Genomic DNA, 144179 nt, shown 5'->3' with positions numbered 1-144179 from the left:
AAAAAATGTTAATCACAGGGTCTCAGAGCGGCACATCTGTAGTTAAAAAATGTGGTGTGAAGAATCAAATCTGTGTAGATGTAGAAGTACCTTTGAATGAGAGTGCTGTTCAAAAAAATGAAGTTTGTTTGAAATCTGAAATTTATAGTTGTATAATTTTAAACTTTGAAAAAAGTGATTTTCTACTATAATCCTATGACAAACATAGAAGAGAGCAGATTTTATTTACCCCATATCCCTGCAAGCATCAGAACTGCTCCCCATATACAATTGAAATAAAAACTGGGCTGGAATGAGCAAACCAATAAAGTAAAATGACTGTAAAATCGACTTAGTATTTTGGAATTTGAATGTCTTAGTCACAGCAATCAAATAAAGAACAACCATAGAATATTAACACTACATTTTGCACATATTAATTTGTTTATTATATATTAGACTGACAGCACTTTTTACCCTGATACATCTCCTTTCAAAAATGGAAACCTTTGTGAATATCATGCATATGTAACATGTTTGGAAATTTCCTTGTAGGAGCCATATCTGGATGCCCCTGTATCACTTTGTTTGGACAGATGTTTTGTAGTTTTTTTTAACATTTGAACTACTGTATTGTAACTCACACAGAAGTATCAGAGAAGCTGAAAATTTCTGTATTTGGAGTGTAGTTATGCATAATTATTGAAAAATTATTTTTAATAAAGTATTGGCTGAAAATCACTGAACCTAAGGTAGCTGGCTAGGTATCTGAAATGCCAATAGCTGACCACCTATTCAAGCTATTTAACTGACTGAATCATATCTTTTTTGAGTAAATTGGTGAAAAAGTTTTAATATTTTAAGAGAGAGAAATAGCAGACCTTTTCTGTTTTTGTGTCCGCTGTTCTTTATGACCCATTTCTACTCATATGCCACCTTACTTTCTTAAAGGAGATGACTGACAGTCAGTGCTCAAAAAGTGGTTTGAGGAGACATGGTTTTATAACCATATAAAGAGCTGGATGTACCATTTCTCGTCGACTCTCTGTACTGTGCAGATGTTTTTCTGTCATACACATACATTGAAGTTAAATGCAAATGTTTAACTACGGGAGAGTTGCTTTCCCTATAACCAAATTCCAGTCAAACATTTTTTCTTTTGCTAAAAGAAGACCTTTAATTTGTTAGGACAGAATTCATCAGAAGAGTGATTCACTACATTAGCAGCAAGCATATGTGTCTGTAAAACATAGTTTTATGGACAGTGCAAAAAAATTTTGATCTGATAGTCCAGAAGTATCATCAAAGGTAACAAGGGTGTTTTAAGGTAACAAGGGTGTTTTAAAAAGGGCAAAACTGCAAGAATTGTTCATTTACTTCAATATTGCACCTGACAGCACTGAAGTTAAAATGTAGCTGAGGTTATTAGTTGTCGTTTTTTTATGTTAATTAGTAGATATTTTTTAAAAGTAAACACTTGGACAGATAAGGTTATGGGATGCCCAAATATTAGAAAATGGTATGCTTGTTTTAGAAGATTGGCTTACACTTAGCTGATTGGCATAGGAGCTTACCCAACAGAAACACTACGGAAGCTCTGAACCGCAGGGTGAAAAAAATGATGGGATAGCCCGTATCTTGCATGTACATGAAATTATCTCGTACGTACAAAATACTTTCACATACGTATGAGATATTTTCACGTATGTAAGGGATACTTTCACATACATACAAGATGTTTTCATGTACATATGACATACTTTCACGTACGTACAAGATAAAGTTAAATTAACAAATTAAAAAAGTACGCTTTGGGGATACCTTATTACACCTTTACCAATGTTACAACATTTCAGTTTGACGTCACTTCCATCTCTTGCAGCACGGTGATATAAAAAGAAGACGGGTGGGCTTTTATTTATTAAAGGAGTGTAGGATGGGAGTGTAGGATGGGTCTAACTGCAGCCTGCAATACCTATGACGTACATCAGGTAATGCCCACAACGTCAGTCACTAAATGCCCATCGCATGTCCCGTTACACTATGGTTAAGATTAGTGTTGTGGGAGGGTTTAGGTACATGCTTTATGTTTAGAGGTATCCGTCTGCACTAACCTACAGAGCTCCTGAGGGGATATGATGTATTTTTTATCTTCCTGGGAAACAATTTGGTGTGTACAACTTGTATCTCTTGCCCACCACTTACCATAGTCTGCACACCAAGTAAGGTCGCACCAGCTAATATTGCATGTGAGCCGCATACATTCAGATGAGCACCAAATACAATTGCCTTACTACTGTACATCATTTTCTGGAAACAGGACATGTAACTAAACAGTTTGATGTTTTCTTACACAGTTACATTCCACAGAAATGGATATTGGCAAGTTTATAAAAGCAGGATATGCATTCAAGCCCAGGTCATTGGATCTGTGAAGCAGCAGTGCTAACTACTGCACTAATTTATAGTAAAAGGAAATTAGATTAGTTAACAATCTACTTACTGTCCTGCAGATTCTTATTCATACAAATTATGAAACGAATTAGTATTTCACATATTGAGTGCATTTGAAGTTTACCCAGCCAATGCGGGTTCCATAATTTAATTCTGTGGTAAACCTGGCACACTTGATCACATATCTACACCAATGAACTGTGGGATTTAATGTGCATCTAAAGAGTTAAATTCAAATTGGGTCACTTAAATTCCCACCATTTTCAAACAAGAAATGTACCCCTGTTAAAAAAACAAACTTGAATATCCTAGTCAAATCCATTGGCAAACCTGGCACACTGGGTCATCCGTTGCACTGTGCAAAATGAACTGCAATATTTAAAGGACAGAGTAGAGAGCTAAATCATGTTGCGGCCATTTTCATTGTCACATTTTTGACAAGATGGATCTTTAAGTTAAATTGCAGGTGAAAACACAAAGAGCTCACAATGCAATTTTTTAATAATATTGAATGTATTTTTTTCATTTGAATCAGTGTCTTTAGTATTTGAATCTGTATTGTTGTGCATATGGCAAGTCTTTTTAATGCTTATAGGTCAGGTCAGGTTGGGGAGCATGCACTGGCACAGTATGTTGCCACATCCACCATACAACAAAACAGCTTGGGACCCTGGCTGGCAATCCCCAAGGCAGACACGCAGTCCAGTTCCTCTACCCATAAATGACCATCTATCTGCCATAGCCAGGTGTTATGTGGGCATCCACTTGGTCTGGTCCAGCCACTTGGGTCCTCAAAAATGAGGATCCTGTGAGCCAGATCACCCTCAGGAAATTGCACCACATTCCCGTAGTGCTGTAACTGACCCTTCCTCACAATACAGCTAATGTGCCACATTCAGGATTTGGGACACAAAGTCAAACCACCAGTAGCAAAGGACCAAGGAGATACAATACTGAAGGAGTCTAGTCTTCATCTCAGGTCACTGGATAGCATACACGTCTCGCAACCATATAGCAAAACAGGAAGCACAAGGACTCTAAAGACTTGGACTTTCGTTCTTTTGCAGAGATATCAGGAGTGCCATAATCTGTCTACTGACTTCATAGGAAGAGTCACCAGAGACATGAAAGTTGCTGCCAAGGTAAACCTCTCGACAAGGTTGACATTCTCTCCGCAGACACACTGCTGATGGATGTGCCCAAGGGGTCATTAAAGGCCTGGATCTTAATTTTTATCACAGAACACTCACAAGCCCAGACACTAAGAATCCTCACTCAGACTCTCAGGAGCCCCGATCAGAGCCTCCATTGACTCTGCGAAGAGCACAGCATCGCCGCAGTCAAGATCAATGAATCTTTTTTCACCAACAGATGCCCCATAGCTGCTGGACCCCACTACCCTGCTCAACACCCACTCCATGCAAGCTTTGAACAGAGTAGGAGCAAGAACACACACCTGACAAACTCCAGAATCAATTGGGAAAAACATAGAGGTTCTGCCTCCATTCTGCACAGCACTAACAGTACCAGTGTGAAATCCAGCCATGATATCCAGCAACTTTGGAAGGAGAGTTGCAGTCAGGGTGGGTGATAGAATGGTTTTTATGGATGATACTGCAATTGTGACTTGGTGGGCTGGCTACCTTGAGTGGCTGTTTAAAGATGATCCTCCGGTTAGTATGTTGGACAACTCTGGGTCCACGGTTTTTGAGGCTGATCCTACAATTAGCTGTGAACCACCCAATCTCATTGAGATTGCACAGGTGATTAACCAGCTGATGGTAGGGAAGGCTGCAGGGATCTGGAGTATCTGGGGTGAACTTCTCCAGGGTGGTTGTTAGGCTGTACTCCTGGCATTGCAAGTAATCTTTACTTCCATTTGGGAGATGGGCCTCATCTCAACTGACTGGAAAGCAAGACTTGTCGTGCCTGTCTGGAAAGGGAAAGGTGATTGCCTGGATTGCGGCAACTACAGGACGATAACACTGCTCTCGGTGCCAGGTAAGGTTATTGCTAGTGTCATTCTCAATAGGGTCTGTGATCACTTGCTCACCTACCAACAACTGGAGCAGTCTGGTGTTACGCCTAAGAAGTCTACCATGGTGTGCAAAACATTATGTATGAGAGCAGTGGCTGAAGTGGAAATGCATAAGTGACAGTACATTATACCTTTGTCGACTTCTTGGTCCTCATTCCGATGCGTTGCAAATTTTACACAAGCTCCTGCAGAGTTTCAAGCAAAAGGTTATATGTACGTTGTATCAGAGATTTCTTTGAGATTTAAGAGGAGAACTGGGTGGGGTGACCCTTGGAGTGTCGATACAGATGACATCATCTAATTCTTCCATGTGAAGCCTGAAAACTATGAGGACTGATTGATGTTAGGTAGAATGCCTAGAGGGTGCTGGGTGGTCTTGTGGCCTTGAAACCCCTGCAGATTTTTTTTCTCCAGCCCTCTGGGATTTTTTGTTCTGTTCTCCCTGGCCATCGGACCTTACTTTATTCTTTATTACTTAGTATTGCCTAATCTTATTTTTTGATTTTTCTTTGTTCTTTCCTCATCTTGTAAATCACTTTGAGCTACATAATTTGTATGAAAATGTGCTGTATAAATAAATGTTGTTGTTGTTGTTGCAGATGTAAATTAGAATGGAGAGCTGGGGAGTTCTTGGAGTTTCAATCATGATACTGTATGTAGATTGTATCAGAGAGTGGGGGGTGGGGTCCTCTTTGAAATTTCAAGCACAATGATAGATGTAGATTAAATTGGGGAATGTCCAATATGTCAACTTCTTGGACATTAGGTGCACCAGTTGCCTAACAGAGCAAAGTAGATGACAATAAATAAAATGCAATTTTGGATTATCATATCTATCCTTTTCTGAAGCATTTTATTTCTGATTAGAGTGAAATTGTCCAAATTGCAATAAATAATTTGAAGATTGTTTCAGTCATGTATTTTAGTCATGTATATCATATGCCAAGACAATCCCATTAACTAGCTCTCTACTACATTTCTGGAGCAATATTTGTAATGGGATTTTCTACCACCATCATCACCAAAGCAAAGAATAATGGAATTTCTCACCCAGGGAAAAGTGTTGCATTTCTCTAGCTAAATTGTATTGAGTCTTTGCCAATCTAGGTGTTTGGGTGTGTTTGTGTGTGTCCTGCGGTGGGTTGGCACCCTGCCCGGGATTGGTTCCTGCCTTGTGCCCTGTGTTGGCTGGGATTGGCTCCAGCAAACCCCCGTGACCCTGTGTTCGGATTCAGCGGGTTGGAAAATGGATGGATGGATAATATTGCAATCACAGAGTTCCAATCTTGGGGCACACATTGGCCAAGCCAGGAAGCATCAGGCTTGTTCAATTGTTTGAAGTTGTGGCTTCAAATTCACTTGGAACATCTTTTTTGTTTTTCATGTATCCGTACAGATGCTTCCCACTTTTTCCATCAAGAAAAAAGAAACACTTTGTAAATAGTAATAAATCTTTCATTATTACTATCACACAGGGTTTCCTGTGTTTTCTGATGAGGGGAGGGGGTAGGGCTCCTTTAAGGCTTGTTTTGATTTATAGTTGCTGGCACATGGCTAATTATGCATGCAGGTTATCTGCATGTCAGTACTCATAATATTCTCATTATGGTCAGCTAATGTATCCCTCAAATGAAAAACTACTAAGTTTTCTTGTTTTGTTTAAAACGCATGTGGAGTAGAAGGCTGGAGTAATGATCGGGTTGTGACATCATGCATGTCTAAAGCAGATCAGCAGTAATCTTACACTATGCATGTTTAAAAGCTACCACAGCTCTGTGATGTGACGATGGCCTCACAAAGCATCATGGGGCACTAGGAGAAAAAGTCTGTCAAAGCCAACCACATGATGTATTCACCGGTGCCAAATATATTCCTGGGAATTAACACATTCGCTATGTAAAATGCTTTGGTGAGTTTCGCCGATCAGCACTAGTGTTCAGTAAACCTGAAAACGCAACATATTGGCCACTTGATATCCATTGTGTTTGCTTTTTAGTCTGCTATTTGGTGTACCCATTCTGTAAATATAAATAACATTTCAAATTTAATTACAAATAAATTTTTTTAAAAATACTGTATTGATAGACCCTTTGACAGTATAACAACATATTGTGAGATGGTCTCATTTGCACTAGTAGTTGTCCTCACCTTTAAGAACGATACAATCGTATAAGTATTCAAAGAAACTGAAATCTAGTTAAATGCAATATGTGTATTGCATCAACAAATGCATTTTAGTTCAGTGCTGCTAAAGTATATTTTTAGCTATGTTATGAGCAAAGAAATATGGTTTCTTACTTCTGCTGCTGCTTACTCTCGACCATGCTATATAAAGCAAGCCAGTCATGGGAGAAGCAGCGTGAATGTAAGTTAATGCCAGCTGTTCTCAAAGTCTGGCCCTAAGGCTTATTAATTGTCATAGCAAAGTTGACACTGAAGATACATGAAAAAGAATTGAAAATTAGATGGTATACAGGGAATTTGGAAGATGAATACATTTAGATTTAACAGTTAAACCAGTGGTTCAAAAAAGTTTTTGTGGATTGGTTTTAACTTGAAATACTGTTCCGTTACACTGTCTGCAGGCTTTTACTGTCCTAATAGTATTATATGCAGTCCAAATTTCAGACAAACACCCAAACACTCCCAGTGGTCTTTATTTATTTCCTGCTACTGCTGAAAGTTTAATTAATGCCACTTCTAGGTGATGGATAGGTTTTATTAACTCCAATCTTTTTTTAATTGTATTTATTTACTTATTTATATATTTATTTTTTTATTTTGGTGCATACTGTTAGAAACTGATTGAAGCCCTCAAAATGTCATTTTCTAATGTATGTATTAATCTTAGGATAAACATATGTCATCTGTACTTGATTCTCTTGTCAAATGAATGCCATCTTTGTTATCTTGCTTATTATTATAAGGAAAGGTTGTTTAGAAAAACACATCAATTCAATGGCAATCCCTCACACCTAAACAGTGTGGCCACCAGGGAGGGCTCCAGCTCCCCAAACACCCAATACACCACAAGTTGCAAGCACACAAAGACTTTTATTGTGGGAAACTCTTATGGCAACTTTTTCTCATGCCACCACCTCGCACAATACAGTTCAATATTACAATAGTGTTCTGCCTTTTTCTCTCTTTTACTCTCTGCCTTCTGTTTTCCTCTAGCAAGCTTGGTCATCCTCCCAACTCTGGGTCCATAATGTGTGGTATGCAGCTGCTTTAATGTTACACAAGAAGCACTTCCAGTGTTCCAGAGGTGAAGTTTAGAAGCACTACTGGGTGAGGTGAGAAAACGTCAAAGTAGAGCTCACCAGGCCCCGCAGCACCCCCTGGTGGCACACATGGTACCCAATACAGCTTAGTCAAAGAACTCCAGTTCCCATGATCCCCTGTGGACATATGTGGCACTGACGCTACTCGGGGGGCTGCTATCTAGAGCCCTGGGGGAGACAAAGACCTGTGCAGGCTGTTTCCCTCTGTCCTTCCATGCTCTCTACATCCTGGCTGAGTAAGGTTCCCGAGTGGCATTCCTTTCTGCTCTGGAGCAATATGCCATCTGAGTCACTCTTTGCACTAAAGAGAGACTCTGAACTGTCTGAGCCCATTTTGCTTTGTATGTGACTGCCCCCATTAAGGCCTGGTTGTAAGTACTACCCAGCTAAACTGTCTTGTCCAGCCCTCTGTCTTTCTCCCCCACCAAGAGTTCTTCCCTTGGACTGCTATTCTCCCTAGTGGGAGACTCCAAACCAGGATGACCGGTCACCACACCCCTGTCCATTGTTGGAACCCTGGCTACTTAAGACCCTTCAGTCCAATCCGGGGTCAATTTGCTCTGGATTTCTCTTTCCTGTACAACACCGCTGACACTCACCTGTACCACCTAGTCTATTTTGGCAGAGAGTCCTGCGTCAAGCCTCCTCAGGTAATCTTGCGCCGTCTTCAGTGGCGCCTTGGTCATCATCACCATCCCTTCAATCATCCTCTTTAGAATCTCAATCCCTAGCAATAGAGAATGTACTGGCTGGAGCACCCTTTTCAGCTCCCATATGTCCACAACATAGTTAGTTATTTTGGCCAGCGGTGGACTCTGGCTTCTGTCCTCACTATCCACCAGCCGGGAGTCCGGTGTCATGGGCTTCTCCGAGGTATGCTCAGTTGGGAGTCTCGGAGCACCAGGACAGCCATTCAGAATGGCCAGCCAGCACTGCCTCCACCAGTTTACTGGCAGGAATCCAGCAAAAATTCTCCAAACCCTTACCTGCTCTGGGGGAGATAGTTCAAATGCTGACCATCCACTTTCTCTTTCTGAGGGTACCCATCATCTCATCTGAGGTTGCAAAAGGGCTTCAGATGGGAGTCCAGATATCCATCGTCTAGGGGGTATGGACGAGTATAACACTCCCATGGCATATGTACCCTGAGTATATCACATACCCCTCTCTGTGTCATGTTGTCCGATGTTGTTCTGTCCCGGCTGGCCTTTTCATTCCCAGGGCCGGCTTCCTTGACGGCAGCAACTTCAGGTGTCCACTTGATTGCCGCTCTCCCTACCTGCCTGGTCCTCTTTTTCCCCATCGTAGAAAGAGGTATTCTTCTTAGTGAAACTCTATATGCTGCAGTGCTGTTGTGTCTTATTTTTTTGAAATGCAGGTCACTGCCAGTATATGGCTGACTAAGCCACTTGTGGCCACCAGGGCATGCTCCAGCTCCACAAACACCCAACACAGCACAGGTTTGAACACAAGTTGCAAGCACACAAAAGCTATTATTGTGATAAACTCTTCTGGCAATCATTCCATAAGTTACCACCAAGTACAATACAGTTCAGTACTACAATAGTGATCTGTCTTTTTCTTTCTTTCACTCACTGTCTCCTCCGCTCTTCCAGCATGCTTTTCCTCCTGACACTGGCTCCTCGAGTTGTAGTTTGGAAGTACTTCAAGGGAGGTGAGTAATCAACAAAGCTGGCACTGCACCCCCTGGTGGCACCCAATAGGGCTGAGTCAAAAAACGTCATTTCCCATGATGCCCTGTGGAAATCCATGGTACTGCTGCAACCCAGGGGGGCTTCCATCTACAGCCATGGGGGAGACAAAGCCCTGTGCAAACTATATGCCCTGCCCTTCTATGTTGTGGGCGTCCCGGCCTAGTAAGGTTCCTGGGTGGCACTCTTCACAAAAGGCAACATTAATTGATGTAGGGTGAAGTTTATTTATTAAACATAAACAGGCATTTTCTGGTGGCTGGCAGTAGTTTCAGGTATTACTACAAGCCTTTACAATTAATAAATATTAATTTATTTAGAAATAAGGAGCTGGGTAAATGCCCCACTCTGAGACTTTAACCAAAGTCATAGGACATTTCCAGTAATAGCATCTAACAATACAACATCAAGCTATGCTCCCTTATTTACATCATCTAACAGAATTGTATTGTGTTAAAGAAGTAGTTTCAAATTAACTTATCAGCAATACTGAAATTAAACAGATATATAGGACTTTATTTGTACCTAAAGGAAGTTTAGATGATATTATTTTTTTAAAAGGTAGATATTGCTTAGAAAAAAATTATATATTTAATATATATAATATATATAACTTTATATAATTACATTATACTAGACAAAAAAACCCTTTTGACAATGTAAGATGAAACGGGCACGAGTTTGTGTCAGTAGTGTATGAAAAACAAATGATAAATAAGAAATAAATAAGAAAGTGATGTAAGTAATGATAATTAACTAAGAGGTTTGGGATATGTATGACTTTATCACGGCAAAAAATACTGTACACTTAAAAAAGACTATCTATGACAACGTTTTTTGTTTGTATACTGGAGGCCTGTCAGTATGCAAATAAAGTTGTAAAATATCTCTGTAGACTACATTTTTTGTGAAGACACTCTCACTGTTTGGTAGTAATTTCCATTGATGTGGCCCATCTTTAACTTGCACCTTCACATCACTCGCCCGCTGAAAGTACTTAATAATAATATGTTCTTACGTATTACTTTGAGTGTGAGGGTTGGCTGTGATCGGGGCTAATATCCTACGCCTGGGCGGAAGGATTTGGGATTTCAGAATAATAATCCCGAAATGTGTAGGCTAAATCCGCTGCTTGCCGCGATGAAGCAAATTTTCTCTTTAGAGGCATTGGTATAAGTTGGAAGTGAGATAAACTTTGAAATGTTTAAGTCATGAATGTACCTGTTGAAGACAGTTGTATAATGCGTAGGCTAAATCCGCCACCTGCCGTGATGTTGGGGTTGGATGCGCAGAAGGTGACTGCGCATTCAGCTTCAGACGGACGTTCGTCGGATGAAGCAAATTTTCTCTTTGGAGGCATTTGTATAAGTTGGAAGTGAGACGAACATTGAAATGTTTAAGTCATGAATGTACCTTCTGAAGACAGTTGTATAATTTGTAAGCTAAATCCGTCGCCTGCCGCGATGTTGGGGTAGGATTTCGGTCTCTTAAGGTTTTTCGGGCAGCGGCGCAGAAGGCGACTACGCATTCGGCTTCGGATGGACCTGAGTGAGTGAGTGAGTGAGTGAGTGAGTGAGTGAGTGAGTGAGTGAGTGAGTGAGTGAGTGAGTGAGTGAGGAGGCAGGCGAATTATGTATTAAGATTATCTAATAATAAGAAATAGTTTAATTCAATAAACAGAAGTCTGATGTTTGTGAAATGTAACAAATTAATGAAATTTCATGTAATGTTTAACATGAAGTCAACTTTTTAAAAGGTAATTTCAGGATTTTTCAAGTTATTTTCACAATGCCCCATGTTACAAAAGCCCAGTGTGATTGCACCCTTAGTGTCTTGTAATTCATGACTGAGCACAAGTGAGGAAATGAGAGACACAGACCATGACAAAAAGAGCGCAAAGACAGTAAGTTCTTTAATTTTCTTCAGGCCTTATCGAAGTGTAAAATCTTGACCTTTCTTCACTACAACTATCAAAACGTGATTAGTGGCACTATCATATATTAAAAAGAGCAGGAATAAATCTATTTAAAAGCAATTAGCCAACAACCCATACATTCACCTCTTCCTTGTCTTCAAACCCAAAACACTGCTTTTCGAGTTTACTTCACTTCTCCCACTAGTTCAGGTTAATTGGAATGTGCTTTCTTGTCCTCATTACTATTCCCTTACCTTCACCGGATGAAATGCCAACAGCCAGCTGTATTACACTTCAGTTCACACTTCCCTTTTCCTCTCTGCTCTCTGTTTCAAGTTCAACAGATTTGACAATACTGGAATAATCCAACAATCATTTGAAACGAATGAATACAAAACTAAAAAAATTACTACAAAAATTGCTCTCAACATGTCATGTCTCTCACTGGTGCAGAATTACTCTAATTACACTTTCAGACATGCGCACACACACCCCTTTGGACATTCCCACCTCTGTGCTAGCACAACCAAGCCAACCTCTAGTGGCTTACTACTCTCTCAGCTGGGCTCTTTCTTTCTTTTATCCACATCTCTCCACTCCACACACAGAGTATTGCACCCAGGCTCTATTCACAAAGCAACATCCTGCACTACATCTCCTCTAGTTAAGCGCATATTTTAACTATTTGCACTACTGTCTCTTCTACAAGTTGTTAACCACAAAACTGAACTTACTTGTAAACTATTCTGTGATGCCCTATCAAAGATATATACAGTAATAATTTTCTACAGAAACTGTGTTAATAAGTGAAATATTTTTTATAAATTAAAAAAATATATATCATGCCTGTTTTTGTGATTTTAAATGGGGTCTATGGCACATCGATCCAATAGTGAAAACAAAATCCCTAAAACTTACTGAATATGTCAAGGGCTGAATAAAAGGCAGCATTCATGAACCTAACTAAAAGAAACCACACTCTGATAGAAAATTTGTTCATTTTTCCTGTTGTGGAACGGGCCCTGGACATAGACAGGCAGACATGTTTAAAAGCACCACCAGACATTTATTTTACACTACTATTTACAAAAGCAAGTGCACACAAACCCACAGACTCTCCCAAAGTCCAGGCCTCTCTATCCAATGCCTCCTCTTTGTCTCTGGCCACCTCGACTCCTCTCCTCCCGAGCTCTGTTCACTTCCACCCGACTCCGGCCATCGAATGGTGGGAGGCGGCCCTTTTTATAGTCACCTGGATGTGCTCCAGGTGCCTCCCGACAATCTTCCGCTGGCACTCCCCAGTTTGGTGGAAGTGCCAGCTGCGCACCCGAAAGCACTCCGGGTGTCCCTGATCCTCTTCCCCCCAGCACTCCGGAAGTGCTGAGGTCCAGGGCTTCAAAGGTATTGGGGCGCCCCCTGGCGGTGACCACGGGCCCCTACAGGGTTGAGCTTCAAAGCTCTGTACCCGTGGTCCCCAAAGCCACCAGGGCGGTCACCCCCACGTGATCTGGAGGAGGCGTAAGCCCTCATCCGGTCCTTCCGGGTGTCCCAGCCGGGTACCACCCCCAGCCACCTGTGACACTGTATTTAATACATTTTTCTATTGGACTGTTTATTTTTTTATGTGAGTTTTAAATTATGCAAAATTTAGTTTGACTTTAATTTTTACTGTTTTGTGACTTATTTTATTTCATTTGAATTTACTGCAACACCATTTTCATTTTTAGTAGATACCTCTATTTTGAATTCCTGCTGCCATGACACGACCGCTATTTGTCAGGACTTATGGCACTGGAAATTGCACTTGTGTAATGCCATTAGTGTAACATTATTTAAGCTGCTGTAGCGTATTTATCTGTATTTGTCCAAGTTTGAGGATACTTAATATAAACATCTTAGTGCGTGATTTCTAGTTATGTTTTTTTCTGACTTTTGATATTTGATTAGGTTCTGAAGTATGATCGTTCTATTGTTCTGGTTATGACCACCACTTGTGTCTAGGCCTACCTTTACATCTCTTAATCCTATTATGTTGTCTAAGTGCCTCACAGTTTTTCTTATTGTTCAATTATAGTAGTAAGAGGTTGCCTCTGGGGCAGACATGCAGTAATCTAAGCAAAATGCCACCAGGGGCTTCATCTTACTCATTACCACTAATATCTGAGATACAGTAGACCAAAAGGTAACACATCAGACCCTAGAGTCACTGAAGCCAAACGTGTAATAAATACATCTGGAGACAAGCATGAGTGAATTTTACTTATAAGTGATTGTCACATTTCTAAACCAATCCAATGCCTCATGAAGTTGGTACTCAAAGTAGGAGCAGTGATTTCAAACTGCAAGGAGGTGTGGTACTCTTATTAACCTGGGCTGAAACACAGATAGCTGTTTATGACGAATGTTCAAAAACTCTCCTAAAAAACCCTATTAAACATATAAATGTATGTCACATGAGCAGAGAACACGTTGCATTAAAAATAAACATAGCTTGTTACAAACAAAAAACCTTTCTGTAACATCAGATTATACATTGTCATTCAAAGACATCAATGGATGAGTGGTGAACATGAACAATACGTTGCGGCAGGTGCTGTGTGTGCTCTCTATTGTCCACAGTTAGTGTAGGAGTTGATGTGAGTTTGAAAAGAATTGCCAGCTATGCTTGTGAATATATGAACTGCAAAATATGCATTTAAGGTAAACGGTGAGTCACACCCCTTCAAAATGGTGCCATCAAGACAGCTGATAACGAAGAGCCACAAGAGATACAGATTTCAATACTCAAAACATCCAAATCTACATCTGCATAACAACACCAGTAAAACATGGAGAAATGCTGCATAGCACCCATATTATGACTGCACATCTACACAAATAACTAACAAACTTTAACATTACTGTCTAATTTTAAATGCAAACATGCCATGAACAAATAGCCCCAGTGTTTTAACATGTTATATATATCCATAGACCACAATGCTTATCTAAATTCTGTTTGCTGTTGTTATGCCATATAGTGGTGCAATAGTCAAAATGACAGAAGGATATTGTAGCTGAAAGTAGCATTTCTGAAACACCTGTAGCTGTGATGGTCTATGTGTGGATCTGTTTGTCTGTCTTCTCTGTCATTATAATGTTCAAATCAATCAGCTTCAGTTTTCTTGACTTCTTGAATGGATAACAGCAATTTAAACTATTTCCTTTCAGCGTCAATATTTTTATTCAGTTTCATTTGCACTGTCCCTGAACCCCAACTGTTTGGTTTAGTGCACGGACTGAAGGAATTGGGGGTAGGTGTTTTAGGAAGAAGCCCTGTAGGTGTAATATTTGCAGCACTGGATTTCCCATTTTTCACTACACATTTTTAATAGGTTGCCCCCAGATGTGTATTGTTTTGTTTGAGAATCACATCTGATCTAGGATGATTAATCAGGACCCAATCCCACCTTGCCTACATGAACATTTGCAGAAGATCCTGAGAGTTTACACTTACAGTGCATGGTTAGCCCTCATTTGATCTGTATGTGACATAATGTGTGGTTTTTTAATGCATATTTTTGCTTGGAATATTGTGATTGTTCTGCTGCTTTTAGTGTATAACCAATTAGTGCAAATTTGTGTTCTGCAGTGGTGGCTGCTCGTATTGAGGTTTTGTACCAAGAAAAAAATCAAACAAAGGTGATGGTTTGATATGAATAACTAAATATATTTGGTTTGCTTGTGCTGTGATACAAATGCAGAATTTTGCTTACTTAAATGTATTTTTAAATATGACTAGTTTGTTTCACATTTTGACATCTTCTTTTAACATTACATATAAGTGAATATTTTCCCTCCATTTAAATCCCTTGCTGTAATTTTCTAAGCTGTTTTTACAATTCTTAGTCATACAGTGATGAGCAGAAGTGACTGAAGGAGTTGACTAAGGAATTGGTGTTGTCTATTGAGACTACAAGGGGTAAGTTCAGAGTCCAAATGAACCAGGTGCTATTTCTGCCGCTGGCAACAATATACCCACATTTGACTTTTAAAATATTCTGGAAAGTGAATAAAATCCCTGTAGATGTATTCAGAATGATGTTTTAAAGGGTATTCGTAATGTGATTTAACAATTTTTTCTCGTTACAGAATTAGTCTGTTTAATAAGTCTTAAAAGAGTTCCTGGCAGTAGCATGAAAGCACCCACAAGAGATAAGAATAATGTGTCTAAATTGCTTGTTAATTTATCATTTAAAAAATGCAAATTAAATCTCAGCTTCACAACTGCTTTACTTTTTACATGCCACCGGAATGTTACAGGAAAGGATGCTTATGCATGTCTTATCAGATCTGTTATGTTGTTATAGGGCCCACATATTGTGAAAGGATCTATTAGTGAGGCTCGATTGAGCTTCAGAATAATTTGTCTGCAGCTATAACTTAAACTGCTAGACTGATGGTCGCAATCTTGCGTTTGTTTCTGCACTATTTTCTGTTTAACTTTAACAGTGTAGTATTTATAACAATCCATCTGGCACGGGGCTTACAATTAGAAAGATGCTTCACAGTAATAAGTTGAACTGATAACCCTCAAGTGGAATAGACTGGCTAAGAAAATAGATGAAATTCTGAAATTAATTTTATTTTTATCATTTCAAAAGTCAAATGATGTTTATTTTAAGAAATTTTAAAAAAATGTAATATGACTTAAAAATAAGTGATTTATTTAATATAAGTTTATTGACGGAGTAAATACAAATCTGATGCCTTTTGAAAGTCGTTTTTTGAAATTTCGGTATATGTGGACATTGAGTACTTTTGCAAGCTACCCATTCTAATCTAAAGCTTTGGTATCTGAGCAAGGGTTTATTTTCTGCTTACTTATTTGATACTTTAGTGTGTCCCTTTGATAATCATAATGAAATCATTCATTATTTTTGACAATTTTCCAGATTTTGGCACAATCTGCCATACTTCAAATGATAAGCCCATAGTTTTAGCTAGGAAAAAAAAGTATTGGTTAGTCTTAGTCTTTTTTTTGTCTTATTAGCATTAGTCATATTTTGCAGCTTTTCTAGGGACCCTCTCTAATAAAGCCCTAACAGTACCACTGTACCTAGGCCCAGTTCTCTGTAATGCTGCATCCTATAAAAAACATCAGGTAGTTTGATCAAGTCAATAGACAGTTCTTATCTGAATGGCTAGTCAGATTGTGCTAAAATCTAAAACCTTGTCAAAAATAATGAATACTTTCATTATGAAAACCACAAAACTGATGGGTTAGTAAAGGGACCACACTAAAGTATCAAATAAATAAATAGAAAACAAACCCTTGCTCATATACGAAATTTCAGGTTTTAATCTATTAGAACAGGTAGCTTGCCCAAGTGCTAAATGTCCACATATACAGTCCATCCAGTACCTCACAATAACTATCAGGTATGGATGTACTACCTCCCTGCAAGTTAGGCCTTTCTCATATGTCACCTCCAAAATGAAAGCTTAGAGAATGGCTTTAAAACTCCATCCAGGATTCCAAAAACCATTTCTAGCCTCAGAACCAACACTTGAAGTCCTGGTGAGAGCTCCTTTTTTAAGACTCAGGTATCACTTAAGTCCTAATCCTAAATACATGGCAGCCTTGACGGCTCTTATCCTGTGTGCCCTACATAATACGTTGTAAAGTCAGATCTATATTCTATGGGGGAGCACCGTGCTACCGAGTAACTATTTGAAGAAACTCATCCAGCCATCTTCCCATTACAGTAACTCTCATTTTCCTCATTGCCAACAGAGTAATTACTTCCAAGAAACTTTTTAAACACGTATGGTAATCACTTTTTTCTCATAAAAGTCTTTTTAGATAATCTTTAGTTAATAGTAATGACTCACCTTTTAAGCTACAGACAGTACCAAGCATATGTCTTGTTCTTTCAGCCTTTGGACCTTTCTGCTCTAAGGAAACCATTGGTGGAAGAGCAACCTGTTACAAGTGAATGTAGAAAACTAATTTGTACTGTATACTAAGATGTTGGGGCATGCTGTCTCCTTTGGAGTATAAACAATTATTGGATGACAGTGTCAACTGTATGAACCTTCCACATACAAAGGAAAGTTACAGCTTCACTTGTATATTCAGCTACAAATAATAGCAAGTCATTTGTATTTCTGCGTCAGCAGAGAAGGCAAGGAAGTCACACTATGAGCCAAAAGCACCAAGGAGAAGCGAACACCATGCACATAGAGAAACAGATGTGGTAATCAGTATTCTACAAAGAAAGAAGTTGCAGCCTGTGGTAAATCAAAGCAGTGTTCTGAAATGCAAAAAGAGTTCAGCAAGTTGCAGTTATCAGCAAAGGAGGACAGAACTTTAGGTGAACTGGAACGCACTACACTGCAGTCAGTGTGAAATGTTACAGCTTAACTTGAAACAAAATGTGACAAGCCACTGGCAGTAGTGCAAGAGCTTCTATTCCCCGATTAACAAAGGACAGCAGAGCAAGACGTTGCTTGCCATTGTAAGAGTCTACAAAGATAATAGCTGGCAGTAGTAGATGAGAGCTAGGGACGACATGCCTCACAGCTAAAATATCATCTGCAATAGCAAGTGACATCAATTGATGTCTGTGTCAACTGAGAGCAAGTCAGGGTGTCTCATAGCTGGTGAGTGCTGGAAACTGCTAACAACCAGAAAGCATAGACTGTTGTGCCAGGGCATTGAGATAGTCAGCACAATAGCTCCAGATGTTTTTGCCTGAAACACATTACAGCTAAGTAGTCAGTTTTTGTGCCCAAAGATCCAGACAAAGGCTTCCTCACAGCCTGATACACCCTTGTGGAAAGTGAGAGATAACAAACTGAAACCCTTACTGTAACACAACCCAAAGTGCTGTTATAGGAGGCAAATACTGGAGAGTGAAGCGCCATGTTCCAGTGTACATTGTCTGTCTCTGAGTTCCTAATGAAATACAAGCTAATATATAAGAATAACTGATTATACAGTAAATGTATGCTGTTTTAACTTTATTAGCTTGGAAAATTGGATGAGACAGTTTCATCTGCTGAGAATGAAAAATCAAGTTTTTTTTAACATTCTGATAACACATTATTGGCGTTTGTTACTCTCAAGCAACCCAATAATATCCCAGATTGATAACATTAATACATCTGAATTCATGTAAGTGGCAGTAAACAATCAACAAAAATGGCTAATCATTGACTATAGTATTTTCTTTACCATAAAAGAAAATAAGTTGTTGAGCAGAAATGATCAATGATCACTATTTTTGCAAAAATTATCTGCACAAATACATCCATTGTGTATTTTTTGTCTAGTATTTTTTCTGCCTTGGTTTACACATACACTAATTTCTTTTAGTTGTTGACATGGGAAATTTTCAGGTTGATGGTCTTGGGATTCTTTGCTTTGTTTGGGTATTTCCTGATATATTCTGCCATCTTTCAAAGTTGATATTTAATTATCTAAATTGTTATCTGTCACTTAAATTACATTTCATTACCACCTGGCTGTGGGGAGATGGTGCCTATCCCAGCACAGGGGCAAGGTGTGAGCCAGTCTAGAAAAGGGTGCCAGTACACTTATGTAAATATCCAGACTAACTCACATGGGAAAATTTAGATTTACCAAATAATCAATATAATATGGAAAACAAGCCAGAATACCTGAGAAAAACTTACAGTGATACAATAAGAATGTACAAAGTCCATAAAAGCAGTGTGGGTTTAGAAAATATGAGTTCTGCTAAGCAGGGTTAATCAGTCATCCTTAGATGGAGGCCACCATATGTGCTCTTAATATTCTATGTGTCAAGAGATTTTTTCTATTACTATGTAGTGTTTTTTTTTTGCATTTTTGGAATATTCAAACAATGATGTTTGGAAAAAATCATTGTGATTTGATAGTTTTGGGGCTGCCATAGTGATATCCTACAACAATTATTACACTAAAGCGTTTCTAAGACAAAAATGTTTTTGTAAAGCACCCTAATATATCATAGCATTTACAATAGTCATTTTATAACCTGCTTAGTCCAGATTAGGGTTCTGGAGCCTATCCCGGGTAGCATAGGGCACAAGGCAGGAACAAAACCTCGACAGGGTGCTAGTCCTTCACAGAGTAAACACACACACCGACTACACACTATCACCAATGAACCTTACCTGCTTGTCTTTGGACTGTGGAAGGAGCACCAGAGGAAATCCACACAGACATGGGAAGTACATACAAAATCCACACAGGGAGGACACGAGATGCGAACCCAGGTCTCCTTGATGTGAGGCAGCCATGCTACCACTGTGCCACCATTCCACCCATTTACAATAGCTACAGTAAATATGAAAAAGTATTATTTTAGTAGACATAATCTTAAAAGACAAGCATAACATATATTTTTGATGTGAAATTGAAAGTGTTCTACCAGCTCATGACTACTTTAATGTGAACAGTTGGCAGAGACAAAGTGTTTTAGGAGGTAATATGCAAGAAGACATTGAATATATTGGAATGCAGCAGGGAGCAAGCATTATCCCTAACATTAAAATATAAACAGCATGCATAAGTAAACATGTGACAAATATCTCATGATTTTCCCTGCAGTGTCTCTAGTTATAAAAAGATTTTACACAGATTCCAGTTAAACCTCCTAGGTACAGTAAATATATATTCTCTTATATATATATATATATATACAGAATAATACAGAAATTTAAATGCAGTTGTGCATTGGACAATGTAGGTTTAATTCATTCTCAGGGGCAAAATGTTTGTCGCTAGTTGTTCTTTAATGAAGTTATTTTGCTAGCACACTAATGTGAGTTAACCAATATATATATATTGTGAGACATGGGTCCAAACACCACCAGACACCAACACTTTATACTTCCTTCTATTTATGCTTTTGGCTATGTGTTTGGTGTCATTGTCAACAACAACAACAACATTTATTTATATAGCACATTTTCATACAAAAAGTAGCTCAAAGTGCTTTACATAATGAAGAGAAGAAAAATAAAACACAAAATAAGAAATTAAAATAAGACAACATTAGTTAACATAGAAAGGAGTAAGGTCCGAAGGCCAGGGTGGACAGAAAAAACAAAAAAAAACTCCAGAAGGCTGGAGAAAAAAATAAAATCTGTAGGGGTTCCAGGCCACAAGACCGCCCAGTCCCCTCTGGGCATTCTACCTAACATAAATGAAATAGTCCTCTTTGTAGTTCGGGTTTTTCACGGAGTCACTTGATGCTGATGGTCATACAGACTTCTGGCTTTTAATCCATCCATCATTGTTGGAACATCATGGTGCTTTGCGTAGATGGTGGTGGCGCACGCCACCACCAACAGGACACTGGAAAAGGAAACAGAAGAGAGAGTAGGGGTTAGTACAGATTTTGAATGAATAGTTATTATAATGAATTGGATATACAGAGTATCAGGATTAAATTACAGTGAAGTTATGAGAAGGCCATGTTAAAATAATGTGTTTTCAGTAGTTTTTTAAAGTGCTCCACTGTATTAGCCTGGGATACAGGTTAGACATTGTGTTAGCGAATCAAGAGATTTGGGGTCATCAGGTGCTATTGATAAATACAGCTGTGTGTCATCAGCATAGCTGTGGTAGCTCACGTTGTGCCCTGAGATAATCTGACCTAATGGAAGCATGTAGATAGAGAAGAGCAGCGGACCCAGGATAGAGCCTTGTGGAACACCATATAGAATATCATGTGTCTTTGAGTTATAATTACCACAACTAACAAAGAATTTTCTCCCTGCCAGGTAGGATTCAAACCAATTTAAGACACTGCCAGAGAGGCCCACCCATTGACTAAGGCGATTCTTAAGAATATTATGATCAATGGTGTCAAATGCAGCACTCAGATCTAAGAGGATGAGAACAGATAAATGGCCTCTGTCTGCATTTACCCGCAAGTCATTTACTACTTTAACGAGTGCAGTTTCTGTGCTGTGATTTGTTCTAAAACCTGACTGAAATTTATCAAGAATAGCATGTTTATTGAGGTGCTCATTTAACTGTATAATGACTGCCTTCTCTAGAATTTTACTTAAGAAAGGCAGGTTAGAGATGGGTCTATAATTTTCAAGAGCAGAGGGATCGAGATTATTTTTCTTAAGTAGGGGTTTAACTACCGCAGTCTTAAGACAGTCTGGGAAGACCCCCGTATCTAATGACGAATTTACTATGTCAAGAACATTATCAATAAGCACGCCCGATACTTCTTTAAAAAAATTTGTTGGTATTGTCATGCTGGAGAATGAACTTGGTAATGATTAGATGCTTCCCTGATGGTATTGCATGATGGATAAGAATCTGTCTGTACTTCTCAGCAGTGATGGACCATCAATTTTGATCAAATCACCAACACTCTGTTTGCAAAAGTGCAGTCCCACACCTGTAGGGAATCTCCACTGTGCTTAACTGCTGACTACAGACATTCATCAATGTACTGTTCTGCAGCCCTTTGGTGGACAAACTGTTTTCTGTTAAAGCCCAAAGTGTCAGATTTTAACTAATTTCTCCAGAGCACCTGCAGCCATTTTTCTGCACCCCAGTCCTTGTCTTATCATAGGTAGGTGAGTCACTGGGCTTTATTTCCATCTCACAGGAATAGCTTTTCGGTTGCAACATTTCCACAAACACCACTTCTGTTAAGTTCTCCCCAGACTTTCGAAGGGTGTACCAGAGTCCCAGTAGTTTCTGCCATTCTGAGCTGATTTCAGTACTGGACATCTTCTGATTTCAGACAGAGAAGTAAGCTTGATGTGTCATCTACTGCACTCAGTTTCCATGGCCAAATATTCTGTTAGTTTGCACTTTTGGTGTAGATTTTGGAAAGCACTTATGGAAATACCTGCTGCAAAACTTCTGTTTCACTTAACTACTTTGGTTCAACCTACACATTATGTCATTGATCAATAGCACCTGTTTGTTATAAATGTCTTACTGGAAAATGGTCTATTAATATGTTAGTATACAGTATATGTATTTAAGACCTTATTTGGAATTTCAGTATATGGTTTTGTTTTATTTATAATTGAAAAACTGCTCTGTCAAAGACATGAGATTCAATGTAGTTAACAATACTACATAATTGTTCACAGTACACATCAAGCAGTTAATTTGATTTTTGTAGCGTCCAAATTTAATGTGTAAAGAAGGGCAGGTGTGGTTTCAGTAAATTTAACATTTTTCTCCAAAAAAAAATATTGTACAGTAATAGTTTAGACTGAAAGTGAACAACCAAATAGAAGAAACTGTCCAGAGAAAAAAACACTTTGAAATGATACTAATAAAGAAACAGAATTACATTCTTAACAGAGGGTTTCATTTTTACTTGCTTGACATACTGTATGAAAAATGTTTCAGATACAGAAAACATTAAGATATTAAAAGAGTTTGACTTAAAAAAAACACAGCAAACATGCATAAACAGAGAAAATGAGAAGAGATACAAAAATGTTAAAGACTCATTATGTTTTTATGAGTAAGAACATGGGAATAAGTGGCTTTTCAAATATCTCGGCACAATGTAACACTGCACATATTTGACAGAGAACAAGTGAAAAGTGGCAGTGGAAGATGGAAACTGAACATAAGCTTATTAAAAAATAAAAGACTGAAGAAAACATGTTGACTGGATCTCTAGGAGAGTGGTGCATGTTTGACATTGCTTGGAGATGATGTATAAACAAGATGACAAAGCCTTTATGAAAGAGCCTTTCTGAGGAAAGTCAATCAGCATGTTCAAGAGAATGTATACACAATATGTTTTGAATTCTTTCAAGAGAGCCAGGCACCAAGATTTCAGTAGTAGGCTTTTCTTAGTACATGTTTGTAGAAAGTCAGCCCATGAACTTAACCTTGCGTGGAAAGTCAGTCATTTATTGAATATCCACACACTTACTCATATCATGCTAAGATGACTTAACTTAACATACTATGCTTATATCTCAGGGGGCATGGTGGTATTGTAGTTAATGCTTCTGCCTCACAGTTCCTTACTTTTAAGTCTGACTCAAGTATTACGTGTGTGGAGTTTGTACATTCTTCTCTGTTTATGCATACAGTATGTTCTCCTTCAGCAACCGAAAGAAAAGCACATTAGATTAATGAGCACCTCTTAGGTGGCTTTGTGTAGGTGAGCATCTCTACCACTCTTCTCTCCTTGTGTCCTGTGCTGTTGTGACAGGCACTGGCTCTCCTTGACCTTCAATTGAACAAACAGAAGAATGTATGAATGTAATAAACAATACTGTTTTATTTATTTTTGGACATTATTTTCTGCTCTTTATTTTGTTTGTGTTTCAGTATTCCTGGAATTAGGCACTGATGATGTCATTAGTACATGCTGTGCATTGACATAACATTGGGACACTGCTACATTACTTTATTTTCTCTCTATTATAAAAAAGAAATCTTGGAAGGAGACGAGATGTGATTGTCTCAGAGACACTTTCACATCCCGCGAGATGAGTCTTTGTGCCAAGTGATGTAACCATGCCCGGGGCCAGAAGCCCCACGAGACAAGAGCTTATGCAAAGAAATTTGGAAAAGTCCTGCATGGTTATGTCAGATACATTTCTTGTAGAGAGAAAGAAACGATATTCACTCACGGGCAGTTATACGTTGCGTTGTCACAATTTAATTCCAAACACGGAAACAAAATTCAATGCGATATTGACGGAAAGGCTAACAGCAAAAAGAGATCGAATATATGGACATAGGTGATATGACAGAAGTGCGCCGGGCAAAATGCAGATCACGCAGCACGGCAGCAGCAGCAAGCTAGCAGCTGACTGAGCAAAGAGGAGGTAAAAAAAACTGCATGTGTTTCCCATTGTATCACCGTTTAAGAGGGGGTGTCGGAGGAGCGATCGCATCTCCCTGGTGGTGCGTTCAGCCCCCCTCTTCATAATGCGAGCGACAGAGGCACAAAGTGGTAGGCACGTCATGGGTTTGTATGCGAGCAAAGCGAGCAGGGGCAATGCCCCCTAGTAAAAATAAAAAAATGAGCAACACGCACAGAATGGTAATTTATGTAAGAGTATGAAAAAGGACCTGTTCTTTTGCTATATTTCAGTTATTTTGTTTTATCATGAAAAATTCCTAGACTGAACAGGCAGAAAGGAACTACCTTGTGTTAGTCCTTTTCTCAGGCTGGTTGGGTGGAGGTAGCCTTCAACCTGGCCCTCTGTACAACGGTGTAGTGGTCTCACTCACGTGAGTACTTATCTGGTTAAGCACCACTTATTTCTCTTTTACTTCATCTGTAACCAAACAACTGTAATCCAATTCCGTGAATGGCCAGACAGCTTAGTTATTTTATTTAGCAATGCCTTGAGTATTTGTCCAGCACTTGGTCATGTCTGTTCCGTGGTGCGAGTTGATTTTTATTGATAAATATGATTTTCACTATTCCATGTGTGGAACACAGCCTGGACACAGACAGGTAGACATCATTGGTTCAAACCCACACACGTTTATTTACAATTATTATGTACAAAGTGAAGCACACAACCCAAAACTCCCCCAAAGTCCAGGCCTCTCACACAATGCCTTCCTCTCTGGTCCGCCTCCACTCCTCTCCTCTGAGCTCTTGCCTTCTTCCTCCCGACTCCAGCCATCGAATAGAGTGAGGCAGCCCCTTTTATACACACCCAGACGTGCTCCTGGTGCCTCCCGATTAGTTTCCGCCAGCAGTCTGGGTGTCCCTGGTCTTCTTTCCTTCAGCACTTCCGGGTGTGGCGGAAGTGCAGAGGGCCAGGGCTCCAAAGACATTGGGGTGCCCCCTGGCGGTGACCACGGGCCCCTATTGGGTTGAGCTTCCAAGCTCAGTTCCCGAGGTCCCCAAACCCACCAGGCGGTCGCCCCCTTGTGGTCTGGAGGAGGCGTAAGCCCTCCTCCAGTCCTTCTGGGCGTCCCGGCTGGGTACCACCCCCAGCCGCTTACCACATGTGATATATTGATTATATGAAATGACTTCTGTCCTTGTTAACTGTTAGCTTTTGCCTTTAGCACTCATAGAAGTCGTTTAAATTAAAGTCTGTTGATCTGTGACCCTGATAGGACAAGTATTGATAAGAGAACCAGTACAATCTAGTGTAGCAGAATCCTAAGTCTAGTGTCTTGTTTATCAGTAACTAGCAAGGACATGACAAGTGAAACTAATCATGTACTTCTGTGCTTGACAAAGTGCATTTAAGAAGTGTTACCACCATCTGTAAGTCAATGTGGCTCCACATATGTGCCAATGAAGGTATTTTTCTCATCCTGGACCAGCTTTGTGATTTAACTTTGACAGGTGCCGCTGCGAGCACATCCTACCTTACCCACGCTGCCAAATAAGGTAAGGCAGTATTTTCTGTCAGTTTTATGTGGTGACCAGGGGAGGCCGGATCTGAATGCTGAATGCCTTAACAAGCCTTTCCAAGATGGGGAAGTGCCTGCCTGTGTCAGCTATAGAGCTGGACAACCCACTAGAATGTATGTTAGAGCCTTGATCCAGATAAACCTGGAATTCTTTGGGGTTGTGATAGAAAAGCAAGAAAATGGAAAAATAAAGCAATGTAGGACAGATAGCAAAGAGCTTGTATAAGTAAGAAGTGGAGTAAAACACAAGTTACAAAAAGAGTGCATGAGCAAATCATGTTGCAGAATGGAACTTAAATAAGTTGGAGGTGTTGTCTCAGGTAGAAAAGGAAAGTATTCAGAGAAAACTGTCCCATGTTGATGCAAATTCCATGGATTTAGAGGACAAAAGGCTGCCACAGCCATGACACTATGGTAAGTTAATGGATAAAGTGTAGGAAAAGAGCTGGTTCAGTGATAAGGTTGGGCGAGGGTGCCATGCCCAGATTACAGTTTAAATCTGGAAAAGAAAGAGAAGTTAAAGTTTTCTCCAAAAGAGTTAAAGTCTTCTCAGATGGAGTTAAAGTCTCGATTAAAGGCTGCTTTGACTGCTGGAGGACACCAGGCTTGGAAGCAGTAAAAGAATGGGATAAAGGAGGGTGTGGATGGAGAAGTTAAAAAGGATGATAATTTGAAGGCAATCGCCCCCCTCCAGGATATGTGTGTGTTCATTGAGCCTATTTATCTTATGTACAGTATCTACCTTATTAAGAATTCCTTGTTGTGATTATTGCATGTTTTAGAAATTGAAGTCTGGCTTATCCTTGGATTTCATCTTTCACCAGGTAATGCTTGTGGATTGGTCAGCAAGTCAACAAACATCTAACACATCCTCTCAGTTGTGAGAAGCAGATCATAGATATGTTATACAGTATCTGCCAAATAATACAAAGAGTATGTGACACGTGTTTCGTCCTTATTGGGGCTCATCAGGTGTACACATTTTTGCATCCCCTTACGGGGATCAAACCTTGGACATTAGCGCCATGCTGATAAGTAGCCACTCAAATAATCAGATTGAGTCTCAGACCAAAGAATTTAATACTGTGATCTTCATCCTGTCAAATAAGCCACCGTAGCGTAATATCAGAGGCTTCCAATGTTCGATCCCTGTAAGGGAATGCAAAAGTGCGTACACTTGACAAGCTCCAATAAGGGCAAAACACATGCTATGTACTCTGTGTATTATTTGGCAGATACTGTGTAACACACACACATATAAATATATATTATGTGACGTGGGAGTCACTGCCTGAACCCAAAAGACGAGGCTGAGTCTAGGGATTTCAGGAAAACCAACTTTATTCAACTGGAGTTACCAGTCTACTAGACACAGACACAGGAAACAGGCATGGCTGGGGCCAGGTAAGTGGCCAAGTTATAGTGTTCCTCGCATCACCCATCCGGTGGCAGACAAGTTGCATGAGGAGGCAATGAGCTTGCCGTGGCCTCTGTGGAGCTGCAAACCGGTGAGGTGCTGTCACGTCAATCGCATTTTGGCATGTTTCCCCGTTGAGGAGGATCTCAAAAGCATTACAAAATCTCACAATAGTAATAAAATAAGACATCAATGATAAAGAGTTGGGGTACTAGCCTGGTCACCCTGTTTAATCTGATTGCAGAAAACAAAAAAAAACATGAGTTCACAACAGATCTGCCAAAGATACCGGAGCTTCCAACTTTGACTCCTTCTGGCAGAAAGAACTTGGTCCAGGTGGCAAGACAGCAGAAGTGACATCAGAGGTGTTATTGTCATCAATTATTTGGTCTGTAAAGGGAGGAAGAGAAAAAGATAATAGGACACAGCGCCAACTCCTGGAGAGGCAGCAGAATTACAGTCACTAGAGCTCTTCAGCTGTCCCCTATGCAAAGATAAAGATAAAACAGATAGTAGGATATGCTACTGAAATAATAACAATAACAATGATAATGTGATATTAAAAGATATTAAGCAGTTCAATGATACAAGTTTTTGTCAACCCAAGTAGTACAAGCCCACTAAAATGCCTATCTGTCATGAAATCATTGTGGTGTAATGATTTCAGAGACACTGTAAAAATGTTTTTCTTCAAGCTGATGACACGTTTCATAAGATTGTTAGGAAAGCTTAACTATGGTGCAGTGGTGCATGATATTCCAATAAAAAAATCAACGGATAAGCAAATGGGTTAATAACTAATGAAAACTTTTAATTATTTTACTTTTAAGTAACTATTTTGCCTAATGTGAATGATTCAGCACAGCTGTTCTAAGTAAACTAAAATCATTTTAGAATGTTTGAGTCATTCTTTTAATAAAGAATAAATAATACTAAAGTGCTTCTTTGATATATCTTTATTGGTGAAACATTTCAGATTTTATTATGCCTATGAACAATAAGCTGTCTCTCCGGTCCTTTAATGTTTAATTTTAGGTTTGCTGAAAAGGCCAGCACTTGAAGATCAGACAGAACAATTCAGACAATGTAGGAATAGAAATTCCAGAATGCATGAAGAAACAAAAATGTTGAGAAACCAGTTTACAATTAGGAATATTTAAAATCAAGATACTGGAATTATGTGTTCAGATACTCACTCTTTGGTTAGAACATTTATCTGTTGCATTTGGAACAAACCGTAGCATATTTATGTATTTCTTCAGTAATACTTTTACAAGTGCATAACAGTAATCTAGTTGACTAAAAACAAATACATGTATCAACTTCTTAGTGCCCTGTAGTAACAAAAAAGGTATAACTGTGCTCTGTTCCTTAAATGGAAATACTGTTTTTGTAACCCTGGTAATGGGGGGTTGAATTTTTGTATGGAATAAATGATGACACCTGAATGCTATACTTTTGCCTTTATCTGTAAAAACAGAAAATCAAGTTTTCTCATTAGGTCTCAGTTTGCTCATTATAGCCAATCAGAAGAGTTTCCGTTTTCTCTGTTAACCTTCAGAAAAGAATTGTTATCCAGTCTGGGTGTGTGTGTGTTGATGATGTTAACAATGGGCAGCATGTAATACGAGAATATTAAAGGACCAATAATGGATTCTTGTACACAATGCATTTTATTTCTGCAAATGTTTGTGATGTGACATTAGTTGGAATGACATAGCAACTGGACAGACTCACAAATACACACTCATCTTTTTTTTTAAATACGAATTTTTGTCAGTACTTTTTGAAACATAAAATTCAGTTTTTGACAATTTCTTTGTAAGTTTTTTTTTTGTAGCTGCAATTTTAACAGAATAATATTGAAATGTTTAACTTTGTCATGTACATTGCCAACTGAGTGTAATTTAATTGTGAATAATATGTAGAGGCAGAGACTCCTTTTACAATAATGTTTCTTAATGAATGTGTTCCAGTTTATTTTTAGTCATGGATATTGTTGTATCCAAAAGTAAAAATAATAATCCAAGATGCTCATATCTGGCATATGTCTCACATCAATACTATGTCTTCTGAATATGACTAAATCTAATGCATGACTAAAGTTGTGTGCAGTCTGCACGACATGCTGGGTAGGATTAAAAGATGCTAAAAACATTACTTTGCTTTTGAGTGCTAATTTTTATATACATTAAAACAGAAACTTCTAGTTATGATAATCCCATCATAATTAATATATATAGTAAATAATAAATCTGAAAATTCTTGAATAACCAACTATAGACTATAGATGACAAGTATAAGAAGGGTTACGTTACCTTTAAGGGTGAAAACTCTCTCCTGTTGGTTCCAGCAAGGCAGATGAAACAGATGGACCACCTCAAGGTGGCACCCACAGAGGCAGATGTGAAAGGCAGACCAATTCCTTGTGGTCCCCACAGGGAAGGTGAGATAGGCAGGCCACCTGCTGGTAGTCCCAGGAGGGCTGAAGGCACAGTAACCGGGCACCGCCTAGTACAGATGACTGGGTACCAGGCATCATGTCATGTCCCGACTGAGCAGCAGGCAGCTTGGCACCTCTCTGAGGAATGACTAGGCTACAACATAAAAGTTAAGAGGTGTGTTTAACTTTTTGTATATTCACCTTTAGTGTCTCTGAAGTCCTTGACTATAACATGGAAGCATCACCCCTGGGGACAATGACAGCAGCTGAAAGGTGTCATGTTGTCATGGATAGTACCTTGGCAGCACCCTGCCCCATGGGTACAAGAAGCATTTTGGATGTGATCCAGCAGCAATTTACATTTGCATTTGGATCTTTAGCTGTAACAGTACAAAAAATAAACAAAAGATAGGCTGAACAGATGTTGACTACATGACTTGGAGTGGATGGTGTAACGGTGGCAGTGAGAGGGATGAAACAAGGGCCAAAACAGGAAATTTGGCTTTTGTCTTTATCTGCAGCATCTGCACAGGTAGCAATTATGTAGCAATTATGGCAGACGGCTTTTTTGCTCCCAACAGTACAGATAGCATACCGCTCCAATAGGTACTGAATGTTGGCTTTCTATGTACACAACTCATCCTCCAAATCCAAAAACTTGTCACATATTCTGGCCAGTTAACCTGAGACATGAAACAGTATGTCCTAAAGTTCCTTTATGGTTATTGGTGCACAAATGTACAATTCAAGACAAGTCAGTGTTTAGGGCATCACAGTGATCTTGAAAATATCCATCCACCGAGCTGATAGAGTTGTTCAAAAACTTTTCGAAAGAGGTTGTTTTTTAATTTTTTGGTGGTATATTTTTTATGATTCTTGAGAATACCCAAGCAAAAAAATATCCAAAAATGCCCACTCAAGGGGGATATTACCATCAAATCCTTGCTAATAATAATGGCAAACACAGGACCTTTATAAATAAAAATATTTATTATTCAAAAATGATTTCAAGTAGGGCGGCACGGTGCCGCAGTGGTAGCACTGCTGCCTCGCAGTAAGGAGACCTGGGTTCGCCCTCTGGATCCTCCCTGTGTGGAGTTTGCATGTTCTCCCCATGTCTGCATGGGTTTCCTCCCACAGTCCAAAGACATGCAGGTTAGGTGTATTGGCGATCCTAAATTGTCCCTAATGTGTGCTTGGTGTGTGTGTGTCCTGCGGTGGGCTGGTGCCCTGCCCAGGGTTTGTTCCTGCCTTGCGCCCTGTGTTGGCTGGGATTGGCTCCAGCAGACCCCCGTGACCCTGTGTTAGGATAAAGCGGGTTGGATAATGGATGGATGGATGGATTTCAAGTACTTATTTTAAATGTGTACTGATGTGATGTGTACTCATCCCAGCTTCTCTGAAACTGCTTCTTCCCTTTTTTTTTATCATTTTGAATGAGCAGCATGTCAACTGAGTACTTTTTTGTAGCAATTCTAAATTTTTAACTAATTTAATTTGTCTACAACATTTGTTAGATATTTATTAAATAAGTAATTAATATAAAAATAAAGTAATTAATCCATTTTTAAGAATTATATTGAAACTACCACTTATCAATCTGTCTCCTCAGGAACTTTATGTGCAGGCTTGAAATGCTATTTGTCCCCTCGCCAGCTTTGCAGTGAGTTCTGAAGTCCTTGACCTCTCCAGCCACTTTGGCAACTCTCTGTGCACGTGAGAGAAGAAAAGGTGAAATCATTATCAAAAAGGCATCTACGGACTTCAGGAGACAGTCCCTTTTGCTTTTCTATCAAATTTAGGCCACTATAAAAATGAGCTTGCTTAGTAAATATCAGCTTCACAAAAATCCCAGCTGCCTCTTTATGCCCAGTGAATGTTTATACCGCTATAAAGCAATTGGACTTCAGCTCTTCTACTGCCAATAGATTCCAGAGCCAATTGCAGTTAGGTGCAGTGATGTGGAAAATCAACAGCTCCTGGCTTTAATTAACATGTGTAGTAAGTTAAGCAAATAAAGAAATTAACTTCTGATTTTATTCTTTATATGTATATACTGTATTTCTTTGGTAATGCAATGGTTATAAATGAGAAATTGTTTCCTTTTTTGCTTACATTGCTGGATATTTAAAATAGTATATACACAGTATGGTCTTCTTGTTAAATTCTACAACATATGGAAAAACTGCAGTTTTATCTTGTAGAACAAACATTATCTATTTTTGCTATGTTTAGAACACAGGTCCTGGCTTAAAATGCCAGCTAAAAGTGTAAGCTTCCATCACAGGGCTCCTCTTAAGAATTTGATTGCTGATTCTGATCTAAGGTACTACCGTATATCAAGGATGAGTAACATTTAGGGACAGAACTTTGCACCTTATTAACCCAAAGGATGGGCTTATGCACACCCAAGAAACCAATAACAAGACATCTATTCCTTCCCTTAAAAACTCTTTGCACAACTTAACTTATCACTTCCTCATTGTTCAACTTGACCGTAGCTTCTACTGTATAGCAGAGACCCCAGAGCTAACACAGTTTGGCCATAACAAAACTGGAGTAATCCCTTCGACTCCAAATGGTAACTGAAAAATGGAAGACAATCTGTAATGGGAGGTAGGCAAGGGGTGCTATTAGTCCAAACTTTGCTAAAACAGCGAAAGTGTCCAAACAGAGAAAGAGCGTATACTTCAAAGCCACGCATCCACTGTGCTAATGACAGAAGCTAGCTGATAACCAGCCGACCCAGCAGGCAGAACTTTGCTAGCAAACCAGAGGTCTGAAACGTTAAGTTTGTACCTCAGAGAAAAAATGCAGTACTGCCCACAAGCAGAAAGTGACACAAAGGCAATGAAGGAGACAAGCTCCAAAAACAAAGGAAGAAAGTGCACTGAAGATTCTTCCATGTGTCTGAAGAAAGCTGATCAGGATAGGAACAAAGTATCTCTTACGTCAGACCATAAGTACACCTACTTTGATTCTGAAAACTATTATTTGTAACGTAATTTCAGTTGCTGCACTGTAGCAGACTTCTCAATGCATCCCTCCATGTTTTGTGCCTGTTTTTTGTTCTTAAATCATGTAAAATTGCTTCTTTTGTTTTCTTTTAATAGTTTCCAAGTATTTATTTCAATAAAATGGTTTATAAAATTTGTGAAATTTTTTTTTTAGTGTAAATCGTTATCGCCTTTTGAATCCAATGGGACACTTATGCTCTACCTGCGCAGGAAACCCCAGGTGTGTGGACTGCACTGTTCATTTACAGTCAAGATGCACTGCTATCACTGAGACCAGCTACCAGTTACTCTCCGTGTACTACTAATATACTGGACGAATTAAATGCTTTGAAACCCGGAAAGTGAGGAAAGAGAGGTGGACTTCGAGAAAGTCTGAGATGGAGAAGTTTTAAAATGCCTTTGCCAACTACCATCATGAGCAATGCACAGTCCTTGCGGAATAAACTGGACAGGCTGAGAGCATCTGTGCGATACCTTCACGAGAACCGAGAAAGCTGCCTGATATGTTTTACTGAGACATAGTTTAAGAATACTGACTCATATACAGCTGTTGAAGTGGATGGATTTGATTGATGGATTAATAACACAGAAAACCAGCTTCTGGTAAGCAGACAGGAAATGGGGTCTGCCTTTACATTAACAATAGGTGGTACAAGGATATCAATGTAAAAGAGCACATCCACATGCCGAATATTGAACTACTCACCATCTGACTTCGCTCATACTATCTACCATGAGATTTTAATCCATTTTGACGGTAGTTTACATACCACTGTGTGCTGATGTGGGAGCTGCAGCTCAAACGATTCTTGAAACTGTTCAGAAACTAGAAGCCAAAATCACCTGGCTCTTTCAAATTTGTGTTGGGTGACTTTAATTTATGCAATCTGGAATCAGTATTACCAAATTACAATTAGTACGTGAATATTATAGATAAGTGTATGGAAACGTAACTGGCGCCTAAATATTGCACCATAGAGCAGCCCTAGGTGTGTCTGACCACGTTCTTGTTCACCTACTACCAAAGTACAAACAGAAACCAAAACAAGAAAAAACAGCCATACGAAAAACACGACACTCCTGAAAAGACAGTGTAGAGGACCTGCAGCAATGCTTCTCCTGTACTGACTGGGATATCCTGACATCCTCACAGTCACTGAATGAGGCCACTTCTGCTGTAAGTGAATATGTGTATGAAATTCTGTGAATCTATGATCATTAAGGAGAAAAAAGTCAAGGTGCACCCCAACAGTAAGCCATGGATCACTAAAGACATTAAGGCATTACTAATGGAAAAACAACATGCTCATCAAGAAATTAAGATACAAGAAAAACAGATTTTACAGCAAAGGATTATCAGGTTAATTAAACAAAATAAAAAGATGAATGGAGAAAAAAATCAAGATAACAATCCAAAGCAGGTTTGGAAAGGCCTTAAAATAATCACAGGACTGGGTTTTAAAAAGAGTGTGAACTTTCCAGTTGACAAAGACTTGAATCTTTTTGCAGATGAAACTAACTTTTTTTACCAGATTTGAAACAGGCGATTTCAGCACCAAAAATGCAGAAGTAAAGAAGACACTTTATAAAAACACCAGGAATTCATCTGTGATAGGGTTCAGTTTATCTGAAGTGGAGAAAGGCTTACGGTGGGATAAAACAAACAGGGCAGTGGGTCCAGGCGGCATATCTGGTGGGCTCTTATAGTCCTGTTTTTCATTTGCTTTTTAACAGGTCTCTGACCTGAGGTATTGTACCTAAACTGAAGAAACAACCCATCATTACCCCAGTCTGTAAGGTTTCCAGGCTAAGTTGTCTGAATGACTACAGACCAGTGGCACTCACCTAAATTCGAATGACATGCTTTGTACATTTTAACAACAGAAACAGTCTTTTCAAGATTACCACCAATTTGCTTACTGTGCAACCAGAAGTGTTGAAGATGCTCTGCTTGTTATCTTACAGGAAATCTACACTTTTCTTGATCAGCCTGATACAGGTGTCAGAGCACTATTTTTTTATTTTTCTTCAGTGTTCAGTACCATACAGCTTCACATAGATTAGAAAACAGAATAGTATGAATGTAAACCCATTTATTACATCATGGATTCAGGACTTTCGCTTAAATCGTTCAAAGACAATCAAGGTACAGGACAGCTTTTTCAAAAACCATTCGTTCAAACACAGTAAGTCCGCAGGGGTGTGTCTTATTACTGTTTACTCTGTACACAAGTGACCTGAGACAGAACAATGACCACTGCTCTATTATCCAGTATGCTGATGGCACCATGCTCATAGAATGCATATCTGGGGAGGATGAAAGCCACTATCTGAATCAAGTGGACTGTATGGTAAACTGGTGCAATGAAAACTGTCTCACTCTGAATGTAAAAAAGACAAAGAAATTATATTTGATTTTAAGAGACAGAAATCTGTATGTTCATCCATTGTTGTTTTGGAGAAGGAGCTAGAAATAGTGAATGAATATAAATACTTAGGAACTAACCTAGATAACAATCTTAACTGGAATACAAAGAGGTTAAGAGCATGTGCCGTGATAGTGTGCTGCTGCACCCACCACATGACAAACCACCTGGATTGGTACCTGAGTGCAGCAGATAACCCCTCAGCACCACATCACCCAGGATGAATCAATTGCAGATTAAGGGCCTTGTTCCAGGGCCCAATGGAGAAGAGTCACTTCTGGCATTTACGGAATTCAAACTAGATACTTAGCCTCAGAGAAATACAAAAAAAAAAGATCTTTAAATGCAATCAGTGCTTATTTCTCCTCCGTAACTTTAAACTAATTAAAGTAGACAAGGACCTCATGTTGTCCTTTTATCGCAGTATGATACAGTTTGTTATCACTTTTAGTTTCATTGTCTGGTTTAGTAGTCTGACAATCCAAAATTAAAAAAAAACTCCAGGAGATTACTAAGCATGCAGCTAATGTTATTGGGACTGATGCAGGTGATCTGGCAAGTGTGTGTCAAAGGACGATGCTAAAGAAACTGGAAATCAACTCAACTGATGACAGACATCCATTACATGTTGAACTTAACTTCATTAAAACAGGAAGGATAGTCACTTTAAAAACCCACACAAATCACTCCAGAAATGCCTTTCTTCCTAGTGCCATATAACTTTTTAATAAGGAATATCAGAGAAAATGATTTAGGTTTGATATGTATCCTGTAACAGTTTTTGTGTAAATATGCACTATCAAACTGCTTTACCTTAACCTGTATTGTCTATATTTGTTTTGTTTTATTGCTTTTTGTCATGCTGTTAGATGCAACTGAGAAGGCAAATTTCATGTTTTCTTGTGTAAACATGACTAAATAAAGAAACTTTGAACCTTGTAGTAGTTAGGACAAAGCCAGCTAATGTATTATGGTTTTGGTATAACTGTAACAGTAACTAAAGGTAATGACCTTATAAAGGGTAAGTTAAAGCTGTCATTAGGTTTCTTCCTAAATCCAATAAGAAAGTGCAGAGCTGGAAACCTTTTGCTTTGGTACAAAATATGAAATAAATCAAATGTTTTCCTCTGTGTGTGTGCATGTGTTTTTGTTTCTTTTTTTAATAAAGCCACCTTTGTTTTAGTTTAGAGACTGGAAACCTGAAGAGAATTTGAGGTTTACAGGGAAAAGAGCCTTTTTGTTATTTACTTATTAAATGAAGACTTAATAAAGTTGTTAATTCACTGGTAATGTTAATTTTGCATTTCAAACAGTTCTTAACATTTCTAACAATAAATATCTTTCTTCCACCACGTCATGATGTTTTGTATTGAGCGTGCCAACATTCTGAGTTATTTGTTGACTGTTGCTATGCTGTTGCTAGGGGAGATGACTGGCAGTGTGTAATGTGTGATGTCATCATCGCAGCGGTATAAAGATTTCTGATTGTCCAAGATTGTGAGTTCTACCTCGAGTCTAGTGCTGTTTCTTGTTAAAATTATTTGCCTCCCTGGTTATAAGATCTTCAGCTTCCTTGAGTACGATTATGTTTTGATTCTGGTTACTTGTTACTTTCCTGGCTATTGATCCACCCATAACTTTTCCTGACTAAGATTTTGTCCATATTCTGAGCTTGTATTTTAGTTTCTTGTCTAATGGTTACAACCATCTTTTTTCAACTCCATTTCTAATTAAATTCCACCTATACATACATTTATCAAAATTCTAGTTGTTCTGGTTGGTTTCAAAGTGTCAGGTCATACAGCTGAGAAATCAAACACTGAGGTGCCATATATCTGACTACCAACAAGGAAACACTGCCTTTGGTCATCTGCAGGTAGTAAAAACAAACAAATAAATATTAATAAAAGCAAATTAGACCAGTGTCTAATAGGTCAGTCAAATTCTCCAACTTACAGTATGCAGTGAGCAGCTATGACCAATAGCATAAAACCAGGACTTAAGTTGATTAGCATAATGATATGGCATATCCTGCATTGGAGGAGATCTGAATATCATTCCCAACATGAGTTAAAGCAGTTTCTGTGCTGCAACAAGGGCAAAAGACACACTGAAATGACACTTTAACACTTCATAGTATTTCTTAAGATACGGTTTAAGTTGGTTATGGTTAGAAGTTTCTCCAAAATCTTTGGAAAGGTATTTAAAATATTTGAATAGGAATCTAATTTCTTTAAAAGAGATCAGAATGTAGTTACTTTGAATCAGCTTTCAGAGAACCCCCAAAAGTAACATCTCAACTAGATGTACATATTCTTCTGAGTAAAAAGAATATGTAAATGCACTGTAACTAAAGATTGTGGGTTATAAAGACCAATATCAAACCTACCAGTTTAAGCCCACACTTCCTCCCCAACACAATTCAAAATTCAAACAAATGAATATATATTGAAATATATTGCAAGTCAAACAATAATAAAGTGGCTATATAACAAGCATTCTCAATGACACAGCAAAGATAAATACAAATAATTCAAAACATATATATTGTTACTCATGAGTGACTGGAGACCATCTTCAGGGCTCTGAAGAGGTAAGTAGGATTTTCTTCCATCATGTCTCAGACTAATCTGCCGTTGGAGAAGGACAGACTCCAGCATACCTTTATCCTGGCTGACTGAAGCCTCTTTGTTTTTATTTTTTTTGCTTGTTTCTGGGCCAACTGTCCATCATTTTCATTCAAAGTAAAATGGGTGACCTGTTACAAAGATTCCTATTAACAATCTGATAAAAACTATTCTTACAGACTCTTACTATTTTGACATTAAATATATAACACTGTGTTGTGCTGCTATTGTTGATAGTGCCATTTAATAATGGTTTGTTAGTTATGTGAGATGTTGGTGCAGACTCTTAAAAAAATTAATTATAATTTGGTGTAAAGGACAGGCAGTGTGTTTTTTTGTGGGTGTCATAACAATGGTTATACAAAATGACATATATCTAGTTAAATAAAATAGTAATAAAGGCTTTCATAAATGTAAAATGTAACTGAAGATATGCTAAGAAAGATATACCTATTTGACAATGCAGGAGAGAAAAACTAAATTTCTAGTGAATGAAAATCCTGGAGAAAATAAACTCCACTGGAGGGGATTTGGGGGATCTTTATGATTTGTAGGGGATGTTTAAGTACATAACTATAATGTGATATATAATATAATATAATATAGGCTATGCCAGTTATTATTTATGGAAAAGGTTTCCATTTTCATATCCAATTCCATGGCCAAAAGTAGCAGTTTGTTTAAAGCAGCAGTGATACAAAGTGGCACAGCATGAAACCAAGAAGAAAAATAAAAAAGTGAAGGGTCAGCAACAATTGGTAATGAGGAAATAATTACATTTGGAAATATATTAAAGAAAGAAATCTTGTATCCACTAAAACCAGGCAGGAGGAAACTTGTTCATTACGTCCTTTATTGCATTCACCACAATAGTCTGTTACAGAATGATCAAAGTAGCAAAGGCAGAGTTCAAATTTATAGGGAAATGAATTTACGTAATAGTGCTGAATTAATCCTGACATTTACTCTGTTTGGTTTGTTGGCTTACACCCAAATAACTTATCCAAATGAAGGTCTATTCTATTATACTCTTGGTCTTCTCATATCTCTTAGGTTCAGCTACTACATTGAAATCTCTATGTATGTGACAACTGTCCAGTCTTGTATTTTACAGGAAGGACATCTGCTGATCTCTTAATTATCTCCTAGTACACTTTGTGTATTACATCAACCATTCTCCTAGTACAGTCTTGTCTTTTATTTACTTAACCATTTCATTAGTTCTCCTCATGAAATTTCTAAAACAAATGCTTATATACAGTATTTCAATGTGTTCTGCAAACCAAAATAATTAACTATTGTTACCTCAAAATTATTCTCTCACAGTAATAATTGGCAAACTTTTAACAAACAAGTTTAATTACAAAAACAAACAGCCTAAGTTACAGCTGAAGTAAATGTATTTAACCAAGGGATTGTTTGCTCCTGCTAATTTTTTGCTTTTCGCACCATTCTCAGTAAACCCTTAAAATTGTCGTACTGGAAAACCCCTGACAGCAGCCTTTTGAGAGACAGTAGAACGAAAATGCCTAGCATCACCTAGCAAGCCACATTCAAAGTAACTAAGGCCATCCCTTAGCCTGTTCTATTGCCCAGTTGAACACTAACTGATTCAAGAATTGCTGTTCTGACTGATTGATATGAAACATACAACATTTTGTAATCTAGTAAACTTACTTCACTGAGTATTTTATTAGTTTTATCTCTCTTTAACATGTTGTTACCAATACATTATGAGAGTAAAAAATGTTTTGCTTAAATGTGAGAGGAACTGAAGAAGCACAAGGTAGTACAACAACAGAAATGATACAGTATGTTTTAAAGGAAGCTAAACCCAGTAATGTGTCATCCTGTGGAAGAAAATTTTTCATGGACACCCCCACCCCCCCAACTGGAATGCCCAGATTTAAGCAATAAAACATAGGCAGGAGAAAGCATCAATCTTTATCTAAATCTTGCAAGAGGTAACAGCATATATTATTAGCAAATGTTGCAAAGAAAAGAGCATCTTCTGTACTATATTTATACAATTAATTAATCAGATCATTACTCAAAAAAGGAATTCATTACATAATCAGGAAACATTTAGCATGACTGGTTACATCCAGTTGCTAAAGGGACATGACAAACGTTGATACTTTAAATGACTACAATTGAGCCCATTCGCTAGGTTGATTTGGAAGTCCTGTTAGCTTAGGATGTATGTGACCTTTTAAATGTATTGTTATTATTGATGTGAGATTTTGCGTGTTCATCATGTTTTTCTCATGGTTGTGTCAAACAATGGTCTGATTTATAGTCCAGCTGGGTACATCAACAGGAAACTTAATACTAAGCATTGCAATAAAAAAATGATTATACTTGAAAATATACTGTAACTTTTTCTCTTTAAGTGTTATATAAAAATAACAAAAAATGCATTTATCACAGTGAATAGTAAAAAAACAGCTTCAGCCTTAAAGCATAAGCTTATAAAGATATGAGACTCAGAGCATGCTAGGTACACATTGGAACAGGGTTCAAATTCAACTCTTACAATCCATTACACACGCATACACATATGTAAGTATTATACAGAATAAACAATAAATAAATTCAATTTTAAGAAGTTGTGTAAAATAGTCTCCACCATAGTGGTGTTCAGGTGCATTCTTTATCTTCTCACATTTCTTTAGGAGGCTTTGTTTTACTCATTCATAAACACCACCGTTAACCACATTGTCAGTTCTGGCAAAGCATCACCTCTAGTTTCTTAGTGAAGGAGAGCCACTTCCTCTGTGAATAACTAACTAATGGAGCAACATAGTAATTCCATTGTTGACACTACTGTCTCATGAGCTTCTGCCCAAGCATCATTTACAAAGACCATGCACATACCTACTAGAATCTTTGTGGGTACTCCCTCCTAATACTGTTTGTGCCGAAAAAAGGAGCACACAATAAGACCTTAGGAATGAGGGTCAGTAACACAGTGGCACAAGGATCAATGTGCTGCTTATGACTATGGGTCTCAAATATAGTACATAGAATGGGGCTGTTCCTCACCTGAAACATTGTGTTATCTTGTACATTTGGGCTACATTGTATGGCACAGGATTTTTCAACATTTTTTGCCAGGACCCTTAGCTTTGAGCAATATTGGCACCAGAAAAAAAATGGAAAGATTAAGGCAGAGAATTTTTGAAATCTTTCTATTTAATCAGAGCAGTCGTGGATTTTTATATTCTACTGTTGTTTTAAAGAACAGACAGCTGTTGCAACCAAAGTTTTGCTCCTGTACAGGAGAAACATGTTTTAGAAAATCTTTTTATTTACTCTTATTTCATTTCATATAACAATACAGTGTTTAGTTGCAGATCCTGGGTTAAAAAAATATTGCTGGAGGGTGCTGTGGTGAATATTTCATTACACACAGTTTTAGCTAGAAGTAATCCATAAAGGTCAGTTTTCATGTTTTAATGTAGTTGGCAAAGCTGTTTATTGGTATTTTTATTGTGGGATACAAATACAATTTAGTGCCCCATAGGGTACAGTGATAGATGTATTAGTCTATTCCCTTTAGGAAATAAACATTTATTGTCCATTTTTAAAAAGGTCCATTCATAGATGACACCATCATATTTTGCACCTCAAAGTAAACAAGAAAACAGTTTGATAATTTGGTAGCATCAATTCAAACATCTAATGGTACAATGTTTGACCAAACATGAAAACTGGCATCAGATTTAGACATGCAGAATCCAATGGTCCTCTAGGAAGCCATCAGTTTATGTCATGCTGCAATAACATGGATGTTAGAGCAATAGACGCCTGGGCCAGAGCTTGAAATGTAGTAGCCAGACACATTGTTAATTTTAGCAGAAGTCATGAGCTTAGAGCCCCCACTAATTATTGCACGAGTTGTACTTGGATGTCAAATCAAAGAGCGGGGTTTGTAGGGGGTATGAGGGAAGCCTCCTGATAACCAGGGCATGGATGCCAGAGATCAGGGGCTTAATGATTCTCATTCTCAGAAATAGATGTAATTATATGCTCTGTAGGTATTACCATTTGGTTAACTGTTGCTTTTGCTAGTTAACTTTATTTGGTCAACATGAAGAGACTATAAGAAGAACAACAAAGCATCCAAACATCCATGCAGGCTTGTCATCTAACCTCACACAGCTTGTCAAGGCTTGATCTTGTTTATATACAGTCATATGAAAAAGTTTGGGAACCCCTCTTAATTCTTTGGATTTTTATTTATCTTTGGCTGAGCTTTCAAAGTAGCAACTTCCTTTTAATATATGACATGCCTTATGGAAACAGTAGTATTTCAGAAGTGACATTAAGTTTATTGGATTAACAGAAAATATGCAATATGCATCATAACAAAATTAGACAGGTGCATAAATTTGGGCACACCAACAGAGATATTACATCAATACTTAGTTGAGCCTCCTTTTGCAAATATAACAGCCTCTAGACGCCTTCTATAGCCTTTGATGAGTGTCTGGATTCTGGAAGGAGGTACTTTTGTCCATTCTTCCATGCAAAATCTCACCAGTTCAGTTAAATTTGTGGATCCCATGCTGTCATTCTTCATAAATTTGAAGAATGCATCTGGAACTACACCCTCTGTCAGACATCATGATCTGGTATGTGATCTGAATGTTATCACATTTATTTCTACATCTGTGAAATCTACACAGCATAATCACCTTTGTTAAAATAATAGTTGAAGTTAAATCAATGTCCTCATATATGCAGTGGTAGGGGTAAACATAATGCTATTTGATATCATTTAACATTGGATATTTTACTGTATACATTATTTTTGATTACATTGGAGGCTGATGTACAATTAGAACAAATTTCTTGCCTGAAGAAATTCCTGAAGAAGGTGCCTGAGTTGCCTGGAAAGCTTGCATATTGTAATCTTTTTAGTTAGCCAATAAAAGGTGTCATTTTGCTTGACTTCTCACTACATTCATAACATAAGAAATTTTACAAACAAGAGGAGACCATCAAACTTGTTTGGTTAGCTAGCTACTAAATTGTCTGGAGGTCCCATCCAGATACTTTTAAAAGATATCAGTGTTTTCTTCTTCAACTGCATTACTTCGTAATTTCTTCCAAATTCCTACAAATTTTTCATGTGAGGAAGTATTTCCTTGCTTCAGTCTTAACTGTACAATATTTGTGATTTTCTATTTTACTGAAAGAATTCTGTTGGATCAATATTATAGATGCCTTTGAGCATTTTAAAGACTAGGTGCCATGTAGCGTCGACTAAAAGAATTAATTTCATTTTACAGGCTTTCTCCCACTTTACGATGTTCCTGAAACCCCAAGATTTTTTGTTATGCAAACACATTATTATTAATTTCATTGGAAAGCATTTTTAAGCATTTCTGGCCTCAAAAATGACCAATGTGTATTCAAATAACATACCAAAATATATGAAAATGTAACAAAATTAGTTTAATGATAACATTAGTCATCAAAACCTACCCTAATGTGACATTGCTCTTCAATAAATACTGCTTAATAAATCTGTTTACCTACACTTTACTACTTCATGTTTCACTTTTAAAGGGCCTTTTAAAACTATTTTACAACCTAATTTGGAGCCATGTCGATCAGGATAAGCACGTGGTAACAGTGAGAAACACAACTGACCTGCTGAGTGAACCATAGCACAATAACGCACAAGCACAGTTCAGTACAGCCTGCAGATCCAACTCAGCTCCATCTAGCAGACTAGGATCTAGGGACTCCATCTAGGGACAGTGTCTGAATGCAGCATCAGCTGTGACAATGCCTGCGACTGGGATTGTCTGTTACCAGCATTTAGACACATCATAAACATCCAGCTGCATTTAGTTCGTTAGGTGTATTGGAATGACTCAGAAGTGATAAGAGTTAGTCCTAGTATCACACATTTGAAAATCATCCTGAGTTCAGTCTTCATATATGTGAAAAATTAGGTTCATTGTGGCTCGTAAAATTTAAAATGGTATTAAAAGACTTTCTTTGTGTAACCAGTTGTTCATAATTCAGGGAAAGCCTGTATTTGCCTTTTAACTGCTCCTGCATATTGCTAGATGATGGGAAATGTTGCATTAATGTAAACCCATAAATCCTTTTCAGAGACTACTTCGTGTAAGACAGTGGCTCCCGTCTTGTTTTTATAGTAAAAGTTCTTTTTGCATTCATTTAGCATTTAATGCTTTTCCCCTTTAAACTGCATTTTCCCAGATTTGAGGATTGTCCAGGTATTTTTAAGTTGTGTTTGCTACCTTATAACTATCTGCTATCCTTGCAATTTTAGTGTTCTTTACAAATTTTTCAAGTATACAACTACACCAGAATCTATACCCTTAATACAAATACGATAGACCTCAACTAGCTAAACTGATAACTCTTGCTGATTAAAAAACTTCAAACTATATTTGGCAAAAATGACAAAAAAGTAAAGCTACAATGTTTTTTGATTGTAGCAGTAAGCATTCATTTATAGTATATGATACACTTTTATGGTTTTGGCTAGTCTTTGCCCACATTCATCTTGCGTTGTCATGACATTCTCATGTACTTCTGCATTAAAAGGAATAATTGTTAATCTGTATGTAGTTAGTCATATTTAATTTAAGCAAATAATGTTGATTGTTGTTGGATAACTTGGAACAATATTTAATCCTCGTTGAACTTAGCGAAGTCATTTTTTAAGAACTATCCTTTTATTGAGACAGTCATCAGAATACATCCTGAAAATCTGAAAAAGACCAAGACAATACTTAACCTTCATTTTGTGTTTGTTATGATTTGAGTTTCATTTTTAATTTTTCTCTGGTTTTGGAGTTATTTTGGTGGTATTAATAGCCAAGAAATACATTTCTGTAGTCAGAATGTTACTTGAAATTTTCATTTTGAAGTAGATTTTCTTACTTTCTTTTCAGATGCCATTTTGGTTTGGCAATAGACACCACCATTTTGTGGATTTTGTGTCATCCATTGCATTAAAAATTCTCAAATGATGCACCAGTGCTGCACTACTTGTAATGTCTTCAGTGCATCAGTATAAAGAAAGATTCATCCAAAAGAGAGAGATTGGACCAATCCTAGGGACTCACTTTCCCTGTTATTTTTGATTACTGGTTATGAAAACAAAGCTTTGACCTTTGTCACTGATTTTTGGTTTATGATTTGTCGTTCACATAATCTTGTTTTGACTTCAGTTTTGACCCTTGCTTTACCTTAACTCTGTTCTTCCTCCTGTTCCTTCCTCATAATTTATGGACTGACTGTCATTTTTGCTGTCAGTGCAGTATTATCTCTCACAGGATATATTATAGAAAATAACATTACATAATGTCTTATTAGGACTGGACAACTCTGTAGGATCCACTGACAGACACACTCACACTTACATAGTGATCAACTTGAAAATACTGATTAACTTAAGCAGCACATGTTTGAGGATATGACAGGCAACTCAGAGTAACTCACATAGAAATTATAAAATCTACATGCTCAACATCAGGGTGCAGAATTCAGACTAGAAACCATAGATCCATGATGGGGCAGTAGTTCCCATTCTGCCAAAATTTTATACAGTAAATATATAAATTTTTGCTTAGGTCTTTTTAGAAGAGTGTCCATCCATCCATTATCCAACCCACTATATCCTAACACAGGGTCACGGGGGTCTGCTGGAGCCAATCCCAGCCAACACAGGGCACAAGGCAGGAACCAATCCTGGGCAGGGTGCCAACCCACTGCAGGACACACACAAACACACCCACACACCAAGCACACACTAGGGCCAATTTAGAATCGCCAATCCACCTAACCTGCATGTCTTTGGACTGTGGGAGGAAACCAGAGCGCCCGGAGAAAACCCACGCAGACACGGGGAGAACATGCAAACTCCACACAGGGAGGACCTGGGAAGCGAACCCAGGTCCCCAGGTCTCCCAACTGCGAGGCAGCAGTGCTACCCACTGCGCCACCGTGCCGCCCTAGAAGAGTGTTCATTTATTAAAATTAAGTAGCATACTTTACAATCCATACATTATTAATATAGCATAGTGTGCAAAACACAACATCTAGTAGTCATAAATTGTAGATTTGAATTGAATACACCAGTTTCCCACATGTGGAAAAAATGGCTAATTTTTTATTACTATAGCCTATAGATCATCAGGTTAGAAAATGCCCAATTTATTTTTGATTCAAAATTAATTACTGAATTCAAGTATTTATGCTAGGTGAGTCCATTCTTTTTTTTTTGGCCTTTTTGGCCTGGTTAAAATAATTTTTAATTGATTAATATGTCAGCTTGGTATTTCAAATATTACCACTTCCAAAGTAAGTTTTATTTACCCTGACATTCACACTGGGGCCTGGTTAAGATTATAAGAGACAAACTGTCTCTAAGATACTTGTCACATTGAGAAGGAACTGACACAGAAAAAAGGAGCGCCTGGAATGATCTTTTATTAAATACGTATGTATAATACACTTGACATAAACTCTACTGACTTGCATCAAAGTGTGCTCAATTGTCTACCAACTCTTAAAATGTTTATCAGTTTTTATTTCTTGCCACATGATGTTGTAAGCTCCAGTGACCTGAGAAGCTGTCAGAAGTTGTTTTATGATGTTATTTTTCCAAAATATAATGTGATCAGATAGTTAATAATTATTCATTTAAGCTGGCATAGCTAGTTGGGAAAGCCTCATACTCTTGTTTAATACAGTACACACAATATGAATAACCCCATATAAGCATATGAAGATTGGAGTCCCAGGTGGGACTATTCTGCTTATTGGGATTGCTGGAAGAAATATGAGTGTGGTAGGACACCATCAGCAGTGACTATTATATGGAGTTGAATATAGAGTCATTGATGTTTTAAATCAGTTCTTGTTTTTTGCTGAGCTCCTTACATGGACAGGTGATATTGTAGATGGAGTTGGATTGGAGTTATTGCTCTTCTTCTGGGCTGGCCATATTTGAAACATTTTTTGTTCAAGTTTTCTGTGTGCTTCAGATCAAGTTGAAAGAAGAACTTCTATTAAAACATCATCATTGTGATTGAAGGCATCAGGTTTTGCATCAACATACTGTATCTTGATATCTAGATGTAATTTATTTTCTCCTGAGCAGACATCCTGCCTCCACTGAAGAAACATTGCCCCATAGCACATTGCTGCCACCACAGTACTTTTTGCATGGTATTGGCACAGCAGCAAAGTTGAATAACAATAATAATAAGATATTCATATAGATATTCATATAGTGTAACATTTTTGTTGTATGTGTATTTTATTGAGGGTTAAGAAAAGCTGTACTTTTTAGAATTGAAGAGTCTTTTGGATGAGTTTCCTGCCCCTTTTACAAGGGGCATTCAAATTTAAACAACAACAACATTTATTTATATAGCACATTTTCATACAAAAAGTAGCTCAAAGTGCTTTACATAATGAAGAAAAGAAAAATAACAGACAAAATAAGAAATTAAAATAAGACAACATTAGTTAACATAGAAAAGGAGTAAGGTCCGATGGCCAGGGTGGACAAGAAAAAACAAAAAAAAACTCCAGAAGGCTGGAGAAAAAAATAAAATCTCCAGGGGTTCCAGGCCACAAGACCACCCAGTCCCCTCTGGGCATTCTACCTAACATAAATGAAATAGTCCTCTTTGTAGTTAGGGCTCTCACGGAGTCACTTGATGCTGATGGTCATACAGACTTCTGGCTTTTAATCCATCCATCATTGTTGGAACATCATGGTACTTTGAGTAGATTTGTGCCACCACCAAAAGGACACCGGAAAAGGAAACAGAAGAGAGAGTAGGGGTTAGTACAGATTTTAGAGCCACCATGAAAAGTTATTATAATGAATTGGATATACAGAGTATCAGGATTTAATTTACAGTGAAGTTATGAGAAGGCCATGTTAAAGTAATGTGTTTTCAGCAGTTTTTTAAAGTGCTCCACTGTATTAGCCTGGCAAATTCCTATTGACAGGCTATTCCAGATTTTAGGTGCATACTTCTTTTAAGTTTTGCTCTTGGAATTCTAAGGAGACACTCAGTTGAGGATCTGAGGTTACGATTTGGAATATAAGACGTCAGACATTCCGATATATAAGATGGGGCGAGATTATTTAAGGCTTTTTAAACCATAAACAGAATTTTAAAGTCAATCCTGAATGACACAGGTAACCAGTGTCGTAACATCAAAACTGGAGAGATGTGCTCAGATTTTCTTTTCCTGGTTAGGATTCTAGCAGCTGCATTCTGCACTAGTTGCAAACGACTTATGTCTTTTTTGGGTAGTCCTGAGAGGAGTGCGTTACAGTAATCTAGTCGACTGAAAACAAACGTGTGAACTAATTTCTCAGCATCTTTCAATTATATAAGAGGTCTAATTTTTGCTATGTTTATTAAGTGAAAAAATGCTGTCCTAGTGATCTGATTAATATGCGATTTAAAATTTAGATTACAGTCAACAGTTACCCCTAAGCTTTTTACCTCCGTTTTGACTTTTAATCCTAATGTATCCAGTTTATTTCTAATAGCCTTATTGTATCCATTATTGCCAATCACTAAGATTTCAGTTTTCTCTTTATTTAACTTGAGAAAGTTACTATTCATCCATTCCGAGATACAAATTAGACATTGTGTTAGTGAATCAAAAGAATCGGGGTCATCAGGTGCAATTGATAAATACAGCTGTGTGTCATCAGCATAGCTGTGGTAGCTCACGTTGTGCCCAGAGATAATCTGACCTAATGGAAGCATGTAGATTGAGAAGAGCATCGGACCCAGGATAGAGCCTTGTGGAACACCATATAGGATATCATGCGTCTTTGAGTTGTAATTACCACAACTAACAAAGAATTTTCTCCCTGCCATGTAGGATTCAAACCAATTTAAGACACTGCCAGAGAGGCCCACCCATTGATTAAGGCGATTTCTAAGAATATTATGATCGATGGTGTCAAATGTGGCACTCAGATCTAAGAGGATGAGAACAGATAAATGGTCTCTGTTTGCATTTACCCGCAAATCATTGACTACTTTAACAAGTGCAGTTTCTGTGCTGTGATTTGTTCTAAAACCTGACTGAAATTTATCAAGAATAGCATGTTTATTGAGGTGGTCATTTAACTGCATAATGACTGCCTTCTCTATAATTTTGCTTAAGAAAGGCAGGTTAGAGATGGGTCTAAAATTTTCAAGAGCAGAGGGGTCGAGATTATTTTTCTTAAGTAGGGGTTTAACTACAGCAGTCTTAAGACAGTCTGGGAAGACCCCCGTATCTAATGACGAATTTACTATGTCAAGAACATTATCAATTAGCACGCCGATACCTCTTTGAAAAAATTTGTTGGTACTGGGTCAAGGACGCAGGTGGAGGTTTTCATTTGAGTGATTATTTTATGTAAATCAGGTAAATCTATCCTAGTGAAAGAGTTAAATTTTTTATAATGGAATACTGGGGTTTAGGAGTGTCCTTAGTATTGGGGAGATATACTATGTTATTTCTAATATCATTAATTTTTTGATTGAAAAATACAGCAGAAAAACAGGAATTTATGAGATGCACTTTATTTATTGAATGCAATGTAACGACTTACACGCTGTTTTTCTATGTAGTCTCCTGCCACTGCAATCCACTTGTTCCAGTGCTCAGGAAGCTTCTTAATCCCAGAAGAGTAGAAGCCTTTTGACTGTATGTTGACCCATTCTTGCACAGCGTCAATAACCTCCTCATTTGGCTTGAATTTCTTCCCTCCTAAAAATTCCTTAAGTGGACTGAAGACATGATAGTCCCTCTCTGAATGACTTGTACCAACCATACACTGTAGACTGAGAGAGACACTCATCCTCAAACTGATTTTTAAGTCTGGAATAAATCTGAAATGGAATGACTCCTTCATTTGTCAAAAGTTTAATAATAATCCGCTGCGCAACACTACTTTGTACCTCCTGCTCCGACATATTGATTACAACTGAATGGAAGGGGGGAAAGAGCAGCTAGCACTACTAATGACAACTTCAAACATGCATGTGTTTGTCCAATGAATCTTGTCTACCTTGCACTTTTCTAAGAACAGAGCATGAAAATTTCTGTTTATAATTGAATGCCCCTTGAAATTCTTACTCCTAGAGTGTTTTGTGGAGATCAGTGTCACCCTGGATTAGAAAGTGGATATTTTAAATAAGTGACGCTTTGAAGGAGAGAAGGAAGAATGGTGAATGCTGGTGGAGTACTGGTGTGTAATTTGCAATTGTCCTGCTTTGCAGAGGTGCAGTATTTAAGAAGTAGTTCATTCCGCAAAGAGTGAAGCCTACCTTTCCGCCCAGCTGAGTAGTGAATTACGATTGGAGAAGAAGCCATGTGCAAAAATCCATTACTCATTGTTGCAGACCCATCCCGTCAGTAAAGTTTAAACTTTACTATTAACTCTGCAACTCTGTACTGTTGATTTCTTAATTGGAACTTTCATACCACTTTCACCAACTTTTCACACTGCTTTTTGGATTGCATCTAATTACATGATAATGGACTCACTTTTGTGTCCATTTTGTTTTGTGGTGTATATATAAATGTGTTGGGGGGGGGGGTGTAATTGTGAGGGAATTGAGTTGGATGTGGAGGATTAAATTTGAGAGGTGAGTAAATATTGTACTTTTGTATTGACTTTTTTCTATTTTGTTCTTCCATACATTGCAGAACTGAGAGTGTCTTCTGTAGGTTGGGTGAAATTCAAAAGGTTGTATTGGGGCTTGACATTGGCTTTCCAAACCTACTTTAAATAAATAACCTTCCAAAGCAAAATTAATCAAAAGGTTCATCTGGGAATAGCATCCTGTGAAGAGTATTAAGTTAAGTCAGCAGAAGTAGATGTAAACAGAAAGATAGGGCACAAGGTGGTTTTAAGTATCTTTTCTTTCATGTGATATGCATAGAGTATAATCTAAAGGGTCAGTTTTTTTTACCATCTTCACTCAGAGAGGCAGAGCAGTGCAGTAGATGGCTACACACTAGAATGTTTCTTGTAAGGCAAAAAGCATCTAGAGCTTCTGCTAAAATAGCCAGAGTGAAAACAGCTGTGGCGCCTGCCAGCTTAGTCCTGTGTTTAGTAGGTTTAAGTCTATTAAGATTTATTATTAATATTAATGTAAAATATTGAAATTTTGGTAAAGTTTCTATTTTGGCAAAATAAATGAGTGAAAATTTTCTTTTTTGAAAAGCAAAAATGCTTACATTTTTGACATGTTAAAGTTAAATATTTCTATTGGACTGATTTTGATTGAATAGGTTCTGTCTTCTTTGGGAATGTTAATATACAAAAATGTTTTGACTTGATGATTAGAGCAGTTTTGACAAGAACAGACAAGTGAGGTCAACCAGCACATATTAAGTTAAAATTCTTGATGCTTGCCTACAGAGTAGTCAACAAGTCACTACTTATTTACATGGAGACACTTATTTATAAAGGTCCAATGCTCCTTTACAACCACTCAGGTCAGCTGATGAACAATTTCTTGATACCTCCTCTGTGTGGCATCAAATCTCAATTTAGACTTTTGTAGCTCCTAGGTGGTGGAACAAGCTGCCCACCCTCATTCAAACTCCCTCATTTGACTCTCATTTGTTTTTGTAATGTAGGAATTGTAACTCGCTTGTATTTTGTTCTGAGCTCTTCACTTATCTTTACTTCTGGAGATCAATTTGAAACACTTGTTTCTCAAATATTCCTACATACTGATGTTCACTTGATTGTGTTGACATCTTTTGTAAGTCGCTTTGGATAAAATCTTTTGCTAAGCAAATAAATGTAAATACAAATGTAAATTAATCCATTGCTTAAAGGGGATGTCTTTGTGAATTCCTCTATTGGTGGTAAACTGGGTTGAAATGAAGGTTTTAAAGTATAGACAGCTATAGTCAGCAAGCACCCTGCCAATGGAGGTCCCAAAGATGAAGCACACGGGGTGTTGAGACAGGTAAGAGGTTACTGGTAATAGTTACATAGTAAAGTTTATAGCCAACAATGGAACATGCTTATTCCACAGTTCTCCTTTCAATTCCAAAAGTCAATTCAATCTATGTATAAAGTAGTTTGGTTTCAGCAGACATCAGTATATTGTGGTATGGAATTATATAAATCATATAATCATATAAATTAACCAAATTTGATCTATACTTAGTGACCATTTATCTTTGAATTGTTCAAAAAGTCCACATGGACAACAACTTGATTCAGTTCTTATTACTTTCTCTTTTTTTCCACTTCCAGAAAGACATGACTTGTGAAGTATATTTTATAGCTTTCTCCTTTGCACTGTGTATTAATTGTAGTAAATCAAGTAATAATCTCTGGTATGCATTTTTTTAATTCCTTAGCTGGTCAAAAGCTGCTACCTTTAGTTGAATGTTATCTTCAGGGATTAAAAAAAAATCAGAACTGCATATTAAAAGCAGTGTTTCTAGTAAACAAACGTGGTGTTATTGATTGGCCTAACGAGATTGATCACCACAGTCAGATGCACAGCAGGCCCAGGTGTTAACAAGGTCAGAAATCCTGCCTTTTGCAATTATATTGCTGAAATGCCCTTTTAATCACAACAATGCTTCAAAAGACTTATTTTAACTCTGTCCTTAACATTCAACCCTCTTTTCAAATGTAACTATTTAATGTTTTTTCTTATATGTTAAATTATGGCTGACTTAAATATTGCTGCAACATAAATAATACTTCAGCGCCTACTGGGTATAATACCTACCATAAATATTCTTAAGTAGTTCTTTTTATATAACAACAATTTATTTTTTGTATAGCCTAAAATCACACAAGTGTCTCAATGGTCTTTAACATGCCTTGTTTTTTGACAGCCCCAAAGCTTTGACTTCCTAAGAAGACAAGAAAAACACCCAAAAACATTGTAGGGAAAAAATGGAAATGGAAGAAATCTTGGGAAAGGCAATTCAGAGAAAGAGCCCTTTCCAGGTATGTAGGTTGGACACACAGTGGATGTCAAAAATGGGGTAAATACAATATAACACACAAAACAGAACACAAGTAATCTTCACAGATTTAGATGTTATTGATATTTCAAGGATACAATACAATAATCCAATTGTAATAGTACAAACTACAAAACAAAATTGAAGAGCAGATTATATTACATGTGAAAATTCAGATTCAGATTTGTTCAGAGTCATGGAAACCTTTGCTAACAAGCTACCTTCCAACTACTAGCCATTCCACAGCTGAGCCAGAGCTGTGTTGGCCAATCTGATGAAAGGATCCTTCTACTCAATCAATCCAGTGCTCCTTTATCATTGATGACTTTCCGTTGGCAGGCAAACAACCTGGCATAAGAGTAGTGGCACCAAGTGCAGCATTGAGAAGAGAAACAGAGTTGGTGAGTGTTAGTAACAAATTATAACTATCATATTACTTATGTTTTAGTACTAATGATTAACAACAGAAATGCAGTACACACAGTTAATCAGCGGCTCTTGTCTGGGTATGCTAAACTGAAGTAGTGAGTCTTCAGCCAGGATTTGAAAGCTGAGACTGAAGCATCATCTCTTATATTAGCAGAGAGACCATACCACAGCTTTGGGGCCCTGTAACTAAAAGCGGGATCTCCCACTGTTATTTTATTAATCATTGGAATCATAAGCAGACTGGCATCCTGAGATCTTAATGTGCGGTCTGGTTTGCAAGTAACAATACGTTCAGAAAAGTAAGCCAAACCTTGGCCATTTAAGTGTTTATATGTTTAAAGGAGGGGCGGCACGGTGACGCAGTGGTAGCACTGCTGCCTCGCAGTTAGGAGACCCAGGTTCGCTTCCCGGGTCCCCCTTGCGTGGGGTTTGCATGTTCTCCCCGTGTCTGCGTGGGTTTCCTCCGGGCGCTCCGGTTTCCTCCCACAATCCAAAGACATGCAGGCTAGGTGGATTGGCAATTCTAAATTGGCCCTAGTGTGTGCTTGGTGTGTGGGTGTGTTTGTGTGTGTCCTGCGGTGGGTTGGCACCCTGCCCAGGATTGGTTCCTGCCTTGTGCCCAGTGTTGGCTGGGATTGGCTCCAGCAGACCCCCGTGACCCTGTGTTCGGATTCAGCGGGTTGGAAAATGGATGGATGGATGTTTAAAGGATGACTTTGAAATCTGCCCTAAAATTAACCAGGAGCCAGTGTAAGGATTTAGGAACTTTAGTTATGTGTTCCTATTTTCTTGTTCTTGTAATAAGTCTTGCAGCAGCATTTGAATTAACTGAATGCTGTATAAAGAACAATTTGAACATCCAGTGAACACCGCATTGCAGTTGTCAGTCCTACTAGAAATCAATGCATGAATTAATTTCTCAATATCCTGCATATTTAGCAAACACCTTAATTTCCCAACATTTTTATGATTTTGTAATGTGTGCTTTAAATGACATGCTATAGTCAAATATAACACCTAGGCTGCGGACTGACTTAGTAAAACTAATGGTGATTCCAACCAAGTTAAATAATGACAAAATATTCTTGCAATCAACATCTTTCCCTCCAATAAGTAACATCTCTGTTTTATCTGTATTTAAAGACAAATAGTTCTCATCCATCCACTCCTTTAATTCACCAACACATCTAATTAAGGACACTAACAGAGAAACGTCATTTGCTCTAAAAGAAAGGTATAACTGGGTATCAACTGCATAGAAATGAAAGTGGAAGCCAATACTGAGGCTTGTAGGACACTATATTTAACTTCTCTTTATAATGATGGAGTACTGCCAGCACATTTCTGTATGTACTGGAATCAATTTAATAAATAAGAACTAAACCAGGCAAGGATATTGCCTGTAAGCCCAATGTCATTTTCCAGCCTGTCTGGTAAAATAGAATGGTCACTGATATCAAACGCTGTACTTAACACTAACAGCATAATTACAGTGGAATTTCCTTCATCAGAGGATATCAGAATGTCATTTACAACATGCATTAGTGCCGTTTCTGTAGCATGACAAGTGCAGAAGCCAGACTGGAATTTCTCAAATAATTTGTGATGAGTGAGGTATGACTATTGTACTTTTTATTAGTTTTTTTGGCACTGGATCTAGGAAACAAGTGGTAGGTTTCATTTTAGAAGTTAAAACTTCCTGTTCTGTTACAGGATTAAAATTTCTAAAGTGCTGAATGTAAGGCGAGACAGGGTTTTCCAAGCTACTATTAGGTTTGCATTGTGATGCTGTGATCAGAGATCTTATGTTTTTAATTATCTCATTAAAGAAGTTCATAAAGTCTGTACTTTTAATGTCTGTTGGTATTTTGCACTGTAGTTCTGAATTCCCATTTGTTACATTAGTCACTGTTCTAAACAGTACATGAGGATTATTATTGTTGTTATCTATTATTTTAGAATAGTAGACTAAGCGAGCTTTAAAGAGAGTTTGTTTTATATTTTTAACACTCTCGGTTCATGCAATTTGAAAGACCTGCAGCTTTTTCGCTCTCCACCTACACTCCAGTTTTCGACACTCTAGTTTAAGAGTTTGAGTGCTCTCATTAAACCAGGGTGAGTTTCTCTGTGCTTTGATCACTTTTTTTTTAAGGGGAGCCACTGCATCCAGAGCATCACTCAAGGTCACGTTATAATTTGATGTTAGCTGATTTAAACTGTTTTCCATGATTACACTTGACTTATTCAAAACATCTGTAAATTTTGAAAGCACAATTATAATCTTAATATTGTGTTGTCTTTGTTTTAATCTGTGAGAGTACTGGTAAGGGCAGAACCAAATCGAACATAAATAAGTAGTAATCAGAAATAATTTCATTTAATGGAGTAATATTTAAATTTTGAATTTCATCTCTGTGAGTTATAATTAAATCTAATGTGTGGTTATAATTATGATTTGGACCTTTGACAATCTGACAAAATCCTACTGAATTTAACAAATAAGTAAAATATGTGCAAAAAAATGTCAGTTTCCACATCAGTGTAAACATTAAAATCCCCCATCAACACTTCACAATTATAATTTATAGCCAACTCAAATAAAAGATTTCCAAATACAGTCATAACCAATTAGCATGGCCCTGGTGGTCTGTAGACTAGCACTGTGGTGGAATCTGTTTTAATAATTAAAATAAGTGCCTCAAAGCAGGTGAATTTGCCTAATTTTTTTTAAAACAATTTGCATTTTGTTACAATGAATTATTCTAGATTTATGAAGGAATGTGTATCCATCTGGTGATGCCTCAACTAGGGGAACAGTGTCAGATTTCCTTAGCCAGGATTCAGTGAGAAGACACAAGTCAGATTTTGTACTTAATGTAGTATCATTTACCAAAGCAGCTTTATTTCCAAGAGAGTGAATGTTTAATGAGCAACATTTAAAACTGCATAGATATTTCTGAGCTGGTGATATACATATTTTTTGTTGTAATTTGAACTAAGTTACTATTACAGGTACCCCTGGTGAAGGATCTGGTTTTATCTCTTGGTCTAATTATACACCTAATTGGTTTTTAAGTAATTTAAGGTTTGCATTATGACTAAATGTATAAGATGCCCCACAACAGGGATTATGGGTGACAGCTACAGGATAGTAACAAGTGGGATAAACAACAGCCTGTTATTTAAGATCACAAGATTGTTGCCTAGATTGTGCTCTAATTGGTCAACCAGGCAGGTTTGCTGCCATATTTTGGGATGAAACAAAAGATCCCCTCAAGTTAGGATGACGACCATATCTCTTGAAAAATCTAAATTGTTCCCAAAAATAATCCCACTTGTTCACAAAGGCTATGTTTTTAGTTACACAGCCAGCTGTGAAGGGAACACAATCTGCTATAAATCACATCTCTTCTATATCATCTTGGTAAGTGACCAGACACAATTCTGACATTTTCTTTTTGCTTTATGGAATAGAGGGATGAAGTTCCCCTTTAATACCTCAGATTTCTGTAAATAAATATCATTAGTGCTGACATGCAGCAAAAAGGTAGATACTTCATCGTCAGCAAGAAGATCCAACTGAGCCTCTATGTCAGATATTTTCATCCCTGGGAGGCATTTAACTGCTGGTTTGACATAGCTTGAAATTGCAACATTCTATACTATGGAATCACTAATTATGAGCACTTCATTACTCTCAGGCTCAGCAGGTGTGCTGCAAAGTGCTGAGAATCTCTTCTGGGTCCGAATTGGTGACTTGGGTGGCAAGAGAGTAAGTTGTGGCTTCTTATACCCCTGTCTTATTGATACCCACTCGCCCTGTGGCTGAATTGTTGCTGCTAATTTCGGCCACACACTGACTTCAGTGGGGCCTGGAGAAGCTGAAGCCGAATCAGAAATATCCAAATTGTCTAAAGAAACTGAGTCAATCCAATTTTCAGTTGGCCTAACTGCTATCAAGTTCCTAACACAGTCCTCCAATTCGCATATTTTCCTGACCAACTCTAAATTAGCTAAGCACTTTTGGCAGGTGAAGCTGTCTGCATTGTCAGCTGGAAAGTCTGAACTGTACATTCTGCAGGACACATAACATATAAACGTGCCCTTGATAGGCAGAGAACAGATGCAACTTGCATTCAGTGCTGAGATCATCTTTATCCCTTTCTGTAGTAACTTAGGTACTTTCTGCTTCTCCTCGTCATATGTCATTTTTACTCCAGTTGAACTTACCCAAGGATTTGATTAGTTCTTGGCTATTTTTTTCTTGTGCTTGTGTGAGATGCCTATCTCATTCTTCCACTGCTGCTGCTCTGCTCATATTTCATCTTACAGGATTTGACACAGTCGGTTTTGTGATAAGTTGGGGTATCAACGTCATTCAGACATCTCAGGTGATGGTGGCATGGACTCCAAAACAAAAGGACTGAAAAAAAAACAGAGAAAAGTAAGGATTAAAAATGATTGCAAATGAGCGGAAGAGAATGGTAATTTTATGCATATCTAGATTTTTAAGTGTAGAACTAAATTGAAGCTATGAAAAAGCAAAATTAAAAAAGTGACATTTTAGGAGGTTTTTTTGACATGTTCCACCATCTAAGCCTTGTGTATCTCTATTTTGATGTATAAGAGCAATAGGCAGCCTCACCACTTCTTTCATGCTTGACTCTTGGAATTACAAACAAGCCACTATTAGAAGATCTCACGTTATGACTTGGTTATTATATGATGTGAAGTTTGGGTCAGAGTCCATGAATACACCTAAATTCATTACTTCTGCCAAATCTTAATGCTAAGGGGTCACGTTTATTTCTAATGCCCTCACTTTTTTCATTTTTATTAATGACTAACATTTACACTTTTTCCTTATTTAGCCTGAGGAAATTACTTCATATCAATTCTGAAATACAAAATAGATATTGGATCAGAGTAAAGTAATATTTATAATGACATTTTGAAATTAAGCCCAGGCAATGTCAGGAAAACACACTGTATTTCTATTTAATTACTGTACACTGTAATTCTAACTTTGTCATTACTGTATATTTAAACAAATTGAAATAACCGATATTTAAATAGGATTGTGTTCATTAATAATTCATTTTCATTAAGTGCAGGGCTGCATGATAGAGCATTATTTAATGCTGCTGTTTCAAGCATTCATTGTCTTGTTTGAATCTCTTGCTTGGTGTTAGTTTGTTTGGAGTTGGCAAATTCTCCGTGTGTCTTTATGGGTTTTCATCTTACAGTACATACTCAAAAACATGTATCAGGTGAACTGGTGGCTAAAAATTGTTTCTTTGTAAATATGAGCAAGAGTGGGCCTTGTAATGGACTGGTGTCACCTTTAGGGTTGGTTGTTGGTTTGTCTTCATTTTGGCCAGGAAAGACTCCAGACCCATGAATTTCCAAGCTGGATTAAGCAGAGCAGAGAATGTCACTCTCTCAAACTAAACTATTTTAAATGTTCATGTTTATTTAGCAGTTAAACAAAAAAGGAAGATAATAATAACATTTGATATCCTGGGAATGTATAAACAAGGATGTCAAGTCCAGCGCTCTTGCAAAAATTCTTCAATTAATCCACTTTAAAGCCAGCTTTATCTAACTGAATTTTGGGAGGGTGCACTGTTACAAGAATGATAAAAATAATACAAAGAACTTTATCCATTTTCTGCATTATCAGTCAGTCAGTCATTTTCCAACCACTGTATCCTAACATAGGGTCACGGGGGTCTGCTGGAGCCAATCCCAGCCAGCACAGGGCCGATTTTCTGCATAATATTATTGTAAATCTACTAGCATGGTAAAGGATGACTTATCTTTTGAGAAGAAGCAGGTTCTGTCTATGCCAGCTTTTGCTAGTATACTGCACGCATGTGCAGGATTCTTTCCAATAGCCATGATTATTGTGTTCCTGCTGAAAACAGTGCTGAGGATTTTCTCAAGCTGTATAATGTAATGTAATTCTACATTTTGATACCCTGTGCTAGACAGTGTAATTGTCATTGCTTAACATACGGCATGTCATTTAACCAACCTACCAAAGTGTGTTTGTTCTTGCCTCCAAATTGCAGGGCCTGACAACTGTAATTACCGTGCATTCAGTTGAAGCCATAAATGCGAATTTACTTGTTTATTTAAATAGTCCATTGATCTAACCTCTGCATTCTTTTATGTTCCTTCTTCGGTGCTTTTGCAAGGTTTTCACCTTTATCATTCATTTTTCAATTTTCATTATGTCTAGACATCTTGCAGCTATTGGCTATCTGGACTTTGTCGTATTTGTCTATATTCTTTAATAAATCCCCTCTCCACAATCCCACTGCTCCCTTAAAATAGTTTCCTACCATTCATTTTGTGATCTTTTTGCATTTTGGCTATGTCTTTTTATTCTTGGTCCTTCAATCTTGCAAATAAGTATCTATCATTTAGTATTGTATCCAGCCATTCTAGTCTTCTAACCTATAGCCTAAATCAATCTGCTCTTTATTAGTCATTTCATCATGTCTTAATGACACTACAGAAGTGGCAAAATGTGGTCAACTGAACTAGACTATCAGAACTGTGATGTTGTCTGTAGTGACTTACTGTAGAATGACAAAGGTTTATTATGTACAGGAGTCTTTGTTCTCCTCTCAGTTATATCTCAGCTGTAATTCTAACTGGGCTCCATATTGTTTATATTTGTTTCTGTTTCAATGGTTGTGTTTTTAACCATAATTTGTATATTTTTAATAACTTATTGTTTGTTATTATAGATGCAATCACTAACTGCACAGAACTTACTCTCAGTGAAGAATGCTATGGGTAGCTTTTATGGCACGCCACTGTGCCTCGGCACATTGGTTGAAAAACACTGGTCTAGCTGACTGCGGCTACTTTCACACCATTTGCATTTTTGAGAAAGATGTTTTAGGTCTCGTAACCCCGTCATTGTACACAATGCTTCAATACAGACACTTTGAAACAGCAAATAGGGAAAGCAAAAAGAGGCATTACTTACACCACATCCAGTTAGCCAACTCCATTTGTCATAACAAGAGCGAGAAAAAGTCTGTGTGTAAGCTCAGCTTCTTTTTTCTTCAAAAGAACGATTTATGAAGTGGTGTTTCATTAAAGAAATAACCAAATTTTCTTTGATTTCTGAAGTTCCACTTGAAGTTGTCATCTCCTAAAATTGCCCTTGCTCATTTTTAGTTACATTAATGGTGGGTGTGAACTGTGAACCATGGATGTGAACATGAAATAGTGCGTCAACGATTGTCCAATCACATGAGATTAAAAAAACTAAAACTACACTAATTGGCTGCCAAAAAACATGGGAGTGTTTATGGCACACAGAGCTGCATCCCTGGAAAAATCTGAAAGCAACTAATTAAAGGGCAGCCTCAGGTCACATGCTTTCCAAAATATTTAGGATTTACATAGACTCCAATTTGGCTGGCGCCCTTCCCTCCGCAAATATAGGTATTCACACAGAACTACTTTTTTCACACAGAAATTAAATAAACACAAGTCAGAACCAATTTTTAACAGATGTTGACATGCACTGACACCAGGCCTATTGTGCAAAGGATTACAAACTCCCACTGTACCTATTAATAAATCAACATCTGAATCCATAAGTGGTAGACAAAACTCCTCAAGATATGTCCACTTTGCAATGCCCTCCTATCATGGAATATTTTCACTGTCTACTGGAATAGAGACCTGCATCTACACAGACTACCAAATTTGATAAAATAGTACTCTTAGTTAGCAGTCAAGAATCAGTATCACAATTACGCATTGATTAGAGGAATGCCTGAGTTTTTCTTTCTTGAAAGTACAAATTGTACTACCAGGGTCTATAAAGGCATAGGTTTCCATATGTTGCTCCTTTTGCTCTTCTTAGACTTTACCTTTACCTTCTCAGTTTCTTCAATAGTAGATTAGAATAGAAGATGTACAGACAGGTCCATAAGCACTGTGACACAATATTCATAATTTTGGCTCTGTACGCCACCCCATCAGATTTGAAACAAACTAATCATTATGTGATTTAAGTGTAGACTTTCAGCTTTAAAGATGTTCATTAAAAATATTATATGGGCCGTTTAGGAATGACAGCCATTTTTCTGCATAGACCAGCCATTTCCCATTTCCAGGGGCTCAAAAGTATTTGGACAAACTAACATAAGCATAAATGAAATGATCATGTTCAATATTTTCTTGAAAATCCATTACAGTCAATGACTGCCTGAAGTCAAGAATCCATGGGCAAAATTATGAAAATTGTGTCACTGTACAAATACTTATGGACGTGACTTGCATGTATATCTCATATGAAAGAACGCTCCACTACCCACTTTTTGATTTCATGTCCAGGTATGTATTGTATAAAAAATTTAAGTTTCACTTCGATCTGCAATAATATATTACAAAGAGGACAAAGATAGCTATAGGTTTGAGGCAACACTACGACCCTGTATATTGCAAATGCAAAAATATTAAAGTGCTTTTCAACAAACTTCTGGTAAAACATAGGCCAGAGGGACGAATAGAAGAGGCTTTAATATACAGCACCATCCTGTGTATCACCGAGGAATTATTACCATTAGAGACTTAAAGCTGTCCCTAATGTGGACATGTTTGACAATGTATAGCAAGTGCCTTCAAGGCCCTGTGGTTTAGATCAACATTTTAATTTTTGGCAAGGGCCTCAAAAAAGCTAGAGCTGGTACTGATTAGAAGGAGCTCGTTCAATGATTACTGGCTAAACTGTGAAGTCACAGTAACGGTACTGTATTTATATTATACATATTTTTGTAGATTTTAGACATTGTGCCCAGTGTTGCCTGAGTAAGCCTTATCCCCCATGCTGATGAACTGGAAATCATTAGTTTTGTTTCTAAAGTAGCAAAGTTTAAGTCACATAAAACACAAATAAGTCAAAAGCACATTAAGACTCATTTGTTAAAATATACGAGGAGGTACCCAAAAATAACTGGAAATGAAAAAAAAAATTTTAATAATTTTTACTTGCTGAATCATTTAGTCTCCTTCAAAGTACTCTCCATGTGAATGTATGCACTTGTTCAAATGTGTTTTCCTACTGGTGAAAACATTTTTGGAATTGCTGAAGAGGAACATTGTCCAATGCCTGGAGCGATTTTTCTTTGATTTCCTTCACGGTACAAAAACGCTTTCCTTTAAGTTCTTTTTTTATATGCTGAAACAACAAAAAGTTGCACAGAGCAAGATCAGGCGAGTAGAGAAGGTGGCAAGAACTCCAAGAAACACAAGTCAATTCAGAAGTCTCTTCAATAGTCTGACGACGATCTCCGTGAATTGCAATGCCAAGTTTTTCAAGATTTTGGTCATTCCTAATTGTGGAAGGTCGGCCAGATCTTTGTTGGTCTTCAAGTGACATTTCCCCTCGATTTGACATGTGAAAACCACTCGTAGGCCTCTGTTTTACTTAAAGCTTCCTCTTTAAAAGCAATTTCAAGCATCACTACAGTTTCAGCAGCTGCTTTCCCTAACAGAAAACAAAATTTAATGCAGACTCACTGTTCTGTATGATCACCCATTACAAAAATCTTAGAACATATTTAATAAGCACCAAGAAAAACTGACAGAATGCAGTACGAACAATACAGAGCAAGGCCACTTGTCAGACTGCCACAGAAATGGCAGTATGCTACACCTAGTGGCAAAATTCGCAACTAAGTCTAGATTGTGCGCCAGGTACAGATTCTAGTTATTTTTGGTTACCCCCTCGTATATTAATTAATGAAGAAAACACCACGATAAACAAGAAAAGTATGTGCTCAGGTGCTCCTAGACCCTAACAACAGAACACTGCACCACTTCAAAGCCACTCAAAAAGAACATGGTGACAATTGTAATGTTACTAATTTACAACTCTGTATTGTTACATACAATATACTTTATTCAGATCTGAAACACAATTATTGACCTTACAATTTATAGCAATGGTGTTCAGTTGTCACGGACATTCTCAGCATCTTGGGCACAAGGCAGGCACCAGACATAGATGAGCCACCAGCCCACCGCAGTGCATGCTGATACACATAAACACACTCACACACAATACCCAGAGAAAGATCAACACAACGCAAACTTGGAGAGACATTAAAACTTAAATTTAAATCAAATATAGCATTGGTAATTTACTCTGAAAGCACACATTTAAAATAATCCTGTTAATATGACACATACTAATTAGTTTATATTTTATTCATATTTTAAGAAGTACTAGAATAACTGCATCAATGGCATAACATAATTACAAACAATAGTTTTAATAATAAAGTAAGCAAGAAATTAGATTAATACATTGATATTCTACCCTCAAATATGTAAAAATAAAAAGTCTGTGCTAATCTTTCTATATACCATAAAAGTAAAATATGAAACTGCAAAAAAAAAAAAATCAAGCAGTGGTTCATGTTTTACATCCATCCATCCATTTTCCAACCCGCTGAATCCGAACACAGGGTCACGGGGGTCTGCTGGAGCCAATCCCAGCCAACACAGGGCACAAGGCAGGAACCAATCCTGGGCAGGGTGCCAACCCACCGCAGGACACACACAAACTCCAAACACACACTAGGGCCAATTTAGAATCGCCAATCCACCTAACCTGCATGTCTTTGGACTGTGGGAGGAAACCGGAGCGCCCGGAGGAAACCCACGCAGCCACGGGGAAAACATGCAAACTCCATGCAGGGAGGACCCGGGAAGCAAACCCAGGTCCCCAAATCTCCCAACTGTGAGGCAGCAGGGCTACTCACTGTGCCACCGTGCCGCCTTTTAAGTGTAATATTCTGCAATAATTAAAAAAGAGTTCAGAATAACAAATTTTGAACTATTAGGATCTAATAATTCTAAGACAATTCACAGTCATCTGGTAGAGTATAAATGTTAAAACAGGGATGAACTTATAGTCATGGAGATGGGGTGCATTTGAAAGACAATTTCATCTGAAATTGTACCAGCAATAAAACATTTAAAAGAATGACTCAGTTGACAAGAACTAAGAAAAGAAATTTATGATGAGAACATTATTGTAAAACACCTACAAAAAAATGACATTGAAAACAAAACAAGCAGCTTATAAACACACAATTCCTAGCCATGAAATTCATTAATAATGTCAAAAGCCTTTTAGGAAAGACAAAATAAAGTTGTTCTTTTGGTATTTTAGCAGTAAGAAAATGGTAAAGTGTATTAATAACAAAAATAAAAAGTTCTTTGCAATGCATATATTAGATGTTCACCCTATTGTTAGATCAACATCTACCCATGAGCTGTAGATAGACAATTATGCTTTACAAGCAATTCCACTAACATTTATCTTTCATATACTTTCCATAGATTTCATGGCCTTTTCAGACGCTCACTGTGAATAACATTTCAAATAATGACAGCAACACTGAGTTCTATCTAATGTGGTTTAATGACTGCAGTTATTTATTTTAAGTTTACATGAAGATGTACTTTTTTTCTGTGGTCTGTCTCTTTAAATCGAGAAGAATGTGCAGCTGCAAGTCCTTAATTGAGAGAGGGCGAGACATTAATTGCCAGCCCTCCGCCATTAATGCATAATCAGTCGACTGACTGAGCAAGCCAAGGAGAAACACAAAATAACAAGACTAGCTGAATATTAGTTAAACTTGGTATGGATCTTGTTCCACTGTTCTCAGCAACAGCACTTAGACCCGAGGATCATCTCCTCTTAAGTGTGGTCTTGATCTCCAGCTAGTATGGTACAATCTCAGGTCCACTGTAATTGACTACAAATTTATTCGAGAAGATGCATAAGTTCAGGATACAGTTTAGTGGTTTACATACATTTTTACAATTCAAGCAAAGCCATAGTATGTTTCTTGCACTATGTAGCCTACTACCAAATTTGGAGTTTAAGGCCCATTTCCTTAAATCATAAGAACCAGATAATATTTATCCAGGAGTAACAAAACAAGTGAATGTAGATAAATAAAACCTTTTTATGTATTGTATAAAGACCACTATATACTAGGGAAGACTGGAAGGTAAATTGTTAAGTCATTAGTTTTATGAGTACATTAATGTAAGTAATTATTAAAGAAAAGAAAAAGACGCACATTCATAAAAATGAGTCTTTTCACAGTGCAGCTAACATTAGCTCCATTTACATCTTGCATTGACATACATTTTTTTTGTATGATCATGATCAGATAGCATACTGTAATACTACACTTAAGGTATGTAATTGTGCAAGATTACTAATGGTTTTTGTTATCAGTCACTTGTCCTTAACAGGCAAATATATACTGTACATTAAATGAATGGCAATGCATACCTGAATTCCTAATATATTCAAAAGGACTTAATATGCCTTGTACATAAACATTACATTTAGGGAGTGATTTCTTTGATTTTTCTAATAATGCACAACAGTGTCAATTGTCCAAAAGAAGACCAAGTCCTTGGTTGTAATCACTGCAATTCTGAGGAACATTTACTGCAATTTTCTCTTAAATTAAAAGAAATTTCCTACTGCAATTACATGGCATTATATGGCCATGATAGATATCTTTAATTTAAGGAGCTGTTTCTGAAAATTTTGCCATAATTCCCAACAAATGTATGAGATCATTTGGAAAATAAATTCTTAGTTTGCAGGTGCACTGCATTTTATTGCCATTTTCTTCAGGTGCTCTCAAAGCTGACTTTTCTGTAAACTGAATACTTATGGAGGTGACCCATTGTATTTGCCTCTTCTTACTGTTAAGCTTCTCTGTGCTTTTTAAGACTGTGTGGAATAGACAGTTTTGGTTGGGAGTGTAGCTGAGTTGGAGTTTCTAGATACCATTGTGATGAAAAGGCTAAAAGCATTATTACTACACAGCACAAAAAGAAAATGTTAGCTTGACATTTGGCATTCAGTTCTTTAAAGTTCATTGAAACATACTGCTAATCAATTCGCAAGGGGTTTTTTTTCTAACTACAAATGCTTTTTTTAAGCAGAAAAGATCATTTTTAAAAATTGTTTTAAAATGCTCATAACTTTAACACAGAAGTACACAATGTAACTTGGTGTCCTGTTGAAGTAAACAAAGACATTTTAAATGTTGTCACACATGTGTGCATGAAAGACAGTTTATGGACACAAAAGTGTTTTTTAGCCGAGCCAGGGGTTAGCACTGTCCAGTAATGCTCTCTCACTTTCTCCCTCTACAGACCCTCATCAGAGCCCACCTCTTAAAGACGTCACTTCTGCCTCTCAAGATCCCGCCTGATGATGACATCCTTTCCATTTCCCTCAACATCCCACCTCTTCCTGTCCCATATTATATAAATCCACCACCATCATATCATGTCTGTAAAGACGTTTCTTTTTACTTTCTCATACAAGAAATATAAAGAAACTATTGTAATCATCCAAAAATTCAATGTTGAGATTTTGATGAATCTCGAAGTTTTAGACCTCCCTGACTTTCTTGTATACGAAGTGTAGGGAAAGTATTAGAACCCTCCACAAATTTCATTTTGAAATTTTGATGAATCTCAACGTTTTAGACCTCCCTGAGTCCGAAAAATACTGTTTTTGGAATTATGTCTCTGTGTCTGTGTATGTGTGCGTATGTAAACATGATAACCTGAGTACACTTTCATTTAGGTCAACCACATTTTGCATACAAGTATTAGGTACAAAATGTAGATTTGTATCAACTTTTGGGCTATTTCCAGTAACTGGAAGTGGTACTTTACCTTTTATTCATGCAGCTGCAATTTATTCAACTTTATTTTTATAATAATTTTTAAATATATTATTAATTTAATTTGATTTGTTGTTGATGGTTCTTTAATGTACATAATGCAAAAATATAATTATTGTCTTGCAGTTTACTCCTCAAATATCCATCCCCATATCTGAGTATACAAGAAAGTCTAAGGGAGACCACTCCCGATTTTTGTTTTTTCATATTTTTCCAAGTATATGGGATGGCAATCCCCAAATCTTTATGCTCGTGAGTGAGTCTTATTATAATGTCTATGTCAGTGTTGCATTAGTCCACATGTTTTTATGTAACAGTGTTCACTTTTTAGACTTTCTTGTAGTGATTACACGTTACTTTCAGGGACAGTCTGAATTTTGTGTTGGAAATAGGAGAATGCTTCTGTCCACCAAGAAAGATCAGTCTTTTCCTTTTTAAATGTAAGTTGCTATGTGGGGCTAAGTAATAGTTTAACTTAACTTACTGTACTTTGTGTGTTTTAATAATGACGCTTGTTATTTCAAGTTCTGGTTTAAGTGAAACATTGTCAGAAATAAAAATGACATCACATTATTAAGTCAAAGTCAAAGTGAACTTTATTGTCATCTCAACCATATACAGTACAAGTATACAGATAGATGAAATTGTTTAAAAGAAAGTTGATTTTGTACATTTATCAATATCAACATTTTTTACCAACAAAGAATTAGAAAATTCTTCAATAAATGTGACGCAATAAAGATAAAAAAAAGATTATTGCCTGGAATATGTGTAGAGAAACAAATTTAGGTTAATACATTTATGACTTTTTGAGAAATGAAAAATTGTTGCAAAAATTTAGATAGCAGATAGGTGGCAAGGTGGTTGCACTGCTGTCTTGCAGCAAGGAGACTGTTGTTCACATCTGCATGTTCTCCTTGTGTCTGCATGGGTTTCCTCTGAGCGTTTTGGTTTCTTCCCACAGACCAAAGACATGAAGGCTATGTGGACTGGCAATGCTGAATTGGCTCTAGTGTGTATGTGTGTGGGTGTGTTCACCATGCAATGGACTGGCACCTTCTCCAGGTGTTGTTCCTGTCTTGTGCTCTATGCTTGCTGGGATATACGCCAACTTCCCCATGACCCTTCCCTAGATAAGTAGTTTTAGAAAATGGAAGCGTGGATGGATGGTTTGTTGCACTTATTTTTTATTTAATTGATGCTAGTATCAAATACAACTTAGAAGATTACGATACATTACGAGGTTTACAGATTTTTTTAAGTGGTAGTACTGTATAAGCATGGAACTGCAACAGTACCCTTGGGGTAATAAAGTCCAATTCCTTAACCTTTATACCACACTACCAGTTAAAATGAGCAATCTAAATCATTATTTAGTATACAGTTGAAATCCCCTGTCATAATAAATTCCTTGTTATCAAAATTAGGTGCAAGAAATGTTAGGTAAATGTAGGCAGGATTCATTCAGTTTTGCATACTTCAATAAAAAAACTGACCTCACAGAACAGAGATTACTTCAGGGTTAATGAAGAGATTTCTTATAGATTAGTATTCAGTATAAAATAAAATAAAAAACATTCATACTTCAATTAATTTATTTTCATCATAACAGTATATAGTATTTGATTAAATTCATATTTTTTACAGATTATTAACTGGATCAAGTGACAGCCTTTCTGAGGTCTTACACAATTACTTTTTTGTCTTCATGACTTATACACAAAAACTGCAGGGCATTGTTTGTATCATGCCATCCTTCAATAAATGCCATGCGGCTCTTCTTGGACTCACCAAGACAAGTGTGTCCTCCATGGCTCGCTCACTCACTAAGGGTGTCGGACCATTTTGATGTTTAATTTGTGTTAGTAAGAATAGATTAACCGGTCATTGGAGCAGTGTGCAGCTCATGTTTTGTGAAGGTGAAGCTAGCATTGCTGAGCTTGCATTCTTTTTTTGAATGAAGGTGAAGTGTTGTCATTGGGTTTGGTTTTATTCCCTTATACAATATGTTATGTATTCATGTATTTTAAAGATATTTGGAGATCCTTGACTACTAATTTAAAAGGTTTATATGAAGAACATTTTTTTCATTTTTGACATGCTTGTATTTTTAGATTTTTTTCATTTATTCTCTATGTCACAAAATTAGTTTATGTGATTTTTTTAGGAATATGTTTACCACATTTTTATAGATATACTGTACTTCATCATTCTTTGTACTCATGTTACACAGCACCAATTTGTTGTTATGTTGATATCTTTTAAAATAATTTTAATAATTATTTATGGGATGCCCTCTGTACCTACTGGGCAGACTAGTGGAGTAGACAATGAAGAGAAAACCACTGGACATAACAAACAATTCAACACTGTGTGATACACAATCATTAAGTACTTTAAGTCAACATATTATTCGGCCAAGAAACACTACTGGGGCTCCTTTCCACCAACACCAATCTTCTTTTTCTTCTTCTTCCTCTTCCTCGTCATCTTTATCCATTTTTATGTGGGGTCAATGTGCTTGATCAGCCTTCTCCAAACAGCTTGGCACCTCCTCGCCAGTCAAGCTCTTTTCCTTCAGATTTTCTTTTGCTTTATCAATCCACCTTCACTTCAGCCTTCCTCTCTTTCTCCTCCCCTTTACTATACTTCCATTCCCATCACTCTTTTGTCCACATATTCATTGTCTCTCCTCATCATAGGTCCATACCACTTTAGTCTACTTTCCTGTACTTACTTTTATTGTACCTCTGATTGTCTCATTTGTTATTCTGCCCTTTTTTGTAACTCCACACATTCATTTTAACATTCTCATGTCTGCCATATCAGACTTCTTCTCCTGTGCTCCCTTTACTGCTCATGTCTCATCTGCATACATCATTGCTGGTCTTATGACTGTCTTAAAAACCTTTCCTTTAACCTTTGCTTTAATTCTTCAACTGCACAATACTCCTGATACACATCCTCACTACACTCTATGGGTTATCTCTGCAGCTAGGCTTCTATCTCAGGCTACCTCTGATCCTAGATATTAAATGTATCCATTCTTTACACCAACAACAACATGCCTTTATAATGCCTCACTACGACTGTGACTGCTCTTTATATCTTTAGAAAAGTCAAAAGTTTTCCTTCTTTTTTAGTATTTCTGGTGTGTATTTGAGGGAGTGATGTTTGTTGTTATAATATTTATTGAGCTTCTACAAACAGCTAAATTTCAATTATTTCATTACTTTCCTCATTGGGACAAATAAGTTCTATCTATCTATCTATCTATCTATCTATCTATCTATCTATCTATCTATCTATCTATCTATCTATCTATCTATCTATCTATCTATCTATCTATCTATCTATCTATCTATCTATCTATCTATCTATCTATCTATCTAGAACTAAGTTAAATATTAGTCCTTTCAAATGAGTATCAGTCTTGTTTGGTCTATTTATTTGAACCTTTAACTTTTCTGAAGTGAGCCTTCTAGTTTAAATGTACAGTATATAAACATTAATTTGACAGTCTAACTGCCAAAGCCCATACTCCATTTCTGGCTGTGGTGCTTTTCTCTTGAGAGTTCACACTCCCCTGAGCTTTTAAATGTTTTCTCTGAGGACTCTGATTTCCTTTTATAGTCTAAATCCTGTAAGGTTCCCAAGTGACCTAAATAAACCAAATACAAGTGTGTGTAGATTTGTGTATCTTGTTAATTACAACATTGTGCTTATTGTTGTCAGGATAATGTGTATTTTACTGTGACCCTGTACTGAAAAATTGGGAGCTATTTATTTCAATTAAGCTGCTAGGGCAAAAATTGTCTTAACTTGTGTATTAATAAACAGGAACAGACAGCATGAACAAAATTTCTTGAACACATGTAGTTGTTTACATACTGAATATTAATAAAAAGACACGCATACTACACATTCAGCTTCATCAGGGCACAGATAAGTAGATGGAAAATGTAATAAATGGCTTTTGGTTTTCATTACAATCAATGTCCTAAACAAAGTACTGCATGTAGCTAATTTAATGATAACTTGTTTTCCTTTTACCATTTTTTATATTTTCAATATGCACTCATTGGCCACTTTATTAGCTACACCTTGCTTGTACAAGGTTGGACCCCCTTTTGTCTTCAGAACTAGCATAATTCTTCATGGCATAGATTCAACAAGGTACTGGAAACATTCCTGAGGGATTTTGGTCCATATTGACATGATAGCATCATGCAGTTGCTGCAGATTTGATGATGCAAACCTCCCGTTCCACCACATTCCAAAGGTACTGTATTGGATTGGGATCGGGTGACTATGGAGGCCATTAGAATACAGTCAACTCATTTTCATGTTCAAGAAGCCAGTTTGAAATGATTTGAGCTTTGTGACATGTCACGTTATCCTGCTAGAAGTAGCCATCAGAAGATGGTTACACTGCAGTCATAAAGGGATAGACACAGTCAGCAACAATACTCGGGTAGGCTGTGGCATTTAAACAATGCTCAATTAGTACCAATGTGCCCAAAGTGTGCCAAGAAAATATCCCCCACACCTTTACACCACCACCACTAGCCTGAACCGTTGATACAAGGCAGGATGGATTCATGCTTTCATGTTGTTGATGCCAAATTCTGACCCAACCATCCGAATGTCACAGCAGAAGTTAAGGCTCATCAGACCAAATAATATTTTTGCATTCTTTTGTTGTCCATGTTTGGTGAGCCTTTGTGAATTGTAGCCTCAGTTGCCTGTTCCTAGCTGACAGGAGTGGCACCCGGTGTGGTGTTCTTCTGCTGTATTCCATCTGCTTGAGGGTTCGACGTGTTGTTTGTTCAGAGATGCTCTTCTGCATACCTCGGTTGTAACGAGTGGCTATTTGAGTTATTGTTGCCTTTCTATCAGCTCAAACCAAGTCTGCGCATTCTCCTCTGAAACTCTGGCATCAACAAGGCATTTTCACCCAGAGAACTGCCGCTCACTGGATATTTTCCTTTTATCGGACCATTCTCAAAAAAACCCTAGAGGTGTTTGTGTGTGAAAATCCCAGTAGGTAAGAACTCTCTGAATACTCAGACCAGCCTGTCTGGCACCAACAACCATGCCACATTCAAAGTCACTTAAATCACCTTTCTTCCCCATTGTGATGTTCAATTTGAACTTCAGCAGGTCATCTTGACAATTCCTACATGCATAAATGCAGAGTCACTGCCATGTGATTGGCTGATTAGATATTTGCATTAACAAGCAGTTGAACAGGTGTACTTAATAAAGTGACCGGCAAGTGTATATCTATAATTTATAGCTAAGTTAACTTCTTCATTAATGTAACACTGTTTTATCCACAAAAGTGTGTTAAACCTCTAACCAGCTTGTTGCTTTTTTCTTTTTGTCCCTAAATGTACATTGTAAAGGTGACAATTACCAGCAGACTCGTTCCCACTGCAGTGGATTAGAACAGCAACACTAGAATGAAGACCAGAAACATTTTTCAAAACTGTTTAGGAAGGGCTGTTTATATTATGTCAAAGATAAAGAGACGGTTAAATGTACGCAGTTCTTCTCTAAGTGGAACATTTTATAAAAACAGATTCAGTTAAACATAACAATCCATCTGTGCTGAGATTAGCTAATATGGTGTCATTTACACCTACACTCATTCTTGTAATTGTTTTTATAGCCATTTATCCAGAATTAAGACAGCACTCTGTGTTCAGCCTGTCAAAATGCATTGAAGATAGTCCAGTATGCGAACATTAAAGGAAGCAAGACAACATTTTCCTTCTCTACATTTTTTTAAAAATGAAAAACATTTTGACACTGTGCAGAAACATAGAAAAGAAATAGGCAATTACCATACACGAAAATGCTCAATTAGAGTATGAAAAGTTTTTTCATTAAGCATGCATCTGGAAAGGAAATCTGCAAATCTGGGAAATGACACTTACAATTAGAAATGCAACACAAGATACAGAGGGAAGTGAATGTCTGCTTTATTGAGTAGGAGCTGCCACCTGCGAAAAATGAGTGAGAGGTTCCCTTCACCATTACACTGGCCAGTGGCAGTGGAAATACTAATGCATGCACAGAATATGGCCACATGCTTAGCTATTTGGATCCCTAATGATATTTAATAGAATTGCTTGGCAAGGAACTGCCTTTTCGTTTATTGTGTAGGACCTCAGTTGGCTCCTACCTTGCACCCAATTCTCCCAGGATTGAGTCCAACCCCACACAATCCTGTCATGTATTAAGCAGTCTCAGGTAAATTGATGGGTGTTAATAATGCAGATATGTATTACATTGGAATTTATTTTAAGTTAAATTAGCAAAGAAAAATATTTTAAATAATTGATTAAAATTTATAAATTAGTAAAGTGGAACAGAGGTACACAGTGACATCAGATGTATACTGTAAAACAAAATGAAGCAGTAGGAGTAAGTACTTATGAATGAAAAGTAAACTGAACAGGACAATAAAGGCAGTAAGGCTATACTTAAATAAGACCTTAGAACAATGTGAAACTTGCTTAATGTACTGATCAACTGGAATAGGCAGTTTTACTCTGAAAGAAATTCCTGCTTCTGCTCAAGGTTTGTGCCCTCCAGAACCCAATAACGAACTAGAAGGTGAATTGAAGGAGAAAAAAATTAAGCTCAACTTTAAATTTATTGACATGTTTACATAGGTCAATGACACTGTAGCTTGCATTTTTCCAACAGGCTAGTGACATTTTACATTAAGACAGACAATCAATTCAGGAGTAGATAATGAATGCAGCATCAAATAGTAAGCATGGCATCAGTTGTTGTTAACAAGAATGACCACTAAATGCAATCATGCAAATAAAACATTCAAGAGGTACACTCAAGCCTACATGAACACCTCAGTTAAACCAGTTGTGAGTATGGTTATGATGGTAATGAGCAGTGGTATAAAAACTGTCCCTGAATCTGTTTGAGTAGAATGGAGGTAGCAAGAAAAAGTAACTGGGTTGGGGGCTCTGAGGGTTTCAAGTGTCTGAATTTACTAACAGTACGGCGATGATTGAGAACCCTGCAGACCGGCCCCATGTCTTGTCTATTTTTCACAGACCGGGAGTTGGCAATGACTGCAATAAAAATACATGCCTTGTGGACCAACAAAATCTTTCTATGAACAACTGCTGGTCCACGGACCAGCAGTAGGGAAACACTGTGCTACAGCACCCTTATGAAGTCCCAGGTGTACTTGTAATCCTAGTTTCCATCTTTTTGCAAAAGATACAAGCAACTGAATTGTACCTGCTTATTATTATAGGTTGCAAGGAGCAAGGCTAAAATCAAGCACCTGTTCTTAAACCCAGGAGTCATTTGGGAGAAGTAGGGGATTTAGAAGAGGAGGTAGTGGGGACACTTGACTATGACATAAAAAAACAGAAATTTGTAAAAAGTTTTTAAAGTATTTCTAAACAAAATATAGCACTTTAATTTAAAAGAACCAATGAAAAACATCTGGTACTTGTAAGCCAAGTCAATAGTTCTCAAACTAGACGGTGTAAGGAAAATTCTATGGGATGTCTTATAACAAATACCACCTAAGAAGGGTGACCTGCTATATTTTTCCAACTTAACAATTTAGATAGATAGATAGATAGATAGATAGATAGATAGATAGATAGATAGATAGATAGATAGATAGATAGATAGATAGATAGATAGATAGATAGATAGATAGATAGATAGATAGATAGATAGATAGATAGATAGATAGATACTTTATTATTTGGGATAAAAGGACAGAAAGACGTCCAACACTCTCACCTTGGGTCTTCCCACACTTAACAAGAAACTCCTTGATAATATGCAACAAGGAAACAAAGAACACTGATTAATGTTAGAACAGTTATAATACAAATATTAATATGAACAATTAATATATATATTCAGCAACCCCAACACACCACACAAAAAATGATGAATTATAGTACCTTAGAAATTTTACATGTTATCTACAGGTAAAGGTACTGCAGAAAAAAATATATATACAGTACCACTTTAAATGTTAATGATGGTAAGAATGGTATGCAAATTGGCTGGCAAAGCAGGTGGAAACTTCTGCAACTGGTACTACAAAACTGGCACAATCTCACTGAGTTTTTCACTGTCTGAGATCCTTAAGGTGCCTTTTTGCAAACTCTAAGTGGACTCCTATGTGCCTTTTAGTGAGGAAAGGCTTATTTTTATAAAGCTCTGATCAGTGGAGTGTTGCAGTGAAGATTGTTCTTATGGAAGTTTCTCCCATTTCCACACAGGATCTCTGGAGCTCACTTAGAATGACCATCAGGTTCTTGGTCACCTCCTTAAGGCTCTTCTCAGACTATTGTTCAGTTTGTCCAAGTGGCCAGCTCTAGGAATAGTTGTAGTGGTTTCAAACTTCTTTCATTTAAGAACAATGAAGGCAAGTGTGCTCTTGGGAGCCTTTAATGCAGCAGAATTTTGTAGCCTTCCTTAGATCTGTGACTTGATATAATCCTGTCTCTAACCTCTGCAAGAAACCCCTTCAATCTCATGGCTTGATTTTTGTTCCGAAACACATTAGCAAAATTTGAAAAAGTAAAGGGATCTGAATAGTTTCTTAATCCAATGTAGTTCTCCCTCCATCAGAATGTCATATGGGGGTCTAAAATACATCTGAACGTTGGCCACATGTACAATATTTATTGCACTGTCTGCATGTACACCCTTCTGAAACAGCATATGCAGTAGTGGTAGATAACAGCACACAGTGCTAGAGTAGTAACTTGTCACTTTAATGGTTGTATTCTTATAGGCAGTCATTTCTTCAAATTTACACTCACACTTATCCTCATTAGGAAGTCTTTATAATTTAATTAGGCAAAATTGTTGAAGATGTGAGGCACTCCAGGTGGAGGTTTTAATTTTTTAAAATTTGACTGGAGCAATCCAATACAAATGAGAGGTAAGGGAAATGAACCGATAGACCTGGAGCAAGTTTACCTGTTAAATGGGCTAATGAAATCTCGCAGTAGGAATAAAGCCTGTCTGGAATCAATTTTCTCTAAGAAATCCTACAGCCTCAAGGACCCAATCAGCACAGAGATATAAGGATTTCAAATAAAACAGGGTAAGTAGAATACAAGTCAATGGGTTTTATTTTTAACTGAGCTAAGTAAACAGCCAAGAAGGATAAAATTAAAGTAGAAAACTGTGCAGCCAAAACAGCATTTTGGGCCAAATGCAAAAATATACTAAGCTAATGACTTTTAGCTTGAGGAGGTTGGAGAACTTTCAGAGGACTGTGGGAATGTGTTTTTAAATTGGGTGGACTCACAGTGTTAAAGAGTCTTTAATTTGAATGGCTGATGAACACTACTGTGCATGACAGTAGTTAAACTGACATGGAAATAAAAATCATTTAGACAGTATGCCCTTTCTGCAATCAAATGCAATCTGGAATAGCTGTGAGTAACAATGTGCATTGCTATAGCTGAAAAGACATGCCACAGTAAAGAGAGCTTCACCAAGGGAGCTGTGGAAATGTGGTTGAAGTAGAAAAGGGTTAAGAACTTTTAAACTAAGTCATACATAACCATTTACATTGTACTCAACTCTGTAAAAGATTAAACAGCATCAGTAAATGACTAAATGGATGATATATTTGGTCAGATCTTAATAAAAGTTGTAGTTAAAAACAATGCCTGAATTAACAAAGAATGCAAAGGTTTGGGAAAAAAAAGGTTTGTTGGGAATAAGTAAAGCAACTTATAGTGTGTTGCCACAGATTCCACTCGTTTCATTCGGTGCAGGAATAATAAGAGACAATTTTGTGAATCATTTAAAAAAAAAAAAAAAAAACTAAATTGGGCCAGATTTGCTTTACCTTATCTACTTTTTCTTATCTACTTTATCTCATCCAGTAAGTTGAGAGCATAAAGGCATCATTAGAACCCCTCTCAATGACTGAAATCGGTTTTACTACACCACTAGAAAAAGATGTGTAAAATGTAAGTCCTGACCCCCACGTAGAAATGGCTTGATATTTTTGTGTTTACAGTAGTGATATTTTACCCTACCATCAACTTCTTTATGTCCTTTGATTCAGCTTTCCAGTCATGCCATTTATAAACAATATTACAGCATATTACATATGAACAATTATGAAAAATTAAAAATTGCAATTATTGTTGTGTTTTTATTGGAACAACAGCAAGAGTGTACTAAGACTAAGCAAACAAACTTGTTTACTAGGTAAAGAAACTGAATAATAAAAATAAACTACACAACCTTCTTTGGTAAATTAAATTTGTACAGAACACTCCATCATTGTCCATTAAGTCTTTTTACAGGGATGATTACTTTTCCTGTATATGTGATCACAGGAGAAACAGATCAAAAATACAATTATTCAGTAACAGCTGTTTCTGTTCATCATATCTATTGTTATTTATGTGCCTTTAACACTAGAATTACCAAAGCCTATTTAAAACTTGTAAATCCGGCCCACCTTAAATCCCTTCTCACCTCTCTGTCAGCGTTGTTTGTCCTGTAAATGTGCCGATAAAGGCAAGCAGCAAGCAACCTGCTATTTCATCCCTCCACCGCCTCAGAATGTGCACAAAGTTCTCCCAGCTCATGCCTTGATTATCTGGTAGTGAAGTGCTGGAGCTTTAGAGTGGAAATAATAGATCGTTATTTGGAACACATGCATTTCATGTATGTTCCGTTTCTACAATAATCTGTGTAAACACATTGTTAAAACAGAAACGTTTTTCATATTTTAGTAATAAATGACAAAATGTAGGCATAAACTAAATAATGTGTGAAGTCCAAAGATCAAATAAACACTTTCACAAAAGGTGCAAGGATGATACAACAGCTTCTGTGGCATAATGGTAAGAATTGCTGACTTGTAATCAAGAGTCCTCTGTTTGATCCTGACTGTCTCTTATATTTACCATTTTCAGTAGTGAGCTGCTCTTATTGTTAATATTATACAATAAACACATACATTTGGTTTGCGTCTGTAACAGCCGGTGTACATTTATAGTACTTGTAAAAGTTAGCGTTTTTTATTCACTTGAAATAAAAAATAACAGCATTAGATTCCTAGGGCTGTAGTATGTATAGTGATCGTGACTTAGAGAATAAAAGTGTATCATCCTTGATACTTAGTGCAATGAGAGAAGTCGCAAAATCAACCAGAATGTTCTAGCAAATTAAAAAAAAAAAAAAACAAACTAAATCTGTTAAGTAGTTCTATCTTGAAAAGCATACAGACAGACAGACATTGTATTTTATAGATAGATAGATAGATAGATAGATAGATAGATAGATAGATAGATAGATAGATAGATAGATAGATAGATAGATAGATAGATAGATAGATAGATAGATAGATAGATCAACAGACTCTGCTGAACAGTTATATTATCAAAAGATTTTAACTATACATTGTTCTCCTCTCCTGCTAAATGAATCTTAGGCTGGAGAAGTCTGTTAACTTTTTTATATTGTAGATGACCCACTTCAAGGTTTTTCAATGCTGTCGCTGTCCTAGTGTCGATATAAACACAGGGAATTCTAGTTTCTGTATTACATCCTGCCTGAAGAAGGGGCCTGAGATGCCTCAAAAGCTTGCATATTGTAATCTGTTCAGTTAGCCAATAAAAGGTGTCATTTTGCTTGACTTCTCATTGCAGTTAAGGATATTTGCCAAAGACACCACATTGTACTCTTTGAAAACTTCATTAAAAAGGTTAGACATACAGTATACACTCTTTTCTCTATAGCAGGGGTCTCCAATCACAGTCCTGGAGGGCCGCAGTGGCTGCAGGTTTTTGCTCCAACCCAATTGCTTAATAAGAAGCACTAATTGCTCAAGTAACACTTCTGCTTCACTTTAGTTGTCTCGCTCATTAAGATTTTGAATGCTTATTGCTTATTTTCATCTTAAACAGCTGTATTCATTCAGTTTTTAATGGATCCTAATTAGCAATAACATGTAAATGACAAAAGAGACCAGCATTTCTCCATTTGGCTTGTTACCATTTACGCCAGTGTGTATTTATCTTGCATTATTTGGTTTAATTAAATACTTGGAAGGAAAGTAAAGAGAAAAAAGTGAATGATTGAGAATTGCTCGTCCATTTTAGCCTTCAAATCATTTGGATGATATCCTTAGATAGGGGAAGAAAGTCTAGGATATGAGAATGACCTGACATAGCAGAGTTAAAGCACTAACAAGCTATGAAATTAAATTATTGGCAGAATTGCTTTCTAATTAAGCAACCGGGTTAGAACAAAAACCTGCAGCCACTGCGGCCCTTCAGGACTGTGATTGGAGACCCCTGGGCTATAGGAAGGTTTGGCAGTTCAAATGCATTTTTTGCCTCTTTATCAAAATTTCATATGATATAGTGTTGTGGAAAAAAAAAACCTTTCCTCTGTTTTATTTGCCCACACATATGCACAAATGTCTCTGTCCATGGAATGAGCCAATAATTAAACTGTCCATTCCCTTTTATACTTTTCTTTTACCTTTACATTATCTAATACATCACATCATCTGACTCTTAATATGCAGAATTCTGTTTTCTTCACCAATCTACTACAGCCACCAATAATTTCGTATACTTGTTGATTCTTCCATTATTTTAAGCATCGCTTCATTAATAAGGTTCTCCTATGGGTTTTCCCATTGATCTTATCACCGGTTCATAATAGGGGTGTTTGGGCTTTCTCACTAGTTTGTCCTTGCTTTTTAAGGGGGTTATCATTACTCATTTATTTCATTTTAACTTAGTAACTACTTCGGTGGCTCCTGTAAGATGAGGCAAAAACCTCACATGTCTAGCCTTAAAACAAGATTTAGTTAATCCTTTAGCTGCATTCAGTTCTTATTCTTATTGTTTAATAATCCATTGTTACAACAACATTTAAGTATACACTTGTATTAAATTGTAAAAATGGTCATGTATTGATTAAAAATATTGATTAAAATTCTATAATAATTGTTGATCATAATTGGTTCTTTTTGGACAGCTTGTCACTGGCTCAGAATTACACCCCAAGTTTGCACCTTGAACCCTCTCCTTGCAAAAGACGTTAGTACATATTCATAAATAGAGTAGACTATTGATTCTATCCCTAAAGTCCTACTGTTTACTACACTATTTACCACACTACTTGATAGTTTATTTCATGTGTCTGTGGTTCTGTGTGTAAAGAAGTATCCTTACTGTTTACATAGATGAAAAATCGACACTGAAGTATCTAATATGCTATAAGTTGTAACTTTGCATTTTTTGTGAAAATATCTGATTTTAAATATCTATTAATATTCTTTTATGTAAGTAGCAAGTGTGTAGTGTTGAAACCAAAGCATCATGCAAATCAAAGTGAATTTATTTTTTTAAGATACTTCTGTATACCTAAAATTCCTTTCATAACCCACATATTGTCTTATTCTCAAACAAAAATTACTTGCATCGCACATTTAAATGAAGTGATTTGTACATTATTCTGGATTTTCTGCTGCTTCAGTGTCTCATTTAAAATGCTAGGTATGACCTTGAAATTGAAAGTAATTATAATTATAGAATACAAGTCATTTATATGGAGAGATACAATAGGATATGAGCATTTGAAATGGAATAAAATGTTCAGGGTTGAAGCATCATTCCCATATCTTTTAAAACTGTGATTTTATGTTGAGCAATTACTTTCATTTTATCAAACCTTTATTTCACTTTTAACATCCTGTTCTATTAACTCTCTACATCTCATTTTCATAATCTAACACACATTATACTTATTTGCATCACTATGTACTTATGGGGACTGCCCCATGTTGGCATGTGTGTGGCTGAGGTCTTTGATGAACCAGCCACTGTCTGGTTTCACGCCTGCCTTGTGCCCAATACTGCCAGGATACGCTCGCCCTTCCTCAGACTTATGATTGGATTTAGCACTTTTGGATTGTTCAGCTTTAAATGTGTGTGTGTTAAGGAGATCAAAAAGACGAGGCACTAAACGTGTGCTCTCACAGATTGTATGGGATGGAGGTTGCCATTGGGGGGTGGGAATTCTATTAATTTCCATTAATATAGTGTTAGTAATAACATTTCACAAACATCTAGTGACATTTAATAATTTAGAGAGATCATCAAAAGGCATACAGTTGATAAATGAACTAAACATATGCCAAATAATTAGTATTTTTGCTATACATGAAAGCAAGGCTAGCCTCTATTAAGTATCAAAAAAGATGACAAATGGAGTAACAACTAACATTTCTGAGTAAACTCACATTATCTTAAGCTAAACAAAACTTTCACAAAAGGTGTTTGTAGAGACAAGCCAAGCAAAATGACACCTTTTATTGGCTAACTAAAAAGATTACAATATGCAAGCTTTCGAGGCAACTCAGGCCCCTTCTTCAGGCAAGATGTAATCACATCTTGCCTGAAGAAGGGGCCTGAGTTGCCTCGAAAGCTTGCATATTGAAATCTTTTTAGTTAGCCAATAAAAGGTGTCATTTTGCTTGGCTTGTCTCTACATTCATAATGGCTAACACGGTACAACACCCTAGTACTACAAAAGGTGTTTGAAATTCACCACTACTCACCGATCATCACACACCCCTTAGTACTGTGCAGGAATCCTGCCATTCCAATGTGTTAATAAACTGTACTGTTTTTGTATACTTTGTTAACTCATTTCTAACAATTACAAATAGTTTCAGCAATATTTCAACAAATGTGAATTTTTTAATCCAGCTTTCCAATTTCCAGGACCAGTGAATGAATAAAGCCAACATAAGATTGCAGCAGCCAAAATTCTATCCCAGCAGCATCAAGCAGAAAGCAAACTCCATTCTACTGCTGAGCACACTTAGCCCCGACATGCTGACATGCCTCATTCACCCACACAACATAACTTTCAAAGAAAACCCAGTGAAGGTCATGAGCGGAAAGCTTTTTTAAACAAGCATTCACAATAATAATGTGTGGAAGGTGTGAGACAATAAACCGTTAATTTAATAAACATGCCAATATTTGTGGAATTAGACACACAGAGAACTTGCAAGCTCCTCCACAGACAATAACCACACGCGGGATTTGACTGTGGCAGCGCTAATCAGTCTTGTTTTCAATTTCCATAATGTCTGCTGTGTAAATGATTTGCAAGTATGCACAAAATAAAACAAAACATAATGCTTTAATCAGTTTTGAACCATATGTGTGCCCCGCATTATATTAGTCTATTGTCGATTACCACCACTGATAAAAATAAACTGTCAGATCTACTCAATAAAACTGAGACAACCATTAGTTTTCTTATGTATTCTAAATAGTGGAAATTTGAGTAAAGGCAAATAACAAGCTTTTTAAGTAAATCAAAATTATTATTTTGAGTTGCATTTACCCAATTTTTCAGATTTTGAACACATTTTTATGGGTACAATCAACTCAATTCTGGTAAATGAACACACACTGTTAAGTAGTGCCTGTGCAAATTTTCTTAAACAGAATTATTCCTTGTAGGCTGTAATTACCATAGTTTTCAGGAAACAGCTTACGTTTTATGAGTATAAGTAATTCAACGTTTTCATTTCCACAAGTACACTTTTGAGTAGAATCTACTTGACATTCTTATTGTTATTTACCTTTCAATTACCTTTGTTTTCTAATTTTGTAAGCCAATCACAGTTAAAATTATTAAATCAAATACCTTTTGTAAAAAAAGAGCATTTATTTGTCTTCAACACACTGACAAAACATTCATCCAACATTTTTTTGTAATCTAGATCACAGCCTTTGCTTCCTTGACCCTCAAGGCCACCCAAGGGCCACACCCTGTTTGGCTTTAACTGCTTTTTTGTAACTGCAGAAACAACTTTTATATTTTAGCATACACATCACAACAGAAGCATAAACAATATCTGTAGCTACTCTCCATTTGAATAAAATACTCAGTACACAAACAGTAAACAGCAATTATTAAACCTTCAAGTAGTTGAAATTTTGAAAATTTTTTATCTTGGCACTCTACTAGAAAACGTACTTCAGACTATAACTGAGGCATTTAAATGAAAAAAAAAATCTTCTGCTCAGATTTGAATTTTAGAGTGAGAAAGAAAGGAGAAAAAAAAGAAAACAATCAGAAGGCAAAAGTCAGGAAGTCAAAGAGACAGACAGAGATAAAGGGGACAGAAAGAGCTGACTTGTGAGACTAGAACATGTCGTACTTGAATTTAAATCTGCTCAATAATGCACACTTCAAATAGTGCAACTATTTTTTTGTGATATTACAAATGGCATTATCAATTTTGTGAAAAGAAAAAAAATGAGGAAATTGGTAAAGTTGCAACACAAATTCAAAACATGAGGGACACACACACACACACACAATCACACACAAAGACTACTGAGAGAAAAAGAGAAGGAATAGGGAAACAGAAAGCCAAGGACACATAAAGATGTACAAACCGAGACAATGCATCGTCGTGAAATGAAGGTGACATTCAACAATGCTACCCTGAACATTTTGTACTTTCAAACATTGTCTTCCATTTTTAACAGAACATCATTCAAACGATACTCAATGAAAAAAAAAAACAACTGGAAATGTCTTTCATTAAATTTCTTTAGAAGTAAATTTCCAATGATCGAGATCATTTCTGAAAGTGGAGACATCTTAATATCCATTTCCAGACTTTTGTCACATTAGAAGGCAGAGTTTGTGAATCTTGGAGGTCAACTTTTTTGTTTGCATCATCCATCTCTAGCAAAGCATTTTGGAAAAAAACTCAAAAGGTGTACTTAACTTTCTTGGGGTAGCTTAGTTTCCAGGACATAAATTAGGCTTATTAGATAGGCACATGCGTGTGCCACACTAGGGATATCAGAAAGCACTTCCACTCCTTCAATGATGATTTTTGGTCAATCCTGTGTCAACTGACTTTGCTGATAACAAAAATGTTCAGAATTAAATTGCTGAGGTCTTCTTGGATATCCATATTGTTAAACCTGAAATCAAGATGAAATGTATTTTAATTACAGAACAATCAGAGCATCCATATACCACAGGAGTGCTCAATGTCAGCAAAATGCCCCCCCCCCCCCCCAATTGATTCATATATAAGTAAATAAATAAATAAATAAATCAAAGTGTGGCAGCGGTGGCACAGTGGTAGCGCTGCTGCCTCGCAGTAAGGAGAGCTGGGTTCGCTTCCTGGGTCCTCCCTGCGTGGAGTCTACATGTTCTCCCTGTGTCTGCGTGGGTTTCCTCCGGGTGCTCCCATTTCCTCCCATAGTCCCATAGACATGCAGGTTAGGTGCATTGGCAATCCTAAATTGTCCCTAATGTGTGCTTGGTGTGTGGGTGTGTGTGCCCTGCAGTGGGATTGTTCCTGCCTTGTGCCCTGTGCTGGCTGGGATTGGCTCCAGCGGACCCCCGTGACCCTGTGTTAGGATATAGTGGGTTGGAAAATGACAGACTGAAAGTGCAGCAGCTAACGCCCTTGGACAAATATAGTATGCTATGAAATGTGCACAAAATATAAAACCCAATATTTTCTAGCAACACTGGCTGTCCAGACAAGTTATTAGTAAAATAAATGAAACAGGGATGCTTAATTAAACTTAATTAATTTTAGTCTCCCTTCCTCCAGTGTGCATCACTATGCATGGGGTCCAACTACTTACCCACACCTCTCAGCTGCAGGTAGACACACACCAACAACCTTACGTATTGTGCACGTGAATATAATTAAATAAACAGAAGCACAGGAGTGAAAATGAGCATCATTTTTCCCCAATATCCAATGACAAGAAGGCTTGTATAAATTCTGGCTTATATAATTAAATTAGCAGATCGAATAGCTTCTCATTTGCTTGGCTTAACTGTTTCCATCTCCTACAACTTGGGAACTACTGGATACATTAAAAGCAAATAAACTGTATATCCTTCAAACTAATAATTTACTGCTTCTTCATAAACTGTTGTGGTATAGGGCCTGCAGTTTATCCCGGTCAATACCCCCATGCCGCCAGATGGAGCCCTCCCTGCAACATGGAGGTGCCCCAAATTCCAGCAGGGCATCATGGACCTTGGAGTTTTAATTCACAGCCCTGCTGGATACCACGGGGGGCTGCCAGGCTCAGGGATTTATATTTTCTGTATAATCCATAAGTACTTCCCAGTCACGGGGACAGAGGAAATGATGTACTTCCGGGTTGAAGAAAAGAAGAAGATTTCATCTGACCCGGAAATGAAGGACAGAAGCATTTCCGGGTCAAGAGATATAAAAGGACTGTGGGAAACCCCAGCAAGTTGAGCCGAGTTAGGAGGAAGGGTGACTGAGCTGCTGGGAGTGGAGGATTGTCTATTGATCAGTGTATTGTGATTATTATTGAATTTTTATTGGAGTATTGTGGAGTGGAGGGTGCTTTGTGCACTTTATTATTATAATAAATAATATTTGGACTTTTACCTGGTGTCTGACGTGTGGTCTGAGGGTTCAAGGGGACGACAGTGCCCCCTATCTGTCACACTGTACAAATGCTAAACTAGTTGGTAATTAGGCTTATATTTTTTGGTGTGTAACCTTAAAAGAAAATATGATTGCTTTGTTAAATAAAATTAATTGAGGGGCACCGTGGTGCTGCTGCCTCACAGTAAGGAGAACAAGGTTTGCTTCTTGGGTCCTCCCTGCAGGGAGTTTGCATGTTCTCCCTGCGTCTGTGTGGGTTTCCTCGAGGTGCTCCAATTTCTCCCCCACAGTCCAAAGACATGCAGGTTAGGTGGATTGGCAGTGGTAAATTGGCCCTAATGTGTAGATGTGTGTGTGCTCGCCCTGTCTAGGAGTTGTTCCTGCCTGCACTCGAAGCTTTCTGGATTAGGCTCCAGCTGCCCTGTGACCCTGAACTGGATGAGCAGTTGTAAATTATTTAAAAAAATGTAATTGGCAACTAAAATTTTATGAATGGAACACCTCTACAATGAGTTGCTCCTAATACATCCGCCCCAACCCCGACACAGACAGGCAGAGACGCCGATGTAATATACACAACAGTGTTTATTCCGAGCCTGGAAGAAGTTTTTCTCACCCTCCAGAGCACAGCACAACACAGCACCAACATACACAGTCCAGCACAGAACCCTTTCCTTCTTCTTCTTTCTCTTCTTCTTCTTTCTCCACTTCCACTCCCCTTCCAGCAAGCATCATCCACCTCCTCCCAACTCTGGCTCTTCGAGTAGTGGTGTCTAGCTCTTTTTATAGGCCACCTGGAAGGACTCCACGTTTCCAATGAGCTTCTTCTGGCAGCACACCCAAAAGTGCTGCTAAATAGGGCTCAGGAAATGTCCAGGTACTCCCCGATGGTGGCCATGGGCCCCAGCAGGGTTGAGCTTCCACGCTCCAAACCTGTGACCCCTCTGCAAGCCAGGGGAGCTGCCCTCTAGCGTTTCAGGAGAGATAATGTCCTGAATAAAGTCTCTCCCTTGGTCCTTCCACTATCAAGGCATCCAGGCCGGGTAAGGACCCCTGCGGTTCACCACAGTGGTCAAGGCAATGTAGTTCAGATCAGTTAGGCTGAAGCCTGTGGAAAACTGAACCTAAAAGTGAAAGCACTGTTCTAGGTGTATCTTTCCCGATAGTCTCCTTTCACCAAGGTAAAGAATAAGGCCTCAGATGACTCTCTTCTGATCTCAACATTGTTGAACTGCAAAAATAAAAAGAGAAAAATATTAATTATGAGTTTCTCATAAACTCTTCAAAACTCTTTTATAATTTTGTGATAAGCAAAAGCACCATACACTATCAAACACTTCAAGGGTGCCATTAAGTTTTTTCCCATGAGCTCCTCCATTCCTTCTATACATTGCTAAGAGTTTGGAAGTGTAACAGCCCATGAATGTGGACGGCAAAGACTTCAAACAAACCCTTTGGAACTCTTCCTCAATCTGAGATTAAGACACAGAAGACATACTGTATTTAGAAAGAGAGGGACATCTGATTATCATTCATGCACTTTCAGTGCTCGGCTAAAAAATAATGCAAGTTTTAAACTGTGTTATTAACAAATATCTTTGAAGAAAGGAATAAATTTCATACCTGAGAAGGCTCAAATAGGGCAGGTCATCAAGCTTTGAAATCTATGACAGGAAGTTGCTTAAGGATGACATCTTTTCTACGTGGAGAAAATGTTCTAGCCATCTTCTCACTAATAACTTTCTTGTTGTCCTTGTTTGACTCATACTGAAGCCCTAATATTTCATTTGCAAGTGTTTTGTCAGACTCTCCTTTTGGATTTGCCGAGAGGTAGTTGCCTCTTGACTTGTTGGCCTTTTTCAAGTTCTTTGCAGGGGTCTTGTCCCCTTCAGATTTTCTTCTTTAAGCCATTAACACAGTGCTCTGGTGATCCCAAATTTCTTTGTTCTAAATTCTCTACCTTGTACTTTAGACTATAGTGCCAACTGTACAAACCATTACATGACACAGGGTCCATCAAGCAAGGATGTTTCTTGATATATGCTTCAGCAACATGCTCTCTTTGTGCTTTTGATGGGTAGTTAGTGTACATAAAATTGGGTTCTGCTAGTTTATCTCACTTAATTGTTAGGTTGTTGAGAATTATTCTATCCTTTGTATATCACTCATTATGTTCAGCAAGAAGGAGTTCTGTGTCAAATGAGAAAATAGGTATCTCAAACTTTTTTTGGCCAAGGGAGTCAATGGAAGGAGACTTGTTTTCAGGAGAACGGGCATGGTGTCATGAGAACTTGTGGTGCACACTTCTTCAGACACCTCTATGAAGCTGCTCTCACAACTCTCAGGGATTTCTTGCAAGTCTGGGACACTCTCTATCTGCAGTTTGAAAACTGGCACTGGCTCCACAAATACCACCTTAAATGGTGTCTTTGATACCCACCGTTGTTAATAAAGTAAAATAACTGTCCCACAAACTCTTGGTTCATGTACTGCAAACTGAAATCTTCTTGGATAACGAATGTCCCTTTAACAATTTGCTTTCATTCCTCCATAGTGTTGGGGATTCCTGATGGCAGGGAAAGCTTATGGATATCATATTGCAATAGCACACATAGTTTTGCAGACCTCTTGAATATTCTGTAACAGGCACAGAGGACAAATTAACTACTCAGTTTTATATTTGAATAAATAAAAAAGGCATAAAGCCAAATAAAACAATAATTAGTCCTTTAACATAAGTGCAATGCAAAGGCCAAGACATAACTGATCCTGTTCACCACTAGCTACTTAATGTCTAAGGTTAGGATGAGCAGGTGAACACTCAGCAAGCTAAAACATCTCCTAGAAAAAGAGAATGCTTATTATGTATTGGTGTCGGTCTTTTAAATTAATTGGAAACAGGCAGTATGTAGTCTGGTGTTAAATTTCAACAGACTTAAAAGATCTCACATTGTACACTTTTAACATAACCATGAAAAAAAAACAGTAACTATGTAGTGGTCAATACTTTAGATAATAAGCACATGTACACTTAATTTTCAGTAACCACTATATCAAGGTCAGGGTAGCTGTAATGTAGTGCCCAAACATCACTGTAGACAATCCACTGCTTACTCACAATCAAAGAGACACTCTTAGTCAATTTAGCATTGCTAATTCAGCCTAGCATCCATGTTTGTAGGCGGTGGGGGGAAATCCACACAGAAAAAACATGGAAAGCCTACCCAAACAGGATTCAAACCACAGAACTGAGAGGTCACAGTGTTTTCCAATACACCTCCATGCTACCAACAGATAAGTAATGAGTGTAAATTAAAATACCTAATCTTGCAAAGGGATGTGATGTTTCAAGGTGACAAACTGTTTTTCATCCAACAGTATATGGGTCAATTAAATCATAAAGCATGAGCAACATAACATGCCCTGTTGACTCCACTTCACATGCCTGAAGATGGCCAGTATACCTTGAACGTAGAGTCTTAATGTCAAATGCAAGCTTGAATTCTAAACATTAAATGCAGCTCAACAAAATCTAGAAGGCAGCCAGTTGATCTATGAGCTAAAACTATTCCCACAGAGTAATGTGTGCCACAGCATGCAACAATATTGGCCACGTGGATGCATGTCTCATCTGGAAAAAGGCTACATACAGCATTCTGTATGTCATCCCTCAAGATGTTCAGGGGCATAGGTCAGATCCACTGAGAGCTGGTTGGAGAATGTCTGTCTCATAGAAATGGTATGTAAGCATGAGGTGATGTTTAACAGCAAGAGACAATAATATGTTGTCAAAACAGTTAGTCTATCAAACTACTCACTTAAAAAAACTATGTTTGGTTCAAATCACATAGTCCAGAGATCAATGAGAGCTCCAAAGGTCCTTATTTATCCAGGATAATGTTCAAGGTAATGATGCTTTGGTAGAATTTTTTATCTGCAAAAACTTACAAGTATCTGTGTCTGTGCCCTGATAAGTCTGTGTCATCTGCATGAAAAGGAGAAACCACAAATTCAACACTATTTTGAGGTCCATAAGGAGAAGCCATGCTGGTTCACACATGTACCAAAATGGAATGGTAGTAGATGCAATAAACACCAGTTTTCATGCAGGTTTCCACCAACATTCCTGCAGGCAGCAAAGTTCAGAGGAACAGGCTCAGGACTGTCTGTTTTGTTTAACCATTTGTAAGGGAATTTTCTGATTTGCTCACTCAGACTGAATACTGGGAAGTGTTTCTTTTTTATTAGAACATCAAGACCTAAAGCCAAACCTAGAGGCACAATTCCCTCAAACAAGTCATGCAACAAATCAGGTGGATATCCTGACAACACATGGAAGTAGTTCATTGTCTCTTCACATCAAAACAATGTGATGGAGTCAAGCTTGCTGAAGCTATCTGTACATGCATAGTATGTTCCAGTTTTGTCCTAGGTAGAAACGCTCCAGTACACACGTCTTTTTCCTGGAACTCAGAGAACTGTCCTAAACAATATTGGCATACATATCCATCCATCCATCCATTTCCTAACCCGCTGAATCCGAACACAGGGTCACGGGGGTCTGCTGGAGCCAATCCCAGCCAACACAGGGCACAAGGCAGGAAACAATCCCGGGCAGGGTGCCAACCCACTGCAGTTGGCATACATATGACCCAGAAAAACTTTCTAAAAATCCATCAAGGGAATGAACACCCAAATTATCATCTACCAAAGTGATGACTGTACCTTTTATGCTCTTGCATAAAGAAGGGATGAAAAGTCCTCCTCCTCTAACTGTACCAGATCTTTAATGTCTGGCTCCAGTACAGCATCATAGCCATATTTTCTCTCATCTGCTTTGCAAAGCACAGCTAGGTAGACTGACTTTAAAGCAGATGAAATTTTAGTGGAATATTTCCCAAAATCTAGTAGATTGCAGTTACTTTGTGTTTTCCTTGGGAGGTTATAAGTGGATTACATACTGTACTTCAAAGTCATCTACATATAAAGCAAGAGACAAATGTATTTCCTCAGTGGACAAAACTGTATTGACTATGAAATGTGTACCATTATAAAATAACTTGTAACTACTACTGAACTAATAGTACTGGAAGCCTTAGTCTTTTTTTGAATATCTTTTTTTGCTTAAAGTCTGTGACAGTAACTCTAGAAAAAGCACATAGTAATAAGTTTGTCCTTCTTTTTTTATCCAGTATATATTCATATGGTTCAACTAAAGGAAAGTTTTTTTCTTGAAAAATTCATTTCTTTTGTGACTGATTGAGAAATGGCCATCAGCTCCTAAAACTACACTAAAGTGGTTTGACTCACAAATGTCTAGTTAAATTTGAGGCCACAGAGTCTTCAATAGCAAAGTTTTAAATGCCTCCTTGAACACATGCTGACAATTTCATGAATAGATTGACCAGACAGGGAGGATGACATAAATGGAGTTCACAGCCTATTTCAGATATACATTTGTTTGATATATTATACCTGCTCTCCAACTTTAATAAAATGAGGCCTAATTTCAACTCAAGCTTACTCCACTTACTTCAGCTTCATTTACTTCAAGGCACTACATTTCTGTAATATCTTGCACATCCACATCAGTATACTGTATGTTCAAGTGTTAGAGTTATCAACAAATCTATTCCAGCCCTGAATTCCTCAAAAGAATGAGGTGTATGTTTTCTTGCTCTGTGTGATGCAAATGTTCCATAAAAATTTGTACAACATTCAGTACTATTTTTTGAACAGCACCAAAAAACTAGTCAACAGTCAGAATAAACTGGGTCAGCGAAAGATAACGATTATTAATTACACTTCCAATCCTTTGGCCTACTAAGACATCCCATGTACAAAAGCAGTGAGGAATACAGCATATTTTGCAGCAAGTATCAGGTAAGTTCAGAGAGTGACTATTTGGAGTGAAATGCATTGTTTACTGGAATAATGTAATCAGACCTCCACAAACCTCAATTACATGTTATCAGGAAATTGATCTATGGACTTTCAAAAGTCATATTTGACATTTGTTTTTTCTCCGCTCCACTCCACTACTGGCAATTTTGTTTGACCGCTGTTCAAACTTTAGCATCTGTACTGTGACAAAAGAAAACCGAATCATTGATAGAAGTCACTTGACGTTAAGTGTTGGAGGTTTTAGTATGTCAAAAAAATGAATGGCGACTTTAGTGTAACACAATCGATAAAGATTTCAACCGTAACAATTATGGAAACTCATAGCATAAATATAGCAAACAAAGTCTCAAAGCATTTTAAGAATTTGATGGCGCTAAGCAAAGGAAACACCAAATTACTAACTAAATATATCCTTAGCTAAAACTTGTGCTGCTAAAACACTCCTATTTGTACAGTATGGATGCTGTAACTATATTTTTTTTTACAAAAATTGCTTTTTACATCAAATCCATAAACAGTAAATCCTCTCGAAAACAACAGCTACACTCAATAAATATAAATTTACTGTGAGCAGAACTGGATGGTTAATTTAAAGCAATGATTCTGATTAATTTAGAGAAATTGAGTCAACGTGCTGTATTTACCCCAGGGCATATGCACATGAGCAAGAAATTATTGTTACCTGAACAAGGAATTGTTAATGGAATATTTAGGAAATATATAAGGAAAATAAAGTTAAAAAAAGTCAAAATGTTTCCAAAACAATCACTTACTATATACTTTAGTTCCTTAGATATATAATTTTATATTAATATTAGTACCAAGTATTGTTAAATTTGTGCGGTAAATCGTATTATTACTTTGTTAAATTTTTGTTACCAAATTTGTACTTTGGACTTTAGCTGTGTGGGTACAGGTCAGAAACAAACACAACACATTTGCAAACTACAGAATACAAATTACAATAGATGGTACAATGCAAAAAATGTAGGTAGATTGTTGCTGATCTTCACCCAAGATCTTCAAGATCTGAACCAGTTATTTTTCTGGTAGAAGCTGAAATCCTTCACAAGCCAGTTCTCACTGCTCCACATGGTGGTTTTTAAGAGATAGTACAGCTGCATTACTGAAACTTTTTGAAGCTCTGCGTTTTCATGCAATCTGCTGCAGCTTACACACTGCGAAAAACAAGGCAGCATTCATTGTGCCTTTTGGATTGCGGGGCCGTAATAATCTGAACCCATAGGTAATTAAGACAAAAAGGGAAAGTATAACTACTTGCTGTTAAGTGGTAACCTATTGGCATTGGTTTTACTGAAAACTACATTCCTGATTGGGTTATATGTATTTCTCATTATGCTTATTCACTCTCTTATGCTTGGCTAAAACAACTTTATCCAAATGCAAAACTGAGAGATCATGGATTTAGAATCTTGTTATAAAGGATACTGTAATAACTATCTAGTAAAACTTATATTTTTGGTAAATCTGCTTAAAGAATATATAGTTTTCAAAGATGGTTTTAGTAAAGAGAAGGCATTAGATTTACATCACTACTGACCACATGATCTGTTCCTAAACCCTAGACTAGGATAGACAATATCAGTGTAAATGTGCGTAAAGCTTCTTCAGTAGTTCTGTGGCACACATTTTTTTTTATAATCTGGATCACAAAAGTATCCACTAAAATCTAAAATCGCCTGTTTCAATAAAAATTCGATCACAAAAAAAAAGTAATCTGAGACACATTTTCTGAGAGTAAGCAATGTGGGATTCTGTCTTCTAAGAAAGTCAACAATGTTGATGTGCTTACATTTTTTTAACCTTACATGATAACTGACTTGTAACATGCACAACGTTAAACAGGATCTTCATTGATGAGAAACATTAAAAAGGTTAACAGAAATCATTTCTTAAAGTGTAATGATTTATATGGAATAAATATCTCTTCACCTGCGAAAATCATTGTGATCTAAAATGATAGAATACCTGGCCCTACCAGGCATTAAACTGTCTTACTGTGTTGAGAATATGCAGACACTGAAATTTTGACCAGAACATCAAACCTCTCTACTGGCACCAGTATGATTTATTATAAAAAGGCAGTCTTCTATCTGCTCCTTTGTGCTGGTTTTGTTTGTATGCACCACTCAATATAAACTGACATATTTATAGAAAAATCTTTATATCATATTCTTCTGTATGTGGTGAAAATGAACAAATACAATTTACAATGATATCCAGTATGCACCTCTCTGACCTCAGGCACCACAAAAACTACATAGGATCCGACCAGCAAGAGCAGAATTCCGTTGGTCATATTTTTGGCCTTGGCTTTAGGTGAGGTCAGACATTTTTCAGAAGCCTCTGGAATTTTAATTGACCTTTATCCACAAATTGCCTTTTCTGAAAGAATTCCAGATGGAACGCACATTCTAAAATAAATATATTCTAATTATAAAATGCCACTGTGTAATTTTTCTAAGTAATCTTCCTCAAAAGGAAGAATCAGGCATGTTGAGCTACACTAAAAAAAAATTCACTGAACAGTGGTCAGTCAAGCTCCTCAATAGGATATGACGGACTGATCTCTTTGAACCCCCAGAGCAAATTTCAAATCTTAAACCTTGTATTTCTGTTTACTTTCTGTTTTGTATTATTTATTAAGTAATTTTATTGAATTTATCCTGTGAGAGTAATGGAGTGATGGATATAAACAACCGATAGAGGAAATCTAGGATATTAAATGATGTGAAAGGTTTTTAGAAGAACATGCATGGGTGTATGATGACAAAAGTGAACAAATGCATTACTAACACAAGAACTGCAGTTTGTGAGGCTGTCAAAAGCAAAGGCACAACAACTCCTTTCTCTATGCGTACAAAAAATGCATTATGTCACTCTGTAAGCACTGGCATTTCATTATAGAGGAGAAAAGCACTTTTAAAAAATACTATTAAATTACTCTGTACAGACCTCATGTATCTGTCATGTTCCTTTATAATTATATTAACTAAACAAAGGTATCTAATTCTGTCATGTACTATCAGTCCTCTTAAATTTATATTTTGGTGTCCCCTTTGTATTTCCTGCCTCTGTCCTCTCAAATGACAGATTAACAAATGCAATATATACAATATACAGGTGGCTAGCACTAAGACAAATTACAGCTGGAGAACGTGCAAATAAAAATAAAATGTAATAAAACAAAATCAACTAAGCCAATGAAAATGATATGTATTAAATACGCGTACAACTCAAAACATCAATACTACACAATTTCAGAATCACATATGCTGCTACATTATACAACCCTATGCATTTACAAACATGTTAAAATCCAAACTGCATACTATTTATATTGTCACTAGAAAACTGAAAACACAATACCACAACATTTATTTATATATCACATTTTCATACAACAATGTAGCTCAAAGTGCTTTACAATTATTACAAGAACTAGAAAGTACAGAACCTGCCCAATTTTCCTCACCTCCCACCAACCTCTATGTCGGAAAAAATATTGATCAGTCTTGAGGACTTTATTCTGTAATATATAAAACTATTTTACAGTTCCTCCCTTTCAAAGATCTAAGAGGACAGTGGGAAAAGGATCTCTCACTTAATATCTCAGAAAAGGAGTGGAAAGAAGCAATGCAGAGAATCCACTCACGCTCCATATGCGCAAAGCATTCAATTATTCAAGTCAAAATTATTTATCGAGCACATCTGTCTCGCTTAAAATTGTCCAAAATGTTTCCAGGGCAAGATCCAACCTGCGAACGTTGCAATCAAGTTCCAGCCTCACTGGGCCACATGTTCTGGTCCTGCACCAAATTAACATCATTCTGGACCAAAATCTTTAAATGCCTTTCAGACAGCCTTGGCATCACAATCCCTCCTATTCCACTAACAGATGTGTTTGTTGTACTCCCAGATGGGCTTAAAGTAGAGAAGGACAAGCAAAGTGTAATTGACTTTACTTCACTATTAGCATGTAGACTTATTTTGCTCAACTGGAAGAATTCTAACTCTCCTATTCTAAGTCAGTGGGTAACTGATCTTATATACTATTTGAAACTGGAAAAAATCAAATTCGTACTTGGAGCATCTGTGCAGAACTTTTTCAAAACATGGAAGGATCTAATCAATAACATTTTAGAATAAACTTTTAAAGCACTGAGGTAGCAGATTCCCTTTTTTCCTTTTTTTCTCCATTTATCATTATTCACTTATTAATTCATCTACTTACTTATTTTTACTAGCTTTAAGTTTTACTCTGCTGGCTTAGCTCTCTTTCTCAGGGGTTGCTGTTGATTTGTTTTCGATCTTATGTTTGTAAAAATTGATTTATTTGTATGGAATGATGTTTGATTTTAATAAAATCAATAAAATCAAAAGAAAAAAAACAAGAGTGGAAAAGTACAAACACATAACTCCAGTTCTCAATTACTTACACAGGCTCCCAGTTAAACTTTCAGATGATTTCAAAATGCTCCTTTTAAAATATAAAGCCTTAAATGGTCAAAACTCTTGATTATTTATCTAATCTTATTATTTTACAAAGCAGAGCACACTTTGAGAACTCAAGATGCCAGTCTACTTAGGATTCCAAGGATTAATAAAATAACAGTGGGAGGAGAGCCCTTTTAATTACAGGGCCCTGAAGTTGTGGAATGATCTGCCTGTTACTGTAAAAGATGATCTGTCACTCTTAGCTTTTAATTTCAGACTAAAATCTCACCTAGGATATCCTGACTAGAGCTGCTGATTACCTGTGCATATTACATTTCAATTTGTTAGTCTTTTGTACAAAACACAAGTAATACAATACTTATAAACCATTACTAACCCTCCTCTATTCTGTTTCTCTTCTTGGTATATTGATGGACTTGGTGAAACTATTCTACTGCCAAGGCTGTTCGGCCCATAGACATGTAATCTCTGATAAAGGATCAGATGGAAAATTATATCATTAGACTGAATGGCCCAGTATAGACTCCATTACAGAATACCCAGGACAGGGTGGGCAGTTATTTGGCCCAGGTTGAATGTGCATATGCACATTACTCCCCTAAAATGGCAATAATTGTTGGCATCCTCTACAGGTCTACAAAAGTCAACAAGTGAACTTGAGAAATAGAAAAAAAAAAAACATTACTTATTGATAGTTCCATGCACTTCTTGGAATTTTTATTTCAGGTTTCAAACATAATAATTAAAAATAGGCAATTTATCTTTTTTTCAGAGGGTTAGGGATAGGATTTGTAATGAAAGATAGATAGATAGATAGTATCAGGAGAAGAAATATTTTCAGAGAATGCACCAAATTCAAAACCAAAACTCAATCTGTCAACATGTTTAAAGTGCTATTCAAAAATTCAACATACCAAATAACAAATAACAAAGATCTTACACCAGGAAGTCTTTCAGCAAAGGAATTGTATGCAAATATAACTCTGATGAGAAATTGTACCCAGAGTGGGACTTTAAACCTATTGCATCAATGACCTCAGATGTCACAAATTGGAGCTGTATCATGATGATAGGACTCACAAAATGGTGGTGTGGCATAACGCTGAAAAAAAGTCTACCTTTCTCTTTTAGACAAAAATAAATGTTATTTTCTGAGTCCTTGGATTTCAAAACACCTAAGCAAATGTATACTTTAATAAAAATCAGTTCGGTGTATCACAAAAAAAATCTAATTTGCTGATCACAGCAACCAGGACTAAAGGGCATGTCCAACCCTGACAGACAAGGAAATTAAACATACTCAGTTCCGAGCAGAGAAGACTGCATGGGGACCTAATCCAGGTGTTCAAAATTCTCAAAAATATTGATAGATCCAGCAAATTTCATTCAATTAAATAACAAATCATGCTCTTGAGGACACCAATGGTAATTAAGCGAAGGTTCACTTAAGACTGAAGCCACAGAGCACTTCTTCACACAACCAGTTGTAGGAATCTAAAAATGGTGACATTAAAACACCAAGGAAAAACACTTATTTTAAACAGCACTCTCTATTTTTCTTAGCAATTTTCCTGTCTTCTGAAAGGAGGCTGTAAGCCATACTTATTGCTCCCGAGTTCAAAACAATCTCACTGATGATTTCCACTAAAAATCTAGGTCAAGTTTGGCATGCCTGTTCTAGCTAACTCTTACAAAGATACCTTAGCTGCCATAACTTCACATATTTAGCTTTGTAAACACAGTTCTTCACAGACTGGCTTTCCAATAATTCTCTCAAATCTCTGATGTCTGTATTCACTAACATACGGCAGTTTTATAAGGCTTGGCAAGCCCATGGAAGATGAGCTGTTTGAAAGACAAAGCACTAACAGACGTGCTTCTATAAATAATGTCCAGTTAGCATGTGTTGGTGATGTTACACTAAAGCCAGAAGATTTTACCTTGAAACAAGCACTCATGGTAGCTTTTCAAGAGGAGTCTTTTATTGCCTGTGCCAGTAAGAGCTGTAAAGCATATCTGTCATCTGTTCACATTGGCTGTTTCTGTAGCTTCCCACACACATATGCTGCTTGCAGGTAATGATGTAGCCTTTTCAATCCGTTAGCTGCCTTCATGGGACCAAAGGGTGTCTGTTCAAGCAATGCCACCTCGAGCCACATTACTACAGGTTCAAATAAAACAGCTCTGAAGAACCAATGTAAGAATCACTTGAAATGTAATTATTTTCAATATTGTGGTCTTTTGCCATTTGTTTTGCACTTACTACCTGCTCTCAAACTGTACTTGGTGGTTATCCATGTATTTGATTTCAGTGTATCAACTTCAAAATCTACACAGTTCACATGGCATATGAACTAATGCCTAAGCACTAATCGTTTTCTTGTTAAATTTGACAAAATATAGGACATTCTTGTTAATACAGTATGCCATTCTCCACTGTGCTGTACAGCAAGGACTGTTCAGAGCTCAAAGTCTCGCATAACCACTTAACGTTCTCTGCTGTGTTGGGCCCTGCAGGTTTCTAGACTTTCTCAGACTGAGTAATGCAATCACAGTTGCTTTAATTAACAAAATAGTAACAATACGTTTTTCATGCAAATGCTTTACATGATATAATGATACAGATGTTCATAAACAATTATTTGTATATTTTAAGAATGCATTCTCTTGTTTGTGACTGACTATTATTAATGCTACATTTATATATAACTTTTGTATATATAAATACTCATGAAGGTTTTGGAAAGAACCTTTATTTACTTTGATCCATAACAGGCTCCATACAGTAAATAACCATGAACAGATGGTAACAGATTGTATAATACCAATGGCTAATGATTTTTAAAGGATTCTTGTTGCATACTTATGTAACACAGGCTTAGTCCAGGTTTTCTTAATCTCTTAATTTGTTAGTGTCTTGCTATGTTAAAGATTTCATTTTTTTCTACAAATAAGAAAGTTTTTCAAAGCACAAAAACCAACATGATATTCAAAGAACTCTTCCCAGAATGAAATGGAGCTTTATCAAGCTATAATTCAAAGATGAACCATTCAATCCAGTAAAGAGCCATAAAATGCCATTAAAGAAGCAATATTTTGAAGAGTGTGGAGGTGCATGCTATAATGCTTATATAAGCTGAACATCTTCAACATTTTATCAATGAGGTTTATGATAAATATAACAGCAATTTCAAAAATGTTGGGGTTGCTGTATAAAATGTAAATAAAAACAGAATGAAATGATATGCAAATCTTATAAACCCATATTTTATTTACAATAGAACATAGAAAACATATGAAATGTTGAAAGCGAGACATTTTACTTGTTCATAATATTAGTTTATTTTGAATTTGATGGTAGCAAAACATCTCGAAAAAGTTGGGAGGGGGGCAGCAAAGGGCAGGAAAAGTAAGTGGTACTAAAAAGAAACAGCTGGACGAACATTTTGCAGATAATTATGTTAATTGGCAACAGGTCAGTTACATGATTGGGTATACAAAGAGCATCTTAGACAGGCAGAGTCTCTCAGAAGAAGTAAAGATGGGCAGAAGTTCACCAATCTGCAAAACACTGTGCCTACAAATTGTGGAATAATTTCAGAATAATGTTCCTCAACATAAAGTTGTGAAGACTTTAAATATCTCATCATCTACAGTATTTAATATCATCATAATATTCCGAGAATCATGGAGAAATCTCTGTGCACAGGTTACAAAGCCAAAAGTCAATATTGGATGCTCATGATCTTTGGGCCCTCATGTGGCACTGCATTAAAACCAGGCCTGATTCTGTCATTGATATCACTGCATGGGCTCAGGAACATTTCCAGAAATCAATGTCTATGAACACTGTTCGCCATGCCATCCACAAATTGCAGGTTAAAGCTCTATCATGCAAAGAAGTCATATGTAAACATGATCCAGAAATGCTGCGTCTTCTCTGGGCCAAAGCAAGCTCATTTAAAATGGACTGAGGCAAAGTGAACTGTTCTGTGGTTAGACAAATTGAAATTTGAAATTCTTTTTGGAAAACATGGATGCCGCGTCCTCTGGCCTAAAGGGGAGAGGAACCATCCAGCTTGTTATCAGTGCTCAGTTCAAAAGCCTGCATCTTCGATTGGCATTGGAAGTCCTTACCTATTTCAGCAAGACAATGCCAAAACCGCATACTGCATCTATCGCAACAGCATGGCTTCGTAGTAGAAGAGTCTGGGTGCTGAATTGGCCTGCCTGCAGTTCAGACCTTTCATCGACTGAAAACATCTGGTGCGTCATGTAATGAAACATACTGTATGACAAAGAAGACCCAGGACTGTTGAGCAGCTAGAATCCTATATCAGCCAAGAATGGGACAACATTCCTCTCCCAAAAGTCCAGCAACTGCTCTCCTCAGTTCCCAGACATTTACGGACTGTTGTTAAAAGAAGACGGGATACTCCACAGTGGTAAACATGGCCCTGTCCTGACTTTTTTGGGATATGTTGCTGCCATTAAATTTTAGAAAATTCTTTTCTTAAAATTGTACATTTTCTCAGCTTAAACATTTGATATATTTTCTGTATTATATATTATTAATAAAATATGGGTTTAGGAGATTTGTAAACCATTGCATTCTGTTCTTATTTAGATTTTACACAGTGTCCCAACTTTTTTGGAATTGGGGTTGTACAAAATGGTACATACTTATCAAAAGTTGTATTTTTTTCACTATAAATGTTTTATATATATCCAAAGAAAGTTAATTATAAATTCTTAACAGATATTATTAAATGCTTACATTTACTAAGACAAGGAAATATCATCCATCCATCCATCCATTTTCCAACCCGCTGAATCCGAACACAGGGTCACGGGGGTCCGCTGGAGCCAATCCCAGCCAACACAGGGCACAAGGCAGGGAACCAATCCCGGGCAGGGTGCCAACCCACCGCAGGACACACACAAACACACCCACACACCAAGCACACACTAGGGCCAATTTAGAATCGCCAATCCACCTAACCTGCATGTCTTTGGACTGTGGGAGGAAACCGGAGCGCCCGGAGGAAACCCACGCAGACACGGGGAGAACATGCAAACTCCACGCAGGGAGGACCCGGGAAGCGAACCCAGGTCCCCAGATCTCCCAACTGCGAGGCAGCAGCGCTACCCACTGCGCCACCGTGCCGCCCAGGAAATATCATGAATGCATTTAACAAGGGAATGTACAGTACAGAGGACACAATGAAGAAACTGTGTGTATTGAAAGGCCTGTGGACATCTGAGAATTCTCTACAAGGAATTGGACATAGTTTTAGAGAATAGAATGACATGCTATTAAAGATTATTCTACTCTTAACAGGATACAGAAGAATTAGAAAAAACAGCTTAAACAGACAATTTTATGAAACATAGAAGAAACAAAAAACACTACCTAGTGCGAGACCCACAGCAGACTGACACAATGGCCTTGGAAGAGTTTATTTTTGCATGTTAACACAGAATCTGCAGCTCTTCCATGTGACCGGCACAAATAAATCATACAATGTACTAAAACTGTGCATATGTTATATAGCTTTATTAGGTTTGAAGTTATTAATCAAAATATTAATGAAACAGAAAAATAAATAAGAAAACACAGCCAGCACTTTGTACACGCCCTTTTTATAACAGAACTAATTCATTCTAAAAGGTAAAATGTCAAGGTACGTTCACACACAGAAAATAGTTAAGTGTGAACCATAACAACATTAAAGCTTATGCACTTCCCTCGTTCAGTAGAATAATATCAAAAGCGAACACACTGGTTGAAACCCTGTTGTTTTGTATTAATAACATAAAAATATAAGGACTATGACAAATCAGAGGAGACCATTCAGTCTATCAACCCATTTGTTTAGCTATTAGCTAAGTAGTCCCAATATCTCATTCAGATTCTTCTTAAAGGTTGTCAAGGTTTCAGCTTCAACTATATGTCTCCTGATTCCAACAACTCTTTGAGTAAAGAAGTGCTCCCTGGCTTCAGTTTTAACTGTACTTCACCACTGATGTCCTCAAGTACGTGATTTATCCTTAAGCTAAAAGACTGTTGCTGGATATACTTTATCAATGATTTGAGGATTTTAAATACCCAGATTAGGTCCCCACATAGTCTCCTCTGCTCGAGACTAAACAGGTTTAATTCTCTGAGTCTGTCCTTCTGGGAATTCTGGGATGTACAGTACCTGATTGCTCTCCTATGTACAGCTTCAACTGCTGCTATTGTATGTCTTTCTTGCACTGTGGTGATTAGAACGGCACACAATACTCCAGATGTGGTCTTACAAGTGCATTATGTACTTTGAGCAAAACGTTCTTAGAATTAAATACAATACTTTTTATGATATAGGCTAAACTTGTATTTGCCTTTTTAATTGCATCTGTACATTGCTTAGTTGACAAAAATATTGCATCAACATATACCCCTAAATCCTTTCCAGAAGTTGCTTCCTATATGACAGTGTCACCCATCTTGTATTTATAATTGATGTTCGTTTTGCCCAACATGTAGCACTTTTCTACATTAAACCACATTTTCCAGGTGCTCGCCCAGTTCTGAAGGTTGTCCAGGTCATTTTAAATTATTTTTGCTGCCTCCTCAGTGTCTGCCTTCCCTCCAATTTTAGCATCATTTGTGAATTTAACAAGTTTACTAACTATACCAGAATCATTGTGTTTACCATAAATCAGAAAGAGGAATAGTCCAAGGACAGACCTCTGAGGGACTCCACTGATGACATTGCTCCATTTGGAGCATTCTCCTCTTATCTGTACTCTTTATCTCCAGCTGGCTAACCAACTACAGATCCAGTTTTATACGATACCTCTGATGGCTGCAGCTTCTACTTTCAGAATGCATCTTTGGTGTTGGATGACTGTATCAAATGTTTTCATGAAAATCTAGGTTATGTCATATGCTTTGTTTTTGTCAACAAATCAGATAACTAAGATTGAACAGCATTCACTTGACTTATTACCAGACATTTGACACTGTATTTCTGCAATGAGTTGGTCATGTTATAAGTCATTTGATGTTACTGCTGCATTCAAGCATATGATCAGATGATTACCAGTTATAGAGTTTTGATGTTTTGTTTCAGAATGAATCTTTGGTGCTGGATGACTGTATCAAATTCTTTTTGAAAGTCTAGGTTATGTTGTATGCTTTGTTTTTGTCAACTATTCTTGTTGCTTCTTCAAAAAAACTAAAAGATTGGTTTGGCAGGACCTTACTCTCATAAACCCATGCTAGCTGTTATTTAAAATTATTAGTATTAATTTGCTGGTATATATTTTATATTGTTATTTTTGAGTAATTACATGTTTTATTTTAATGTATTTTCTGTCATGTTCATAATTGTGTACTGTCCCTATAAATATAACTATGTTCCATGTTCTTTGTGGGTGACCACTCTGACGTCACCACTCCTGGGCCCTTCCTGGGAATTGGAAGCCATTTATTTGTGTCACTGTTTCTTGTTGGACCTTCTGTTTTTTTGGGAGTTTTGGTACTGTTTTAAGAATTCTGATTTTTCATTAACGTATTGGGACTTGTTTGCTTAGTCTTGCCTTTTAGGCAAACCCTCTGTTTTGCTATTTGAAGCCTTTATTGTAGTTTGCTATTTTTAAATATATGATTGTTTGTATGCCCTTTAAATCAAGTCGAGGGTTGAAGGTCATCTCCCTCTTAGAGTGCTTTTAGCATATTTTGTGACATTTAGACTTTTTTTTGCTAGCTCCCCATTATTGAGCCTGCTGCAGTTGAAGTCAGCAAGTAGTCTCAGGGGCCTGCTCCCCAGCCTGTTTTTAGGAGGCCTAACCCATTTTGCTTTTCTGGAAACTCCAACATCAAACAATCATGCCTCAAGTTATTTCCTAATTTTGTACCAAATAGACCTTTAAACTTAATAGCACACCCTGATAAAATCATTACAACTTTATGAAGCAGAATAATTTGTTGTGAGTTTTATTGCTTTATTGTACCAATCAAATCTGTCTGCTGTTTAGGGATAGGCAGGTATCATTACATTCTGTGTGCCATCTTTAACAATCTTTAATGGCTGAAAGATACAAATGACCTTTTAATACACACATCAGATGAACAGTTAATCAATTTGGAGAGATGCAATTGCAAGAACGGGATAGCACAAAGTCAAGAGTACGAAATGGCTTCTCCTCAGTTAAAGCGCGCCCTTGATATTAAATGTGACTCTTTAGCCAAGAAAAGCGCTGCTGCATTATCACCTTCTTCGACAGTCACATTCGAACGGACAGAACTCGATAGTATCCTACAAATGCAACATGAACTTGCTGGCAACATGAATTAGACGATTTACAAGTCTCTGACTTAAAATTTTAATCCAAATATATTCGATCTCTTTTCGCTGTTCCGTTATTTCACCGAGTAATAATTTCCGTTTGTTTGCGCTACTGCAATCTTTCCTATCCTTTTTTTGAGACTTTTGAATTTTCGTACTTCCATTATCTCTAACCTGCTGTGCATGTGTACCGCGCATGGAGGGCCGGCCATATCCAGGGAGGATCCTAGTTGTACCAAACACTTGCTACTTCTTTATTATGGACTTTACCGTGCTCATTGGGATTGATGAAGCCTTTGAGATTTTTGTATCATTTCCTGCCAGCTTTATTTCTGTCCACATCTCTATACCTGAGATCTTTTGAAAGTGGCTTGCCACCCAAAGTCAGTTGTTTGCTGTCAGTTGCACTGCCAAGCAAGGGAATGAATGCTCCAGGAACAGCTTCACTAATCACACGGATTACAACTGATCACAGGTGGAAGGACACCAGTAACCATGGTCTGCAATAGAAATGGTGGTCCCTTACACCTGATTGAGTTTAGGAGGGGGTGATCCTTTATTAATCTCACTATTCCTTGTTTTTGATTTTTAAAATTTCTTCTGAACTATAGCTGTGATATCTTTCACTTGATGTTATAGATTGCATTGAGTAAGTAAAGCTGGAAAAAATATTGGTTTGTGTGTTAAAGTGGAAAGGCAGGAACAATCCACAACTAGCGCAAAAACCAACACTCATAGCTCCAAAAATGATATACTGGACATGCTAGCGCGGAATCAGGTTCAATGTTAAAAATATCAAGCCGAATGTCATAAAGCAATCAGCGAAATGGCTAAAACGCTAACCAAACAAAGGATAACTCCTGCGTCATGTGGTGAAGTACCACACAGGCAGGTCCCTTTATTTTCAGGTGACCCATTGGCTTATGCAGACTTTATTAGGGCTTTTGATAACGCTGTTGGTAATGTGTTATAAAACCCTCAAAATAAATTAGATTATTTGATCCAATTCACAAGTGGTCCTGCTTAGGATTTAGTTAAAGGCTGTGTGCAACTGCCATCAAGTCGAGGTTAAGAAAAGGCCAGAAAGCAACTTGAAACTTACTTTGGTGATGAAGTATTCATAGCTGATGCATACATAGAAAGAGCATTGAAGTGGCCTCAATTGAAGCAAAATGATAGTGCAGCCCTCAGAAAATATTCATCCTTTCTTGATAGCTGTATGGACGCAATGACAAGTGCAGGGAGTCGTGACATATTCAACAACAATCCAAATATTCGCATAATAATCTCTAAACTCCCATATCCTTTACGAGATAAGTGGCAAAGCTGGGCCTTTGAATTTAAAGAAAAGGAAGCAAGAAGGGCAGGTATTGATCACCTTTTCACCTTTCTATATCATCAGGTAAGGATGATGATGGATCCCTTTTATGGAGATGTTTCACAAGGTAGCATAGAGAAAAAGGAAAGGACTGACAAAAATAGGTCTCCTCAGAAGTACGGACAGAGATTGGGAGGTATTTTTACCACAAGTATTTCTGATGCAGACAAAAAGGGGACTCAAGAAACCTCGGTCAAAAAGACTGTTAATGATTCCTATGCATTTAAAAAGCCTTGTGTATTCTGCAATGGCCACCATATCCTTGCTGAGTGTAGTAAAATCAAAGAACTGCCATATAAAGAAAGAATTGACTTTTTAAAATCTAAAGGTTTATGTTTTTGTTGTCTCAAACAGGGACACCTTGGTAAGAACTATAAAGAAAGAATGAAATGTCAGAAATGTTCTTTTCAGCACCCAGATATCTTGCATATCAAAAAAGAGGTTGGAGCAACACCTATGGCTATAGCCAGCGTGGCAACACCTACTGAAAGGGAGACCGAGACTGGAACTTGCACTTTTACTGGGGCGGGTGAAGAGTGCATGTTGTACGTGGTTCCTGTTAAGGTAAAATCTAAGAAAAGTGAAAGGTATGTGGAAACATATGCCTTTATAGATCTCGGCAGTACAGTAACAATCTGCACTGAAAAGCTCCACAGACAGTTAAACCTTCAACGGAGATGAACACAAGTATTCCTAAAAACTATGAGTAACTATGATGATGGTTTAAAGATGCTAACCCAATGTTCTGTCTTATCAGATTTGACAGTCTGTAGTCTCAATGATGATGAATATATTGATTTGCCAAAGGTCTTTACACAGGTCTCCATTCCAGTGAACAGAGAAAGTATTCCACTACAAGAGGATATCGATAAGTGGGCATATCTTAAAGAGGTACGTCTATTTCGTATTGACTCTGAAGTTGATCTTTTAATAGGAATCAACTACCCAGAAATCTTCAAGCAGTTGCAAACTATACCTAGCCAAGGAGGTGGACCTCATATTGTGAAGACTGCTCTAGGATGGGTGGTTGGTGGACCATACAAAGAGATAGATGACCTCGCAAAACAAAGTGGTAAGCTGCCCAAACATTTAATCAATCGCGTGTCAATAAGAGAAATTGAAGATATGTTGCTGCAACAGTATAACACAGATTTCCCAGAGTGCAGCTGTGAAGAAAAGGAGGAAATGTCGCAGGAGGACATCAAGTTCATGCGCATAACCTCAGAATCTGTGAGACTGGTAGGTGGCCACTATTGTTTAAATTTGCCTTTGAAGGATGAAACACTTAAAATACCGAACAATCGCTGTATTGCTGAACAGTGTGCTATTGGGCTCAAGAGAAAACTGAGCAAAAATTCAGGTTTCCGCAAAGACTATAAAGCTTTCATGAAAGACATTATTGACAAGGGTTACACTGTCAAGGTACCCAAAGAAAGCCTGAATTGCAATGAAGGCAGGGTGTGGTACATCCCACATCAAGGTGTGTATCATCCAAAGAAAAATATGATTTGAGTGGTCTTTGATTGCACTGCCACCTACCAGGGGACTTCACTTAACGAACAATTATTAAAAGGCCCTGACCTAACTAACATGCTTATTGGTGTCCTTACAAGATTCAGAAAATGAGCCAGTAGCTCTAATAACAGACATTAAGTCAATGTTCTACCAAGTTAAAGTACCAGGCAAAGACGCTGATCTTTTACGCTTTTTATGGTGGCCTGAAGGTAATCTAAGTAAAGATCTGGAAGAATTCAAAATGACAGTACATCTTTTTGGTGCTACTTCTTCACCCAGTTGTGCTTCTTACAATTTGCATAGAACAGCTGAAGATGCCAGAGATACATTTCTGGAGGAAGTTGTTAACATCATTCGCAATAACTTCTATGTGGATGACTGTTTAAAGTCGGTGGCAACAGAAGAACAAGCAATAAAGCTGGCAAAAGACCTCCAAGCTCTATGCCTCAAAGGGGTATTTTATTTGACTAAGTGGGTGAGTTGCAACAGAACAGTTTTATTGTCTATTCCTGAAGAAGACAGAGCTCATGAACAAAAGGACTTAGACTTGAGCCACAGTCTCCTTCCCACAGAGCGTGCCCTGGGCGTCCAGTGGTGTACAGAAACGGAGAGTTTCAAATTTCAGATTAAGTTACTAAGTAAGCCCGCTACAAGGTGTGGTATTCTGTCTGTTGTTAGCTCAGCGTATGATCCACTTGGTTTTCTAGCACCCGCCTTACTGCTAGCAAAGGTTATTCTAAGAGACTTATGCAAAGAGAATTTGGGTGGGATGAAGAAGTAGAAGTCAAACACTTTCAGAAATGGAAAAAATGGATGGATGATTTGCAGTTACTTACAGACTATAAAGTGAACAGATGCTTCAAACCTACCTTGTTCGGAACCATAAAGACAGCACAAATGCACCTTTTTGCAGATGCCAGTGAAGATGGATATGGCACTGTCACTTACCTTGTCTTAACCAATGAAGAGGGCAAGAAGCATTGTTCATTCCTGATGGACAAATCAAGACTTGCACCATTGAAGCAGGTCACAATTCCAAGATTGGAGCTGACAGCAGCCATTGTGGCAGTCAAAATAGAGAAAATGCTAAAAGGTGAGCTTCAAATGCCCATACAAGAATCTACATTTTGGACTGACAGCACCACAGTGCTAAAATACATTTCAAATGAAAGCACCTGATTCAAGACCTTTGTTGCGAACAGAATCTCTGTGATCAGAGATCATTCACAACCTTCACAATGGAGGTATGTCACATCTGCCCTTAATCCGGCTGATCAAGCATCCAGAGGGCTAAGCATAGAAAACTTTCTCAGAAGCACCACATGGCCACAAGGTCCAAGTTTCTTACTGAAGCCAGAACGTGAGTGGCCAAAAAGACCAGATCAACTGTATGATTCACTTTTTGAAGATGATCTAGAAGTTAAAACTTGTGCAGTTAACATGACAAGAATAGAGAAGGCAACCAAGCCCATCAACAAACTAATCACCTACTTTTCAGATTGGCATCGCTTGAAGAAAGCAGTGGCTTGGTTCCTCAAGTTTAAAGACATACTACTGCACTTAACAAATTAAAGAAAAATGTTTCAACTAGAAGTGAGTCAGTCTAAAAGTAATCCAGAAAAGCAAAAATCACTCACACCTAATCACTTACTGTTAATGAAGACACAACCTGAGATAGATAGATAGATAGATAGATAGATAGATAGATAGATAGATAGATAGATAGATAGATAGATAGATAGATAGATAGATAGATAGATAGATAGATAGATAGATAGATAGATAGATAGATAGATAGATAGATAGATAGATAGATAGATACTTTTTTAATCCCCAAGGGAAAAGCCAAGCAAAATGACACCTTTTATTGGCTAACTAGAAAGATTACAATATGCAAGCTTTCGAGGCAACTCAGGCCCCTTCTTCTGGCAAGATGTAATCTCCAAGGGGAAATTCACATACTCCAGCAGCAGCATACTGATAAAACCAATATTAATTAAAGAGCAGTAAAAACGCAGTGCAAGTTAAAAAAAAAAAGTGCAAGGTGGAGAGTGCAAGGCAGGTATAATAGACAATAATCTTGTATAGTGTTAACATTTACACCCTCCCCACGGGTGGAATTGAAGAGTCGCATAGTGTGGGGGAGGAACGATCTCCTCAGTCTGTCAGTGGAGCAGGACAGTGACAGCAGTCTGTCGCTGAAGCTGCTCCTTTGTCTGGAAATGATACTGTTCAGTGGATGCAGTGGATTCTCCATGATTGACAGGAGCCTGCTCAGTGCCCGTCGCTCTGCCACAGATGTCAAACTGTCCAGCTCTGTGCCTACAATAGAGCCTGTCCTCCTCACCAGTTTGTCCAGACATGAGGCGTCCCTCTTCTTTATGCTGCCTCCCCAGTGCACCACAACCGTCTGATAGAACATCTGCAGCATCTTATTGCAGATGTTGAAGGATGCCAGCCTTCTAAGGAAGTATAGTCGGCTCTGTTCTCTCATGCACAGAGCATCAGTATTGGCAGTCCAGTCCAATTTATCATCCAGCTGCACTCCCAGGTATTTATAGGTCTGTACTCTCTGCACACAGTCACCTCTGATAATCACAGGGTCCGGGAGGGGCCTGAGCCTCCTAAAATCCACCACCAGCTCCTTGGTTTTGCTGGTGTTCAGGTGTAGGTGGTTTAAGTCGCACCATTTAACAAAGTCCTTGATTAGGTTCCTATACTCCTCCTCCTGCCCACTCCTGATGCAGCCCACGATAGCAGTGTCGTCAGCGAACTTTTGCATGTGGTAGGACTCCGAGTTATATTGGAAGTCCGATGTATATAGGCTGAACAGGACCGGAGAAAGCACAGTCTCCTGCGGCGCTCCTGTGCTGCTGACCACAATGTCAGACCTGCAGTTCCCGAGACGCACATACTGAGGTCTGTCTGTAAGATAGTCCACGATCCATGCCACCAGGTATGAATCTACTCCCATCTCTGTCAGCTTGTCACTAAAGAGCCGAGGTTGGATGGTGTTGAAGGCGCTAGAGAAGTCCAGAAACATAATTCTTACAGCACCACTGCCTCTGTCCAAGTGGGAGAGGGGTCGGTGTAGCATATAGATGATGGCATCCTCCGCTCCCACCTTCTCCTGGTATGCGAACTGTAGAGGGTCGAGGGCGTGGTGGACCTGTGGCCTCAGGTGGTGAAGCAGCAGCCGCTCCATGGTCTTCATCACATGTGACATCAGAGCGACAGGCCTGAAGTCATTCAGCTCACCAGGACATGATACCTTTAGGACTGGGGTGATGCAAGATGTTTTCCAAAGCCTCGGGACTCTCCCCTGTTCCAGGCTTAGGTTGAAGATACGCTGTAGAGAACTCCCCAGCTCCAACGCACAGGACTTCAACAGTCGTGGCGATACTCCATCTGGCCCCTCTGCTTTGCTGGCATGAAGTCTCCTCAGCTCTCTGCTTACCTGGGCTGCTGCAATTGTGCGTGGGGGAAAACTCTCTCCTATGCTGGTATCAGCAGAAGGATGGGTGGAGGATGCAGTACTATGAGGTGAGAGTGGGTTAGGGTGGTCAAACTTATTAAAGAAGTTGCTCATCAGGTTCGCTCTCTCCATGTCTCTCTTGATGGTGGCACCCCGCTTTGAGCTGCAGCCAGTGATGATCTTCATCCCATGCCACACTTTCTTCATGCTGTTATTCTGCAACTTCTGCTCCAGCTTTCTCCTGTACTGCTCCTTCGCCTCCCTGAGCTGGACTCAGAGTTCATTCTGCACGCGCTTGAGCTCATGCTGATCACCGCCTTTAAAAGCCCTTTTTTTCTGGTTCAAAAGGCCCTTGATGTCACTTGTAATCCATGGCTTGTTGTTAGTATAGCAGCGTACTGTTCTTACTGGAACTACAATGTCCGTACAGAAGTTGATGTAGTCAGTAGTGCAGTCATCAACCTCCTCAGTGTTCTCACTATATGATTCCTGCAGGATATCCCAGTCCGTAGTTCCAAAGCAGTCTCTCAGTGCCTGCTCTGCCTCAGGGGACCACTTCCTGGTTGTAGGTAGCTCCCTCACTTTTGGTTTGTAGTGAGGCTGAAGCAGAACCAGGTTATGATCTGCTTTCCCAAGCACAGGCAGCGGGGTGGCGCTGTATGCGTCTTTAACGTTTGCATACAATAAATCAATAGTCTTATTTCCCCGGGTGTTACAATCCACATACTGGGAGAAGGCAGGTAATGTTTTGTCCAGTGTCACATGGTTAAAATCTCCAGCGATTAGCACTGTTACAACAATAATAAACTCATCCCTTGACACTGGCTCCGTGCCGCTCACTTTTAAAATTGCTTCTGTAACCCCAATGTTAAAAAAGTCTGGCCTTGATGCTGACAATCTTAACAATTTCCGGCCTATTTCCCACTTACCTTTACTGTCAAAAGTTCTTGAGCGTGTTGTAGCTTCCCAACTCACCAATTACCTAACCTCTAATAATTTGATGGAACCCTTTCAGTCTGGTTTCAGGGCGCGGCACAGCTGTGAAACTGCTCTGCTACGGGTAACCAATGATTTGCTTATGGCAGCAGACTCTGGACAAACTAGCATATTAATTCTGTTAGACCTCAGTGCAGCATTTGACACAGTCAGATATGACATCCTACTGTCCAGAATGGAGAACATGCTGGGTATCTCTGGCACTGCCCTCCAGTGGTTCAAGTCCTATCTGACTGATAGGCAAGAGTTTGTTAGTCTTGGCAACAGCAGATCCAACTCCGTGCCAGTCACACAAGGAGTCCCTCAGGGCTCAGTCCTTGGTCCTCTGCTTTTCTGTATTTATATGCTTCCCCTTGGCCATATTATCCGTAGTTATGGATTGGGTTATCATTTTTATGCAGATGATACTCAGCTCTACTTCAATGTTAAAAGTGGAACTTCATCAGAGCTTTCTCAGCTCACAACCTGCCTTAGTGAAATTTAAACCTGGATGGAGCAGAACTCTTTAAAATTAAATTGCAATAAAACTGAACTCCTGCAAATTGGGACTAAAATGCAACTTAATAAAATGAGCTCCTTCCCAGTCCATCTTGGCAGTGATCTCATCAGACCTGCCTCTACTATAAAAAATCTTGGTGTCATTTTTGATTCCTCCCTCACTTATTCCGCCCACATAAATCACATTAAGAAACTTTCTTACTTTCACCTCCGTAACATATCCCGTGTTCGCTCCTTCCTCTCCTTCTCTAATGCTGAGAAACTTGTCCATGCTTTTATCACATCCCGCATCGATTATTGTTCCCTACTGGCAGGTGCCCCTTCTAATCTTATATCACAGCTCCAGCTTATTCAAAACTCAGCTGCAAGAGTCCTTACTCGAACCAGCAGCAGCGAGCACATCACACCCATCCTGCTCCGTCTTCACTGGCTCCCTGTGTCCTACAGAATCGAATATAAAATCCTACTAATAACCTACAAGCTTTAAATAACCTCGCACCAAACTACATCAGTGACCTCCTCCATCACTATGTGCCTGCCCGCCCACTAAGGTCCTCTGATTCTGGTAATCTTGTTGTGCCCCTCACTAATCTACACCCCATGGGTGACAGGGCCTTCAGCTGTATAGCGCCCAGACTCTGGAATGACCTACCAAAATTAATCAGGTCAGCTGACTCCATGAATTCTTTTAAAAAACAACTCAAAACTCATCTGTTCAGGAAGGCTTTTAGCTCTACTTGACTTTATTACCTTTCTCTCAGTTTACTTCTCTGTCAGGATGCCAATGTAACCTGTATGTGTGTGCTAGACCATCAATTATGTTGTCTGTTTTTTTTTTTCAGAATTTATTGTCTTAATCTTCTTTATTTATTTATCTGGTTTGTACAATGCTATATACTGTATATTCTGCCGTTCTTTATTATATTCTGTAAGTGCCTTGAGCATGGGAAAGGCGCTATATAAATAAAATGTATTATTATTATTATTATTACAAGCGCCTCAGGGTGCTGCGTTTGTAACTTAGCAACAGTAGAATGGATGATGTCACTCGCTATCTCCACGTCCGCCCGAGGAGGGATGTATACAATAAGAACAATGACGTGTCCAAACTCTCTGGGCAAGTAGTAGGGACACAGACTTACGGCCAACAGTTCGATGTCCCTGCAGCAAGTGGAGATTTTGACGTTTACATGTCCAGAGTTACACCACCTTGTATTGACATAGAGAGCTACACCTCCTCCTTTGTGCTTCCTGCAGGTACTTGCGTCTCTGTCTGCTCTAACTGTGCTAAACCCGGGTAGCTCCACGTTAGCATCTGGGATGGTGTTAGTTAGCCACGTTTTGCAAAAACACAACAAACTGCATTCTCTGTAGGTCCTGACATTTTTCACCATCGCAGCCAGTTCGTCGATCTTATTTGATATTGAGTTCATATTTCCCAGGATCACAGAAGGCACCGAAGGCTTAAAACGCCACTTTCTCGCAAGCCGCTTAATTTTTAGCTTAGTACCGGCTCTGCTGCCACGATACCGCCTTCTTACCTCGTTGGGTAAATAGGGAACCACACCGACACTGGCATTTGTTCTCAGTGCTTGAAGTTGACTACTTGAATAGACGAGTCTCGGCGTGTAAAAATCCATGTCCACGTTATAAAAGTAAAAGTGTCCAGGGAACGAATTCACATAAAAGAAAGTGATAGGAGTGATCAATAAAAAAATAATAAAAAAGAGAAAAAAAGGTAGAAAAATAAAGTTGTACACAAAGCTGCTGAAAAGGCTATTATATTGTAGAATAATTGAGAATAATATTGATCAGAATGTATTTCAGCTCACAACACACCTTTCCAATTCCTACTCATCTAAGGTTTGCAAAATATTTTCCAGTCAAATTTGAAAGAATAAAAAATGTACCACCATCCACTAATATGGTATTTAGTTTGAAGAAACACATTCTAACATTTGTGTGAAAGCTTCTCATAACAATTTTCAGTCTATGCCCAATAATAAAAAAATAATAACAATAATTCTTTATGTTTATATAAAGCTTTTCTCACTAGTCAAAGCACTTTTCCCCACCACCAATGAGTAGCCTCCACCTTGATGATGCAATGGTAGCCATTTTTGCACCAGTATGCTCACCACACATGAGGAGTTCAGAATGCGTTTATCCATCACAAGGCGTCTAACTTGTCACAACAGCACTACATGGACATTCTGCTGCCTGCTGAGTGCAGTCACCAACTATATGTTGTGTGCAATAAGCATGGACAGCACAGAGAAACATTTTTTATTTGCGGCACATGTGCTTCTAAACCTACACACAGTGAGTTGCTTCAAGGACTCTCATTCAAATGGAGACTTTTAGTCACATTGCTAGTGAAAATAAAGTAGTTAATGGTTTGTTTACATTTCAGACAAGGTTATTTGCTTTCTAATTTCTAGTTAATGATTACCCCTAGATTCTTTACCTCTGCTTTGATTTTTAAACCTAAGGGATCAAGTTTATTTCTAAAACCCTCACTATATCCATGTTTGTCAATCACTAAGATTTCTGTTTTCTCCTTATTTAGTTTGAGAAAGTTACTGCTGATCCATTTGGAAATACTGCTAAGACATTGAATTAGAGAGACAAGAGCTTCAGGATCATCAGATGCTATCAATAAATAAAGTTGTGTCGTCTGCATAGCTGTAATAGCTCACCTTGTGTTTTGAGATAATCTGACCTAATGGAAGCATGTAGATTGAAAAAGTGGTGGACCCAGAATAGATTCTTGTGGTACACCATATACAATATCATGGGTCTTCAAAGTACAACTAACAAAGTATTTTCTACTTGTTAAACACAACTGAAACCAATTTAAGACATTGCCGGAACATCCAACTCATTGTCTAAATTGATTTATAAGAATACCGTGGTCTTTGGTGTCAAATGGTAAGCTCAAGTCTATGAGATGAAGAACAGATATACAGCTTCAGACTGCTTTAACCCACAAATCAATTACTACTTTAACCAGTGCAGTTTCTGTACTGTGGTTTGTTCTAAAACCTGACTGAAACTTGTCAAGAATAGAATGCTTATTTAAGTTGCTTAATAACTGCTTTTTCTAGAAATTTACTTACGAAAGGCAGGTTAAAAATAGGTCTAAAGTTGTCAAAGATAGAAGAGTCAAGATAATTTTTCTTGAGCAGGGGTTTAACAACTGCAATCTTTAGACAGTCCGGAAAGACCTCGGTTTGTAATGAGGAGTTCACTATGTCAAGTACACTATCAATAAGGACATCAGCGACTTCTTTAAAAAGCCTGTTGGTACTGGGTCAAGGACGCAGGTGGAGGGGCTTCAGATGAGAAATTATTCAATGTAGTTTGGGTAAATCTATTCTATTGGAAGAATTTAACTTGCATAAAGGGGCATGCTGGGATTCAATTGGATTAACTTTAGAGGGATGTACTATATTATTTCTAATATTTATTTAGTGTTTAAAAAATATAGCAAAAGCCTCACAGGTTTTACTAATAGTTTTTAGGAGGCATTCCATTGATTGAGCTGGGTTTAGAAAACATTCAATAGTTGAGAATAAAACTTTTGGATTACCAGCATTATCATGTATAAGTTAAGAGAAATAGGACTGCCTCTCAAGGTGAACTGTGATGTTACAGGATATTCAGTTATATTTGCCTTCAGTATTTCATAGTGGACTATCAGTTTAGCTTTTCTCCATTTACGCTCAGCTCTCTGGCATTTTTTCTTTAAATCAGACACACTTTACGGCTTCCAAGGCATAACAGTGCTTGAGGATTTCTTAACTGTCTATTCAGGGCCCACTGTGTCAGCTGAGATCAAAAGAATGTAGTAAGTTCAGGAATCCTCTTGCCTTCGGGTAACACTGGCTATCCAGATGAAAATTGAAATTGCCTACTGTTGTTATGTGAGATTTTACATCCATCCATCCATTTTCCAACCCGCTGAATCCGAACACAGGTATAACTTGATAAATATTTTGTATGTCTTTATTTGTAATTTAGGCAAAGCAATGTAATTTAGTGTTTACCCAACCCCCAACCCCCCCCCCCCCCTTTATGACTGAGTCTCTTTGAATTTTACGACAGAGTTGGGAGAGGATGTGCCTAAAACAAGTTTGGCGAGTGTTTTTTTTGCTAAAGTCTAACATATGGTTTGGGGGCAGGTGTTAAGATGGTTTGGGGGCAGGTGTTAAGATGTTCTATTTTCTCCATTGGTCTGAAGTATGGCTGTTTGGAATTGGCTTGGATCAGAAGCTTTAAAGTACCATGATGTCCTTTTGGCTCTAGGGGTTGGACAGAACATCTATAAATGTATGTGCTTAACCTCACAATCTCTCTCTCTTGCTAACCTGTGATGATGAAGACAACACAATGAAGAGCACAGCTCAGCAGCCATATTGACCAGGCTTAAGGCCTGTTCTGAAGAAAGCTGAGCACCAGTGATGCCTTTTCTCCAGTTTTGATGTCACTACACTGGTTACCTGTGTCATTCAGAATTGACTTTAAAATTCTGCTTATGGTTTATAAAGCTTTAAATAATCTCGCCCTGGGTTATATATCGGAATGTCTGACACCTTATATTCCAAATCGTAACCTCAGATCCTCAACTGAGTGTCTCCTTAGAATTCCAAGAGCAAAACTTAAAAGAAGTGGTGAGGCGGCCTTCTGCTGTTATGCACCTAAAATCTGGAATAGCCTGCTAGTAGGAATTCGCCAGGCTAATACAGTGGAGCACTTTAAAAAACTGCTGAAAACACATTATTTTAACATGGCCTTCTCATAACTTCACTGTAATTTAACCCTGATACTCTGTATATCCAATTCATTATAATAACTATTCATTCAAAATCTGTACTAACCCCTACTCTCTCTTCTGTTTCCTTTTCCGGTGTCCTGTTGGTGGTGGCGTGCGCCACCACCATCTACCCAAAGCACCGTGATGTTCCAACAATGATGGATGGATTAAAAGCCAGAAGTCTGTATGACCATCAGCATCAAGTGACTCCGTGAGAACCCTAACTACAAAGAGGACTATTTCATTTATGTTAGGTAGAATGCCCAGAGGGGACTGGGCGGTCTCGTGGCCTGGAACCCCTACAGATTTTATTTTTTTCTCCAGCCTTCTGGAGTTTTTTTTTTTGTTTTTTCTGTCCACCCTGGCCATCGGACCTTACTCCTTTCTATGTTAACTAATGTTGTCTTCTTTTAATTTCTTATTTTGTCTTTTATTTTTCTTCTCTTCATTATGTAAAGCACTTTGAGCTACTTTTTGTATGAAAATGTGCTATATAAATAAATGTTGTTGTTGTTGTTGTTAACTAGAGACATTTAAGTAACTACAAGTCTGTGTGCCGCCTGAACTACATATCACCATTTAATCTGGTTGTATGGTTGCCAATATTCAAATGTACTTTGCATTTTGCTATTATTTATGAATATTATCAGTAATATATTATTTTATGTGTAACTTAACTCCTGCTTGTCTTTTTACTACATCTAATTGCCTGAGGTTATAGATATAGAAGGAAAGGTGGGGATAAGTTATCCTCTTTAATAAAACCCCTGTGTGCGTCCAGTGTCCCTGTGTGTGTCTTCTGGTGAAGTGCGCATGCACGGGGCACAGTGCGATGCTTCAAAGCAGATGCTTCAAAAGCCGCCTGACGCGTCACACAAGACAGAGAGGGCGGGACCTATAAAATATCGCGCGGCCAATCCAATTGGATTTCGGTAAATGAGGTAAGACCTAAAACATAAACCACGAAAAATCCAATCGGGTACTGAGACACGAAGACCAGCTTCCCCATTGTTGTGCAAGTGTTCACTCTGAAGATGTCAGATTTGCGATTAAGAAGCTTGGCCTGGGAAAGTGTAAAGTGTCAGTCGTTGAAGGGGTTTTCCTAAATATACGAATTTTCATGATATTACAATACAATGACTTTTAAAGGTAGATTTATTTTCGCGCACATTAAATCAGTTGCTGGGGAGAATCTGCTGATTGCCCACTGTTGTGACAGAAAATTAAACGCATATTACGGACAGCAAAGCCAGTATTACTGTCAGAGAAAATTACAGGCATTTTACGGAAAAAATTTAATGAGGTAAAAGGTCCCTTGCCATTTAGAATAGACTGTTCCTACTAATGTTTATGGACTACTGTTCTAGTGCCTGTTATTGTAACGGGCTTAATGTTTAGTATACTATAATACATTATAAACAGTGGTAAGTCTGTGAGATTAGGCATTCTGGCAAAGGCTACATATTAATAATACAATAGGGGAAAGTAGAGCAATATATTACTCTACCAAGACAAAACACCTACAATTAGGAATCGGTCATAATTAGTTTTTATTATAGATACTAAGTCTGAGAATTCTTCAATAAAAGATGTATTGCATTTAGGAGGTCTGTAAACAGTTAATAGAAGAGACTGGAGCACTCCTTGGATAACCACAACAAGATATTCGAAAGACATGAAGGTACAAAAACTGGCATTTTTACAGTTTCTTTAACAGATAGGATGCAGACAGTCTAGACAGATAAACAAAGAGTAGACGACTGTTTACTTGCTGTTTAGAATTCTAATTTATATTGGCACAGATAAATAGATTTACAATACTAAGTCTTTAAAGATTATACTTGATTTTGTTCGATTTGCTGTTCAAGAGCAGGATTTTTCATGCTTTGGATTACAATCTTTCTCTTTGTTGCATGATCCTTCTCAATACTGTGGTGCTGCTTTCTCAGCTTGCTTTTTAGTGTTAGGCCCTTTACTGTGTCATCTGCATCTTTAAAGGAAAGAGCATTACACTTTCTGACACAAGAGTTTAGATGATGAAGAGTGATGGCTGCTTCTCAGTCTTCAGACTGGCTCAGTGTTTAACTTGGCAGACTGGATCTCAGCTCTCAGGCTCACAAAGAGAAGAGTTTGTTGGTATTGGGTTCTCTAAGGAAGAGCGTATCATAGCTTTTTAGGTTTCAGGGGCTAGTTTTCAGAAGGTCATTTTGGATATTTCCCCATTCCCTGAGAGAATCCCCAGGGAGTACATTGAGTGTCCAGAAAATCTCCCAGAGAGTTTTTTTCCTTCTACTTCCATTGAGAGATGGCATTCATGTGGTTTTAAATCACATCCAGTTACAAAATCGGTGTCTTCTAATAGGTGAGTTCTTCTTTCCATCTTAGTTGTCATCCCTGAAATTATAGGTATTTTGTCCTTGCTTGAGTCCCTTTTGTACCATCTGGCTCAAGAGGTCTGTAGAGGGGCCTCTGTAGAGATGTCAGTGTAACTCTGATTTACACCTTTGTTATCAGATGAAGTTCAGGCAGATCCTGGTACAAGCTGTAGTTCAGTCACTTAATTCAAATACAAGTGGGAGTTTTGTGCAGCTGACTGCCTGCATCCCTGTTAAATCTTCTTTCCTAACGACATGCCACTAAAGCATTTTGTCCTACAGCTCTACTCTAGCTCTACTTTGCTCTCTTATTTATTGAAACAAAATCTTAATTCTATTTATGAAGTTTGAGCATGGTTCTTTTTTTGAAAGTATCGGCTTCTAATTTAATTGAACTTAACAGAACATGACATAGCTTAAGTAACCCCATCATTTAAAGGATTTGCACATACATTTTACAGTTTTTTGTATTAAAACTGGTGGTGTCAATTATTCTGTTACAGAGACAATTTGTAAAGAACAGCTTTGCATATTTGTTATCCATTTTCACTACATGAAACCATTTTAATTGGATTCATATGTGAAATAATAGGTTGTGCTTAGTTTGTTTCACGTGGGAATCAAATGCATGTGTAATTAATGGAGGGAACGCATTTATTCAAAACATCCTGAGAATCAGAAAATAACTTGTACTACAATAAAAGCAACCATGACTGCATAAAATTAAAATATATAGCAAATTTTATTATGCTTATAAGTGCAACATTACCCCATTTAAATTACATTGAATCCCTTTTTAAATTACATACGCTGTCACTTTTTTTATAAATATGGGGAGTAAACAAACAAAATTAAATGGTGCTGAAGAAACAAAAGGAAATTCAGCACACTGTCAAAATGAATTAATTACTTGCTTTTTGCTATATATGTGCTCAAAAATGTAGTACATAAAATATTTTCCTCAACACAAATCATTGTGCAAAAGTCCTTATATGAAAATAATTTTCTTGTGTGGTCTAATACATTTGCTCACTGAAGTATATTGTATAACTAAAATATAAATGACTCAACAGGGTAATGAACAAAATAATAATACATTTTTATACAGCACCTTTCCTATGCTCAAAGTACTTAAATAAATGTTACACAGTTGTCTTTCACTACTGACCTGAGTCCTACTCTTGGGCAAAGTTCAGGAGCAGAACACAGGCACATCTATGACAGTTCAGCAGAGCTTTTCTAACCAGGTAGTCCTAAAGGCGCCAACTATGAACGACCACTCCGTTATTCACAACATGTGGGAGACATTACACACGAAATACATATTATACCATCTACTGAGGCATCCTGACTGGCATACTTTTGTGCAGAGTGCAGTTCTGATAATAATTGGTTCTTTATTAATGATACTGGTATCTGTGTTTACAGTTGGTATTTCTTCAATGATCTGTAAATGATCCATGATATATATAATATGATATCTGTGGTGAATGGGTAAAGGAGCAGAGCAATCCTAAAAACAGTTGGGGGACAAACCAAGCCAACATGTTTAATGCCAAACACCAAAAAACAGAAGAAAATTAGGCAGGGACCTCTGTTGTCATAGGTTGTATCCAGAGGGGGTGCACACTGCCTAGCGGTATTTATTTAAAGGTATAATTTTTTATTTTTTATATGTATTATATATATATATATATATATACAGTGGGTACGGAAAGTATTCAGACCCCCTTCAATTTTTCACTCTTTGTCATATTGCAGCCATTTGCTAAAATTATTTAAATTAATTTTTTCCCTCATTAATGTACACACAGCACCCCATATTGACAGACAAAAAAAAGAATTTTTGAAATTGTTGCAGATTTATTAAAAAAGAAAAACTGAAATATCACATGGTCCTAAGTATTCAGACCCTTTGCTCAGTATTTAGTAGAAGCACCCTTTTGAGCTAATACAGCCATGAGTCTTCTTGGGAAAGATGCAACAAGTTTTTCACACCTGGATTTGGGGATCCTCTGCCATTCCTCCTTGCAGATCCTCTCCAGTTCTGTAAGGTTGGATGGTAAACGTTGGTAGACAGCCATTTTTAGGTCTCTCCAGAGATGCTCAATTGGGTTTAAGTCAGGGCTCTGGCTGGGCCATTCAAGAACAGTCACAGAGTTGTTGTGAAGCCACTCCTTCATTGTGTGTGCTTAGGGTCATTGTCTTGTTGGAAGGTAAACCTTTGGCCCAGTCTGAGGTCCTTAGCACTCTGGAGAAGGTTTTTGTCCAGGATATCCCTGTACTTGGCCGCATTCATCTTTCCCTTGATTGCAACCAGTCGTCCTGTCCCTGCAGCTGAAAAACACCCCCATAGCATGATGCTGCCACTGCCATGCTTCACTGTGGGGACCGTATTGGACAAGTGATGAGCAGTGCCTGGTTGTCTCCACACATACCTCAGTGCAAGACACATGATAGCCCGCATGGAGTTTGCTAAAAGACACCTGAAGGACTCTGAGATGGTGAGAAATAAGATTCTCTGGTCTGATGAGACCAAGATAGAACTTTTTGGCCTTAATTCTAAGCGGTATGTGTGTATATATATATATATATATATGTGTATGTATATGTATATCCCTAGTGATGCAGTGGTGATTCAAAGCTGAAGAAAGAAAAAACTAACACTAAATATAGAATATACTTAGCATTTTTAAATATTGGCTGGACTAACACAATAATACATTATTCAAAGGTGAGGTACTGGTGGTAAAAGTGTGATGCAGTCGTGGTGTTCTTGTAGTTGGCTCTGGCCTGTTTTGAGAGAGTGCCGGAGGCTTATTTCCTAGGACGAGCAGGATCTGTAGGTGAGCTCTAATGTTCAGTGTAGTTGCACTGAATAAGAACATGCATTTGAACTACATGGGATTTATTCACAGGGACACTCCAGATAGCAGACGGTGGCCCCTGGCTGTATATTAATCATCAACAAACTAGGAGCACTTCAGCACTTTTATATAGACTGCCTGAGTCACCTTCCACTTGTTTCTTTTCATTTCCCTGTCCCATTTCCTGTGTGAAAGGCTCTTTACCATCTTCTTGTTACTGCGGAGGGAAAAAGAGATGATACTGTTAGCAACAGCACTCTCCTCTCGGCATTGGAGCAGCATCACATACCTTAGCAGAGTCTGGAAGGCGATCCTCAGATGCCCGTGAGTGACACTGGTATAGCAGGTCTGTGGTTAGGAAATCAAAGATCCATTTTTAAATAAATGATTGTGCCACAGGAAGGTGCAGGCACCAACTGAGCACAGGTGTGTGTGTGTGAGTTTCGCTCTGCAGTTAATTGGGGTACCTGGCTGACCGCACTGCATACACTCGCAGAGGTGGGTGGATTGGTCATGCATCTCAATGATGCTACAGAGGGTGCAGCTCCTTGCACCTGTGCCCAATTATACAGCAGTATAAGAAGGGCCTGCACTGGACAGAAAGGAAAGAACAAAAAAGGAAACAGAAGGACGCAGAGGTTAACAGAAGGGAGAGAAGGCAGGAATACAGGAGAGCCAGTGTATGAGCAAGTGAGTAAGCAAGAGAAAGAGAGAAGGCAGGCAGCTAGGAGGAGAGCCCCTTGAAGGGAGTGTACGGCCGACACTAAGGGGCTGGAAGAGGCAGCTTCAGCTGAGCCATCACGGAGCTGGAGTAACCACCAGATGCCCCTTCCGCTTAAGTCTGGGAAGGTAGTGGGAGTCGGGGAGACTCAGATGGGGAGCCCTGGCATACATTTCTACATATGTTAAGGTGCTTTTACTTTTTACTTTTATGCTTCTGTTTCAAGGAGCCGAAGTGAACTGCTGTAACTGAGTTTCGTGCAAGATGCCACACAACACAAGGGTGGGATGGAGGCAGAAGCCACACTGTTAGCATATGAGAAGACCTACACCTTCATTCTGGTACAATACGGGATGGTACTTGAAAGGTGATAAATAAACAAATAATATTAGTGCATTGGATAAATAAATACACAACTAATGCTGTACCTTCCTTATACAGTTACACTCGGCCATCCATCTCCAACTACAACTGTCCCCACCCGATCCAAGGTCCTACATCGAACTGTGCTTGCTACAGCATGCATGACTGTAGGTTTTTTCCAGTTTCACCATCAGGAATGGCTGTCAAATGAGTAAAGGAAAAAAAATATTAAAAATATGTGTAAGTGTAAGTAACTGCTTTCAAGGTAAAATTAAAACAATAAACTGATTCATACTTGAAGTTGAATGTTTCTTTGTTTTTTTGTGTTTGCAGATTCACCAATGCTTTCAATGGAAAATTCTGAAATTTCAAAAATGTGCTCACCATACTGTATCCAGGATATATCAGTGAAAATTTAACTGCCATGATAAATTTCTTTGCAGAATAAGCATGCTGAGTTTCAAACAAAATTGGTCGTCTGTGAGTCAAGTTGTTTCATATAGATAGATAGATACAGTAGATAGATAGATAGATAGATAGATAGATAGATAGATAGATAGATAGATAGATAGATAGATAGATAGATAGATAGATAGATAGATAGATAGATAGATAGATAGATAGATAGATAGATAGATAGATAGACTGGGACGCATTTAAGAGACTATTTGTAACAGTTGTAAAAAATATGTATGTTTTTGGAGCTTAACCAGTCTTGATGCATGCCAGCATGCCTTTCGTCGGCATCTTTTCACTTTAAAACTGATTAAGTTAGTTTTTGTGTTGCAATTACTTAGTATGTTTTCTTTCATTTTTCACTTTTTCAATCTGCCTCAAGAATGATTAGCAAAGGTAGTAGGGAATGAGAACGGCGCCCATACACATGTGCCGCACGGCCGCCCTGTTGTGCGCTGCAGAGAGTTGATTCTACAATAAAATAAAATAAAAATAAAAAGAGTAATAAAAATCATCACCCTGAAATTGGATAGTAGACGTCATGTAGTATATGTGTACCGAATTTCAAGTCAATAGGTGAAACGGTTTGTGAGCTACAGGTGAGTTAAAATCCTGAACAGACAAATGAACAGCCACAGTAGCGTATTATATAAGAAGATGGCTTGCATTAATGTATAGTGTATTAGACTGGTAACGGTAACAAACAAGAAAATCAGATGCAAGGTTGAAAGCAATTAAAGTTGGAACAGTTGGAATTTCAGGATAAGTTGGAAACTTCATACAACAGCCATTATGGCACACATATGATGTGGCAGGGCAGATGTTTATGGTTTATAAACTAAAGTCAGATTCAGTTGTATCAATGATTTCTTTGCTAAATAACTTAATTACCTTCAACATTCACTTGAATTGCAAACAACAAAGTCTCTCTGATGCAAATTCTTTTTTTAATTGTTTCAGCAGTTTAGTGCTTAATGTTGTGTTTTTACAACCTCATGTTTGCAGAAGCCTTGGTTTAAATTCCATGCCAAGAGATTGGAGTTTGCTTGTTCTGCATGTGTCTACAATGTGTTGTCCTCCAGTGACCCTGGTTTACTTCCCACATCCCAAAAAATGTGCAAATTTGATTAATTGGTAGGAGTGTGGGGTCATGCACAAGTGGGTCCTGTGATAGACTGGCCCTGTGTCCAGGGCTTCTGCTTGTCTTGAGTTCAGGGTTTCTGGACTTGCAACACTGAAATGGATTAAACAGGGTTGGCAGTGTTATGATTTTTGTATTTGCCATCAGGGCTGATGATGATCTCTGTGTATTTCAGGCCATTGCTCTGTGTTTATATTCCTGTTTTTCAAGTTTTTTCTTATTCACCTTTATCTCTGTGTAATCCCTGTCTGTCTGACTTTTCTGACTTTATTCCCAAACTTGATACCACAGATTTTACTGTCTGATATGCCTGAGCAAGTGTTCTTACACTTTTTGCCTTTTTTAGTTTTTATATTTATTTTAGTTCTCAATGAATTGAGTGTTGATGGCAGTCATGAAGTGCATCATTGATAGTGTGCTGCTATATCATGGACAATATAACAATGTAGATGTACATGCATACCAACATGTGATATCATGGATGCCATTTTAGATTCAATTAAATAAGAGTAAACATTATTAATTCTATGGGGAAATTCAAATGCATACAGCAGCAGAAACATAAAAAACAAGATTACAGACTCACAGGACAAATAATACATCCAATTGATCAATCAATAAATAAATAAAAATAAACCTTATGAGTACATTGGGTGGAAGTATTGCCTGATAGCAGTGGGCAGAAAAGACCCCGAGAGGCACTTCTTAGCACACAGTTTTGGAATGAACCTTTGGCTAAAAGTGCTAAAAGAGAGTGTCTCCTATAGGGGATGGAGGATATTTTTCATGATAACATCCAATTTTGTCATCATCTTCTTTTCCACAAAGTATTACTGCATATACCTGTACCTTGTACGTTGATGACTCACGCACCGCCGCAAGTGGCAACCTTTCCAGCAGCTCCGTGTACGACTTTATCTTTCTACCTTTTTCTATATTTCATTGATCACTCCTAACACTTTCTTTTATGTGGAATCGTTCCCTGGACACTTTTTACTACTTTTTACTACTTGGACCTGGATTTTTACATGCAGAGACTCGTCTATTCAAGTAGTCAACTTCAAGCGCTGAGAACAAATGCCCGTGCCGGTGTGGTTCCCTATCTACCTGACGAGGTAAGAAGGCCGTATCGTGGCAGCAGAGCCAGCACTAAGCTAACGGCTAAGCATCTTTCGAGAAAGTGGCGATACAAGTCTTCAGTGCCTTCTGTGATCGTGGGAAATGTGAACTCACTACCAAATACGATCAACGAACTGGCTGCACTGGTGAAAAATGTCAGGACCTACAGAGAATGCGGTTGGTTGTGTTTTTGTAAAACGTGACTAACAACTAGCATCCCAGATGCTAACGTGGAGCTACCCGGGTTTAGCACAGTTAGAGAGGACAGAGACGCAAATACCTGCGGGAAGCACAAAGGAGGAGGACTCGCTCTCTATGTAAATACAAGGTGGTGCAACTCTGAACATATAAACGTCATAATAATAAGATTTAGATAATTTTAGACAACTGGAGACCTCATCCATCAAGCTGCCTCCCCCATTTGGCCATTCCATGGCTGAAACAGTGTTGGGCCAGCCAGTCTGATGAAAGGACCCCTCTTTCTCACGATTCCTGCGATCCTCCATCAGGGATGCCTTTACCTTAGGCAGACAAAACAACTTGGCAGGTGGGCCGTGGCACCAAGTGCCACATTTGAGTACCGAGAAGAGAAACAGAATAGGTAAGGGTTAGTATCCAATTCTAACTATCATGTTACTTATGTTTTAGTGCTAATGACTAACAACAGAGATGCAGTATGTACATTTAATCAGCAGCTCTAGTCAGGATATGCTAAACTGAAGTAGTGAGTCTTCAGCCGGGATTTAAAAGCTGAGACCGAAGGGGCATCTGTTATAGTAGCAGGCAGACCATTCCACAGTTTAGGGGCCCTGTAACTAAAAGCTCGACCTCTCATTGTTATTTTATTAATCCTTGGAACCATAAGCAGACCAGCATCTTGAGATCTTAATGTGCGCTCTGGTTTGTAAGTCATGATAAGTTCAGACAAGTAAGCTGGACCTTGGCCATTTAATGCTTTATATGTTAAAAGAAAGATTTTGAAATCTGTCCTAAACTTAACTGGGAGCCAGTGTAAGGATTTAAGAACTGGAGTTATGTGTTCGTATTTTCTTGTTCTTGTAATAATTCTGGCAGCCGCATTTTGTATTAACTGGAGGCTGTATAAAGAACAGTTTGAACATCCAGTGAACACCACATTGCAGTAGTCAATCCTACTAGAGATAAATGCATGAATTAATTTCTCAGAATCCTGTTTATTTAGAAAGCGCCTTAATTTCCTAACATTTTTAAGATGGAAGAAACATGTTTTGGACAATTTTGTAATATGCGCTTTAAATGACAAGCTAGAGTCAAAGATAACTCCTAGATTGCGGGCTGATTCAGTAAAATTAGATTGTATGTGGATTGTAACAACTGGGGAAATAGGACTATTGACCTACTGTATGCAAACGTTAAAGACGCATACAGCGCCACCCCGCTGCCTGCGCTTCGGAAAGCAGATCATAACCTGATTCTGCTTCAGGGTTTGCTAGAACCTCTTTTAACCTGATCAATAGTCGCTTTCCATGGTCTCTCTGAACTCCTCCCAGTCCTAGGTTTTTGCTTCCCTGACCGACAAGGCCACAACCCTTTTTTTGCTGTCTGTACTTCTCTGCTGTTTTGGGAGTCTCCCATGCTAACTGTACACAGAAAGGCCTCCTTTTTCAGCCATACGGCACCCCAAACTTCTGGTGTCCAACATTGGATCCTTGGGTTGGTACCTCGTGAGGCACCTATGGGCTTCAGGCCACAGCTCTTTGAAGCTGCTTTCACAATGGAGACTTTGAAAAAGGCCTGTTCAGACCTTATGTCCCCTGCTTCCCACAGGAAGAAGGAAAAGCTCTTTCGAAGGTTGGAGTTGAAAGTCTTCTGGACGTGGGTCTTCCCCAGTCAACCCTCACTATTCGCTTAGCCTTTCCACATCTGTCCAGGTGCCTCCCACACCATCTGTCCCAACGCACAACCAGGTGGTCATCACTTGACAGCTCTGCCCCTCTCTTCACTTGAGTGCCCAGAACATACAGCTGCAGATCTAGTGATACGATTATGAAATATATCATAGATCTTTGAACTAGGTGAACCTTATGTTCTTACATGGTGTTTGTTATGGAAAGCCATGCCTAGCACAGAAGTCCAACAGCAAAACACTGCTCGGGTTTAGATTAGGGAAGCCATTCCTCCCAATCACACCTCTTCTGGTGTCTTCATCGTTATCTAGGTGGCCTTTGACATCTCCCAGCAGAACTATGGAGTACCTAGCCTGGACCCTTTCCAGGATCCCCTCCAGTTACTCCATGAAGGCCGGGTACTCCAGACTGACATTTGTTGCACAGACACATATGCCAGTCAGAGTTTTTCCCTCCATGACCTTAAGCTAAACAGAGGCAGGGGCAAACTCCAAGATGGCATCGACCAGGCAGGGACTCAATAAGAAGCCCACTCCCGCCCGATACCTTACGTCCTGGGTAACAACAGAGTAAAGGAGAGTCCAACCTCTTTTGAGGGGTTTGCTCCAGAACCATGGGAGTGGGTGGACGTGAACCCAGCTATATCTAGTTGGTAACTGTCCGCCTCACCCACCAACTCCAGATCCTTCCCCCCAAGAGGTGACATTTCACGTCCCAAGAGTCAGTTTGTGTGTCTGGGTTCCAGTCCGCTAAGGCCTCTGTGTTTGACCACCACCCAGGTCACATTGCAACCTGGCCCATATTCTTCCTGAAGGTGGTGAGCCCACAGGAAGTAGCTCATGTGAAGTTTATAGGTAGTATTAAGGTCAAATAAAGCAATTGTTAAGGACTTTTTAATAGAAATATATGACTAATAGATGCACATGATTAATTCTGATTCAACTGTGACAGAGTAACTCTTAAGAATTGTTTTTTATAGTTCTTGTTTAAGTTTAGAGTTCTGTTGCCTTCAGAGAGAGATGCTGAAAGAGTGAGAAGCCCTTAGGGAAATGAAAAAAGGACTGCCTAGTGGGAAAAGCAAGCAATTTTGCGGAAGAGAGCATTGAATAAAGATTAATTGTTGGTGAAGAAAAGAACCCAGAAAAAAGTCTAGGGACAGAATGATACGTAAAACACAAAATAGAAATTTAGACTTGAATAGGATAAAAACAAAACAAATATTAGTGCTAAAAATAAATAGATAATTTAGTGTTTGAAAAACTATACAACTTAGAAATTTTAACAAAAAAAAAGGAAACTATGAAAATACTTTGTATGGAGGAGAAGGATTTTTATTTAGTTTTTCAAAAACTAAACAAAGCTTACCTTTAATTATTCAACTTTGAACCTGGCATGCATAATTGAGAATTGAAATTTTCTCCATTTTTCTTTTAGGAAGCATTTACAGGTACTGACTTCTGGATTCCATTATGTGAGAATTTTTCTTTCTATATTAATAATGTTTATAAACTTTGTGATAAATCATGCTTGGGAGTTTGATTATTACTGCCATTTGAACTACTTAACCTAACCTTTGAAATGTTTAACCTGGTCACTAAAGAAATAAGGTATAAAAAAACAAATTTTCTCATACAATTTTTTCTGGGTCGGAAGCAACCAATAGTGTAAATATAGGAGGGAAAAAATAATGAAGAGACCTGCCAGAACACTGAATTGTCAGCTTGACAGAAGTGGATATCCACTGCTACAAATCAAATGGCTCCATAGAGGCTAAAGGGGTACCTCAAAGAAAAACTCCAGGATTTTTTTTTTTTTGCATTTTATTGATTTTATTAAAATCAAATCACATTCCATACAAGCAAGTCAAGCTTAACAAAACTAGGTTCAAAACACATCAACCTCCACCAATGAGAAAAGGAACTAGGCCAGCAGAGTAAAACTTTAAACTAGTAAAAATAAGTAAATAGATAAATTAATAAATTAATAAAAATAAATAGAACAAAAAAGAGGGGAGATAATCTGCTTCCTCAATTTAAATGCTTATTCTAAAATGTTTTTGATTAGAGCCTACCAGGTTTTGAAAAGGTTTTGTACAGATCCTCTAAGTAAGAATTAGATTTTTTCCAATTTCAAATAGTATATAACATCAGTTACCCATTGACTTAGAATAGGTGAGTTAGGATTCTTCTAGTTGAGCAAGATAAGTCTACATGCTAATAGTGTAGTAAAGGCAATCACAGTTTGTTTGTCCTTCTCCACTTTAAGCCCATCTGGGAGTACATCAAACACAGCTGTTAGTGGGTTAGGAGGGATTGTGACACCAAGTCTGTCTGACAGGCATTTAAAGATTTTGCCCCAAAATTATGTTAATGTGGTGCATGCCCAAAACATGTGACCTAGTGAGGCTGGGGCTCGATTATAATGTTCGCAGGTTGGATCTTGCCCTGGACACATTTTGGACAATTTTAAACGAGAGAGATGTACTCAATATATAATTTTAAGTTGAATAATTTTATGCTTTGCGCATACGGAGCTAGAGTGAATTCTGTGCATTGCTACCTTCCAAAAGGTTTTATATATTATGGAGACGCTGTCTGAGTCCTCAAGACTGATCGATATTTTTTCCGGCATAGAGGTAGGTGGGAGGTGAGGAAAATTGGGCAGATTTTGTTTAGCAGAGTTTCTAGTTTGAAGGTAGTGAAAGAAATGTATTGCTGGAAAGTTAAATTTTAAGTGTAATTGTTCGTGGGATGCAAAGATGTTGTCTATGTACAGATCTCTAAGTGATTTAATCCCGAATGTTTCCCAGACATTTAAAACTGTGTACGTTTGAGAGGGTGGAAAAAGGTGGTTCTCGTGCAGAGTTGCCACAGATAAAAGCTTCTCTATCTTAAAATACTTCATGCATTGGTTCCATATTCTGAGTGAGTGAAGCACTATTGGGTTATTAGTATATTGGCGATAATTTGCATTTATTGGGGCACAAAGCAAGAAATATAAAGAACAGGAAATTAAAAGGAACAGACATTCTGTCAGTAGTTTCCTGTAGAACAAAATGGCAAACATACCAAGACATTCTCTCTGAACACCAAAATTGCCAGCTCCAAAGTTTGGACACAGAGCCAAGCTGGAAATGGTTATTAGTACATCGGGATAATTTACAGCATGATGGGGTAATATTTTAACTGTACAGATGTAGAATAACTTAATGTGATTCTTACAGGAATTCTCCAAGTTACATATGACTTTAATATACTATATCTAGTTACCAGGGAAAGGCAAGTCATTCCAAAGTGCTTGTAGTGAAACAGTTCAATGCTTAACATTTTTTTCAGCAGCTCTTTCCAATGACCCAGAGATTGATACTTCAAAATCTATAAGGCTAAAATCCACCCATGGCTATAAGTTTTAAGTATCTGCCAAAAAGAAATAAGCACAAATCAACATTTCCACAAAATATAAAGTTCTGTATTTATGAATGTCAGCTTGTCCACAGCTTGCCTTAAGCAAACACTAAGTATTAAAATCTTCTAAAACAGGGAAAGGGTTAGTGAGAAATAAAATAACACAACAGGAATAAATGTTGAACATAAATGGGCTTTACATCACACCAATGGTATTGTGTAAATAGTTTTATATTGTAGTAGTTATACATGTACAGTACATACCAGCCTTAACAGCATGTTCTGTTGAAGACTGTAATATTGGATGGGTGCACAGCACTTACGGCTGTAAGCATTAAAGAAGAATGAAAAAATGGATAATTAAGTTGTACACTTAAAGCTTCTACGTATACATGTAACTTGCATGCTTAAATGCTTGTTATATACTTGTCTGCTTATGTAACAACAACAACATTTATTTATATAGCATGTTTTCATACAAATGATGTAGCTCAAAGTGCTTTACAAGATGAAGAAAGAAAAGTTTATAAAAACAAAATAAAAATAAGATTGGGCAATGCTGAGTAAGAAAGAATAATGTAAAGTCTGATGGCCAGGAGGACAGAAAAAACAAAAACAAAAAAAACTCCAGGGGTTCTGAGGCCACAAGACCACCCAAGCCCCACTGGGTAATGCCTTATTACGTAAATTAAATAACATATTTTTAAAAAAATACCATCTTCACTGGGAATTAATTTTCCTTCTTTTTCTATAGTAAAAAACTGGAACTTTTTCTCATATGGTTGCTCTAGACCAAATAATATATGCTTGGCCATGTGTAAAAACTGGCGATGATAAATAAATACTAAAAATATCTAACTTGCTGAGTGACATGGAGATGGAGGAATTGACAGACATGCTTGTGCACTGAAATGTACTACAAAAATTAATGCAGTAATATGATCATAAACACACACATCAGCCGTACAATCTGTATTTTTAATGCAGGTTGTCCAAATTGGAGTTTCTGATTTGTATTTAATATGATCTACACATTCTTTGTATTCATTTCTGGTTGTTTAAAAAAGTGTTTAAAAGGAGCAAGAATAGACATAAAGGGTTGGGGCACCCTCAGGCAAACCCTATATATTGTGTCATAAAATAAACACTGATTACGTATGACAGTCTGACATTAGAATGAAAAAGGATGGCGGTGGTGCCAGTTATGAAAGCGGTGAGGTGGAACGGGCCAGTTCCAGGTGCTCTGAAACGAGAAGTGATGTCATTTGTCTTTGATTTGTTGGTTTCCAGATTTACAGTGGGAGGAGAGGAGAAGCATTATAAGCCTGTGGTTTGGGTTGGAATTACAGGTAAACAAGCCCGGAAATTGTCTCACAGGGACGCATTTGTGACAAAAGTCATCCATGAGCTACATATAGATACAGTATAAGGTTAGTGCCACAGACTGTATATGGAAAATACATTCATTGAAGTGTTTTTATTGTGCATTATACTTTGTTAATGTGCGATTGGAAATATCTAATAATAATCATTTAGGTGAGTTTTTTTTTTCAATTACAGCATTTAGATATTTTTCTGCTTTGTTTCTCACAGGTTTGATTTGTTTTGGCACAAATTATGCACTAACTCCCTCTACCTGTATCATTGGAACTCTATGATAACAGGAAACTGGGGAGATATTTTCTAGTGTTAACTCTATGGCAGATGTTTTATTATTCTTTAGTGATCCTTACATTTGAAGTATATATTTCTTAAATTAATAATAATAATAATCTACATTAATAATTATTAATAATAATCTGAGGTTTGTCTCCATACAGACAGAGACTGAACAGCAAAGCAGCTTGCTCAATATATAAATAAAGGGTACCCTGATGTGCTGCTGTGTAGGAAAAACAACCAGGATAATAATTTAACTCACAGAATCAAGGATTTATTTATAATTCTATATGCAGAGTTAGAGGCACTACGGACAGAACCGTGCATGCCAAGTTGTTAGTCTTTTCTCTGAGTACAATCACTTTTATGTGTTCACTATGGTGGCATGATTCTATCAAAGTCCATTACACGTTAAGCAAGCAGGTTTCACCAGATCTGCTAAATTCCCTTTTCTACTATTACTTGTTTGTGCAATTCTTTACCAATTGCCATTTCAAAGGTCAGTGCTGTGCCTGCTATTTTAAAATCACAGAATCAACTAATAACATATACAAGATATATTGGATTAACAGTTTATGATTTTTACTGATTTATACTAAAATTAAGTATAAAAATCTTAAATTCTTCGACACTGCAATGGGATTGCATCACATACAAGTTTGATTCATGGGTTGTGTACAAAGCTGCTACCTGTGACTTCAAAAAATGTGTTGCGCTAATTTCAATAAATGATAAATTCACAGTTAAAGGGAAAAAAGAATGTCCTGCAGTGAAACAATAATGAAATGATTTTCTGAAGATCACTGAAATGGCCATCATTTTTATATGGAGGTTCTAGTAATTTACAAGTACAGACACTTAATAATACCTTTAACTATGAAGAAAAAAGGGCTAAAATATATAAGCTGTTACGAGCTGAGATTTGGGTAACCCAAGCAAGTTATTATGAGTTGCTATCTACAAGAACCATGAAACAACATTTGCAAGAAAGGTGAAAGTAAATCTTTTTATATTTTGTCTTTGAATCTCTTTATTAAGGTCAAGTGTGATTTGTTTCTAAGCAAATATCCTAAGTGTCAACTGGGATTTAAAAATGTACTCAATTGTTTTTTCCCAGTCCCGCCATCCATGTTATTAAGAAGGAGGACTGCAACTATGCAATGACATTCGTGTTTGCTCTATCTTCTTTGGAAAAACACAACACATATTTTGCTTATTTTTCCTTTTTCTTTCTTAAACTGCCACAATAATCAGTTTAAAACTGTGCACATTCCCATGGTAACACAACTTGAATTGTACAGGACTGTGCTTTTGTTTATTTCAACATTCATCCATTATTAGAAACTCTATTTTTCAGTTTTACAGGTTAGTTCAGCAGAAAGAAACCTTTTGTGGTTTTGTTTTCATTACAGGCAGTCTTAGAAATGACGGATACCTGTAATTTCTTAAACCGTAATTGCTGAAGAAAATGTTAACTAGTGAAAAAATCTGACATTATATTGATTTAGTCCCAAAACAATGCTTTATCTATAATGGATTGCTGCTTTAATTAGTTCTCAATAGATTGATTTTTCAGAACCTTTAAAGAGTTTTACTTGCCTAAGTGTAGTTTCAGTTAAATTAAGTAGATTATACTAAAGATAAGAAATTATCTACTTCAGAACCGTGCTATTTTATTGCAGAAGTTTAGCTTATACATGTTAATCATGAATGTGGTGGAACATGAATTCGATTAAATATTGATTATACTTGTAGGGGAATGGCAAGCTGATAAGTCAATTGGCTGTAAACTAAGAAAAAAAAGAAAAAGGAAAATAATTATCATAACACAGAGTGCCATTTACACATTATGTAGACCTGATTTTGGAATTGATTAATACTACTGAGTATTCAGTGTCTTTCTACAGCATTTTTGAGGACTTTTTCTGATGGCAAGGGTGGGCAGAAGAGCAAATCAATGAACACCTGATACCCACTAAACTACATAGTCCTTTATTTTCCAAAGTCAAGAACATTATATTGTCAATTCACAGTTACCATACATAGCTAATAGGTTTCACATTTAATGACATAACATGTTTCTACAATGCTATAACTGCACACATTTAAAAAAATACTAGTTGAACTCATTCATACCACTATCCTCCATAATGTTTGGGACAAAGACACATTTTTCCTTGATTTAGCCCTCTGCTCCACAGTTTAAAATTACAAATCAGACAATTCAGATGTGGTAAAAGTGTACAATGCAGACTTTTATTTTAAAGGTATTTGCATACATTTCAGTCACACCATGAAAAAATATATCACACTTTTTCACATGGTCTCCCTATTTCAGGGCACCATAATGTCTCAGGCAACTGGCATCATAGGAGTTTGTGATTCCTCCGGTGTGTTTCATTGCTTCATTAATGCAGCCATAAGATACCTTGGCTTGCCTCTACCGTTTGGAGTCTGTATTTGCCATTGTTTAACATGATGACAACAGCTGTGCCAATGAAAGTCAAAGAAGCCATTATGAGGCTGAGAAACAAGAATAGGAGTAGGATTACCTAAATCAACTATCTGGAATATTGTGGATATGAAAGAACGCACTGGCGAGCTCAGTAGTCACCAAAGGACTGGTAGGCCAAAGAAAGCCTCCACTGCTGATGACAGAAGAATCCTCATTTTGTTAATGGTCCCAAAGGCCTGTCCAGAAACAGTCTTTTAAGAGCCAGATGCGTACATGTGGTAATGCACGGCCTTCAGCATTATCAATTTAAGTCAAAGTAGTGCTAAACTGAACATTGCAGCTTTTAAGATTAAAATTAAGACAGCTTAAAAGAATGGTAGTCACCATTTTGTGTTAAAGGCACTGAGTGGCAGTCTCGGCAGGTGAGTGCTGTTAGGCACAGCTTGTCTGAGCACACATGTATAATAGTCTTTATGAGCTCCCTTGCATCCTGCCCATCATGGGTAGTTTACCTGGAAGAAAAAGTCAGCATTTATAAGTGATGACAGTGTATGAGAAGGGGATCCCGCATTTTAAGTAAATAGGTTTACTAATCTGAACGAAGACATCAGCCTGCAAGACCTCTGTAATGCTGCTTTCTGCACAGAAATTAACTAAAGGGTTAAGTAAATGAGGATTAAAGCTTGAGCACGTGAAGTCTGCCTTACCTAGAGAGATCACCATCTTGATTTTCCAAGCTTAGAATCAGTTAAATTAGTAACGAACACCCCTCTAGAACATGACGATAAACTAATGGGAAAGCCCAAACACCACTCCTATTATGAAGCAGTGCTAAGATCAATAGAAGAGTCCCCAGATCAGCCATACTTACGAGGAAGTGTTCGGATAAATGGGAGAAAATACTTGTGGCATTAGTTAATTGGATGAAAAAATAAAGCTATGCATATTAAGAGTCAGATGATTTGATTGATTGATTGTTTACTCCATGGACTGAGACATTTATGCATGATCTGTGTACAGTATATGAAAACATTGGTGTTAAATTGCATGGCAGTGAAAAATAGAAATTTAAGAAAGTAGTGAACCTACTGTGGCACAATTTGCAGGTTTTCCATCTTTCAGCATTTTTGCCAGGCAGTTGTCTTATGCATGGTGTAACAAAGGCGCTATATAGGCGCCCGACCCGACACAGATGGACACAGAGGCACGTATAAACTAATACAGACTTATTTTCTTCACCCGTGGGCGCACGTCTTCCCCGTGACCCACAGGTAATACACAGTCCAAAAGCACTTGTCACACACACACCAACAGTTTCTCCCTTTTACCACCACTCCTCCTCAAGCTTCGTCTACTTCCTCCCAACTCTGGCTCCTCGAGTAGTGGTGGCTGGCCCTTTTTATAACCCACCCGGAAGCGTTCCAGGTGCTTGACCACCTGGTCCTAATTGCCCTTCCGGGTGGGGCTGAACATACGTCCAGCTGGGCTGCTGACTCCATTCAGCTCCCCCTAGTGGCCATCCGAGCCCCCAACCAGGCTGTGGATGACTCCATCTCCCATGGAGCCATGCGAGAGGTTGGGGGATCACTGTCTGCCAGGGAGGCTGCCACCAAGCGTCCCAGGGGAGGTATTGAGTTGCCCATGGTTGCTCCCCTGGAACAGATGCAGAATGGGCGTCCCTGCCGGGCATGGGACCCGGCTGTCTGCCACATTGGGAAGACCCAAGAGAGGGCAGAGATGGCAAAGGAGGTATCCTCAACAGTCTTAGTTTCTTCAGAGGATGGAAAACTATAGTCACAGTCCCCAGAGTCATTTGGATCAATGTCTACATGGGTTAAGGTAATGCAGGAACACAAGGGGAAACAGCTGGGATAGAGAAGGATGGCCCTCAACCCAAGTTTGAGTTACAATGTAGGTGTAAGAAGATGCTTATAAAGGTTCCAGAAGGCAAGGTGTTCCACATCTATAAGTGCAGGTCTGACTCACATTGAGGTTATGGATTTCAACCCAGCTGGTGCAGCTGCAGGATGGTAAAGTTGGGAAGAAGATCTAAAGCTTCTCCCATTCAGAAAACAAAAGGACATTGTATTGTTACCAGTGTGATGGAATTGAGGACGATTTCTCCTGGCCTCTGTCAGAAAGGATTAGAAGAATCAGGCCCTTATTAAGTGGTAAGGCTTGTGTCACATTTGTGGTTAAAACCCCTACCGAGCTTCTGGACTGTGACTTGCTTATACAAGCCACCTTGAGGGGTTGGAGATAACGTTAGATTTAGAAACCCTGTTAGATCAACCAGCATAGTTAAAAGTTCTATCTATCAGTTATCCTAAACCACAACAGAATATCAATGAAATAACTGGCTTTGTTGTTTTAGTGAATTTTTTGCAGGTGTTGGAAACCGAGAAGAAGACCTGGATTTGGGAGCATTGTTTACAGCCATCACAATAGATTGCAGTTGGTGGACATTTTCCAGTCCATTCAAGGTTGCCCAAGTATCCTACTGGAACCAAAAAAATCTGTTAATTTCCCACTGACCATTCATGTCTTTTTAAGTGCACCAAAGGGTGTAGTAGTTTGTGCGTCTTGTGCCTCTAAAAAGAGGTGGTGTGAGGGTATGGACAATGTAAATTGTATTGGATGTGGTCAGGAAGACACAGTAGAATGCAATGCCTGAAAGTTGTAGGTAAGGCTGGCTATGTTGAGAATATACTGTATATTTTTTCTGTATATTATACCCTGGAAGATGGAACAGCAAAATCAGGTAAATTTGTTGAGAGTAATGCAAGCTGGTGAAAAGAGAGGCTCTGGCAGAAGCACTGAGGTTCCAGGCCTTTGCAAGAAGAGATAAGAGGGTAGTTTTAGGGAGAACCTAGGGGTTGGACCAGGGTTTACTTTATCACCTAGATGAGCCAAAGGTCTGTGCTACTTCTCTCAAATATGAGACATTGAGAGTTTTAAAAGTATGTGTGTGTGTGATGCAACCTCACCAGTTCGCTAACATACAGGCACACAGAAGTAAACAGATATGATGCTGCTTGTGTGCTAGCGTGTGCAGGATGATAATCTCAGTGTTATATATATTGTATTTCAGCAAAAAAGCAAAATTTCAAGAAAGTAGTGAATTTACCATGGCATAGTTTCTAGGGTTCCCATCTTCCATTGTTTGCGGCAGGAAGGTGACTCATGCGTGTATAGGAAATCAAAGTCTGCTTGTAATTTAAAACACCACTCTGGCCAAGCATATGCACAGACTGAATGGAACCCTGGAATGTTGAGTGGGGGAGTTAATTACTGGCTGTTTTCATTTTCTGTTCAGTTTAGTGTAATTAATTTAACTTCCCAGTTTAGTGTCATTTAATTGTAAACAGTTATTTTCTGTGATTTTTTTTTTTATTAACCTCAGTTGTGTTTCATTACATTTTGTATTATGAAGCATGAGTGGAGTTGATACCAAGGACCTTGCAGGGGGGAATGATAGATCCCTAGGCAAGGGTGTAAAAATCGACTTATAAAAGGTATGATCATTACACCGCTTGTAAGGGAAGTAGACAATGTTTGAAAGATATACTAGCATTAAAAATATTCACCCTCCCCACTCCAGCTACCATCAATACACAAAAGAAACCCTAATGATAGGTAAAACTGATTAAATATGAAAGTGTATTGCAATCAAGAACCCAGTGTTTGCACATCTACATGAAAAGGTGACAGGGTGCTCATTTTGTGATTCCATTTCCCACAGATGCCCATTCCTGCCCTCCCATCCGCCCAAACACCTAATACCCGGTCCAATAAACAAACACCAAAAATAGAACAAAAAAGGGGAAAAAAAAGAAAATGATTAAGCACAGGGTGAAATGTTGATGAATACCCTGGCTTAAAGTTCTCACTGAATGATGAAGAAACAATCAGCAGGTGGACATGGCTGCTTTCTCACTATTCAGAGAAATAAAGAGCGAGTCCGACACACCAACCTGGAGAATCATCGGGCCATATACCGAAACCCACACATCTTCTTGGGTATTCAAGTCGCCGTTTCTTTCCTTCTGGGTGGCCACCCCACAAATAGCAAACGTCTGTAGGTAAAGTTCACCTTCTCCATCTTCCTAGGCTTAGATAGAAGAGCCCTTTGCTTTGCTGCTTCCTTTCCCTCTCTCCCTCCTTCTCAGTTAGCGGTCTTCCTAAAAAGAAAAAGAGTTTCCTGCTAAAATGTCCCACTTCCTGCCCCTGTAGCCATAGAAACATGATGCCTGCCCTAGGCATCTGGAAATCCTACAAAGCGGGGTCCTCAAAAACATCGACTACAATGCCTGAATGGATATTCCTTCAGCATTATTAAGTCTCTGTCCCAGTTTTAATTCTATGCAGCCTTGCTACAAGGGAGTTTGAAGACAATAACTGAACCTCTTTTTAAAGGGCTGGGGAAGTCATAGGGAGAGGTAGACTGTTATTTGTAATTGTCAGTCAATTTAATTTGAGAGGAAGGGACAGAGAGTGGGCTAGGTGCTTTTTGTGTGGGAGAGCTCATGAATACATGTGGGTAGCAGAAAAAGAGTTGAAAAAGATTTCCTGTTATCCTTATGCTCTTGAACATTTGAAGAAGAAGAACATAGTGTCTGACAGGGTTGAATCAGAGCCCAAGATTTCAATTATTTTAAAGGCAGTGAAAATACCTGGAGACTAAGTTTGAATCTACGTAAGTGTTGTGTGCTTTTGTTTTGATTATTTTTTCATTTATTGTCTTACTGTATAGGAAGAATAATTTGTTTTCTTTGTGTACATTTTTACTGTAACAGTATATTGCAATCAGAATTGTTTGTTTATATGACTGGAATAAATCTTCTTGTTATATACTGTACATCTGCCATTCTCATTGCCTATCTCTCTGACACCTTTAGTCCTGGTCTGACCCAACTACTAGCTGAGCGTCTACTTCAGCACATGGCCTGTGACAGAGGGATACCCAGGTTATCCATCTATCTTTCCAAGGCTAAGTGATGAGAGATGTGGAGGCAATGGTGACCTTGGTGCACCTTATGGCCCACAATGCAGTTCTGAATCTCTGAGCCTAGCACAGGTTTGGTTCTCTGTTTCAGGCCTTTGTCTCACAGGCCCTAATTCACAACCCCTAGGTACATACTCTCCCCCAAACTCTAATACCAGAAGAATGTAAGAATTTAGATCAAATTAATATTTAAGAGTTTATTAAAAAATAAATACAAAGATAAGAGACTACATGAAAAATATAATTAATAAAGAATATAATATTCTTAGAACAGTTTAGAAGCAATGACACAGATTTAGATCTTCCTTTATGTTCTCAAGATGATTGGTGTGTCTTTTCAATCTAATTAGGTTTTTATTCAGAATTCCTGCTCCAAAGTGTTCAGAACCTCCTACTTCTTACTTAACTTTTGACACACCCAGGAGTTTCCCTGCTGAGATGGTGTAAAACTTATTTTGATAGAGTTTGTTTTTATCTTCTTATATAATACGCTACCATGGCTGTTCGTTTGTCTGTCCAGGATTTTAAATCACCTGTAGCTCGCAAACCATTTGACCTATTGACCTGCAATTTGGTACACATAAACTACGTGACATCTACTATCCACTTTCATGGTGATGATTGACCTCCAAGATTATTCCTCTTTTTATTTTTATTTTATTGCAGAATCAACTGTTGGCCAGCAGGGCAGCTGTGCGGGGCATGTATACGGGTGCCGTTCTCATCCCTACCACCTTCGCTGTAACTTCCCCTAGCTCTTCATATCTCAAATCATTCTTGAGGCAGATTGAAGACGTAACACTAGAATTACCAGAGCCTACGAAAAAACTCGTAGATCCGGCCCACCTTAAATCCGTTCGACCTCTCCATCAGCGTCTTTTGTCCTGTAAATGTGCCGATAAAGACAAGCAGCAAGCAGCCTACTATTCCATCCCCCCACAGCTGCAGAACGTGCACAAAGTCCTCCCAGCTCATGCCTTGATTGATTATCTGGGAGTGAAGTGCTGGAGCTTTGGAGTGGAAATAATAGATCGTTATTTGCAACACATGCATTTCATGTGTGTTCCGTTTCTACAATAATCTGTGTAAACACATTGTTAAAACAGAAACATTTTTCATATTTTAGTAGTTAATGACAAAATGTTGGCATAAACTATATAATGAGTGAAGCCTGAAGTCCAAAGATCAAATAAACACTTTCACAAAAGGTTAAAGGATAAAGCAACAGCTTCTGTGGCATAGTGGTAAGATTTGCTGACTTGTACTCAAGAGTCCCCGGTTCGATCTCGACTGCCTCCTATATTTGCTATTTTCAGTAGTGAGCTGGGGCCTCATGTATAACGCTGTGCGTAGAACTCACACTATAACATGGCGTAAGCACAAAAGCGGGATTGTGCGTACGCACAGAAAAATCCAGATGCAGGAATCTGTGCGCACGCATACTTTCACGTTCTTCTACTACATAAATCCCGATTTGCGTGAAAAGTAACGCACGTGCACGCGCCTTCTGTCCCGCCCCAACTCCTCCCAGAATTACGCCTCTTTGAATATGCAAATCAATATAAATAGCCTTCTGTGAAAAGACAATGGGAAAAACACGGGGGGAAAATATAAGAATTTCAGCGAATACAACAACAACAACAACAACATTTATTTATATAGCACATTTTCATACAAAAAGTAGCTCAAAGTGCTTTACATAATGAAGAAAAGAAGAAAAAAAGACAAATAAGAAATTAAAATAAGACAACATTAGTTAACATAGAAAGGAGTAAGGTCCGATGGCCAGGGTGGACAGAAAAAACAAAAAAAAACTCCAGAAGGCTGGAGAAAAAAATAAAATCTGTAGGGGTTCCAGGCCACGAGACCGCCCAGTCCCCTTTGGGCATTCTACCTAACATAAATGAAATAGTCCTCTTTGTAGTTAGGGTTCTCACGGAGTCACTTGATGCTGATGGTTATACAGACTTCTGGCTTTTAATCCATCCATCATTGTTGGAACATCATGGTGCTTTGGGTAGATGGTGGTGGCACAAGCCACCACCAATAGGACACCGGAAAAGAAAACAGAAGAGAGAGTAGGGGTTAGTACAAATTTTGAATGAATAGTTATTATAATGAATTGGATATACAGAGTGTCAGGATTAAATTACAGTGAAGTTATGAGAAGGCCATGTTAAAGTAATGTGTTTTCAGTAGTTTTTTAAAGTGCTCCACTGTATTAGCCTGGCGAATTCCTACTGGCAGGCTATTCCAGATTTTAGGTGCATAACAGCAGAAGGCCGCCTCACCACTTCTTTTAAGTTTTGCTCTTGGAATTCTAAGGAGACACTCAGTTGAGGATCTGAGGTTGCGATTTGGAATATAAGGTGTCAGACATTCCGATATATAAGACGGGGCGAGATTATTTAAAGCTTTATAAACCATAAGCAGAATTTTAAAGTCAATTCTGAATGACACAGGTAACCAGTGTAGTGACATCAAAACTGGAGAAATGTGTTCGGATTTTCTTTTCCTGGTAAGGATTCTAGCAGCTGCATTCTGCACTAACTGCAAACGATTGATGTCTTTTTTGGGTAGTCCTGAGAGGAGTGCATTACAGTAATCTAGCCGACTAAAGACAAACGCATGAACTAATTTCTCTGCATCTTTCGATGATATAAGAGGTCTAACTTTTGCTATGTTCCTTAGGTGAAAAAATGCTGTCCTAGTGATTTTATTAATATGCGATTTAAAATTCAGATTACAATCAACGGTTACCCCTAAGCTTTTTACCTCCGATTTGACTTTTAATCCTAATGCATCCAGTTTATTTCTAATAGCCTCATTGTATCCATTATTGCCAATCACTAAGATTTCGGTTTTTTCTTTATTTAATTTGAGAAAGTTACTATTCATCCATTCTGAGATACAGGTTAGACATTGTGTTAGCGAATCAAGAGATTTGGGGTCATCAGGTGCTATTGATAAATACAGCTGTGTGTCATCAGCATAGCTGTGGTAGCTCACGTTATGTCCCGAGATAATCTGACCTAATGGAAGCATGTAGATTGAGAAGAGCAGCGGACCCAGGATAGAGCCTTGTGGAACACCATATAGAATATCATGTGTCTTTGAGTTATAATTACCACAACTAACAAAGAATTTTCTCCCTGCCAGGTAGGATTCAAACCAGTTTAAGACACTGCCAGAGAGGCCCACCCATTGACTAAGGCGATTCTTAAGAATATTATGATCAATAGTGTCAAATGCGGCACTCAAATCTAAGAGGATGAGAACAGATAAATGGCCTCTGTCTGCATTTACCCGCAAGTCATTTACTACTTTAACGAGTGCAGTTTCTGTGCTGTGATTTGTTCTAAAACCTGACTGAAATTTATCAAGAATAGCATGTTTATTGAGGTGCTCATTTAACTGCATAATGACTGCCTTCTCTAGAATTTTACTTAAGAAAGGCAGGTTAGAGATGGGTCTATAATTTTCAAGAGAAGAGGGGTCGAGATTATTTTTCTTAAGTAGGGGTTTAACTACCGCAGTCTTAAGACAGTCTGGGAAGACCCCCGTATCTAATGACGAATTTACTATGTCAAGAACATTATCAATAAGCACACCCGATACTTCTTTGAAAAAATTTGTTGGTATTGGGTCAAGGGCACAGGTGGATGGTTTCATTTGAGAAATTATTTTATGTAAATCAGGTAAATCTATCCTAGTGAAAGACTCTAATTTATTTATTATGGAGTACTGGGGTTTCGGGGGATCCTTAGTGTTGGGGAGATATACTATGTTATTTCTAATATCATTAATTTTTTGATTGAAAAATACAGCGATAGCCTCACAGGTTTTACTGGAAGTACTTAGAAGGCATTCCTTTGAGTTACCTGGGTTTAACAGATGATCAATTGTCGA

This window comes from Erpetoichthys calabaricus, chromosome 12 (genome assembly GCF_900747795.2).
Source record: "Erpetoichthys calabaricus chromosome 12, fErpCal1.3, whole genome shotgun sequence".
In the NCBI taxonomy this organism is placed as follows: Eukaryota; Metazoa; Chordata; class Cladistia; order Polypteriformes; family Polypteridae; genus Erpetoichthys; species Erpetoichthys calabaricus.
The sequence above is the reverse complement of the archived record's forward strand: the minus strand, read 5'-3'. Positions refer to the sequence as shown.